Consider the following 144,179-nt stretch of genomic DNA (forward strand, 5'->3'; position numbering starts at 1 on the left):
GAATGTGCAAATCATCTAATTATATTATATTTTTTTCAACAGAACATTTATTTGTGCCTCTTCTCTAAGTATTTTTTTGTAATTTTTGGTCGTACTATTCTTACAGTACAGCCCGGGGTGGACCATACACTCCTCAAGCAGACTCTTCCATTCTGGTAGGGTTTCCACTCTCCTTCTACGGTTGATAGCTCCCAATGATCAAAAGTCTTTCCATCAAACCAGCACAGACCTCCCCCATTCCGTCTTCCGTATAGTATAATAAACATGATGCTCTTCGCTAGTGGTTACATTGTAGTAATATTATTAAAAGTAGTTACGCACGATACAAAAAGCCAAACTCACTCAGTATATGGCACAAGGAAAAAATTCAACTGATTTTTTCAATAGAATATGCTTGCTTTCTGAAATCGCTAAATGGATACCAATTATTGGTGCGTCCAAGAATTCCTGTCGCGCATTCTTATTTCTTTCTAGGGCAAGCCAGAACCCCATAACTCCGTCAAATACATCATGAATTTCAATAAACATCAATTCATGTTATATTAATAATTTTAGTGTATATATTTTTCTAAAATTTGACCATGCGGAATCTAGACATGATATAAATAAAAAACATTTCAAGTTATAGACATTTTTATTTTATAAAAAAACAGAATATTTTGAAAATACTTAAAAAAATATGTTCTTTATATTGGATAAAATGTAATAAAATCAATTGTAACGATTAACATAACCATAATATAATAATATGTAATAATAATATGCGATTCTTTAACAAATGCACGTTATATAACGTTTGGCTTTAAAAATATTTATTTTTCTTTTTAATGTTTCTAGATACGTATTGATTACCAATTAATAACCACAAAATATAAATTATCAATAAATTGGATCGATTTGTATATTTCCACTGGGTGCCTCTAGTTGACAGAGCATTCGCCTTAATGATTCAAGCAAAAGCGTTTTCTTAAAAAATCTATTAAAATAACCCTCACTTAGCGTAGACTCATACGCTCCACAAGAGCGAAATTTGTAACTTACTTTTTTATTTAGGTAACCTTCAGATGTATTAGCTAATTACATAATGCTTTTTTGTTATTAATCCGAATTTGATATCCATACCGAAATTAACAGAATGCTAGTAGACACTGTTCGCTGATGCAACATAGATTATTACGTAAGAGAAATCATTCACCAAGGCCATAGACCTGATTTTGACTGCCCTTGTGTGGACATTTTGAAGGTTTTAGTGATATTATCTAATCACCATGATTCTCATTCATAACATTATTATCTTTAATGGCAATGGCACTGATAAATGCAATAAAATTACATTTGTGACATCTTTTACGCGCAAATTTTGAATGTTATATAATATTAATATAATGTATATAATAAACACAGTAAGATTTACAGTGGCGAGCTAGTTTGGCTGTTTATCCAACGTTATAAAATTAAATTCTTACAATATAATATAATATTTGTATAATATCAGGATAGTGGTAGGTTTAGTGACGTATATGCCCGATGCGCTGACTGATTTTGAAGCCCCTACGATGAAAAATAACAATTTTTCGTTCACTTATATAGGTATATTTTATAATATTAACATTTTCTAATTGAATTTGCTCTCTAATATCAACATATGACCTGCCTACTCTCTCGGGACGTCACTGATTTTAACATTGTTGACTGTTAGTTGACAGTTTGTTCTGTAAATCTAATAAAAGAAAAACATAATTTTATGAGAAATACCTATCTTTAATAGATTTTTGTATAATTTAATATAATTTAAAGTTATAATTTGTTTGGAGGCCCCCTTATAAATTTTCAGACAAATCGGTTGCGTCATTTGGATCAAATAAAATCGTCACTATATCTGGGAATATGTCTGTGTACGAAAGTGCTTGGTTTAGAAGAGTTAATTCGCCTCGTTGTTTTTCTCTTTTTAATAGACTTATCTCCTGTTTCCTTTAGCGCAAAGATATGGTAGAAAAAGAAACTCTTTTTAAAACTATGATTACTTTCCTGTTGCCGTTTTCTATGGAAGTTTACCGACCAAATTGCAGTACAACTTGCTATCATGTACCATTGGCTCATTGACATCTTGAAAATGTAGCCGCTTGCGAAGGTTATCTATAACTCTGCTGCTTCAATATTTTCCAGCTTTATGCGTTTGAATAAATTATACTTAATATTGCGGGAAAATGCAAAAGTTTATATACATATTTTCTGAATTTGAAGGTAGCTATACGATGTCTTGGCTAATTACCTGATCTAAAAATGTCTTCGCTGGTAATAATATCATTGTTAGGATATCATCATCATACGCTGATTCAGCCGCATGTCGAAAGTTTCCAGTCTTATGATCATCAGCGGGTCTATTCTATACAAAAGGCGACTATCGATCGCTAACGTGCTAACGTGATAATGTGTTAGTATTTGTTACATATATTTTATATTGAAATATTATAATTGTAATTGTATTGTAATCAGTTAATCAGTCGAAACTGTCTCTCTCTCGCTCTCTCTCTATCGCGCATGCTCTAAATTTTAGTACAGGCAGGGGACATGCCGTTAAAATATATCATTTATTGCAACAATTAATACCGGATAATTATAATTGTTACAATACGTGTTAATAATTTGATACAAACATACCCTAGTTAGCGGTTTTAGCGGACGAAAGCAGCCTTTTGTAAAGAATAGACCCGCAGATATAACAATTAAAAATCAGGATTTATCTATATTTATATCCAAAAGACAGAACCTCAAAATAATGGTATAGCATCAAAGAGTAGATATGTATAGCATAGTGCTAATATTTCATATTTAAGCATACGTTTCAGAGCTGCTTATTTTTTATAAAATTGTTCGTTTCTGCTGATATCTACTGTGACTAGGACATCAAATGACCGATACGTGCGAGTATTGTTACTTTTCCACCCCTAACGATGACTATACAATTTATTACTAATTATTACATTTTGCGAATGGTGAGTGTGAGATGATCTTCACTGGCTTCACATTAAAACGATTTTACTTCTTGTTCAACTCAGCATTTATTTGCGAAAAAACCTTCTCAATCATGAGCAGAAAAAAATAAACTACATAAATATCATTATATAAATGTATTGATGTGTCTGTAACGCAGTGCAACATACACATACAGACTTATTCGCTACTCGCTCACTAATTCACTTGTATACGCATTGAATACATATAAATAATAATATTGACAGGTGCAGTGCCAGTTCTAGTTTTAAGTAGTTATGTTATAACCATAGTTATGTTATGTTCAAACAACATTATTAAAAGAATTAAGGATACATATTATGTATTTGTGTATCACGGCTAAAATCTGAGTTTTACATGTGTGAAGCAGTGTAGAAGATATTTTATTTGAATTTTAAAATGAGGACATGTCCTCCTTTTGGATACCATTTAATTTCGTAACTTTAATCACATGTATAAAAGAGTTATGGTAATTATATGCATTTTCAATAAATATATTATTATACCTACTATATTTTACAACCTACTCCTCAGCATTCCAAACGATTCAATGTTAATAGCCCATTTACACATGTATAGATTTATTGTTGGCAGTACTTATTGTCGCGACCATAAAAATAAAATGCAAATGTAGTACGAATACGAATTCAACTAAACTAGTAAGCTAAGTCAACCTCAGTAAACTAAGCTCAGGACGAGATACACTACTAGTATAATGTCTGACTATGAGGAGTGCGTGACTGCTCGCTGTCTAAGTTAACATAATTCTTCTAGCACAATCCTCTATCAGATATTAGTTACCATCAGGGCATTCGTTTTCCATTGGCCTTTCTTTTGGGTAATGATTTTGGAAATGCTATACTTTTATCTTCACACAATATTATGACCGAGGTACTGAAGTTTATTATGAGGACCGAATGTCGTTTGTTTAATTGGTGCGTGCTACCTGTGCTCCTGTATGACTATGAGACTTGACATCTTACCAAGCTTCAAGAGTCTCGGCTTTTGAGCTTTGAGAATCGTACGACCGCGTTACAAAGACCCGAGTTCGTGAGCAGACACAGTAGCTTTCGGTGATTGAGGTTATCACGAAGAGACGCTTTACGTGGCTGGGACACGTGTTCCGGATGCCGACAAAGAGTGCGACACTTCGTACCCTTGTGGTATAGCTCCAAGGGTTCCATCGCCGTGGCCGGCCCTCCCTCACATGCAGCGGTGCTACAAAAGCGACCTACGTGCTGCAGGTCTCACATGGCGGGGTCCGCGAGACTTGGCGATGGACCGAGGGAAGTGACGCGAACTTGTGTTTGCCCTATGCCCCAATGCTGGGTCGTGACAGGGTGGAAGAAAAGAAGAAAGACTTTAGTTTTATAGTTTTAATACTACGTCGACTTTTCCCATTCGTTTGCCGACGTAAACACTTTTCACCATACCAGTCAAGGAATTTTGACGTGTCAATTTTAAATTATATATAACCACATATCTAAGGCCTTAACTATTTGTAATATGTATTGGTTTAGGCTCTATTTCATTATGTCATAGAAATGGATTGGAAGAACATAATACGCGGTTAAAGTCTAGCTAAAGAGGCGTCTCATTTTTAGAATAAGAATCTTTGATATATCAGTTCTGTTACTGTTAATTTAGATTAATCTCACGTTCTGTTATGTGGACATTGTTGTATTGAAAGAAAAAAGCCCTGAAATATAAATTTTGAAAGATTCATTAGATTGCAGTAAATTGTTTTATGAATTGTGTCGCTAGATTTCAAAATCAGCCATGTCCATAGTGGATGAAAATGAGAAGAACAGCTTTTTTTCTTCGTATGTACAGTCACGAGAGTAAAAGTTTATATTATTATGATTATAAAATATCTAAAATTAATAAATACCTCATTATTAGTTTTTATGGAATTTGCATAGATTCGCAACGAAGTTGTACACCGCGCATCACGCAAACCATCAAAACGGTTCTCTCGGACACCTGAAAAATGAGATTGGCGTGAGAATCAGAAATTTTGTGGGTAAACGGTTATTTTCGCGATCTTTTAATTGACACGTTGTCGCTGGCAGTAAATAAATGCAGTGCACGGGCGCTATAATAATATATAGCAATAATTGTCATTAATTTTTAATGCATACCTATTATTTTGGTGATTTCAACGTTGCTTCTACTTCCACTTCAGGCTTCTTCCACCACAGCTATCAATAGATTCCCTTGTCTAATAACTTTCCTTCAGTTGCCAAGATTTCTCTATGTTGATCCAATCTTCGTCCAGACAATCATCTTATGTTTCTGTCTCCCCGTCTTCTCTATTACAGGCCGTCTATATATAGGCCGGGGCACTGAATTCCGAGTAACGATCGAGTGCTAGTTATATTATTTTCGAATTCAATGCGGTAACCTGTTTGCAGTAAATAAATATTTTCGATTGGATATTTCGTTCAAATCAATTTACGTATTACCATTAATTTCAATATGAAACAATCATCATTTTATGCAAACAATGTACCAATATGGCACTCGAAGTATGAGCAATAACTAGCAATACGAACGAAATGTATAGTTTTATGTCACGGCCTAACTAGGTAACAACAAAAAACCTTTATATTAAAATATTAGAAACCATATGACACTTCTAAGTAATGAAAATTATTTGTAAATTTAATTAATATGTTATGATTTCAAATGATTACGATTTCATAACATTTTAAGTAATGATTAACCCACATTTTAAATATGAAAAGATTTATAAACGCACCGTAAATACGAGTATACACCATCGAGAAATACACTAAGTTGAAGGTTATTTTTTTGCTGATTGTATGATAATATGTATTACTATTTATATGACATTTTTAGTCTATTCAGAATATATTAAAATCTAGTATATATTATAATGATAATGCATTTTGCATTTAATCATTTATTTCCATTTAACATTTACCTAACCTTGCTTTGGCCTATTCCGAGATTTTGCTTGTACCTATTGAATTATCGATCAAGTTTGGGACATAGACCCGCAAAATACGGATAATTCATAAGTTTTAAGAATATTAAAATAATAAAACAGTTCTAACTTTTACACATAATTTCAACTCTCTGGATCAATATAATTAAATATCGTCTTGGGTTTTCATCAGAACTTCAGAATAACACCCATATTCCTACATAACGTAGGGTTAATTCCCAGTGATAGTAAACATATTATATTTCTTCAAATTTGGAACGGTTACTTATTAAATATTATGTGCACACGCTTGTCCAATATTGAAGCATTTAATTGACTTCTGTGAATGAAAAATTGTCATAAGTGGCGTTCGTTTTCTTGTATTCCTGACGCGCATACAGAAAAAAAGTTAAAGACTTCAATTTTGAAAGAATTTCCAATTTGATTTTTTAAGGCGGCGGGTTCAAAAAATCTAGCACGTGCCACTGAATTCTGCATTTAACCCACCTACTCTCTTATACTCTTCGCTTTGACCCCAGACCGCGCACTTTTCCGAAGACATTCCCCTTACTCAGACACTCCGAACGCTGGTTATAGCGACGAAGACCTAGCCTGCAGCCATAAATTCGGGTGCTCACGCGCGAGTTATTGCAACATGTCGCATCCACAAATAGTTATCGAATACGCATGGCCATACGGTTATAATTATTGGATCTTGGTATCCCTTTGTGTCATCTGTGCTATCTTATCTTGAAGACATACCCATCAGAATATTAAAGAAAATATTGAATATCCAAGATTGTTGAACAAATTCATGAGTGCCACGACTGCCTTCCACTGGTACTTTTAACAGTGCACTAAAAAACCTTTTAGTTACTGTTTGGACTTGATAAAATCATTATGGTTTATAGGTATTATTGTGTTAAATTAACCAGACACGCGCTCGGAAGACGTGTGACTTTTACGTGATAAATGAGATAATCGCGCATTATATACATGAGATTTTTCCGCCAGATTTCACATTTAATGTTTAACTTTATGACCTGTGTCACAGGCTTTGCGTGTCGTATAATGCCGAGAGGATTAAGGACAACTTTTTGACAAGGCTGTTTGATAGCCAAATCATCCAGGTCAAAATCCTCGGTTATAAGGTCCTGATGTAATATTCCATTCACCCACAGAATTTCTATTTTTTTCGTTCCCTGGAGGGGGTCTGGTCCAGAAATACCCTTAGCATGCCTATCGTGTTGTATACATATTATTAATATTATCGTTAATTTATTTACTATTAAATCTTAGGTAATATTATTTTTTGCAGAAATGGAAGAGATAGTATCTATTTCCATGTATTCGAATCAGAAAATCGAGAGGGGTAGAAAGTCTTGGTCGCTCAGAAGATCACGGAAATTGGTAACGACAAAGAAGATATTATTTTTGCCATATATATATAACGAAAGGTACAGCAATAGTGTTTATAGATCGATGGCCATTCACACGCTGGGGATGACTTGGAAAAAATGCATTTATTTTTGCCTGATGCGCTAACTAAGTAAGCATTAGTAGATGTTTGTGATTTTTTTTCGGTTAGGTACATGTTCCAACACGCGCGTTAATGTGATTTTACTCCCTACTTCAGTTATAGTTTGTCAATTTATGGCTACGGTCGTATGTTGTAGCTTAACCACTGGGAAATGCCAAAATAAATGGCGTATTTCAAAAAAATACTATCTTATTATTAGGTCAATAATTATTATAAAGCAAACATTATTCGTAGGATGTTTATCACACTTAAATGGTCAAAGACATAGTTTATAATTAGTATTTTTAGAATTATCTTCAAATGTGTTAATCTTGCCCATTTTTTGAATAATAAAATACCTAATTCTTGTCAAATTTGGGATCACAGAGATTATCGCTATATTTTTTATCGTAAATATTTCACTATAATAATGTCAACATAAATTATACTAATGGTTTTGTAAATGCGTTTAAAAATTAATAAATCTAAAAAATTATAACACTACTTCACATGGACGTACTGAAATATGCCTATATTCTAAAACATTAGAGCGAGAGGTTTAAAAGAATACTATACTTTATGCAGTCATCAAATGTTTAAAATAAATATAAAGGATAATAAGGCTTCAAAATTATATAAATAGATTATCTACAACGTTTAAGGAATGTCCAGGATCATGCTTTAAAAATACCATAAAAGCTCCATTTTGACCTACGCGGAGCATGTCCCCCAGTGATAAAACAATGGCAGGTGCAAAATGTTGAGTGACATTTAGAGCGGTAATTTATTTGCCTAGGGATATCACTGGGCAAGACTTAACACAAACCATAACATCTTGAAAGAGAGATTTTAAAAAGAAAAATGAATGACAATTGAGTTGTATACATAATTCATGTAAAAAAAAAACAACTTATAATATGCAAATCACCCAGATGACGAATAATATGAAAGCGTTCAGATCAACTTTACGTGCAAAGTGAATAAATTCAATAAAAAGGTTAAGTAATACCTTGGTAAGTCTTATTTAAGAATCGGCGTGGTGTGTCGGTAGTATTACATCGCAAATGGATTTCACTTTCGACAAATGCAGGCTACTGGAAATATTATTCCTACGTGCAGTAAAGCACAAATAATTATCTTAAAATGAGCCTATCTACCTACTAGGCAGAGCAGTGATTCACCACCTGCATTCCACGATATCGTAATCAATATTCCAGCGCCTTTTTCTTAAGGCGATACATCAGTGAAACGGCAAATAATTTTCAACTATAGGCGCGACGAAATTTTGGACTCGCTGCCATTCGGAGAGAGAAAATCGAACTGGGGACACGTCAATTTGTTTCGTGATGGCGACGGGGGTATTAATTCTTAAATCGTGTAAAGATGACTAAAAACGTTACCCATTTACTTGAAAAAGAAAATATGTCAATGAATATATTATTATTGTTACTAATAGAACAATAAACAGATGGACGCATGTTGGATTTATATGACAAATTATATTTCGTTTGGCATGCGTCATTTGCACCCGCGACCCGCAATCCGCGCATCGCCTAGCCACGATTTTTTTAGACCGTGCCTCAACTGAGGTATAGCCTTAATCATTTTTTTTACAAAGAGCACTGGAGCAGGCATGTCCAATTCCAAGTAGGCTGTCTACGATTTAGTATTAAAACTGCCAGTGATTCACTACACTTTTTCATTATCATTCTCTTCTTCTTGGTCGTGTACTCATGGCCGAGGATCGAAACCACATTTAAATTTCGCCATCCTTTGAGCGACCAAGACTTTCCATCCTTATTAATCTTCCGCTTCTCTCAGATCCATCTCCATCGCGCAGACGCTCTTCCTCTGCTTCGCCTTCCCCGAAGGCTACCCAAAACTACCAGTCTCTCCAGGTTGTTCGGTCCGCGCCTGACAATATGTCCAAAAAACTGCAGAATTCTTCTCATTATTCAACTTGAGTTATCGTATTATACTTGACTGAGAACACTTAGAAAATTAAATAAAACCACTTGTCTTTTATCATCACTCATCACAAAGAATACCTACCTACCTACCTACCTAGTACCTACTCAATTTCCCATTCGTCGCAAAGATAGTGGTTTTGCCATTCTTCTTGGTAGAAGAATTGCACTAGTCGTCAATCTATTCTCTTACTATGCTAAGTCGAATCGCTACGAACGAAAAATAAATAAATGGATTAGGAAACAAGCAAAATGATTGGACATAATAATATGCGAGTGTCAATTTTGTGATCAAAATACAATTTATTCTGATATTTCAAATGAACCAATATGAGATGAGGTCGATTAGGGAGCGACTGAATAATCTATCGATCTGAATTTTTCTGCCATTAATTCTTAATGTTTGGTATCCAGACAACAATGTAAAAACAATAGCCGCCGATTTACTTTTCGAGATGGCGAAAACACTTCACTACTTCAATATTAATACGGGCAGTACGTAGCGTCTATTTTTTGTTGCTCAAAACAATGTCTCGCCCATTCCTCATGGATTCCACGTCGTCTCCTGTTGGCTTTCTCACTCCCACTATTATTCTTTGTAATGTGCCATGACTAGCTAGGAAACTAATGAATATTTTTGTAATAATATAATTATAAACAAATTATCTATTATGTGTTAGCTAATATTGTTTATTATAATTGATATTATCAATAATTAACCCCTTTTCTGTATACATACTATGTTTCCTTATTTACTCCGTATTTGTCATTTATTTAAAAAAAAAAATATATATATAATATATTTCATGCATTTAATCAACCAAAAAAGGTTTATATTTACTGATCTAGATGAATACTGATCGTGATGCCATTATAATCGGGTACTCAATATCATTAGTCTGTAATGATCTTCTTTTATAATGACGGTAGGTCGTATTGCATAAGTAGCATTTTTAAAATTCGAACAGTCACCGTAGTTTGAAACAAAGTAACTAAATAATTAATAGTCTACTATAGAGTAAATCAGTAAATGAATTATACTTATTATTTTATAATAGTGCAAATGCGGGGGTGATGACCCAAGGAGTATAAGTGATATTTATGTAAACTGTTCAACGTCTTTGTCGTGTTACGGTTGATCTACTAGCAACTATAGAATACGAAGCATGCAATTAACTATATTTATCTAATAATTTACATTGTAATTATTCAATACGAATTTTAAAATATTAATATATTTTTAATTCAAAGAAAAACCTATGTTCAAAAACAATAAAAGTCCGTGCGCGTTGAACAGTCGATTCCTATAAATACATCGTATTTTATAACTTATTAAAAATAAATTATTTTGAAGATCCTGTATTTTTCTTCAATAATACAAAGTTTTAATGTATGTACTACAAACTATTTCTTTTATCCAAAGAAGAGTTCAAAAGATTTGAGAATGTAACATTCTATAATATATTGAATATCACTAGAAAATAAACAATTACAAGATAAAAAGAACTTTTTATATACAACGTTTTTAAATTTTCTGTTGAACCATATAAACTTGACTTGACTAGCTTAAACGATCAAAATAATTTGTACTTGACATGTCATATTGATTTACTTAGTAACGCACGTATATATTATTAATTTAGTTGCTAGGACCCCAGACCCCTAGCAACCAATAATGGTGTCGAAATACAAAACAGAATTAACTGAAAATGAATTCAATTCTACTTAAAGATGGCTAAAAGTATTAAAAAATGCATTGGCATCGTGTTCTGATATATTCTAAAAGTTACAAATGACTATCTAGTCGGGAAGTTTGTTAAAAATCGATTGCAAGATTTGTACCGGACAAAGAACCACCGGACAAATAAGAATACGAGCTAAGAAAAACGTTGTAAAATGGTTCCGTCGAGTGTCGTATTTTTTCTAAAAAGGATTTTTCTACAGTGTATATGCATGAGATGTTTTCAAATTAATAATATATAATACATAAACACATGTACGTATTATATATTATTTTAATTTGGCACAGTGGTACCCAGGGGACAATAAATGACCACAAGGACACATTATAACCGTCGAACATGCGAACTCATAACACTCGGTGGACGTACGTGGCAGTGAAGAACTAGGGACCGAGAAGAGTGGAAGGAGCTAGGAGATGCCTTCAATCACCAGTGGATTGACCCCGGCTGCGCTGATGATGATGATATAATATAGATAATTTAAAAGAACATTGATTTTTCAACAATCTTTTTTGATTATATTATCTAATCGATCTTCGGTATTGTGACCATATGTAGACATGCTTCGTATTCTATCGCCAGATACCAATATTATTTTTTTGCATTTGTTTACCCTAAAACTCAATTTCCTTCATATGCATTTTCTACAGTGGCGAAAACTGTATAGGTATTGGATTACAGTAAACGATTGTTACAAATTAAATGAATAAGCTAAATAATGGTCAGTTAATTTTAAAATATATTGCATCCTTACACATCGACTATTTAGAAGCGCCACAACCACATAAAAAAGCCGGCATACGCTGAGCCCCGAAAAGTGGCGCCCCTTGTTCTATAAGTATATACATATAATATAATCCAGCGTGTGTGGCTGGCATTAATTGTGGCGCTTCTAAAAACGCTAATTAAATAATAATATGTACATTGTATTAAAAAAAATATTTAAAGGCCATATGACAGCAAACACAAAAACTAGAGTCATGAACTCATGTCTCCTACCATGCTTAACCTATGCCTGTCAGACCTGGAGATACTCTAGCATAGTAAAGAACAAAATCACCAGCTGCCAACGCGGTATGGAACGTAGTATGCTAAATATCAACAAAAGACAAAAAATAAGACACACAAAAATAAGAAATATTTCAAAAGCCACAGACGCTCTAATCCATGCTCAAAAACTTAACTGGAAATGGGCGGGTCATGTAGCGCAACTACAAGATGAGAGATGGACAAAAATAATTACTTCATGGAACGGCCCAAAAGGGAAACGCTATAGAGGAATACCCCATTCGAGATGGCAAGACGACATCATATAAACAGCGGGCCCAAATTAGCTACAAATAGCCAAAAAGTGAGACTCTTTGGAGGAGGCCTTCACCCGAAGAGGGGTTCTTACAAACCAAACAAACTAATTACATATAACTGTTTAATTTATGAACATTATCTAATAGTATTATATACAAAAAAAAATCTTAATATATATATATATATATATATATATATATATATATATATATATATATATATATATATATATATGTATTAAACAAAAATATAAAAACAATAATAATTAATATTATATAAACTAGAAAATAAGTAGAGAATACAATCATAGGTAGATATATATATACATAATAGATATATTCATAGGTTAAATATATATTCATTAGATATAGTCAATTAACTGTGTCGTCAGTAGAAAACTACAGGCCGGTAGCTGTTCTCTCTGCACAAGCAAAAGTTCTGGAGATGATCATGCACAGCATGATTTCTCCAAAAATTGAGTCATTTATAATGAATGAACAGCATGGATTTAGAGCAGGCCGATCAACGGAAACCAACCTGATGGTATTCACTGATTATGTGTCGTCAGTACTAGATAGAGGCAGCCAGGTTGACTGTTCTTACAATGATTTCTCGAAGGCATTTGACAGAGTCGATCACGATATTCTAATGGAAAAACTCCAACTTATTGGATTGTCGGATCGATTTTTGAAGCCATTCGGGAGTTATTTTAGGAACCGTCAACAATACGTATCGTACGGCCTTTATCAGTCACAGACCTTTTACACATTTTCTGGTGTCCCCCAGGGCTAAAACTTAGGGCCATTGCTGTTCACGATTTTTATAAATGACATAGCATTGGTAATTAAAAATTCTATGTTTTTGTTGTTTGCTGACGACTTGAAACTCTTCATGGAAGTTGTCACCTTTTACGATTGTCGTCAACTCCAACTTGATATAGATAATATATTAGATTGGGGCAGGCGTAACAAACTGGACTTCAATATTGATAAATGCAATGTTTTATCGTTTACTAAAGCCTCACGAGTATTGTTTTTCCAGTACTCGATGCATGGCAGAGTTCTCTCGCGAATATCATCTGTAAGAGATCTTGGAATTACGTTTGACGGTAAACTGACGTTTAGTGGTCATATAGATACCATTTGTAAAAAGGAGCTAAAGATGTTGGGCTTTGTCTTGCGTACTTCTCGGGTCTTTTCGGATGTTACGGTACTAAAAATTCTTTATAACTCCTTAGTTCGAAGCAGACTTGAGAGTGGGTCTATCGTTTGGGCCCCGCATCAGTTGAAGTACGGCCTTATGATGGAGAGAGTCCAAAAGAAATTTTTAAGACTCCTTTACTTTCGGCTGTATGGATATTATCCGTGGCTCTATCCGACTGATTTTCTCTTAGGGATGCTTACATACTGTAGCTTAAAATTTAGAAGGGATCTTTATTTAGCTACATATTTTTTCAGACTTATACGCGACGTAAATGTGAACTCTGCCATTCGGTGGTGTTGGCTTGTGTGTCTCTGATAATTACCTTAGGAATCGAGGGCATCCGTTGTTTGTTCTCCCACGGTGCAGAACTAACCTGCCATTAGTAATGCCAATTGGGAGGGCAGTAACCATGTTTAATGAAATCGCTTCGGATATTGATATATTCCACTTACGTGAAAGTGAATTCAGGAGGACGTTGTTTTATAAGTTTTTAAGATAGGGTCTATCAGAGTTCACTCTGTGTGCTTCCATCTACTTTTATTTTGTTACTTATTTTATTTCTTATTTTATTACTTATTCTCTGTATTTTTATTTTTAAATTTATTAACACTTATTTTATGTCATGTCGTGAACGCTTTGAATTTATAATTTGTTATGTTCATTATATGTAAAATAAATTTGAATTTGATTTGAACTGTCATTTACTTTTGTTTGTAAGAAATAAAAAGGTTTTTTTATTATTTATTTATGTAAATTGAATAAGGAACTTTCTGTTCAGTACCAATATTTTAAATAATATTATATGTACAGAAACTGACCTTTCTTATATCTACCATATTATGCGGTACCAATCAGATGTTCATACAATTAATATTATTACTAATTGTTACTATACGCCCAATAATGTCATTACTCATTAAATTTAAAGATGTCACTCGTTTCTCACTGTGCAATTTAATTATTAAATATGGATAGAATCAGAGATCAATTTGCGCTTTTCGAAACAATTTTATTGATTCCCTTGTAAGTATTATCTTTTAAATTCAAGTAATGGTTACGAGTAAGCCAAAAACATTTACAAAATGTTTAGTGTTGGGTCTTCATCACTTCTTAAATATATTGACAATATTATTAAAGTTATCATTGATTTGGTTGACGTATACAATATACATATTAATACTCTTTTGGTACTCTACTCTACATATTAATGAATTAGGCGCTAGTTTAAAATGAACACAATAGATACAAGACGTATCCAAATGGGTTTGACATATTCATACGTAAAGTTATAAGAAAACATACAACTTAGGTTTATATTTTTTGTATAATCTGCTTTGTGGAAATTAATAATATAGACTTAAAATACTGATTATCGTTATGTTAAAAGTCAGTAGTTGTTGTGATTGTCCATCTTCTTGTCAACGAATATTATAGTTTACGTAGTTAGATGTGGCTATACTATATTTATCACATATGGTATTCGATGAATTATTTAACTTTAGTTGAAAATTCAAAAATCTCGTAAAGATAAATAATTAAAATTATTACAAATTTAATATAGCAACCTCTGTCAGTTTTGATTTTGTACTAAAATCAACAAACACCCACATGCCGTTTATATTAACCCGTTAAAGATCTACTCGGCAGGTGTCTCTGTTTAAAAAGCAGGTGGTTTGAAAATATGATAATTATTTTTATAGTAGTGAATTAATTCTACGGTTACTCTCCATTAAAAAAAACATTAGTATTTTATCAACAGGTAACCATTTTATGATTCTGATTTTTAAAAAAAATACAGCTGATTTTCCACACTAGTTTCGTAAACTTGAACTAGAGAAGCGATTTGCAAACTGGGAGGCGCGGAGGGTTGCAAAGGGAGGCGCGATGAGTTTAACACAATTAATGTAGCCACATGTTTGCAGTTTGCAAATGCGTAGTTTATAAAACGGCCGCTAGTTATAAACTACATAAAAAAAATAGTCCTATAAAAGGTGTGTAAACATGTCTGAAAATATATAGAATAATTTTATAATACGAGGGTGGGTCAATAAGTCCTTAGAAAAGCCGACAGGTGGCGTGACTAGTACTGTAAGCGGTTTGTTTTCATGCAGCGGCACTACCGATTCAGTATGCTGCGAAGTTTCAATCAGATTGGTCGGGTTGTTGTGTGTTTCTCGTACATTTAAAAAAAAATTTGCTTGTGGAAAATGGAAAAATGGAAAATGGAGAAAATTGAGTTTAGGGCTGTAATTAAACATTTTAATATAAAAGGGTTAACAGCAAAGGAAATAAAAAATGAGTTGGATTTAGTTCACGGCATATCTGCTCCTTCACTTGCAACTATTTATAACTGGTTAAATGAATTTAAACGTGGTCGTACATCAACAAAGGATGAACCACGCTCAGAACGTCCTGTAGAGGTGACTACACCAGAAATGATCAATAAAATCCACGATATGGTGTTAAGTGACCGAAGATTAAAGTTGAGTGAGATAATTGAGGTTACAGGGATCTCAAAAGGTAGCGTCATTTCTATTTTACATGACAAATTGGGCATGAAAAAAATTTCTGCAAGATGAGTGCCGCGTTTGCTCACAGTCGACAATAAACGCAATAGGGTGGTGGCCTCTAAAGCCCTGTTGTCGCTCATGCAACGCAATCCGGATGAATTTTTTCGTCGCTTTGTGACTGTAGATGAAACATGGATACACCACTATACTCCCGAAATGAAAGAACAGTCAAAGCAGTGGATTGCGAAGGCAAACCATGTCCAAAGAAGGCGAAAACCGTAAAATCAGCTGGTAAGGTTATGGCTACTGTATTTTGGGATGCACGTGAAATTATTTTCGTTGACTATTTGGAAAAAGGAAAAACAATAACAGGGGATTATTATGCATCTTTATTGGACCAGCTAAAAAACAAAATTGAAGAAAAACGGCCTCATTTAAACAGGAAAAAAATCCTCTTTCATCAGGACAATGCCCGTGTTCACACATGTTTACGATCAATGGCTAAAATTGAAGAATTGAAGTTCGAATTGGTCGACCACCCACCGTATTCGCCAGATTTAGCCCCCAGTGACTTTTTCCTTTTCCCAAACTTAAAAAAATGGCTAAGTGGACAACGTTTTTTTTCAAATGAAGAAGTCATCGATCGGACAAATGCTTATTTTGAGGACTTTCCGAAAACTTATTTTTCTGACGGTTTAAAAAATATTGAGAAACGTCTAACCAAGTGTATTGAGCTCCAAGGAGATTATGTTGAGAAATAAAAAAAAAATACAAAAATAAAAACTGTTTTAATGCTTTTTTCTAAGGAATTATTGACCCACCCTCGTACCTCACTTCAATACTATTGTGGAGCGCGCTGGCTATCACGTGAAAAAATGAAATAAAAGGGTCAAATCATAGTGTTGAAATTTCAGGCAAATTTGTTTAGGAACGATAATTTTGTTGTTAAACTTGTCTATTTGGTTGAAATTTAAAAAAAAATGAGTGAATAAATCAATGCAAGGACCACTAATGCATTCAATTTAATATAAGTAGTAAAACCTTGTTTATTTTTATATATTTTTTCCATTTTTGTATTAGTACAGTGTTAACTATTTAAAAAGTGTCTGTATTATTTAATGAAATAAAAGGGAGGGGGAGGCGCCAATATTAGATTTTTTTTAAAGGGAGGCGTAGTAACATAAATTTTGGAAACCACTGAACTAGAGAATTGAAGTTTTAATTTGTGGGATTAATTTATTTTTCAATTTTATTTAATGAAGCCGTGCGTGTACTATTCATTCATAATATTACTTAGACATACTTATTACGTATATTCAGTGGTTATATATTAAGTGAAACTTTTCTTTGTAAAAAAATACCAGTAGTTCTTATGCATATCAGAGAGTGATGCACTCCTCGCTTTGTCCTGTCTCGGATATTGCTCAATCATTACGTTTGTCTTTATGCCAGGTACCTACTATACGTCGTTTATTAATTCTCAGCTTTGGTATGCCCTGTAGCAGATTTTTTTTTTGATTGCAAGACATACATAAGTGAAATAAACTTATCACATTACGTAACTATGGTAACTAATAGTTTAGAATTTAGACTAGTCACTAGGAGACTCTAATGCTGGGGTTATACCAAGAGTGAGGAACCTACGCAATACTTACATGATTTTCCTTACTGTTAATCCTTGGTGGAAGACAACCTACATCAGTGATGGCGGACCTATGGCACGCGAGATGATTTTGCATGACACGCGAATGTTTCATTTTAAAAAGAAGACAATACCTTTAATTATTTAAAAAATGTTTTTTTTATAAGTACAAAAGTTTATCAAATAAATATATAAATACCTTATATATTTAATATTAAAAAATAATGACGGCATAGCCATGCGTGTTTCTTCGGTTTTTTATATTATTTTCCAATCGATGCCCAAACGGAAATGATAAAATTCATGCATAATTAATAACATATCGCATTGTATAAAAAATAGCAGGCAAATCCTCTTCAAGAATTATCATTGCATTTAATGTAAATAATATAGATCGGTATTTAGGATCAAGCTATTAAAAATAAAAATATTCGATCATAAACCTTAATTATCGGCAGTCATTCAAATATAATAACTGCTTGTTATTTTGCCTCAAACATAATCGCTAAGGAAAACCGTTCAGTGATGGAGACAGTGAGATCCTTAGACAAAATGCCGCCTCTAGGCAGCGCCAACATGCGGCCCCATTTTTATACAGTATTTTTTATCATCCTTTCATGACTCCAATATCTAAGAAATGTGTTGTACATATTAGGTAGGTACTAAAAAAATATATATCACTAAATTGACTAAAACATACAAAATTAAATTTATAAATATTTTTTCCCCAAAAGTGGGATTTTTTTGATGTTGGCAGTACAGTGGCTTCTTACACATCATCGCGAACCCGACAAATAATTACAGTCCAGTTAAATCTTTGTGTTAATTAATGCATTTTGTTTCCAACCAGTGAGCTGATTTTTTTAATGGTAAAATATTTTCGTTAGGTATTACTAAGTTTAGGTAGTTATTCCTATATAATATATGAAATGAATCTCCTCAAATTGTCGCCCTTCGAGTAACTGCCGCCCCCAAGTAACGCTCGATCTGCCTACCCCCACGGGACATCACTGGATAGAGAATATATGAAAGAAGAGTGGAAGAGAGAAATTTTTAAAACAAGTAAAAAAGTATTCAAATTATAAAAGATATGCCTTCAGCTAGAAACACGGTGAAAGATAGAATATCAAGAACTCAATTGTAATTTTTAAACTTTTTTAATAGAATTTCTAAATACTACTTTTTCATTTTTTCGCCATGAAAAACTGCTTGGCACGTCGGAGAGTCGAAAAATATTATTTGGGAAATTTTGGCACCCGTTCGTAAAAAGGTTCGCCATCCCTGACCTACATGGTGTTTGTACATCTTGGTTCGATTTGAAAAATATCCATACAACCGTGTCCGAAAATTTGTACGTATGCAGTTTGGCGTGAAATGTTGTATCGGAAATATATGGTGAGGTTAAATTCATGTCTAAATAAAATACGGTTCTTGCCAGTTTACTGGCAACCACGGCAAACAATTTTTGAAAATAGCCGATATACTGGTTTATTTGTTAGATTAGGTTAGTGTTACACCGCCGTATGGTCCCCATTTGGGGATGTCTCTGTGTATCTGGAGAGGCCCAAGTCGGTATCAAATCCAACAAATAGTAAAGCGCTGATTACGAAAATAAATAATAAAAATAATAGAGCCGGCAATGCCGTAGCTTATGACGGTTGAAAAATATTTGCAACGTTGCCTTTTTGACAATGCTTCTGGTTGAAAGCGAAACACAAGATGGTGGGCAGAACGCTGCAAACAGCAAAATCGCAAACACGTACATTTCGTCCTCCGTAAAATAAATTATTAAAAATGTAACTATTATATAATATTAACTTAAATATACCTTGCCATTTCCAAAACAATTCCGGTGTGTTATTTATTCACCTCCAAGTCCTAAAATCCAGACGAAAAACCAGACAACAAAATAAAAGTGACAGCATGTTTTTCATTTTCGAAAATGGAGGGAAATGACATTAGGTTAGGGTAGGTGAGGGTTAGGTTAGGTTAGGTTTTCATTATTGAATTCATGAATTTTGCTAAAATCAGAGATGACCGTATAGTATACTTTCCGATAAGAAAGCTCACGGCGAACTGTCCTACGGTGAAATGTAATACGTACAATTTACATGTAACCCCATACAAAACGAGCGAACGACACATGATATTCTTTCCGTCTTCTCTCCTTGCGTCATTCATCAAAACCAAATCATTTAGTCAGCCTATTGAGATTTGAGTTGAAAATTATAACGTGTGGTACTTACATTATATCCCTGGAATATTAATTAACACCGGATTATATTCGGACCGGAGATCGTTTTTAAAATATTATTTTGTTTAGTAACTTTTCCGTTTTTTTTTTAATTTTAAATGGCCAAGGATTCTAACCGTCAGTGGTCTTTTTTAACTTGACATTCAACAATTATAATATATTGATTGAAATCATAATGATAAATTTGATTATTTATTTACATAATATAAAATACACGGCTTAAATAAAACCTGTATTTATACATGAAATGAATTTGTTATCGGTATTTAGGTGGGTGAATTGACTGGCATATATTTGATTGAAACAATACGTACCATTTTCAAGGATTATTATTTGCAATTGATGGATTTATAAACAGTTTTAAAGTTTATACTCGTCGTTGAAAGAATTAGCATCTCTACAATGTCATTTCCACATAAATATTTATGTATAGAATATATTATGAAGCACTGATCTCGATTCCTTTTTATAGTAGTCAAGTAATATGTGACCCTTCAATATATTTGATAAATAGTCATTTTAATAAAAACTGGTGACATTAAAAATAATTTAAATAAATGTATGGAGGTGAATTATCATTTTATTATATCAATCATCAATAATCACATAGAATTTCATCTTAGTGCAAATTTGTGATGTGTGTTTATGTCACTTTACTGGTCGAACTCCCACGCCCGGGACACCAAACTAGAGCCATGTCAGTCCTCCCTTGTGGGGGCCATGCTTTGTACTACGTATAATACGGATCGATTTTAACGTCCCGTGTTTAGAGACATTATTCAATATAATATAACAGTAGCCCTAATTATGTAAATATGATGTTATATTAGTGACAAGATTGTGAGATATGTACGAATATATTGTAAAATAATATTAAAATTACCAATAAACCACAAACTATACGGGCAGATGTGCAAGCACGATGTCTCATACTATTCATGCCAAATATCGGATCCGATCGAGAATGTAATTTTAAATCTTTTCACTCAGTCATAGATGCAATAAAAAAATGTATCGTAATAGATTTTTGGATTTTTACTGCGTGTTTTTCTTCGTTCTTTCCTCAACGTTTTGAAAACCCAAAAATCTATTACGATAATAAACAACCACGAAAGTCTCAAATATTATGTAAAAAATATATTTTCCAACTCAATCGAATTTAACGGTTGGGGTGGTAGATTGGCTTAAAGGCGTGAGCTTCTTAACGTCTTTCTGCTTTTATAATAATGGCCGAGCGGCTTACACGTAGGTTTACAATGTCGTGGGTAATGGTTCGAATCCTGCATCTGACAAATATGCATACCTTGATTTTAAATTTGTGTTTGGAGCCAGAGACTTGATAAGTTGAGCAAGTGGCTAACATAAAAAAAAAGTAAAAACAAAAATCTTTTGATACGAAACGTCCACCATATGAAGGCCCATATGCTCTTATTAGGATCGCATATGGTCAAATAATAATAATTTTATAATAAAAGTTACATGACTGTATGCATTATTAGAAGACATTTGTTATACGAAACAAAAATAATTTGCTAGTACAAACAATTAGCAACTCGTTACTTGTTACAAATGCAATTTCTAGTAGTTGCATTTGGATACACAATGCAAGAAATTGAATGTTAGTGTGTTTACATAATATATAATAGCTGCATTTTAATTATGTTTTATTGTCTGAAATAATAAAAAGCGACTAAGTACGTTTAGAATGTATAGTTTATAATATTTTTTTATATTTTTTATGAAGATCAACATGTCATTTAAAAGTATTGCAAACAATATATCGCGTGTCTCTAAAATGAAATCCACCAATCAATTTTATTGCATATTTTTTATTCGTAATTTTGTTCATAGTTAAGTATAAAAAACTTGAAATAATTATAGTGACTGACAGAAAATTACGTATGAATTATTCAATAAGTAATGCACGTCAAATTGGATCAGCTGCAGTTTGCATTCTATGTACTCGCATAGAACGACCTTTAAACAATAGTCGAATAAATTTAACGTTGCACACAATAAAAATATTTAACTGTGTAGAAATCTTATTTTATTAGTATCATAGATTGCATATCGATTACGAATGTTATTATTTTGGCCTTGCTCAGATACTCAAATTAGAGAACCTTCTTTATATCTTATTTGAATGACGGATGTATTATCTTTGAGCTGTTGAAACCTCTGATGTGACAAAGTCCTAAATATGTTATATACTTACCACCAAAATTGAAATATAATTTATGATCGAAATCATGCCTCATTTAAATATCACTGTAATGCATCAAATAAATTATCATCACGTTATGTGCTGTCACACGGAAAAAATGTGTAATGCCGTTTTTCTTGGTATTTAAGATGTTATCAGACTGATGTTCCCATCCCGTAGCACATTTTGAACCTTTAAATTAAACGAACATCTTCAGTTTCAGCAAAATTTGCCGAAACCATCAGGACAACAATGAGGTCACCTCACGCGTACCGTGCTACATCGGCAAACGTATGACTCAATGAACGTTTTTTATTATATTCTCCATGCCTACACATTTTCGAATCACGTCAAAACGCGCGCTCTTTGTTTTTATTTTTTCTCTCTATGGATTTTCTATTAAACTGTTATCTATGTCCGGTGCTTACATCTATTATTTATGATCTACTGGTTGGATTCTGTTCAAAATATTATCTATAGATGCAATATCGCAAGCAATTTTAACGTACGCACACGTAGAAACTGCTAAAATTAATTGAAATTACCATGAATAATAATTCAAAATACTAATAAATTAAAGTTGGCACTTTCCATAATAGAATTTATAGAAATAGTGATCAGTCAAAATATTATGCGGAATGACGAAACCATAGACTAATTTTGTCGCCATACTAGCATGTGACAGCACGTAACGTGATCATAATGTAATCGCAGCATAACACTCACCTCTAATTTTATTTATATAGTGATCAGTAAGAATTGTCCATGCTTTAGCTTAGAATCGAATAGTTATTATTCGAATTTTTGTAAGAGTTGGAATATGACAAAAATTTATGCTACATATTTCGCCTACTCTGTCGAAGAAGGCACGATTTTAGTAGTTACAAACCGTCAATATAATATTGGGTGATCACATTGGAGCTATTACAAATACTCAGTAACGACAAGCCTTTACTACATGTTATTTTGAGTTTAGACAAATTATGTTTTTCACAAATTTTCTAAAGCAATTTAAACTCTATCGTAATATTTGTGCTTAGACAGCAATTGTATTTCTCTCATATAAATTTAAATTTTGTCATATCGGAGGTTTAACAGCTCAACAACAATATTTTATGATGAAGCCATTTTGTGTTGTCTGATGCATTGAAAATAGTATAATATAATAATATGGATTATACTGCATCCAATTCCCATTGAACCTCATTCTGTAATTATTGATGAGTTAGCAGTCGAATGGCGTATCTTCCATCAAACTGTCTCTAAAATCTGTTTCTATAATCGTGAATATTTTTAATTTCATTTGGACAATATGGATTTAATATTTTTCAAACATTTACTGAATATTTGTGTTACGGAAATATACTCACTGCTTTATTATATTATTCGTATAGCAACAATAAATAAAGCAACTCTGATAATTTCGATTGTGAAAGATCCAAGGTAAATCAGTTTTTCATTATACAGGCCATTCTAAACATTACCAGATATCTCACTTGGAGCATACCTAATAGAAACTGTAATGTATTGTATAAATTGTAAGGTATTTGTCAATACGTTTCAATAGAAACGATCTTATAAATCGATATATTATTATTATTGTTGGTTTACAGCATAATCATCTAAGTCACCTGATCCACTACTGGCTGCCTATAATACTAAATATATATTATTTAACATCGCTATTTTCAAAAGGCCTAGAGATATTTTATATTCTTTAGTGTTCTTTACTTATACACATTGATTGACATAAAACAATGATTATAAAACTATTTTTTAAATTAGAAAACTAATAAACGTTTGTGGAAAATTATAGGATTGAATAATTTACAGCAAGAGCTTCGTTTAACGATTATCAATCGTTAATTTTCATTCAAAATATAATTTTTTAATGATATTTGTACTGAAAAAAAACAAAAGTGCAATAAACAAATTGTTTGTTTTAAATGTATCGCAAATTTGAGGTTATAGACATCCAGAGTTGCAATAAAATGATGAAATGATACATAAATCTAATTTATCTACAGATATCTACAGAAAAAATATATAAACTTCACCCTTTTTCTTAAATAAAGCCAACTTTTTAAAATTTTGCCACAGAAATAAATTTCACACATGAACCAATGTCAATGCAGATTTTTCAACCATCTCACATAAACAACCTTTGCATCGAGCAATCATCATATTGCTGGACGAAATTTCAACCATCATGTCATTCTTGAGTATGTCTTGTAATACTAAGATTAACAATAATATTATGAGTAGCATATGAATTATCGACCTTAATATCAGTGGTTGCTATTTTGACCGAATTCAGCTTTTGCAAACAAACGGTTAAGACCAAGGCCTGAACAAAAACGATGCATAAGCGCGAGTGAGAAAGTATTCGGCACCCTTATCTCTGCGACACGCGCTAGAGTAAGATAAAAGGTTTACAGATGTGTGAGATGATTTGCTATGGTGTCGCCGCTAAATCTTAGTTTGTTGCTTAACTAAGCGTCGTTCACCTGCGAGCGCGTGTTGCAAAAATTGATATTTTTATATGTATTGATTTAAAACATATTGTAGATATTTCAAATTGTTAGTTCTAAATGTTTACAATTCATACGTAGATTTAAAAAGTACCTACCTACCGGTAAATCAAGTTATAAAAAAATACATACCTACCAAATATTAATCATTGAAAAATAATAATAACGTAAAAAAAAATAAAAACCAAATACACAGCATACCACATCTCTCTTAGTAAAGGGGTAAGGGTGGAGGTAGGCTGTGGGGATCTGACATAAATAGTGCACATTAAACTTTGTCTGTCATACTTATTTGTTTTAATTGAATTCAGAATACAAACTGCAGATGGTACTGATTAGTTTTTTTATAATTCAATCCAATACTGCAAAAACCAACCCATGATAGATAATAGTAATAAAAAATCGTCTATCTATAAAAAAATCTAAATTTATGCTATTCAATCATACGTTATTTTGGATATTTTATAGATAAGATAATATTTTTATCTACTATGATTTGGTTTTACAGGGCTTAATGAATTAAAAAAAAAAACTAACCTACACTATCTGTAATGATATGTATTCTTAATTCAAGTATTATTGAAAAAGTGTGCACTATTTTTTTCAGGTCGCCCATCGTATACATAAACGATTATGGTTTGATTTAGGCAGAGTTTACTTGAATTATAGTGCACTATTTATGTCGAATTCATCAGCTTACCTCCACCCCACGCCACTGATATATATGGCTAAATGGTCACCACTCACCACAACTCAGACAATATTTTCAGCACACAGAATCATATTGTCAAAAAGAAAAATATTGAAAATGAAAGTCACATTTTTAAGAAAGCAAATTTATTAAAAATAGATAACACATAACGTACAAATTATTATAGTGCGTACCTATCTATACATGAAGTGATAAAATGTATTTCAATATTTATTTAGAATAATAGTACATATCTATGAAGTAGCTATGTGTGAAAGTAATACTCGTAATAATACACCATTCAAAGACATTTATTAAACACACTAAAATGTCATGAAAAATCAGTCAAAATGATTTATTGGAACCTAATTATTATTAGTAGGTAATTCTACATTACAATTACATTGTTTATTTTTAGATTTATATAAAAAATCTATTGGTTATAGATAGCAAGTAAACCAATACAAATGAAATTAATAATTACAGATAAGGTACTTAACAAACAATATTAATTAAGGGGGGACATGCTCGTCGAAGGTCAAAATTGAGTTTTTATTGTATTTTCAAACCATGATCCTGGACACTCCTTAAACGTTGTAGATAATCTATTTATATAATATTGAAGCCTTATTATCCTTTATAGTTATTTTAAACATTTGATGACTGCATGAAGTATTTTTGTTACATAAAATAGTATTCTTTTAAACCTCTCGCTCTAATGTTTTAGAATATAGTCATATTTAGGTACATAACTGTGCAGTGGTGTTAAGATTTTTTACATTTATTAATTTTTAAACGCATTTATTAAACCATTAGAATAATTTATTACGAGATAATTTTTGTAAAATATTCACGATAAAAAATTATATTGCTAATCTCTGTGATCCCAAATTTGACAAGAATTAGGCATTTTATTATTCAAAAAATCGGCAAAATTAACACATTTGAAGATGATTCTAAAGATATTTATTATAAGCTATGTCTTTGACCATTCAAGTGTGATAAACGTCTTATGAATAATGATTGCTTTATAATAATTATTGACCTAAGAATAAGGTAGTGTTTTTTTGAAATACGCCATTTCTTTTGTCATTCCCCAGTGGTTAAGTTACAACGTACGGCCGTAACCATAAATTGACAAACTATAATTAAAGTAAGGAGTAAAATGATATTAACGCGCGTGTTTGAACATGTACCGTTTAAAAAAAAATAAAAAAAAATTCTGTTAAGTACATGTTCAAACACGCGCGTTAACATAATTATACTCCCTACTTTAATTATAGTTTGTCATTTTATGGCTACGGCCGTATGTTGTAGCTTAACTACTGGGGAATGACAAAAGAAATGGCGTATTTCAAAAAAACACTACCTTATTCTTAGGTCAATAATTATTATAAAGCAATCATTATTCATAAGATGTTTATCACACTTGAATGGTCAAAGACGTAGCTTTTAATAAATATCTTTAGAATCATCTTCAAATGTGTTAATCTTGCCGATTTTTTAAATAATAAAATGCCTAATTCTTGTCAAATTTGGGATCACAGAGATTATCAAAATAATTTTTTATCGTGAATATTTTACAAAAATTATCTCGTAATAAATTATACTAATGGCTTAATAAATGCGTTTAAAAATTAATAAATGTAAAAAATCTTAACACCACTGCACAGTTATGTACCGAAATATGACTATATTCTAAAACATTAGAGCGAGAGGTTTAAAAGAATACTATTTTATGTAACAAAAATACTTCATGCAGTCATCAAATGTTTAAAATAACTATAAAGGATAATAAGGCTTCAAAATTATATAAATAGATTATCTACAACGTTTAAGGAGTGTCCAGGATCATGGTTTGAAAATACAATAAAAACTCAATTTTGACCTTCGACGAGCATGTCCCCCATTGCATTAAGCAATTAACTATATTCTTAATTCGATTATTTACAACGCATTGCACATGGTTCGGCCTGCAATGAAAACTATACAGTTATCCATATTAAAAATAAAGGAATACTATTATATAGTGCCTTAATTAATTATTATATATCTAAAGAATGAACGTAAATAGGATAGGTATATTAGTACGATACATAGGGAGTATAATAATATATTATTATGCGACGCTGTAGCGATGTAGCCCCATTGCAAACGACCGATTTTAAGTAGGTGATTTACAAAGTGGTTAAATCAAATAATTAAATATTTTGTTTTATTTTAATTAAAGAAATTGTTTAATTATTATATAAATAGACTGTTATACATTTTTATTGGTTTATGCATTGCCTAAACAGGAATAGATGACAAGACAACTTCGTTTTCGTAACTAATTAATAATTTATTTGCAAACAGATTAAGAGCGTTTATAAGTGAAATGGCAAATAATAATTTTCATCTGTATGTGGAACGAAATTTCGGCTGCATTGCCATTCGGAGAATGCTAGTCGACCTGTTTGCACGTAATTTTGTTTTGTGATGGCGTCGGGGGAATATATTCTTAAATCGTGTAAAAATTACTAAAAAACGTTCCGCATGTACTTGAAAAAGAAAACATGTCAATGATTATACTATTATTATTACGAATATAATAATAAACATAACATAAAAAGGACGCACGTTCAATTTTTATAACAAATTGTATTTCGTTCGGCTCGCGTCATTTGCACAATCCTCTCATCGTCTAGTCACGAACTTTTTAGACCATGCCTCAGCTGAGGTATATTCATAATTAATAAGTATCTAACTCATTTAAAGGGTTGTAAATTTGAATACATGATGCAAAAAGTATAAAAAGACACTTATTACAAGAAACGTTATTTAAGATTAATACAATTATTATTGTTTGGTAATATAATCCTAATTATTAATTTTACTCAAATCGCATTATTCAGTAGGTTGTTAATATATGTTTTGTTATAAATTAATTTCAACTGTTTGGGTACGGGCTGCAACCTATCTACTCGTAGTTTAAAATGGATAGCATCCATGTTTTCATTTCGATTTATTTGATGGTCAATAGTGGAGTAATTTTTAAATACCAATACCCATTTCCAAACTACGAATGTGTCGATCACCTAAAAAAAATCAGTCATCGGCTAGAAGGCTTCAAATGTGAAATATACTACAAAAAATCAGGATATAAGCTTCAAATATTATTGCGGCTTAGTTAGGTTAGTTAAAAAGAGAATGAAAAAAATAAGGAAATGTCATATTCAAGGTGTAACTAAACAATATGATTAATCAGTTCTGTGCCTCATAGTTAGTGTGTATCAAATCAGATACTAAGTTTCAGAGCTAATTAAAGTATCCCTTTGAATATATTCATCCAAGAAACTCGAAATTATCAAAAATATTGAGTCCATTGATATTAAGGACATAACAACTGTTAAATTACGTTTTGGCTTTCTGGTACAGAGTGATGATTAGATTGAAATATAATTATATAGATATATTGGTAAGTATTTATGTAAAATGAAATATAAGATTCTCAAAATGGTATGGAAATATATATGTGGTTAGTTTATAGGTACCTAATAATTATAATAAAACATACTTTTACAAAAGTGGCATTACCTTTTTAAATTTTAATTTAAAAAATTAAATATTGTTTATAGTCAACATTTTTCAAAAATATAAATTTCACTGGTTATTAAATTTTAATGCAATTTTTTTATTGACACCCATTACATAGGTACTAAAATAATAGCTGTGTTAGTTATTTGAAAAAATATAAGGCAGTTTATTGTATAATATAAGTATAATTAATACCTAGAACAATTTTTTGTTTTACTATTTGAAAGGATACATACATAGATGAAAAACATGTTTATGCTACATACTCATTAATACATAATACAAAGTGCGAGATTTTTATTATTTAAAATTATTATTCGTAAAACTTTAGATTAAAAATATTTTTCGAATATCACAGATTTTTTAATATAATACAACGAATACATTTTTTTAGAAAATATTTTTTCCACCTACAATAGAAGCCTCATATATTCTTTTTGTACAGAATATTTTATATATAAACACTTCTACTCGTTGATTGTTAAATTTCGATAAAAATAACAAAGAATATACATGCAAATCACTCTTGTGGGTCTATTCTATACTTATCGAACACTAAATTGATAAATAGTATCAAACTTAGGGTAGGTTTGTATCAAAATATTAGCACTTATTGTAACAATTACACGAAGCCGGTTTTTATTGTTGCAATAAGTGCGATATTTTAACAGCAGCAAGATAGGTGCTGTTAAAATATAGCACTTATTGCAACAATAAAAACCGGCTTCGTGTAATTGTTACAATAAGTGCTAATATTTTGATACAAACCTACCCTAAGTTTGATAATATTTTTCACTTTATCACTTTAGCGGTCGATAAGCATAGAATAGACCCATTGGTCGGCTTATGCAACAAATGTATTATTATGTTCCGCAACTGTACTTTAACGTAGCAGTGACGTGCCGATTTCTTTTTATAATACCCATCACTGGAAACAGGTAATTTAGTGTCATCCGTGAAACTTTGCGTGTAATAACCGATAGTGACTGTACACAATAAAATGCTGATAGGCAGCTAGTTTTTATAGTTCATGAATTATTTATACTACCAAGAGAAAAGATGAGAAAATATCTTGATTCAAAATAATAATATTATATCACTCTAGTAGGTAGGTACGTTAAGTAAATGTGGGTTATAAAGATGTCTTATGTAGTACTGTAATAATAATTATTCCAAACACATGAATAATTGTTAGTGGATAGGACTCCATTCGGTACAAGTACGTCATTAAAAAAATTATATCTACAGTGTTTAAATTGTGTAATTTTAGTTTCTCGTAGGTCCCGGATTTGAGAGTCAGAGCAAAAATTCACATGTTGTTTTTTAATGTATGTTGAGCAAATGGGCAACATCAGTTTCACGTAAAAACAAACACCTGTTATTACAACGTCCATTATGTAGATTGTAGAGGCTCATGATTTTCTTAGGTTCAAACATGATAAAAAATAGGTTTCAATCTGTTAATATTATATAATTATTATAAATATGGCTAACACTTATATGCCATTCAATCTACAGTTGTTTCGGGTATCATTAACGCATCGGTCTTACTTTGACTCACTGTCTCTATACGAACATAAAATATTCACTGAATTATGGCAATCTAGGAAGGCTATCAATATTACTTTATATTGATAATACTTATATATGACTCGCAGGGACTATTACAACCTGGAAAATGATGTGGTATTTACTATTTAGATAGGTCGAAGGTCGGAGAAAGGGCTCCTTCCATATGGACGGATTAGATCAAGAATTCCACGGCTTTTCCGCTTGCACAGACCCTGCGTGCCACCAAATGCAAAGAGAGGTGGAACTAAGCCATGGACAAGGCTAAAGTCGGTCAAATCATCCAGATCTCACTCATGAGAATTCCAATGAAGAATGATATATTATATTTATTATATATGTTAACAGACATATAACAATCAACTCTCTCTTAAATAATTCAAATCCCACTTTAAATGCATGAATACTGTGAAAATGAATTTCTTTCTCAGAAACGAAATTTTTGTAAACTGATGAATTCAATTCACGACTTCAAGAAAAGACTTAACCTCTATTTGACAATAATAGTATAAAATAGTTTTCCAATGTAGACATATAGCTCTTTCGCAAAAAAGTGGTACACAACATTACAATGAAGAAATTTCACATTATTATCTTTCAACATTGAACTTGCATGTTTTTCCACTGTCATGATGGCATTTGTAATTTTATATTAGCTGTATCAATTATCTCAGATTCCATTTGAAATATTTTCAGACAGACATGACGTTATCTCATAATTTTATTTTCACTTAAATTCATTTTGTTAACTCTTGATTCTTAGTCGAAAACCAATATATACATATAGATATTTATGGTATTCAATGATGATTAAAACTTGTATATAGGATCATTGTCAACTTTACTGATCTCTTATGTAACGTAAATAACATTCTTATAAGTAGACAAAATCAGTCTTAATTGTTATTCAATTATGTAGTATATACCTACCACATAATAATAATGTTTTATTGGATCTTGTCTATATTCACGATTTATTTTGGAAATACAATTTGATGTACGTATATGAAAGCTGCCCTCATTGAGATTTTAAATCCATGTTTTTATTGGTATTTATTTTATAAATTCGTCTAGTTAACTGATATATAGACGTCACCCCGTTTCTAACTTGACCAAACGGATAATTATATTGTTGAATTTACACCAAAGACGTACGTAGTTTTGGTATTTATTAAATAGAGTAGGAATTTGTAGAATTTTGATATATCGATTCAAGTAATTAGTAATTGTATACCAAATTTTCATATTTTAAAATCAATATTGAATCTAGATTACCTCAGAATTACTAAATCACACTTTATGTAAAGTTAAAACTGGGGTGATATTATTTTATCAATCAATATAAATGACAGTTACTTAAATTTGAAAACAACGTTTATGCATTTCAACTTTTCTTCTATTGTTACAAAGGTCAGTATCAGGAATACATAAATGTTGTTTGATACATAATTAATTATTATTTACAGAATACATACAATATTAATTATATGTATCATAAAATATTAATGACTTTCCTCTTGTATTTCCTCACACTATTCTAGAATTTTAACAGGACGTATCCGGAGTTCATAAAAGTTCCTAGATACACAGAAGAAAACGCGACGTCCGTCCTCTTGCGTCACTCTTTAGCATTTCGTTCTATCCGGAGCACATAAAAATGATGAGATATTCGTAATACATTTTGGTTTTCCCGCGTTTTTCACAAGTGCTTCAGCGCATGCGCACTTCCTTTAACATCTGTAGTACTTGCATGCCGGGTAGGGGGCACGACGAGTAGAAGTTGTGGCATCCCGTTCCGTCGATTCCGGATATGAGCTGACCCATGTGCGCGGCAAAGTGATATTTCGACGTCACTTCCGCCATAGTGCCAAGTGACGTATCGCTGGAACGGAAGAGATTTCAAATTAGTTTATGGTTCGCATTTCGCGCTCTTTTTATTGCCGAGAGAAGACGGAAATAGTGAAAACAGCGTTAGATCATTAAAGTGGATATGACAACGACATATCCAGTCGTTTAACTTACGTAAGCATTATAGATGTTATATGCGCACAAAAATAATAAATAATGTATATTATCGACATGTATATTCCAATCTGTAATAAATACTTTTCCTATTTAGCCCAAAAGGTTTTGTATACATACTTAATTATGAACAAATACGTGTAGTCTGATATTTAAATTTATGATTTACATATGGCATATTTAAAAAAAAATATCAATACCTATATGTAATATTTAAAATTGAAAGAATAAGATAAGCGACAAAATTGTAATACACTATTTAGATAGGTAATTAGTATTATTTTGAAAATACCCACAATACGTATCATTAAAGATTATATTATGGTGTATTTAAGTGTTTATGAAAAATACAATATATTTTTTTTAGTTTATAAGAAAACAAATATGAAAATATTATTGTGCAAGGAAAATGTTATTTTTTATATTAAGGTAGGTGGCAAAAAAAAATTTAATAATAATTTGATAATGCAAAACATAAAATATAAATGCATTATTGCATTCATGGAGATAATCAAGTAGGTATAAATCAAAATAAATGCATTCTTGTAGAGTGCAGTCAGATTTTGGGTTTCTAAATCAAAAGGATGTACCTAAGTGACATTTTGTAAGCTTGCAACAGAGCAATTTGATTTTTTTTTTATTAATTTCACCATCAATTTTTCACTAACTACTTATCCTTATTCATAAAATAACTTTTGCTGCCATACTTCTGAAACGCCGAAGGCGACATCCTAAAAAATATTTCATTTTACCAAAAAAATAACATACGCTCTTTTGACTTTACAATCTCGGTACTATGCAATATATTATATGTTCACTTAAATAAGCAGTATCTGTCCAAGTTTGTCGAAAATAGTTAGGTACTGATTTTGTACCTGCATTTTCATATTTGTCAGGCCTAATTCATAAGTACTTTGGATATATTCATAACAGAAATCCGAAATTCTTAAAACAATAACAGTGTAAAAATGATAGTATAAATTAAATTAAATTTTACATGTACCTATAGTAGGTATCATATGTATTAGCGCCTGTACACGTGCATGGATTTACTTGAAGCAATAGTGTCTATTTTAAACTATCACGATACCGCTTACACGCGAAAGTGCTGGCTGTCTCGCCAATCTCATTCTTCAAGAGTAAGCGAGACACGATATTACCATTTTATAGTACTATTTGACAGGTCGTAAAAATTGGTTAATCTCAAAATGAGTATGCGCGCTGTAGTTCGTTTTTTATCGACAGGTTCGCCACTGTCGTTATACTGCGCATGCACAGATAGAACTAATCCCAACTGTCGCGTGAAAATTCAGAAACTTCCGAACTTTTCTTGCAACTTGCATGATAATACATGTTTACACGTGAATTTTCTTGGTATGACCGCGATAAACGTATTGTCAGCAGTAAATCCATACACGTGTAAACGGGGTATTTTGCTGACTGAATTAATAACAGTGTAATTGCAATAAGAGCAAAAAAATTCTTTAATTGTGTTTCTCAAGTGTTTTTTAAATACAAATATATCTCAGTTACTAATATATCCGTTAACTATAAACTACATTATGGTTATATCAATTTATAGCAGGTAAGAAAATAAACATTATTTATATAATGTATTTATTAAATGGTTAATTATATTAATTAGTTGTTGTTTCATGGTAACGTGTACAGTGTTTTAAAGTAAATGTAATATTATAATAATACTAAAAAATGCAGTGAAAATCATTAATTAAAACACAGTGTTAAATAATCACAAATCTTCTATTTTACACACAATCATATTTAACATAAATGTCTATTTTTCATATTCCTTGAACGGCTACAAAACGAAGCGTTGAAAATGAAAGTATTGTAATGGTGACGTAAACTATTATTGCCGAAGAAAGAAGTCTTTGGCAGTTAGATAAGTATCTATTAACTGTTTCTAAAAAGCGTATCAAAACCATTCTTCTATGAATTACTTTGCACGTAGACAAATAAACAATTGCGATAATGGTTTGACAATAACAACTGAACAAAACGTCAAACAAGAGTTAATAAAGTATATATATTATTTTATAACTAAACAATTTTTTATTTACATGTAAGTAATGCTATTTTTTTAGAAATCGTTAAAAATAGTTAAAGTCTGTCGATGCCTTTTGAATGATAATTTATTGAATTTGTACGACAAATATGGAGCTATTAAATTATGAGATACAGTGAGATATTTATATCAAGTCTCTGGTTACATGTAAATTGTACGTATTACATTTCACCATAGCACAGTTTGCCGTGAGTTTTCTTATCGGAAAGAGATAACCGCATACTATACGGTCATCTCTATAGCTCCGAGATGGAAAAATACGCGTTGTTCGTAGAGCGTTGCAGACAATAGTGCTCCTTCAAGAATGAATATCTAACCTAACCTAACATAGCCTAACAAATAATCCAGTATATCAGCTATTTTCAAAATTTGTTTGTCGCTGGCTTCCTGTAAACGTCAACAGACAAGAACCGTGTTTTATTAAGACATGAATTTTATCTCAGTACTATATGACCCAAAGAGGTTGGACGGCCTTTAATATACGACCATAAATTTCCCATACAGCATTTCATGGTGAAGTGTGATACGGCGAACTGCATACGTACAAATTTCCGGACACGCAAGTCTTTACGTCATAGCGCTACATGCGCTGACACTGTTATGTCACGTACTCTTTGCGAGTTGACTTGTCATAGCAGATACTTTATCTCTGGCACAATTTAGAGGAATTAAATACTCCTCCTCACAATACTTCTACATTAAAAATATTACTCTTCGCCTGCTTCTGCAAAGGTGTAGGCATTTTCATAAAATAATAAAACTCTACGCGATATCGAAAAAAAGACTGAATTATAGGCGCGGAAAATCTAGTAACGTGGGATGTTAATACAGGGGGATAGTTTTAGTTCCAGAAACGACCGTGGTGACGTAGAAGACTTGATATAAAAGTTGCACTGTATGCATATTTGTACATTTAACTAAGTATGTATAGATACATAACATAGTACGTTCGATATTCAAAAAACTATTTTTCACATTCAAATAGATTATTACTTCAACATAGTGTTAATAACTTATATTATTTTGATAGATTCACATTGAAAAGGGTCATCAAACATACATAATTTAACATCCCATGCATATACCGACTAGAAAAAAAACCCATTTTAGAAAAAAATACTACACCCCACGTGATTTGAATCTGTAGCCGCGCCAAAGTGCCTTTTCAATTAACGCAATTTTATAAGAATTTTAAGAAAATTTAGTTGAGAATTCGGTACCTACTTACCTATTTATATTCTGCTATCCTAACCAGACAAATACATCAAAAATCTTTAAATTGACTTACACGCCGTTTACTGATAATTAGTGGATCTCCACAAAACCTATTTTAAATTAGTGGTGGTTTTATGTACGTGAATGTTTTTGGCGCTGAAAGGTATGGATATACCCCTCTGAACATTATTTTCTGTACAATACACTAATAGTAATTTTGTTAGGGTTTTTATGGTTCGATTATTTTTTGAACTAAGAGGTCGATTTCAAATATAACGACAGAATGGTGCATCGTCTGTATTATCGAAAACTTCTAATATTTCTGTATGTTCCTTCATTTGCCGCCCTTTATAATGTTCCGCCACTATAGGCAACGCACGACCTGCCCATCCACACATGACGTCACTGAGTCCAAGTATCAAAAAAAAATATATAATATTTTATTTCTACGTATAACAATAACCACCGATTATATAACAGTATTTAAATGAATTCATCGTAGATTTGTGTAGGTAGATGGGTAGCCATACTACCATGTATGCAGTTTTAATGAGATGAAAATAAATTGCTTCACTAGAACAAAGATGCAAATTTTGCAGTCGCATTATATAAATTACATTTCTTGTGGTAAACTTTCTAATTGCACAAACTTCGTTAGCAATCCTAATTGCATTTAATTAAATTTTACGGCTGGATCTATCTGAATGTTTTTTTAATGTAATGAATATAAAATAATTGGCTGTTTACAGAACGATTTTTCATTTTGCCACAAATAAAAAATGACACTTTTTAAACGATATTCAAATTACTGTAACATAAAAAGTCAGTGAGGTATTTTTTGCCAATACAGTTTTTTTGTTAACCGACCTGAATTATATAAATAAATATCATTTCAACAGAGTGGTAACTAACAGCATATATTTTTCGTTTGTATTAGGCTCATAGAAAATTGAGAATGTACTATTTATATCTTGTAAACAGGGAACACAAAATGAATGGGAACTGGCTTGCCCTACTGGGTGTGATATAACGGTTACATGTAAATTGTACGTATTACATTTCACCGTACCATAGTTCGCCTTGAGGTTTCTTATCGGAAAGAAATGACTGTATACTATATAGTCATCGATTTCGGTAGTTTTAATTACGTATTTTATTTTTTTATAATTATTTATATTTATTTTATTAAAGTTAGGTACAAGTTGGTTTATAGGAAGCTAGACGGCAACTACGCCAATTTTCATGGCCGATTTTGGCAAAATTCAAGAATTCAAGAATGAAAACCTAACCTAACAAATAATCCAGTATATCGCCTATTTTCAAAATTTTATTGCCACTGGCTTCCCGTAAACCGTCAAAACCCGTGTTTTATTTAGACATGAATTTTGTCTCAGTACTATACGAACCAAAGACCTTGGAGAATCTTTAATATACGACCATATATTTCCGATACAACATTTCACGGTGTTAATATCCGGATACGTGATATAACAGGCAACGGATCTCGAGTGTGCAAAAATATGGGATAATCTCAAACACGTGTTAGAATATGTTATTTTCAATGGTTACGTCTGTATGATAATAACATGCATTAAAGATTAAAGTTTGTTACGTAAATGTAACGTGCATCCAATATTGAATGCTGTCGGCATGCTTTGTTATATTTGGGTTTTATAGCTTGACCGCCATAAAATACCCTGCTTCAAAATATTGGTTCATGGCGACGGCTTTTACATTTATATTTATTAATCTGTTCTGTGTTTGTAAATTAATAAATTAATCACCACATCAATATTATATTTAATTTCAACATCAGAATCATACCTATTAAAAAAATCTTGGAAAATGTTGGACCGAGGGACTCGAGCTGACATATTTCACTTTCCGGGTGAGTGCTGTATTCAATAAACTATATATTATTATGTATATGATTCATTCGAGTTATTTATAATTGCGTTTATCTGGGATAGTTCAAACTTCGGTCCCACTTTTTTAACATGATTTTTTCTAATTTATCTAAATTTCTTAAAATCTTGTGTATAAAATAATTACAAGATAAAAAGAACTTTTTATATACCACGTTTTTAAATTTTCTGTTGAATCATATAAACTTGACGATTCTATGTATTATGTAAATATAAATACTTTTTTTTGTACTTGATATAAATACTGAATAAATATAGAATACTGAAATGTCATTTTGACATTTCATATTGATTTCCATAGTAACGCACGTATATATTAATAATTTAGTTGCTAGGATCCCCTTAGCAACCAATAATAGTGTTTTACGATTTTTTTCCAAAATAACTTTCCATAAAAAACAAAATTAACTGAAAATGAATTCAATTATGCTTAAAGATGGCTAAAAGTATTAAAAGAATTCATTGTCATCGTGTTCTGATATATTCTAAAAGTTTCAAATGTCTATCTAGTCGGGAAATTAGTTAAAAATCTATTGCAAGATTTGGATAAACAAGAAAAAGTTTGTACTGGACAAACAAGAATACGAGCTAATAAAAACGTGGTAAAAAATTATATTTGTTTGATTAACTTACTACGTAGTATCATTTTTTTTTAAATATACCCACACAAGTAAATTAGTAATTCATATAATCTTATGATTATTATACGATTATATAAATTATTAATTTAATTGATTATGTATACATATTTATTATTTTTAATGTTTAATTTTCTTCAAAACAGCTTAGTAATTTGTATCAGGTTAGCAGAAGTTCTATAAGATGCATGTAAATTTTGTTTACCTGATTAGTTTGAGTAGAGACTTTTCGCTTTCGGTAAATCGCCGACTGTCTCCTCCAGCACTCAATTCGCATATCAGCTTGGGAAGGCATGCGTTTTTTATCGTCTCTAGTACCTCTGACCTGCTCTGACCACCTGTAAACAAACATGTGATCCTGTTAGAAAAAATATTAAGTATAAACCGAATCAAAATTCAAATTGACTATTAAAAAAAAATATATTTATACGAAGCATACATTACAGAAGTTTACGATGTTTACAATATGATATGAAATATATAAAGAAAACAATAATTATACACAAGAAATATAATGAAGTATTATATATATATATATATACATATATATCGACACCTTACTATTAAGACCTCGTAAGTCCGATATTATGAAAAATGAAGTTTGTTCGACAAAATTTAAACTTTTTTTTTATATTAAAACCTCGGTTCTCTAGACTAGTATGCTATCCATCTATCGATAAATTAAAAAAAAAACTCATAGGTCTCGTGGTTTCAAACATGGAATTAAAACTTCGTATATCACTACCAGTGTTAGCAGACTCATCGATTACAGAGGTGTTTAAAATATTGTTTTTATTACGTTTATTTCTTCCCGTCAACATTCTTCTCAAACAACTTACGAGGTTTTAATAGTAAGGTAACGATATATATATATATATATATATATATACCTACAAAATTTATAACCGAGTGTACTTAATATACACTATACAACTTTATAAAACAGCGTCCACCAAAACTTGCTCTCACGTAAATGTAAAATACGCATAGTGTAATATATTTTGTTGAACACAGTTATAAGCCGGACAAATATAGCATCAAGTAAAAAAGTATTAAACATATCTTCTGAATCTGAACCATCTCTATCATATGACCATACTTCAACTGATTAAATCAATCGACCCATTCTCAAGCTTTCGTCAAGTTGAGTAAATATTTTTTCTTTTTTTTTTCGACCATGTCCGATCCTCATAGGATCATATGGGCCTCCAAAGAGTAGAGGCTTGTATTAACAGATTTTGTTTTTTTACTAGAAATGGATGCCAACCACATGCTCAACCTTTTAGCTCCATACCCTGACTCACACACAAATTGAAAAACAATATGTGTACTTGCCAGACCCAAGATTCGAACCTGGAACCCACGGCGTTATAGTCCAACGCTTAAGCCTCGCGGCCACCATGGATGAAATTGAGGAAATATATAGAAGTTTAATTCTATAACATCCAAAGAGACAGAGTATGGGATTAATACATTATCTTTTGTGAATAGCCTCAGAACACAGCCTGAAATGTCATGGGAAGAATACACAGCCACAACTCAAAAACCAAATGCGATAGCAACCAACCAAGACTCAAGCAATATAATTTGATATATTGATATACATTTGAATGTTTCGTAGAGTAACAAGCAGTGATAACTCAATAATTGTTTGATTATATTAGGTAAAAATAATCATCCATTAATTAAGTAGAGGTACCCGCCCAATAAACGTTATGTTTTTCTGAAAAATCATATTAAAAATATATCAATGTATCCATTATCCAGGTTACAATAAATAATACGAGGGTGGGTCAATAATTCCTTAGAAAAAAGCATTAAAACAGGTTTTATTTTTGTATTTTTTTTTTATTTCTCAACATAATTTCCTTGGAGCTCAATACACTTGGTTAGACGTTTCTCAATTTTTTTTAAACCGTCAGAAAAATAAGTTTTCGGAAGGTCCTCAAAATAAGCATTTGTCCGATCGATGACTTCTTCATTTGAAAAAAAACGTTGTCCACTTAGCCATTTTTTTAAGTTTGGGAAAAGGAAAAAGTCACTGGGGGCTAAATCTGGCGAATACGGTGGGTGGTCGACCAATTCGAACTTCAATTCTTCAATTTTAGCCATTGATCGTAAACATGTGTGAACACGGGCATTGTCCTGATGAAAGAGCATTTTTTTCCTGTTTAAATGAGGCCGTTTTTCTTCAATTTTGTTTTTTAGCTGGTCCAATAAAGATGCATAATAATTCCCTGTTATTGTTTTTCCTTTTTCCAAATAGTCAACGAAAATAATTTCACGTGCATCCCAAAATACAGTAGCCATAACCTTACCAGCTGATTTTACGGTTTTCGCCTTCTTTGGACATGGTTTGCCTTCGCAATCCACTGCTTTGACTGTTCTTTCGTCTCGGGAGTATAGTGGTGTATCCATGTTTCATCTACAGTCACAAAGCGACGAAAAAATTCATCCGGATTGCGTTGCATGAGCGACAACAGGGCTTTAGAGGCCACCACCCTACTGCGTTTATTGTCGACTGTGAGCAAACGCGGCACCCATCTTGCAGAAATATTTTTCATGCCCAATTTGTCATGTAAAATAGAAATGACGCTACCTTTTGAGATCCCTGTAACCTCAATTATCTCACTCAACTTTAATCTTCGGTCACTTAACACCATATCGTGGATTTTATTGATCATTTCTGGTGTAGTCACCTCTACAGGACGTCCTGAGCGTGGTTCATCCTTTGTTGATGTACGACCACGTTTAAATTCATTTAACCAGTTATAAATAGTTGCAAGTGAAGGAGCAGATATGCCGTGAACTAAATCCAACTCATTTTTTATTTCCTTTGCTGTTAACCCTTTTATATTAAAATGTTTAATAACAACTCTAAACTCAATTTTCTCCATTTTCCATTTTTCCATTTTCCACAAGCAAATTTTTTTTTTAAATGTACGAGAAACACACAACAACCCGACCAATCTGATTGAAACTTCGCAGCATACTGAATCGGTAGTGCCGCTGCATGAAAACAAACCGCTTGCAGTACTAGTCGCGCCACCTGTCGGCTTTTCTAAGGACTTATTGACCCACCCTCGTACTTATACAAGAACATACGATATAATTAATATATACAATTATAAAAAAAACCGTTTTTAATAATATATTTTTGCAAATTTAACTTATATTTTTATAGTGAAACATTTCCGTATGCGAACGAGGCACATGTTGGCCGTGAACTATACTTATGCGTTTTACGATGATACTTCTAACGTCTCATATGTGAAAATGAAATGACTTTTTATCTACAATATATTAAGTTTAGATTATTACTTAAGACACCCAATAAACTAGACTTCCCTCTTCAATATTTCAAAGCTTTTTCTTCGTTGAGATTTATATACTGAAGAGGTCAGATTATAATAGATGTAAATAGTCATATCATTCTTGGGGTTAAAATAAAGGAGAGCTTTTATGGCCATTGATCAATTAATATATAAATGCTTATGGCAGATAAGCAGTACCTACGAGGTCGTCTTTATATGACGTCACATCCTAAGGGAGGGAGAATGGTTTTTATATGATGTAATAATGATTTATCACGAAGGAGTTAGGAGAGATATGAAAAATGTGACGTAAATATATAAAATCATATTTACATTAAATATTCATTGAGAACATATACTGAAATCGATAATGTTTAATGAAAAAATTAGAGTTAAGATTTTGTGACGATAGGGGACTGGAGAAGTCAGAAATACAGAAAATCGTATGATGTCATTTATGGACGGTACCTAATGTAGGCATTTTCTGAAGGCGGTTAAGACTCGTGGATATTAGGTTGCAGTGTTAATGATGGTTACAATTAAAAGACATCATTATATTTGTGGCTATTGGTTTCGAAGTCGGTTGTTTCGATAATCCATACAATTTTGAGATAATTGCAAGCAACTGTCAATCACATTTACGACCGTGACATAATATTTTTTTTTTGCAAACGGTTAGTAAAAAATTGATACCGTGCGGTATTAAACCTTGTCCAATCGAGAACATTAATATACATGAATATTTTTTCCATCAGAGTTGGGATACAAAAAAATCTTGAATTTTTGTATTAAAACATATTACATGTTTGTAAGTTTTCTCATAAAAGTGTTAGGAAAATACCAAACCAATGTCTCTTCGCCTGGATTAGGCTTTAGCAGGATTATAATAAGCAGAACAAAACAATATTGAAGATAATAAATGGTGTCAGATTATCGTTACTTTCAAATGACACTAACACCGTTCCAAAATGATTTCGAAATGCCAGAAGAATTAGTCTTTCCTTTACCTACTTATTATTAATTAACTTTAATTATTAAATAGATGGTTATTTTTTTAAACTCTGATAAAAAATCTTCATCATGATTCTCGCTGTGATTGAATACTTATTGGCTAAAAAAATAATAAATATTCAAACTACTTAATAATATATAATAATAAATCAATGTTTTTATGAAGCATTCAATATTTTGCGGAATCCAAAAATAATAAAAACATGTACACTATTAATCAATAAGATGTATTTTATTATTTAATTATTTTTAATTCAAAGATAAAATTTAAAAATACCATATAATCTGGTATTTTTTTTGTTTTAGTTACATAATTACAGTATTGAACGTTCAAATTTTTTTTTAACCTAGTGTACTTTGAATGATTAATTATTTTATTATACACATTTTGTTGCTAACCTTGCTGGTATAGGATTTAACCGGTTTAAACATTTTCATCATCCTACCCACTAAGCCGACTAAGATAAATGCCAAAAAATATATATTATATACCTATGTTTGGTTTCACACATTCCTAGTTCAGATTGAAATGTAATATACCATAAATATTATGTTGATAAATATAGAAGCTTGATCGGGCCACCATAGATAGTTGGTTATTCAAACATGTTATAATTATCTATCATTATTTAGTATTTACCAGTACATTGCAATCTAATAAATTAGAGGCTCCACTAATATTAACTTCATAAAACGACGTTGATATTAAAATCAAAATTATCACTCTAATAAAATTAATGAGAGTTTTATAGTATTCCATAGGAATAGCTTTTAGCGATACGGGTTTCGTCTCAAAGTACCAAAGTATTAAAAATCTTAATGTACCTATACTAATTCACTTATTGTATGTATACAATCGATATATTCCACCTACGTGAGGAATAATAGGTATAGGTGGGAGTGTTTTATAAATTCCTAAAATAGGGTCTACCTGACTCATTCGGTATACTTCCATGTATCCACTTTATCTACTTCTACTCTATAATATTATATATATTTATATTTACTCTTTATACGTACTGTTTTTATGCACCTATTTTTCATAATATACTGTTTTAAGACTACCTTTGTTTTTAAATGTCATGTTGTGAACGTCTTAAATTTATAATTTCATGTTCGCATTATGTAAAATAAGGTTGAATAAAAATATTTTGAATTGACAATGATAACATTTAATCTACTGTTTACAACCAAATAACTGCCTATTTTTATTATGTATAATTTTTTGTGTCAAATGAATTAATTAAACAAAATACTATCAATCTACATTGCTCACTACTCATTAATTAATCTTATATAAATATTATAATTGGAATATAACGGCAGTCTATAAATGAGCTAAACACGCTTCAGCTGAGACTACGAAGCTTAATCAAATACTAGAAAAGTGTTTAGTTATACCTAATGACCATTAGTTGAAAACGTTTCCAATACGATTAATTTAATAAATTTTTAATAATGATAAACTATCTCTATTCACCTGGCATGCAGTGTTTTACTGCAGTGTTCATACATTTTCAAAACTACACCAACGGGTCTATTCTATACACAAGGCTGCTTTCGGTTTACTACGGCAGCTAAATAGGGTAGGAAAGAATCGGGTAGGAAAGGATCATATTAGGATCGGACATGGTCAAAAGAAGAAAGAATTAATTAATTTAAAGTACAGTATAAAACTATAAAAGCTAATAGAATAGTAAACGTGTGTTAAATTGAATGAAAGTTATGTAACAGAAATTTAATTATCAATATGTACAAAACAATTTACTATTTGACCGTATCGCATCCTGTGGGTCTATTCTATACTTATCGACCGCTAAAGTGATAAATATTATCAAACGTTTGGTAGGTTTATATCAAAATATTAGCACTTATTGTAACAATTAAAATACGTTGGTTTTTATTGTTGCAATAAGTGCTATATTTTAACAGCACCTATCTTGCTACTATTAAAATATAGCACTTATTTCAACAAATAAAAACCAACTTGTTGTAATCGTTACAATAAGTGCTAATACTTTGATACAAACCTACCTTAAGTTTGATACTATTTATCACTTTATCACTTTAGCGGTCGATAAGTATAGAATAGACCCAATGATGTCTGAAGAAATGCGAACCACAAAAGCAAGTAAATTAGTAAATCATAATAACAGTGAGTTAAAAATAATACATTTTATGCACAAACAAGTACATATGTAATAATTATGATTATACTGATATAGGTTACCATAAAATAAATTTTTGCCAAGATATTAATAAATAATTATTCAAACCAGATTGGTTTATTTCCACACCACTTAAAAATAAATGTACACTATAAGGAGACGTGGTTATTTTCATATCAATAATTCAAAAGGGAAATGATTAATCGTTGAGAACAAAGCAAAGGAAACAAATTAATGTTCAGAGATTGTGCGTTAAGTTTAAGAAGTAATATGAAATTGTTCGCAGCGTACTTTTACATGTTCCAAGGTAAACGAGTACTCCATAACAGATTAACGTTCAAGAAATTCATATCCATGTTTTTATTAAAATCGCAGTACTGACAGTTATCTTAAATCAACAATGAATCCAGACCTGGATCTACCATAGTACTAAAAGAATTCAGCGCATCTATTCTATACACAAGACTGCTTTCGGTCCGCTACGGCAGCTAAATAGGGTAGAAAAGTATCGAATCATTAACACTTATTGTAACAATTACAATAATTTAGATATATTTGTTACAATAAGTACTATGTTTTAACAGCACCTCTCTTGGCTGTAATAAATTTTAGACCGAGATAGACAATTTTGATAGTTCAGCGGGTCTATTCTATACAAAAAGCTGCTTTCGTCCGCTAAAACCGCTAACTAGGGTATGTTTGTATCAAATTATTAACACGTATTGTAACAATTATAATTAGCCGGTATTAATTGTTGCAATAAATGATATATTTTAACGGCATGCCCCCTGCCTGTGATAAAATTTAGAGCATGAGCGATAGAGAAAGAGAGCGAGAGAGAGACAGTTTCGACTGATTAACTGATTACAATACAATTACAATTATAATATTTCAATATGAAATGTATGTAACAAATACTAACACATTATCACGTTAGCACGTTAGCGGTCGATAGTCGCCTTTTGTATAGAATAGACCCGCAGACGGTTAACTTATTGTAATTGTTACAATAAGTGTTAATAATTCGATACCTACTTTCCTACCCTATTTAGCTACCGTACAGGCCGAAACCAGTCTTGTGTATAGAATAGATGCGCAGGCCCCCATAATTGATAGAGATTACGGGGTTAAACAGTAAATTAATTGACATAGGGAAATAAATATATTGTTCTTGAACGCTACGAATTAAATGTATTTTCTGATAACTACTAGACACCCGTAATCGATATTGTTTATTTCCACTTATATCAAAAGAGTGTATATTAAATATTAAATTCATTAGAGATTTATTAAATAATAATATGTCATTGGACAGATATTAAGATACTAATTAAAATAAAACACAGTATAATATAAAACTTATTTAACATAATTTAATAACGATCAGAACTGGTTTCGGTGGTAAAAGGATTGATTTCCGAGCCCCGGAAACATAGCGGAATGAATTTATATGATTAGATTAAGCATAATAAAATACGCAGCGATTACGAAAGTGTTATTTTAAAGGAAAATGTTCAAGAAAAACGACGCCATGTAAATTGACGCCCATTTTGGATTTAATTAAATTATTCTCTAAATAATAATTTAATAGAATAACAATAAAATGTAAAATAAAGTTATTAAATACTTAGTACGAAATACATTCGATTTTATAAACAAACTAGGGTCAAAGATCATGATAATGGTAATTGTATTAAACGTAATTGAGAATTGATAAAAAAGTCCCCAAATTTGGCAACAAAATGCAGATTGGAATAATTTTAAATGACATGAGAATTTTTCGGAGGTAAATGAAGATTTTTTTAACACGTACCTTACTTAGCTATATATTTTTTTTATTTATTTTATCATTCGCATTTTTTTAATTTTATGTCATTTGCTAAAAATTATTACAATACCTCTCAAATACTTTTATGTATATTATTGTATATTTTGAAAAGTCAATAAAATAATAAACAATTGTATTGTCATAATAGAAAACAATTATTTGTTAATTCATTTGAACATAATTAACGGTTCTTGTCGGTTCAAGGGAAGCCAGCGGCAAAAAAAAAATGAAAATAGCCGATATACTAGAATATCTGTTAGATTCGGTTAGCTTAAGTTAGGTTACGTTAGGTTTTCATTCTTGAATTCATGAGTTTTGCCAAAATCGGCTATTAAAATCGGCGCGGTTCCCGCCTGGCTTCCCTTATACCGACTTGTACCTACTTACTAATTAAATACTATTCTAGTATTTGTTTTGCCACCTTATAGATCAACAAATTGGTTTACCCGTCATAATAATATTTAAACAGAAACAGAAAGATAATATTGTATATTATTATATCGAAGAGTAGTTTTTTTTATATTTAATTCTCAATTAAATCCAAGTAAGTACAAAAAATGATTTACATTGTCGCCAAAGTGATAAATAGTCGAGGCCATTTTTCCATACAACACCAAGATGAAGGTGTTTTAACATTGCGACATTTAATAGTGGTACTTGCATAATATACAATTTATTATATCGAATATTCGCATACGATGTTCCTTATCTACAAGTAATTAATTTTATAATAAACAGTGTTTATACTTTTAAATTACCTTCATTTTATATATTAAATCTGTGGTAAGATGACAAAATATGATGTCCATTTTTTTGGCAAATTGAGTTATGTATACCTTCAGACTCGTATCAATGAGATCTACATGATTTCAAAATAAATGGTATTAATTAATAGGTCTTATGAGTTGGGAGAAATAAGTTTATTTAATATGTGATTTCTTCATTGTTTGAATATTTTTCGAAATTTAAAATTACTCTCCTGAACAATTTAGAAAAACGGACATATTATCATGTTTTGCCATCTTACCACAGCAATAATCTGGAAGCATCAATGGTTATGTCAAAGTTGACAAAAGTTGTCAAAGAAAACGTTATGTTATATAAACGGAACTTACCTAATTATATTGGCATTAAGTGAAGCAAAGACAACCCCATATCTACTAATTTTCATTTAAACTTTAAAAAACAGTGGGGCTAATTTATTGTTTGTTGCATAGTATAAAAATTCACTTTTGATAAACTAAAATATGCCCTTGTAGGCCAGTGCGTAAGACACTATCTTAGCAGTTCAATTCTCGGTGAGGTCACAATATATTTATGTGATTTTCTCAAAGGCTGGGTGTTTCTCTTCTATTACCAAATACAATACTGTTTTACAGCACTACTATCTTATTGGTATATAGTCTAGTACGATATAGTCTGTTGTTGGACTTCACGGCCTGTTGAATTGTAAAAAAATATATGTTTATAGGTATACTACAGAATACTCAATTTGAAAAAATAATGGTTCTTCAACATCTTTGAATGAAAGCTATTTAACTGAACAAGATGAAATTTTAAATTTCATATTTAATATGCTACAATGGTTAGGCTTTCCGCACAGATGCATACTAGATGTCGATATAAATAGCAGGAAGTCGCAGGTTTGACATTCAATACAGGCGGTTTACCTACCGTTTCATTTATATTGTTTTTAGCTCTTTGAGGTAAACTATGCATGTAGCTACTATGATAAATAAAGGTAACACCGGGAACACAAAAATAAGGATAGTGATGGGGAAATTGGTAACCTTTTACATGACTGTAAGAAGATACAATTGAGGACATTTAGAAAAAATTCTTGCGTTTAAAGACTGCACTTTGTCTTGGTCTATGTCAACTGATTTTCGCATTTCTATCATACTGTTATGGGAGTAAAACTGACACAGCATAATTATAGTTACTGCATGAAATGAGTATAAAAGATAATAAAAATACATAATTTTTGTAGGAAAATATTTTTTCAGACATTGGAAAACCTTAATACTGAATAATATATTCTAATAAATTTAAGTTTCGTACTACTCGATTTGAGTCGTTATTTGCGACCCGCCGGATTTCGCCTTTCGGCATCTTCAGGCACTGTGCACACTCACCAAAAAGCAAATACACACTGAAAATGAATACTATTAACTATACTTTATATCAGTGCTCCGCAACCTTTTCCCACCCACGGCACACCAAAGGTCTTCCCAGAATTCCGCGACACACCACACGTAAAACAATTTATACACCAAAAAATGGACCCACATCCTGAAGGGGGACCCTATACCAAGATCTTTGGCGGCCCCCTACCTATAGCTAAGGTTAAAGACTGCGTGATATTTTAAAATAGCATTTTAAAAATAGTGTTCGAGGTAAAATTAATGGTATTAATTTTATGTTTAGCAATTTTTCGTATGGTTATATTATATTTATATAATTATGGTTAGTTGTCGGGTTAGGAATAATTATTTGTCGGGTATTGACACAATAATAATAAATTGTATCCCACAATAAGATGTTTTAAAATATTAATACTAGAATAGTAAAATAGCGCCGCAGGCGACTTTTTTGACTCGAAAATGGGAGCTGAACTGCGATAGTTGTGTCGGAAATCCGAGGATATTTTTTATTAACCGAAATCCAGAAAATAACCAATGGAACATCGGCGAAGTTCAGTTTTAGCGTCCCGTCATTTATCAATTCAACAAATTCCTCTCGAATTTATAGGAATAGCGCTTCTATAGAATTTTCGGCATTGGTTGCAAAAGGGTTTCGTATCCAGTCGCATTGATTGTATGAAAGTACATACTGATGAAATTTCTTTTGCAGCAAAGTAAAATGTTTTTGAGACGGATCCAAAATTGATTGCTTGTTTTCAATGGTGGTCTGGTAGTTCCTATGGAACATTTGTAGAGATCCTTGTCTTAACTCCTGCCAAAGTTCGAGCTTATTTTTGAATTCTGCTAATTTATCAGAGCACGTCAATATCTTTTCATTCTGACCTTGCATTGTTTTATTAAGTTCATGCAGGTGCTTAAATATATTACCAGCCATATACGCAAATTTGGCTATTGCACTGCAGCACACCTAGCATCGTCTCACGGCGCACCAGTATGCCGCGGCACACCGGTTGCGGAGCACTGCTTTATATAACAAATCAATACAATAAAGTAGATAAAAACTATATCACCTACCTAGAATTTAAATTTAAATTCCATCAAGTACCTTCGGTCGATAGTATTAATATTATGAATTAGATATATTTCACCGACAAATAATTATAATAAAGCACATTATTATGTTTAATAATAAAAAAGAAGAAAAATGACGCATAGGACACGAGAGGTGGAATGGAAATTGTTAAATTCAAGGCAAACAACTACAATTATTATTAGTATCTAATCATAAAAAATAAACTAGAATAGGAAATAAAATTCCAGATTGAACAGGCAAGAAATGCGTGCATTATGTTGAAAAAATCCTGTGCACCCCTTAATTTAAATCTAAACTTAATAACATGGTTGGTTAATTGCTATCTTTTCTATTCCTTTATATGGTACCGTCATGATATCTTACTGAAACAGTGGATGTTAAATAAAGGCTTTCGAGATGTTACCGGAAAATTCATAGAATAACATGATGATATTATGTACTTCAAATATTGAGAATATTTTTCATTGTGATGAAACAAAAACTTGAATTCTTTGGAAACACCACCCAATGGCAGATTTATTTATTATACGCTGCGTTCATTTATCGTGTGGGTGAACGTAGAGGGCATACAAAGACACGACATGTCATTTTTAAAGAACCTGTGTCGGTGACTTGATGAAAGCACATAACGACTTTTTGGAGTCGTAATACATTTGAGTAAGTTGTAGCAATCCAAATAATGGGGATACTTTCCATTGTCAGGAAAAGAAGACTCAAATTCTTTGGAGACGCCATGTGAAATAACAAATATATGCTGAGTTTGTTAATCGTGCAGACGAGGATAGAGAGCACATTAAGACCGGGAAAAATACGCATGTCTTGTTTGAAAAATCTGTCTCAGTGACTCGACCGAAGCACATAACCACTTTTTAGTGATTACAGTCAAAGAAGATTTAAAAAAATCGGTGCGTGTACTTATGTACGCGCGTTAGAAGTTATACTTCTTTGGCGTAACAAAACAAAAGTAAGTAAAAAATACGATAAAATAATTGAAGAAAGATATGTAGGTAATACAATTAATAAAGTTTTGATTAAAAAGCATAATTAAATTAAAATGATGTTTATTTATACACAGTTAAATTATTTTTACACAATTAAACAAAATAAAAATAATTATCTTGTTAAATTAAACACTCAGAAAAGGGGCAGCTTATTGGACCGCCGCTGGTTTAAAATTATTGTATGGCTTCATCCCGTAATTATTAATATTATTTAATATTGCTATTTTTTTAAAATTATCTTGTTAAATTACACACTCAAGAAAAATGGCCACCTTTTGGAGCGCCGCTGGTTTATTTCTATACACCTTAACTTATATTACTAAATTATTTAATTATTTCTCGTTGTTTTTATTTTTAAAGTAACAACTGTCACTCTGACGTTTAATCCTTCGTTTACGTAAGAAATTAAAAATTGCCGATAATTCGTCACCTAGGCAACGGAACAATTCTTCTATCAAACGTTATCAAAAGAGAATGATCCATACCCTATCACGTGATCATGTCGCACTTTCGTAACGGTGTGCATGCGCAGCTTTCAATTTTACCGTCTACTAAACGCGCCAAAAGAAGTATGACTTCAAAAATCATTTTTAATATAATATATTATTATATTATGAAACGTTGTGTTGTTTTTACTATGTTTAAATACGTAAACCAAACAAACGATAAAATATTAAAACATTATACGACGTTATTTACTGAATTTTAACATAATTTTCGTATATTTTCAAAGATTTTGTCTATTAGAGATTTCGTTTATCAGTTTGTATTTACATAATATTTTTTTTAGAAGAGAGAAAAATTACATAAACATCTGAATTATGCATTTTTCATACGAGCGAATGACGCACCGTTGGCAGAACTGGTTGGATACATGCGTTAACAGCATACCTACTTCCGTATCGCTGGTCTCCTTACCAAAAAATACTGAGTGAAAGTTACCCGCCAGTTATCTCGAATCGGGTACAATTTTGTATGCATCAAGACGGACGTAGACGTAATCGAGTCTCGGTTGCATAAGTAAAAAAAAAAACACCGAACAAAAAATGCGCCCGTAGATGAGCGGGACCTACATTAGGAGAAATGACAATGCTGATAACATCACGTTCATAATTAAAATATATTATGTAACGTTGAAATAAAATTAATAATGTATCATTTATCAGCTATGTATTAAAATATTATTTTATCATATTCTGTTTTCCAAACTTTTTCTGCAATGGAACACTTCGCAAACCCGGAAATTTTAACAGAACACTTGGCTTATTTTTTGGTAATTCCTACTAGTAAAAATTATAAAAAAAATGTTAATATTTAGTAATTATTTTTAAATATAAAACTATAATATAATATAAACATAAAAATTTGAAAAAATAAAGCACTTAATGAATTTGATGATGTTGAGTCCTTGAATTGCATATCTTCTTGATATCACGCACAATATTGGTAAGTTGCATTCTAATATCTGGTGTGGCATCGTGCCTGTTCCTGCACTTTGACTTCGTTGCAGCATAAAAATAAAATCCCGCTTCGCATAAATATGTTGTAGAAAATGGAAGTAAAACAATAATAGCTTCTTTTGAAAAATTGGGGTACTCTTCTGACAAACTCGCCCAGAAATCATTTAAAGGCTGATCTTTGTATTTTTGTTTCAAATCAGAGTCACTCAATACTGAAAAGCAACGCTGATCTAGAATAAAAAAATGGAGTGGAAAAAGTACATAATTAGATGTACAAAGTAGTAGCGAAGGGTGTAGATATGTTGTGAAGATCCGACATAAAGTGCACATTGAACTTTGTCAGTTATACTTATTTATTTTCATTGAACTAAGAATTACACATTGCAGATGGTATTGGTTAGTTTTTTTTTAAAATTCAATTAACCCCTGCCGAAATAAAACATAAATGGCATAACACTGTGCATAATTTTAGATATTTTGAAGACAGAATGATATTGTTTTATCTATTATGGTTTGGTTTAGGTAGGATTTAATTAAATTGAAAAAAACTAACCAACAACATCTGCAATTTGTATACTTAGTTCAATGAAAGCAAATAATTATGACTGACAAAGTTAAGTGTGGACTATTTATGTCAGACCTCCACAGCCTACCTCCACCCTTCGCCACTAATATATACATCCCTTCTGCATCACTGTCATGGTCGATTACATCTGTATGAAGGTCGCGCACAATGCTTTTTTCGCTTACACCCCGAAAATGTCAAAACCGGGAGATATTAATAATCTTCGGTCCCATTTATTTTGTGTTCATTGATACTCACGAAACTGAATTTTATTTCGATATCTTATGTAATAAAATTTCTCAAAAATGCACTTGCAACAATTATTAATCATTAGTAGATAAAGCGGTTGAGTGGTGAGGTGAGGTGCGGCTAGAGTACGCGCGCATTCATTTAATGATTGTCAATCGAGCTCTCAGTCGCACGTGTATAAAGGCACTGGCTTGATATTCATATGAATCTAACGACCGGGTAGAGGGCCGCGCATCTAAATACAACCGTAGTCTGTATTCTATAAGCTGGCGTACACGTCACGTCGTTCGCAGACGGAGAGCATTGCGCCATCGCGTTCGACCTTTGCAAATTTTCAATGGGAGGGAAGGGAATGCAGTGCTGAATGCTGAAGCGGGGGAGAAACCGTACGCTAGTCCTATCACAATAAATTGAAAATTTTAAAGTCATATCACTATATTTCTACATTCTGTATATCCATTATTTACGTATTTACGCGGACCACAATCACCACTAACCTGACCTCCCTGGTAAATGCGCAATGATACGATTCATTAATTGATTTTGTTTTAGTGTAACTAAATTTGACTTAACAAGTAAATCAATGAAATAGTTGTATGTGTTGTATTTTATTGATTTGCTTTAATAATAAAGTCTGAATAAATTACCAATAGAACTGTCTAGCAAAATATGACGAAAAAATCAAGGAAATCAATAAATTTTGCTGAAATATAAAAACAACTATTTCATTATGTTAATTGTAAATATTCTATGAACTAATTTGATAGAATATTGATGGAATTTTGCGTGTTTATATTGTTATCTAGATAGTTTTTAAAGATTCTTAGAGCAATATTTGGAACCTAAAATGAAAATTGAGTGTGGCGCATACTTTACGACCACGAAATCAACAAGTAATCCTCAAAATCAACCAGAAAAACTCATCCATAGTATCAAAATTTTACGACAAAGATGGGATATAGTAATGACGAACGAATGTACTTGGATCAATCAGTCCGGTTTTTTCATGCGAAACCGTCTGACCGGAAAGAGTCTTGGAATATCTAATGGGATGTAGAATAGACTGAGATTTTACGCAACGAGTGATAATATATAAAGTATTGTTCAGACAGATGCACGTCATGTACCGATAAACAAAATATAAACATTGTAGAAATTAGAATTTTTATGCATGAAATATATTATGTACAAATGTACTGATATACAAGCAAGTTGAGCCTTGTTTGGATTTTTTACTTTTTCATCGAAAATAGTAGTATAAAATCGCGTAGATTTGAATAAAAAGACTATCTGAATTAAATTAAATTTTATGCTATATTTGCAGGTGTAAATATGCATTGAGTGTCAAAAAATAAATGATTGTGCACGTGCATTTATAAAGTGACAAAATAATTAGTATATTTATTGGGTGGCAATTAATCACGCATTACGTTTGTCAAAATTTACACCAAAACATTTAGAAAATAGTTTTAAAAAAATACAAGTAAACTCGGTTTTGACAGCTTAGTCACATAGAAAAATTACAAAATTCACCAAGCAAATTAATCCTTACTCACTTCAGTGGGTCTATTCTATACTTATCGACTACTAAAGTGATAAAGTGATAGATATTATCAAACTTAGGGTAGGCTTGTATAAAAGTATTAGTACTTATTGCAACAATTACAACCAACGTATTGTAATTGTTACAATAAGTGCTATATTTTAACAGCAGCAAGAGAAGTGCTGTTATAATGTAGCGCTTATTGCAACAATTACAATCAACGTATAGTAATCGTTTCAATAAGTGCTAATTCTATGATACACACCTACTCTATGTTTGATAAAATTTATCACTTTATCACTTCAGCGGTCGATAAATACAGAATAGACCCACAGATCTGTCAATTAAAGTATGACAGAAAAATGTATTTTTAATATCCCCATATACATAAAATCGAGGATAAGAGAATATGGGTTGATAATATATTTTTAATGGCACACAAAATATAAATGAGTTTGTTCATAGTTTTCTATACTATATAATAATACATACCTACTACCTAATGTTAACATTATTTTAATTATTTTACCGCAAATAAGAGCAAAATGTATTTTCTGACAGCACACCTACCTATTCATTTTAGAGTGTTACAATAATCAATTGACAAGTGAGAACTATTTTTTTCCATAGTGAAAATCTACCATATGACAGTTGTCGATCATTTCTGATGTGAATTTTATCTTTTTCAATTTGTCGGTACCTACTTTGTGAAAACAGTTTATATTACTGTGCGTATATATTCCACATATTTATATCGGTCTATAGTAAATTTTTCAGGTGTATATTATAACTTACATATTATATACATGATAAAAAAAAATGTAAATTCAAAATGCAATAAAATGTAATAGCTTTACTACATTCTCTCAGAGTATTATGTTATCTAATAGTAAGCATGATATAACTATGTATACCATACCACAATAACAAATTCTTCCGAATGATATTTTGATCAATAAATTTCAGAATAAGCCAATCGTGATCATAAATAAAAACAAATATGTGCCTAATCGGAGACGATAGTCCACTTTCCCTTCACATAATATTTACGAATCAAATACATAACAAAAATATTGGTAATATTGCCTATGGTCACGTAAAATGTGTTATACAACTTGCACCACACTACAATACATACTTTATTTTGATCGCACCCATAACCGGTTTTTTAACGGATAGCTAATAAGCTTAGCCGGAAATTATTTTTTAAGACAACTTTACTCATAATATTATGTAAGAAATAGTAACGTTGTTGACGGTTATTTGAAGTTAATTACATATTTATGACAAACTGTTAAATAGATATTAATTTCTTGAAGCCTATTAGGTGAGCATAGGTGTGGTCTGCTATCTGAATTAAATCGATACGACTTCAAAGCAACAATTAATAAGTACATATTGTCATCTTACTATTAAGACCTCGTAAGTCCGATATTATGAAAAAATAAAGTTTCTTCGACAAAATTTAAACAAAAAATATTTTAAATCATATCAAAACCTCGGCTCTCTAGACTAGTATGCTGTCCATCTATCGATAAATTTTAAAAATCGTAAGTCTAGTGGTTTCAAACATGGAATTAAAACCTTGTATTTCACAACCAGTGTTAGCAGATTCATCAATTAGAGAGGTGTTTAAAATATTGTTTTTATTACGTTTTTCCTTCCCCTCAACATTCTTCTCACACAGACTTACTAGGTCTTTTTCTTATCGTGCTATCCTCTAGCGGAGGTCGGCCACCATCAGCCTTATCATCTGCTATTCGGAACAGTTCAGTAGAGCTGCACCCGTACTAATAAAAACATAATATGACCTGCTATAGTTTTTTTGATCTCCAGTTAGGTCTGAGAAGCAGTATGCACCAATATTGCATAACATTAATTTGCATTCAATCTTGAATCTCGATCAATAAAAAACTAATAAACCACAAATTGAACATACATAATTTTTGAAAACACTTCTGATAAAATACATTAAAACCATTAGAAAAAATCTTTTTGAAAAAAGTAAAACACCCCGCAGGAATCGAACCTGCATCTCTCGGGTTCCGCGCCCACGCAGATATACCACTATGCTTAAGATAGAAAATGCTTCAGAGAGTATTATAAAGGCCATTAGCTAAATTTTTTTTAAATTTAATTAGTTAATTTAATTAAATAAAAAAAAAAAATAGTTAAAAAACCCGAGAGATGCAGGTTCGATTCCAGCGGTGTCATATATTTTTCAAGAAAAAATTCTATTGGTTAATGGATTTTATCAGAAGTGTTTTCAAAAATTATTTTTGTTCAATAATTAAAATGTTACAATCTTGTCTTGTGAATTATTCGTTGAATAAAAAAAGGAATTAATTAAAAAATCACAAATTGTTGTAAGCTAGAACTGAGCGCTGATTCTGCTGATGTTGAGTTTCTTTTAAAACTGATAATATAAATAAAAATAGCCATAAAAATAAACTGCAAAATATAAATTTGGAGTAGTTTGAGAAATGAAATCGAAATATTATATAAAAGTATTGTAGACGTGACGTATCCAATCATAATGATGGTAAAGTACAATTTAAAATCTTATGATTACATTAGAAGAGAATGAAAAATATACTATGAATGGTTCCATAGAAAGCTAACTTATTACATGATTGACAGAGCATGAATAATGGATATTATGGGTTTTATTTTAATGCGATTGTTTCAACAATTTTTTATTTATATTTTAGTTTTACGTTTTTCGTAAACGCAATATTTTACTATTTATACTATAACACTGATTAAAATAACACATACAACATAGGTAGGTATATCAAAATGCTTAATCCACACAATTTAACAAAGACTAGTAACTGGTTTTATCTACTCGGAGTCGCATTTTCATATTATATAAAAATACAATAAAATTGTCATAATATTGTAGTAAAGATATCATAAGCATGGTGAACCAAGTCCATTCTGGTTATTTTTGAGTACCTAAGCTAGGTTCAAACATAATATTTGAGTATTCCTTATTCTGTAAGGGTATGATTTCCTTTACATAATAACTTAAATGTATTCAAAATAACACTTTAGAATTTCAACCATACCTTTACATAATTAGAAATACTCAAATATTATGTTTGAAAGCTTACTCAAAAATAACCAGAATGGACTTGGTTCACTATATGCTTGTGAAACACTCTATTTATAAATAAGTCATAAACACAATTAAAATACAATATTATAATATTATAATTTATTTAAAAATATATTACCCAGCTTCACGACATAGAATACTATAGATAATAATGATGAATTTAATTAAATACATTTCATTCAGAAAACATTAATTTGATCAATTAGGTTGTTCTTAATAAAATCAATCAAAACTAATTTATTGACATGAAACCGCATATCTTTATATTTTATTTAATAAACCATTTCTTTTATTCAAAAGAGTGTAATATTATATTATAATATTCTTATATTGAAGTTAGTGCAAGTACTACAATACCTAAATTTGGAGTAATCCGGGCATCGGTTAGAAATTATTAGGGCACTTAATTGATACCTTGATTTAACACAAAAACCGATAGCCAAAATTAATGCAATTTGATAAGCATTACCACTAGCAAGGCACGAATAGATTAGTTACAGTTTCAATCAAATCGCGTCGAGTATCGTATTAAAAAAAATCTAGTAGAAATACATATATCTAAGATTTTTTCAAATTATATTCTATATTTATTTGTATAGAATAGGTAATTATATTCTATATCCCGCGTGTGAAAAATTTATTTTATTATTTGTTTGAATTCAGAATTTGTTTCTAGATTGAGAAAATGATTATTGTAAAAAACTGTTAAGAAACCTCGCCGTGAGATGACTAAGATCCTCAATAGAGATTGTAGAGCAAATAAAATAAATATGTATTAGGTTTTATAGTTCTGGGCCGATTAATACTACAAACAATATTAATATAACACGATTATGCATTTTAATGAATTATACCTATCAGAAATTAGGATTACTTCTGTATTAAAATAGTTAATAATTAATTGAATTTGAATATATTTTTAAGAATTATTTGATTTATAAAATCTATTTTTTTAAATTTGTCAAAATAATGATCAATTTGGTATGAGGTGTTTGAGTGAGTAAAAAACAAATAATGGCCCTCCATCTTCTAAATATCTTGAAAAGTATTATATTTAGCTACAGATATAGTATATCTTTATTTTATCATGTACTTCTTTATCATAGACTTTTAACCTTTGTCATTTTGTGTAAAAAAGGCTAAAAAAACACAAAAACATTTTATATATTTTCTTGATTCCACTGATATACAAAATTAACTTAAAATATAAAAAAATAATAGAAGACTTCAAAACCTATACCTATACAACTATACCTTTACAAATTTTAGTAATCAGTGTGCCTTTTCAAGTGATCCTCAAAAATTCACCCTGTCTCCAATGTATTTTTAAAAAAATTTCTTGTTTTCGTGGTGATCATGCTTACACTGCGCAAAGTGTTAGTCAACAATATTGTTTCGGTTGCATAACATTGTGGAATACATACACCTAGCAAGTATATATCATTATTCATTATACTTCCGAGAGAGAGTGACCTCAAACGGACCCGAGCCTCAATAGTATTGCCTTTCACTTGAATGCCTATCTTTTGTAGCACGAGTGATGTAACGCGATTCTCTCAAATTTAACTTGTAATACTAATAAGTTAAACTATACTAATTAGTTAAAAAAATATTCACGTGTCGAGCTTATCGATTCAATAAAACGACACAAATAATGCATTAATACTATCGAGTGATGGTAAATTGAATTTAAATTCTAATGATGAGAGTATTCATTATCAATTCTACATTTTAATAGGAATTTGTTCTATATATATTTTTTAAATAACTAAGTACTATCCTTGACAGTCGTATACATATCATAGGTAATAAAACCGCTGATAAAACTTACTCATACAGTATAGTACAAAACTAACACTAATTAGAATATAAAAGTGTTATTTGCTTCGATATTTTCCAATTGAGTAGATAGTAATTAGTACCGCAGGCGAAAAAAAATAAGAACATACAGTTTTGTCAAATTAAAAAATGAGAATATCTAAGCAATGCAAAAAATTGAATAAAATTGTATATTTTACAAAAAAAAAAATACAAGAGGGACCTCATGCCCCAGAAACGCAGTTTTATTAATTATAAATTACATTTTTTTTTAAATTTATATATTTTTTAATTGTTTCTTATTGAAGAGCTCGGAAGTCAAACAGTGTAAGCCAAGTTTTTTAATAAACGTACTTTCCACTAGCATGCATCAACAAAATAGTAAACTATCTTCTACCGACAAATGGTGCTAATCGATTTATCCATTGAGGGATGATAGCGAATTTCAGAAACCAACATGAAATTAAAAAAAAAAATGAAATTGAATAATTATTTTCATCATACTACGATGATACTTATTATATACTAAAAATCCAGATAGGTGTGTCACCTGTCAAAATTATTAGATATGGAGATATGCTATTAATGCACTGTAAGCATCTGTCAAAAAATTACCTTATCGTTTGTTTTATTTTATGAACCGGTTAAGATAATTGATTCCTTTATTTTGGGGTATTTCAAATTTGGAATTTGCGTTTAGGTGTATATTATTTTTCTCTCACATAATTTTATTACACGTTTTCTTTTTGTCTCGCTCTCTCCTACACATTTACACATGTTTTCTGTCATGCGTTACAGACAGATAGACAGATCAAGATAATTATATATATTGTAATAATATTGATTTTAATACATTCTTATTATTCATTTTATTTGGAAATGTTTTTAAAATTTAATATTATAAAATATTATTAACAATCTTTTTATATTTAAACTATATACATATGTGTATAAATAGAGAGTAAAGGAGGCAAGGATTCTCCCTATGTTGTGGAACAACTTATGATGATGATGTTAAAAATATACTTCGTTTATCAGTTAGCAATGTTAAGATAATATGCATGGTTTGTACAATGTGTGATAAACTTTTATTATGTATAATATCATTTATTAATTACTTATTATCACAATACAAATCTACAAGTTATTAAGAAGGTATACTTACCTACCTAATATTAAATCGTCAAACATGTTACAAAAAAAATTACAAGCAATATTATAATAATATGTTGACTAAAATGTAATTTAAAACCAAGTAACTAAATATCTATAATATCTCAAAGAATTGATTACATAACATGTAAAGGTTGTGTATAAAAAAATGTGTATTGAAATTTAAAAAATAAGCGGTTATGATTTTGGTATATTATTGACAATGATAATTTTGTCAGTAATACAATTTGATAGTGAGTCAGCGTAAATATAAAAAAAATATGTATTAAGCATAATGATATAAGTAGTTACTATGTATTACTAGAAGTAATTATTATAATAAAATTAATTAACCTTGTACTTGTCGATCACAACCTAAGACGCGGAATTAGCAGAAATATAGGTACAAGGTACATTAAACTAATTAAAAACTTACTTACTTACTTTATTATTTAACTAGTTTTAGTGGCCAATGAAAAGTTAATGGATAAATTTGATATAAAACAAGTGAATTTCTAGTAGTAATTTATTATTGTACCAGCTTTCTAAAAACTACTAAACCTAGATTTTATAACGTTTTTTAAAGCATTAAAATTTTTAAAAAAATCCAATGTCAATTATACTGTGCTATGTATTAATCGGTCAATCAAAAAAAAATAACAATGTATGCTATCTACTAGTAATTACTTATTTTAAATTTAAATAGACATGCATTTTAATTTATTTTGTGTAATATTTAGTTATGTATCGATTTTTATCTCAAGTAATTAGGTAAGTACCTAATACATATCATATATTTTCAGAGCTAATTCACTTTGCTGTATATTCATAATAGAAATCTGAAAATCTTAAAACCAAAAAGCTGAAAGTCAATCTATAGATCGGGTGAAAAATTTAAATTGTGTTTTCCTGGAAGCGTTCTAAGTACAGACATTTAAATGGACACATTTCGCAGAATAGCTTAAATTTGTTCGACGATAATCTAGAAAATAAGCCTTATTGCAATGTAAACAGATAACATCTCTATGTAGTCGCTGATATCCTGCCACTAAACGAGAGAATTTATGATTTGTAACTACATATTATCGTACCTATGTATTTTACAACAAAAAACATATGCAGTGTTAGCAGTAGACTGTATTAGAAGAACGGGACAATAATGAAATAACTGCGAACGCCCATTTATAATAATGACCCTTATTTTAATATTGATAGAAATCATTTTCCAACGACACTCATAAATTTTTATCCATTTACAAAATAATACAATATATATATAATATGTGTACTTTGGTACTAGCTCTAGACTAGTTCATGGGGTACCTTTTTGCTCCCATGTTGCTCTTCAGTTATTATAGCAATAGTTGAAGGAGTTCGCTACAACTATATATATATATTTATGAATATACTAATCTTTAAAATATTTCGTTTCAGTTTCGCTAAAATGTTTGGTTTAAAAATGTATCACACCATCTAGTAAATATTATAATTCGCTGCTTAAATTAAATGTGATTTATACATTTAAATCTACAACGACTTATGCCATTTAGAGTTCGGCAATACTGAGCGATGCATATGAAAATTTATTTCCCGTTTCCGCAGATTATTAACGGCCCACTTGCTCAGCATACCTACGTCAAAATGGAGCTTTTATGCTATTTTGAAAGCATGATACTGGATATTCCTTAAACGTTGTAGATAATCTATTTACATAATTTTGAAGCCTTATTATCCTATATATTTATTTTAAACATTTAATGACTGCATAAAGTGTACGTAACCGATTTTTTTTAAACGGTACATGTTCAAACACGCGCGTTACCATGATCTTACTCCCTACTTCATTTATCGTTTGTCAATTTATGGCTACGGCCGTATGTTGTAGCTTAGCCACTGGGAAATTCCAATAGAAATGGTGTATTTCAAAAAAATACTACCTTATTCTTAGGTCAATAATTATTATAAAGCAAACATTATTCGTAGACTGTTTATCACATTTCAATGGTCAAAAACATTGCTTAAAATCAGTATCTTTAAAAGTATCTTTAAATGTGTAAAGCTTGCCCATTTCTTGAATAATAAAATGCCTAATTCTTGTCAAATTTGGGATCAAAGAGATTATCAATATAATTTTTTATTGTAAATATTTCACTATAATAATTTCGACATAAATTTTACTAATGGTTTTATAAATGTTTTAAAAATTAATAAATATAAAAAATCTTAAAACCACTTCACATGGACGTACTGAAATATGACTATATCTAAAACATTAGAGCGAGAGGTTTAAAAAAATACTATTTTATGTAATAAAAATACTTTATGCAGTCATCAAATGTTTAAAATAAATATGAAGGATAATAAGGCTTCAAAACTATGTAAATAGATTATCTAGAACGTTTAAGGAATGTCCAGGATCATGCATTGAAAATAGCATAAAAGCTCCATTTTGACGTACGCTGAGCATGTCTCCCCTTTATGACACTAGTTGCGGATTTGCGGAATTACTAAACGTCAGAAACGCAATTTTTTTGCGCATAATCGAACATATCTACCAGCACTACGCAGCATGCAACGGAAATAAACCAAAACATTTACTTCATATTATGATGGTTCATTCCGGCGTAGTATTCCGTTGTCAATATCAGTATAATATGTAGTAATTAATGAGTTTGATTTTTTCTCAACAGAAATACTACTAGATGGTTTATTTGTGAATTTAAAGCATACTTCAATTATGTGTCAAATACGACAAAGATTTCAGTAGGTGACACAATAAAATTATAAAAAAACTTACAAATGGTGTATAACATAGGCAATGGTAGGCTTTTCATTTTCAGTTTCTGGGTATTGATACCAATCAACGCAATGCTTAAATCGTATAATTGACAGAATTAGAACGAACAATATTACATCTTACTCGGATGTTGTTAGTATAGTTGTAAATTTTATATTAATAAAACGATCGAGGAATGCTTAACCATTGCTTGACTCTGCGCGACTGGAAAGATGGAAGGTAGGTGGTCGGCAAGTAGACCTTGAAACCGCTTAACATAATTCGCGCATTTTTTCCAGCGCCAAAGTTTTGTTACTTCAATCAATATCTATTTCTTATATTATCTCACATGAAAAACTAAATATACTTACTTAATATTTGATTTTCCCGAATCCGTGGTTTTAATTAAAATGAAAATAAACCCTCCGACATAAACCTCTCCATATCAATACATACACATTAAAAGCCGGTCAAGTTTCCGGAGCTATTCTAGACTTCTGTCAGTTCTAACATAATGTTGGTACATAATAATTCTACTAATCGTGAGAGAAAGAGTGAGTTCACATGCTCTTGGCTTTGAAATGTGCAATAAAATTCTTAATAATTCCCCCATTTCGGTGAAATCTCACATAATATACATAATGAAGGCGTATTGTTTTCAAATATTTCTCAAGCTATAGAATTAAGTATGAGCTTCAAAACCATAATTACTTTGTATTATTAAAACAAGTATAATAAACTAAGATTATATTACAATTAAAAGCTGTTCCTTAGAGCAATGATATTCAAAGACAATGCCGTAAATACTCCTCGAGGGCGACGCAGGTGTTTGTAAAAAAAATCAAGACAATATTAATTCAATGCGCTAATCACAATCTTATATAATACTAGCTGACCCGGCAAACGTTGTTCTGCCATCTAAATTATTTCTAGTAAATATTTTGGTTGTTAAATAAAAAATAACGAATGTATTGTAAGTGTGTGGGGATGATATCTATGACAGAAAGAGGAATGGAGCACTGTAGACGATGACCGCCGATAACATATTCATTGTTTGATCTCTTAAAAGTTAAATGTAAAGTGAAAAAAAATTATAATTTTTTTATCCTAAAGTAAGAAAATGAAATAAAGAAAATCAATATTAATTTTGAAGAGCAATTGAGTGTACAATATTTTTTGTCAGTCCGTCTTTAGCTAACACGAATAAGCTCGATGGTTTGCCCACGCGAGAACATGCCACGTACAATTGTCCGTGTGAAAAACATGGTGTGCCCAGATCTAAGCCGCAAACAGACATAGTTTGGCCTTGCGACTTATTGATTGTCATTGTGAATGCCAATCTAATAGGAAATTGAACGCGTTTGAATTCAATTGGCACGTCTGTAAGAATCATTGGAATTCGTGGCAGCAAAACATTTTCGGCTTGGAATTTGCCATTCAAAATGGTGGCTTCGATAATGTTTTTCATCAATTTTTTAATGACCAATCGCGTGCCATTGCACAGCCGTGGTGGGTTCAAATTCCGAAGTAAAATAACCGGAGATCCAACTTTCAGTCGTAGAAGGTGTGTTGACATGCCTGGTAAATCCAGTGAGTTCAAAAACTCTGTTGGATAATTTACAGCTTCGTTGACATCGCAAACTGTATCGATCGATTTGTATGATACCAAATCGCCTGGCAATGACTGCTGTATCTTGAAGTTTAAATCGTCAACGTCCACATTTTTTGCTGCCAAAATGGCTCTTTCTGCTAGCCACGCATAATTTATGTATTGTGTGCGTACATCGGGAAATATGCGGTCAATGAGAGCATTTTGCGAATCAACGATTCTGCAGAAATTAGTGGGCAATTTTATGCATCCAGTATTTTCATAGACAGCAACTTTTCCATGGCCGATATCTAACAATTGGTTCGAGAATGTGTCAGCAGATGGATCTTGTAACATTTGCACGCGCATGTTTATTTTTAGCTGGACCTTTTAAACATTACGCCACAGTGGCGATGATTTCAAGCAAGCGTTGATCTCATCAGCGTACGTTGAACGTGGAATGATGGAAAGTGTTTGTCTGAAATCACCTGAAAGGAATAATAGAGTGCCGCCGAATAGTTTGTCGTTGTTTTTTATATCTTTAAGTGTTCTGTTCAACGCCTCAAGAGAATGTTTGTGTGCCATAGTGCAATTATTCCGGATGATAATTTTGCATTGTTTTAGCACTGTGGCCATGGACGATTGTTTTTTTATATTGCACATTGCGTCTGGGTTATTATGAATATTCAGTGGCAGCTTAAATGCTGAATGAGCTGTTCTGCCTCCATCCAATAAAGTTGCTGCAATGCCAGATGATGCAACAGCCAATGCAATGCCATTATTTGATCGTATTTTGGCGAGAATTAGCGAAATGAGAAATGTTTTGCCAGTTCCATCCACCTGGTGCATCCAAAAAAAAGAATCCACCTTGTCCCGCCAAAACTGCCAGCATAATGCGGTCGTAAATGATTTTTTGTTCATGAGTCAGTAGTGGGACATTGCGAGTAACAATCGCTGCCATTTCTGCAGTATCGTACTGCAGTTCACGATTCATTTCGGTGTCCATTAAATCAGAAGTACTTCGATTTGGCGAACTCATACCGAAATGACTGAGTGGTAAATTGGCAATGACAACGCAAAGATCCTCGATAGTAATCAATGCTTCATTGTACATAGCGTCACTGAATGTAATCGTTAGATCGTTGCACCGTGTACGAATTCGATGCAATATATCGTCAGTCATTGAATCTTTGTGCTTATCCCACAACGTGTCTGCTCGTCCCGGGAAACATGTAGTCAACACTATAGCGAATAGTAGACGAATTTGTGTTGCTGTACAGCCCAATGCTGCTTCAGCAAGCATATCGTCCCAGTGATTGTCGTCTTCGAGCAAGCCGAGTGCAAGGCATGCATCTTTATATGTTGGATACTGTTGCCCATTCACTTTGCGTATATCTTGAAATGATAATGAGCCGGTGACATTAACCAACAACAGTCGCAGATAGAAACACTCAATCTGCCTTGGATTGACTGTATATACTCGGCCCAAAGTCTTTGATTTGAATAGGCCGGGGAACGCAACAATTGGTGTGCCTTGCTTGCGGGGCATCCATTTTTTTGTTTGATTCCATGTGAAATAGCGAGGTACTTCGGAATAGAGTAATGTTCGTGCAAAGGCACCGAAAGTATCCGCACGATTACACAATTCGAAAAATTCGGTGAGTGTAGTTTTTGGTGGATTTATGGCACGCTCAATTGCTGTCTCGTTGGTGAAAAATACGCACTGGCCGTTTTCAAGATGTACGGTTAAATGTATAACTGCTGGGTCCCGTTCATGAATTGGGAAACCAAAGATACGCCAGACAGCTTCATTGGAGCTGATGTACCGGCCAATTTGGTAGCGCATTATTTCGTCGTTGTCATTCAATCGAGGAGCATTCACATCGGTATTTTGAATTTGAAATACAGCCATATCGCTGCCTTTATTCACATACTTGCAAATGTATTTGATGCTCTTCACCGAACTGCAGAACTCAACATTGATATGAGCATTGAATGTTTTGCTCAGCAGAGGCGAATATGGTACCCCCCAACGATTGTCAATGTCAATGTCTGCGTTGTTGATATTTAGTGTAAATGATTGTCCGCCATTATCAGTATTTCTTCGACGATACATTGGATATCCGTCGACATTTGTGATCGTGTCGTTGGTGAAATGTTTAAGAAAACGCTTTGTACATTTTCCATCTGCCATGCAAGGCGATAAACGATTCAGATCACCGCATGGGCCATGAATCATGTTTGTGGTAACAATATCGAACAGTAGTTGATCAGTAGACGGATCTATAATTTCCGCGGAAATTACACTATCGATTTCTTCAGGGCGTATTTTGTCGACTAACCAAATCAAAATGTGTGCATGAGGTAATCCTCGCTTTTGCCATTCTACCGAATACATCCAGCAACGTGTGGGACCGAATACGTGTAATTTTGTAATGAAGCTCATTAAAGACTTCAATTTTTGTTTGAACACACGTGCTGTAATATCATGACGATGTATTGCATTTTGGCCTGGCAATAGCAAAGATGTAATCTCCTGCCACTTTGGATTACATGTAAACGTTATAAATAAACACGGTCGTCCGTACTCGCGCACGAAAGTCATAGCATCCTGTATATATTCTTGGATATGACGTGGACTGCCTACGTAGGATGATGGTAGAATGATAGAGTTACCAATTTCGGCGGTGTCGGCGTCGCTCATGATAGCGTCTCGCAAGTGAATGTATTCTTCCGAACGCAGCTTCTGTTGATTGTGTCGTAGGAATCGCAGTCGTTCGCTCTCTACCTTCGCGTACATGTCAACCATGAATTGTTGGCACAGCTCACGACATCGCAGAATGACGTTGTCCTGACCGCGTCGAATCATCATACGATACGCATAAAAATCCATCGAGCTCACTTTCTTGTTTGTTTCGGCTCCTGTAACAACATATTCAAAAATATTAATTCATTCATAAATATTAATTCAAAATGAATAATGATGTTTATAATGAATGAATTACCTGTGGCGGGATCTCGTTGTTAAATGTTTATGCAATATCCGTCTTGTCCCTTCCAGAAAATTAGCGGATATTGGAGAGCGTCGTATGAACGGTGTGTGTCAGCGATGAACTCCAGATTATTGTTTCTTCTTCGAATCACGATTTCTCGCGGCGATGTGCGGTCGCCAACCATGATTCCAGCAACGTCGTCAACAACAGGCGCATTGAATCGACGCACGTGCTCTCCAGCTGGTGTTTTACCAGGATTGATGACAATAGCGTGGTTGTCACTGCAATTCGTGCATGTATGATTTGAAGAATTTCAATAATTCGTTGTGCTCATTCAATAGGGTGTCCAGTTCGCCGACGATGCGCCTAGCATTAGGCGAATTGAGGTTATTGTAGCCGCAACGTGCATCTACGCGATTGATGTCCTCACCGCCCATGAAGTAAATTTGTAAAAATTTATGTGGTTCGTTTGGCATTGGCAGCAATGAGCCTACTTTGTGGTACACTTGGCCTTTGATTTTGAACGTTGAATGGAATTGTTGACCATTTGCCGCAGTATTGTGAACTATTTCTGTAGCTCCGAACGAAGTCATTTGGAAGCATGAATTGAATGTGCGAATGGATTTCAGGAACAGGTTTGAATCTGGATCCGTGCCGATGAGCAAGCCGTTCAATGGTTCTGGTGGTGTCTCAATTTCTGGTAGTTGCACTTTTCCTGATGCGCAACACATACCGGCTGACTCATGTTTGAATTTTAGCGCATGACAATGGGGACATTCTTTGTCCATAGCACCAATCAGCACTTTCGGATGAGCGGAATATTCAATATCTGGCTCGTATTCGAATGCAAGACGAAGGAACGAAGCGGATAATGCTCGATGTACTTGTTGGCGTTGTCGGTCATTTGCTCTGCGCGTGTTAACTGCAAACCGGCGCGCTTGTCTCCGTTCCAATTGTTGTTGTTGATTTCGTTCAGATTGTGCCTCTTGTGATTGAGATTCACGCAATCGCGACATGCTCACACGCACATTTTCGTTATCTTGTTGGATTTGTTCGTCTGTGATTTCTGCTCTAATGTTTCGCATGTTTGTTGCTTTATTCGTTTGACGGCTCAAATAGGCCCCCTTACGTCTTGCTGGCATTGTACACTGTAACACAACACACACACATACACAAATAGATAAATTAAAATAAATCGTACAACATTTTGCACACACTGCCTTGTGATATGCCGAATGAATTGTCAAAATAACGTGACGCTTCTCGTGAATTCTTCTCGGACGTACCGCCATCTGTCATTCAACAACATAAATAATTTCGTTCTGTTTGAAATACGAACGACGGTTCATTTGTTCATACAAAAATACTAAAATCGCGATTAAAAAATGGAAGAGTGGAGGTAGCAAAGTGAAAATTTTGGGTTATAGGTATTTTTTAATGTCAAATAAAAAAAAAATACAAAAAAAAAATTGTCAAAAAAATAAAAGAAATTTTTTTCTGGATAGAGATAACTGAATCACCTAGCGGTATGAAATATACTTGTTGACCTATTCTCATACCTAAAAAATATACATAAAAAAAATCATAAAAATCGGTCGAGCCTTAAAGAAATTTTTTTCTGGATAGAGATACCCGAATCACCTAGCGGTATGAAATATATTTGTTGACCTATTCTCATACCTAACAATTATACATTAAAAAATTCATAAAAATCGGTCGAGCCGTTTCGGAGGAGTTCGACCACAAAGATCGTGACACGAGATTTTTATATATATAGAGATATTATATATTATGTTACGCTGAATGTGCAAAATTGACTATTACATGAAATGGGAAACATTTTGCCTAAATCATGAAAAATGCAAGCCCGTTGCCTTATTCATGAATTAGACAAAAGATCTGGCAAGTGCGTGAATTCGGCAGTAATTTTTCTGCCTAGTTCATGCATTGGACAAATTAGATAGCAGCGCTACGGTGGTATATTTTGCAACTAAACTAAATGTGTCAAAAGCTCATGCATTGGTCAAAAAGTACGTATATTATCTATGGTCAAAATAGATGATCGCGCTCCGGTGGTGTTTTTTGCAACTAATCAAACTAACCAAATGTGTCAAATGTCATTGATTATAATATAAAAATATACCAATCACTAACTACAATGACGTTCATATCCATTTACTATGCGCAAAAAAATCTAAAACTATAATATGATAACGGAAGAATTTTATTGAAACGTATTTTCGCGATTTGATTCGTGCTTGGGTATCAATCGTGCAAAGGTCGATTGTATGTTTGTGATAGTTTGTTGACACTTGTTAGCTAACCTCAAAATGGACATTCAGTTGAATAATTCAGAATTACAAAACCTAACCTAACCTAACCCAACCTAACCTAATAATAATAATATTATATTATGTCCAATTATAACTAATAAAACCATCCGTATTAAATTTACTTTTTCTACTATCATCTTGACAGTTTAAGAATCCATACCCTGGCGATTTCACTTACTTGGCAGAAAATTTACCTAATTCATGAATAAGGCAACAGGCTTGACTATTACATTAATTAGCCAAAATTTTGCCCATTTCATGTAATAGTCAATTTCGCACATTCGGCGTAACATAAACATATTATTATGCTTCGGTAAAATTTAAACTGCTCTTCCTTTACTGAAAAAAAAGTAAGTATGCCTTCAGTCTATATTAGGTATGAATTACGAATGGCCAATCTGTAAAATATGATTGTGCAAATAACATTCTATTGGAATTTCAGAAAAGCTTTAATCTTCCGTGAAAGATTCGTTACATACTAAGGGCGTCGTGAAATAAAAAATTAGAAACCACTGTATTATAGAATTCTATCACAATATCATATATACCTAGTTGTTTAAAGCCGGCCATAGAAGTAACTCCATACTTTATCGCGATACTTGCACAATTAATTAATATACGCGAGCGAATGTATGATAAAATTGCACAAGCTTATGACTAAACAAGTATAAGAACCACCGTATAAGTTGTTCGCTGAGTAAGGGCACCACATGCCAACATTTGACATGTCATTCAATATTTTTTTATACTTTGATAAGCTTAGTTCTAAATTCGAACACCTGATGATTTATTATGATAAATAATATATAACATGAAAAAATTAAAATTTATGTATTGTACCTATACTTGCGCATGCATACTTATGCAATTCTGAACGAGTCACGTATTTTTCGTTGATATTTTTATTCGATGACATAGTTCAACCATAAACTGACACCGTTCATGCATGCTTGTAGGTACCGTGTGGAGGCTATAGATAGGGTATAGGTCGTCATGTATATGAAAAGTATGCATTTACTCCTGTAGATAGCTGAATACTTAACCTATGTATGTCACAAGCAAGCCTTAAAAGCATTTTAATTGTAGTATTATTTTCCAATAGGTCTGTTAACTTTTTTTAAACAATAATAAAGTACATGTCATTTTCAATTAAACTTTATCAACGTTAGTAAAAAATAAACAAGTCAACTCAAATAGACAATTTCTCTTGAGTACTTATATAAAATGAACATCGTAGTAATTATAAGAGAAACTCTTATACAAATATTTACTGCAGTATAATGATATATTCCTCGGAATACTTAAACATTATTTTTATTATATCAATAACATGTTTACATATTATAAATTCTTCTAACATCTACATCGAAGTGTAGAGGCATTGAAAAAAAGCCTTTTATGTCAATGGTATGGAGAGGGTGTGATCGAAAAACTTGGAGAAATCATGTCTTGAGCAATGTTCTCTACCAAAATATGTCCGTACAGATCTCCCGCACAGTCCTCATACAAAAATATTGTAAAAGAAATTTTCCTTTGCCAGATATGCATGAAACTTCACATACACAATTCTTCGACTCATTTTTGTGTAAATCAAAATTTGATAGTGTCATTAGGTATTATATAAAATCACTGAAATTAATAAATACCTTAAAAATATAATTGTTGTTTTTATATTTTAATAGAACACATTTTTTTGTACTACTTATTCCACTTTTAATCAAGAGATTATGACCGGTTTCGTCCGCCTCAGAGGGACATTTTCAAGTTTCAAGGACAGTCTTGAGTTGAAAATGTCCCTCTGAGGCAGACGAAACCGGTTCTAATCTCTTGATTAAAAGTGGAATAAGTACTACAAAAAAATGCATTTTATTAAATAAAAACAATAATACAATGCAGTTCCACCATGAATTGACAGTTAACAAAATAAAAGAAATTAAAAATATAAGTTTTAATGAAAAATTTTATGTGTGTGTTTGTGGGGGTGTACATTTTACTGGGTGACATCAACTCTAGTTACGACACTGCTCAGATGCGTTGATGATCCGCACACACAATAGAAAATAGGGATAAAAAAGCGAAAACAATTTCGAACGGGATTTCTTAAATTAATTGCTTATGAGCTTAAAAAAGCTGTCGGCTTTTGACCGAAAAAGCTAAAAAATATATTATCATAAGAGGTAATTTTATATTCTCAAAAAAAAAAAACAAATATTCTTGAACATCGAGAAATGAAAAAAGTCAAAAAATCAAAAGATCTAATGGTATAGTTTAAATTTGTAAATACTATCATCTTTAGTAAGTAACTAATGTAGCACATTGGAGTGTAAATCATTAATTATGTATTTTTTTTCAATTCGAGTCCACGCCTCTCAATAAACGTACTGAGTATACTTACCTCCCATACAGCGTCAGGTAAGTAGCACTGCGGAAGTAAACCGCGGTCCACAAATAAAAAAAAATTAAGCAACTTTCTCTCGCCGTAAATCGTGTTACGCAACATCCAACGTGCGTTCTGCACTCTTCCGGTTGAGCAATTTATTCTCCCAACGAGATAGCCTAGTCGAAAATCGATTGTTATTAAATAATGCTTGTTATTCAATACATAACAGGTTTCGTTTCGGACCGCGCGATCGACACACTTACAATGTGACATAACAAAACGCAATCGTAATAAAAAATCTTCGCCACCTTTCATACAAGCACGAACTACATTATGTAGATTACTTTTTTTCCTTTCATTAAAAATAGGGTCGCATTGCTTTGGGCTATATTGATTGTCACCTCTAAATGGACATCCATTCTACTAATCAATGTGGCATGATATTTTTTCTACTTAAAAAAACTTTGCGTGTAGTAACAGCTTTGGCGTAATATTAAGAAGTAATACAAGTAACCCTCATCGATCGCGGTGAATACGTTATAGACACGATTGCAAAAGCTCTGATCAACGGAAGAGTTGAAAAACAAAACAATTTAAAGTATGAAGTAAAACCACAAATTTGCTCTTATAGTAAAAAAGTATATGGCTATCTGATTTAATTTTTGATAATGTGATGATTGGCATAATTAAATGATAATTCACGTGCCGAATTTTATTTTATAATTGTTTTAACTGTGTTTCCTAACTTAAAATAATTACAAGATAAAAAGAACTTTTTATATACAACGTTTTTAAATTTTCTATTGAATCATATGAAACTTGACTTGACTAGTCTAAACGATGAAAAGAATTTTTAATTGATAGAAATAATACTGAAATGTCATATTGACATGTCATATTGATTTCCATAGTAACACACGTATATATTAATAATTTAGTTGCTAGGACCCCAGACTACTAGCAACCAATAATGGTGTCGAAATAACTTTTCATACAAAACAGAATTAACTGAAAATGAATTCAGTTCTACTTAAAGATGGCTAAATGTATTAAAAAAATGTATTGGCATCGTGTTCTGATATATTCTAAAAGTTTAAAATGTCTAGCTAGTCGGGAAGTTAGTTAAAAATCGATTGCAAGATTTGTACCGGACAAAGAACCACCGGACAAATAAGAATACGAGCTAAGAAAAACGTTGTAATAAAATGGATTTTTATCAAATGTGACGAAGGGTTGCATGTTACTTGGCTACCACAAAAGGATGTAACGATCAGTGCTTCATAATATTCTAAGTGCCGACAACTCAATAAATCAACTGGATCTCTTTAAAATTCGCTAAAAATACACGAATACCCTTAATCCCGGGGTTCCGTGGTAAACACTTGGGGAACACTACTGTAGAAAATCACACCGTCATTAACCTTAGCGATAGGTAGGGGGCCCCGCCATAGATCCAGGCCCGAGGACCCGCTCCAGGATCATTCAGATGGCCATGATTAAAATACTATTTTAACCAACTAAACAAAATAAACGTCGTACATAAAATAAAAAGTAATACTTATAACTTTGTAATTAACAGAAAATATAACATGAATTGTTTTACACGTTGTAAAACAAAATCTACATAGTTTCCAAACATAAAAATCATTGTAAAGTTACCGATGCACATTTATTGTAATAAAGATACCAAACTTTGGTTCTTGTCGGTTTACTTACAGCCAGCGGCAAACAAATTTAAAAAATATCCGATATACGGGATTATTTGTTAGGTTAGGTTAGGTTTTCATTCTTGAATTCATAAATTTTGCCCAAATCGTCTTCGAAAATTAGCGCGGTTCCCGACTTGTACCCAAACTTTTAACTTGTACGTTCCATTGTTTGATTAAATATTATTTTTATGAACTTATAATAAACGATGTTTTTAAATTAAAATGAGTAATGTGAGAATGTACTCGCTCTCAATGCTGTGAGAGAAGTTCTCATCATTCTGCAAGTAAGTAGATATAAGATGTGTGTGAATTATTATTAGAAAGAAAATGAAGAACTATATTGTAACAATAGGCATTAGAAACTTACTTGATTTAAAAATAATATACGACTGCACTTGATTTTAGTAACCGTGTGAGCTACCACATTACATTTTATTAAAAACTGTAATGCAACAAACAGACCAGGGGTGAGAAACATGTTAAAAGTTTGTTAGTACATAGTACATGGTAGTTATTATGTTAAGATTTTTTTCTATCTTTCCCAATGCCAAATACATTTTTTGGGTAGATTAGTTGGGTTGTATTGTGAATTTCTTTACTTGATGACTATCCCGCATAAACCTTTGCTATATACCTTTTTTACACGACACATTTATCTTTTGGGGCTGTATGGATATCCCTCTTTAAAATCACGTAAATTTGAGAAAAAAAATTGAAAACTATATTTTATTATATAAATGCCATGCGAATTATGTTAAAGAGCAATGTGTTCTCTAAAATTAATATTGAAAATGGAGAATTTGTGGTATCTTTACTCTAGCTTAATTTTAAGACGATTGATAATAATACTCTTTTATCGTATTAATATATTATATTATGATCGTTATTACCTAAATGTTTATTTGTAAGTCAAGAAAAGACATAGTATCATAATAACATATACATATTTACTACAAAGTCTGCAGAATATTATCTAGGCTAAGCTAGCAAAAATACTCCTAAATATTCATTTTAGTCTTTCACATAAAAACCAGGCCCCTCAAGTATTTAAATATGGTACTAATTATGTCATGAAACTATAAGTATGCAAAAGTTTAATTTTTCGATACATTTCAATGCATTTAAAAACAATACTAAAGTGGTTTTGCTTATGAATGTTGTATAATTTAAACCAGATTATAAACTAGTCAACGATCCGGTTAGTAAAAATGTAAGGAGTAATTTGACATGTTTAGTGATGTAAATAGTTGTTAATAGATTATTTTGTTAAAACATAATAAAATTCAAAAATCAAAAAGAAAAAAACAGTATATCGAAGCATATTATCATGATCGTGGAGAAACTACAAATTAATTTAAAAAAAAATACTTCTTACGTGCCTTTGGAAATGTAATGTTTCTAGATATATCATAATATATGATTGCAAAGTGAATCGTTTCCTGCAATAAATTGATGAATGATGAAATTGTTTTTCAAATAAAAAAAGTTAGGAAATAGAAACTAACTATTTTTTGCATCTGCTATTAAATATTACAAATTATAATCAATACTTATTATCTATTCGTAATTGTTTCATGCATTGGAGACCTTCAGTAAAAAAAGAATGCTAATTTGACTGTAACTGTCTGCAATATCGTGGAAATGTTTTTTGCAAAATAAATTACACCTTAGTGTACCTCTTCGTCTGCTGGAATCGTGAATATCACACGCCAACCTAATTGACAAAAATAATTTGAATACAATTTTAGTGCATTTAAATTTACTCACAAAAAATGAATTGTTATTTAATTATGATAACACTTCAACAGGAATAATGTTAAAAAATATATAGGTATATTTGACTCATCTATCTGTAACGCAGCGGGCAAAGCCAACAATAACTCTCTCTCTCTGACGCATGTAAATTTGCATGCGAAAGAGCCTACGTCTTTGTTGTGCGATCACATAAATAGAATACCCACGTTGCACCCTTCTCATGCGTCCTGTACTTTATAGGTTAATCACGTATACGCATTTCGCTCATACGCTTCTTAACATATGCACTGTATTGTATTAAAGTTTCTTTTTTTATAAATAAATAACTACATATTTCAAGACAACACCAATAAAACTCTCGTAAAATACACCGACTTTATCGAAATAGATACCTTTCAATATATATTTGAAGTTTGGTACTATGATACTTATTCAAATCGACGAGTTCTTTATCTATGAATACTGTTACCCAATATTGCTCCATTTGTGATATACCTACAAATAGTATTATTGTAAGATAAATAGTAATATTGAACGCATCGACAAGAATGTTGACAAGTGGCACCGACACCTGGTATTTTGTCTAGTATATTATATAGTATTGTACTACGCGACTTTATATAGTTATAGATATTTTATTAAATGTGTATGCAATATCTCTCTGTCTCTGTTATTCTAATTTCAAGTTTTTTTGAACATCCAAATAGTGAGTCGTATTTAACTCCGGCCCCTAAAAACACAGTTGTTTTAAAAATCGTACTTTGTCGCGCAAAAAGCTGTCGACGAGATTCTTGACTGGACTTGAAATGTGATCGTATGTACAGGAGGAGCTAACAAAAAGCTTTCGACTTGTATTCTAAAGGATTTTTTTTAGAAGGAAAACTAAATAAAACAAAGTCTTTTTTTGTGCTCTCGAGAGAATTCTTCTTCACTCAATATGACCCTGTAAATATATTAGCCCATTTTATAAATATTATTATGAAGATCTAGAAAGAAAGGAAAATATGTTATGTCAATTTTCACAATATTTAATTTGAATTGTTCAAGTTTACAATAATGTATTCTTAGGTAGATGTAATCCCTTTAATACCGCATACATACTAAACAATGTACATTATAATATTATTATAGCTTGCGGTTTAACATTGAATCCAGTGTCACAATAATTGATATCAAATAAGTAATTGATACAAAACATTATTATGCATGTACAATGTTTTACATGGTGCGTGACATTGACACAGTGGTTGAGTAGACATTTATTTACCTGAGCAGATACCAACATTATATTATACTCAGGTATTTTTGAACAGACTAGACGAGATAAGACGACAATTTTGGATAATTTTATATATTCCAGACACACCAAAAGTTATATAATTTACAAAAGAGAGATTGTAGCATATTTAGTAATATATAACATGCTAAATATTAAGTGTTTTATAACGGCTTAAGCTTGTATAACAAATGAGATTGGACATCTGACGACACGGACATGTAGATTATATTAAATATAGGAGAATAAACGGAAACTTTTGTAGAATAATACTATTATTTGAATTATATCGTTTTATTTTATAAACCTTGTAAATGTGGATGTGATTTAGAAGGTTTATGTGAATTGATTTTTCTAATGATTACACGTATTATGATAGAATTTTCGATTAAACCAGTAAATTTTCAATAAAAATTATATTTTTCACCGAAATAGAATTTAAGAGTTTTTCAAAATAGACTGACGATTCCACAATCAAATGCAAGCATACATAATAAAGGTTTTTGCCAAAAAATATCAAATGGCGAATGGATATAACCGCTTTGACTCCGGACCAGCTCACCATTCAATTTTGACTTGACATGGTACCCGGTACCCGTATGTCCATGTGGCGGAGAAATACAGGATGCAAACCATATCGCCAGGAATTTGAAAAATGTACACAGAAAGGTAAGAACTGCTCAAGTCGATTGAACCAACCGTTGGACCAATCGTACCGTCCAGTCCGGTCGCCAAAAACGTAAACTGTGCTACATTTATAAAATTTACGGCGTCTAACTGTCAACGTGTAAAACCTTTTTACTTAAATTATTGTTCGGCAATTTTGTATAAGCTTTTGTTATTTACTACAATTTTTAATTTTGCCTAGTGATAATTTCAGTCAAAGTCTTGGATACCTGCCATTCTTGTCATAAAGAATACTGATGCTTCACATTCAAACGTACGATTTTGTGATACGCCCGATTAAGACCAAAAGTGATTCGGGGCGGCTGTGATTTGGTGGGGCCATTAACTTCAATGCTTCAATATTATGAAACAAATAAACATAATTGAATCCGCGTATTTAATAAGACGATGCTTTTATTAAAAATATAATTAATTATGTATGTTCCTAGATATGACATTATAATAATCTATATATATAAAACAAAGTCGGGTTAGTTACACCATTTATAGCTCAAGAACGGCTGGACCGATTTTTATGATCTTTGACTTGTTGGATTTTTCTCCTCCCCACAAAAAAAAAATCACAAAAAATATAAATCCGTGTACAACGCCATTTCTGATACATGACAGAAATAATAAACAAGAAACAAACAAACAAAAGAAAGTATGAATATGGCGTTTTTGACAGTTGATTCAGCTCAGCCTCGGATAATACCGAAAGACTTTATTGTAGACAAACAGCGATTTTGATCGTGATTTTCAAACGATAAGTTGCCTTCTAAAATGTTCACTTTGTGTGGTTATCAAATTTGTGAATGTGCGCGTATCGATAATTGCTTCATTATGTAATTTTGAATTGTGTGATTAATTTTCCAGTGTTATTTACAATGCCGCGAGCCAGAAGATCTAATCTATCTATCTATATAAAACAAAGTCGGGTTAATTACACCGTTTATTTTATAACTCAAAAACGGCTGGACCGATTTTTATGATCTTTAATTTGTTGGATTTGTCTCTGCCCTGAATAGCAGAATAACTATTAAAACATCGGAAAAATTCACAGAAAAAGAAATTATGAAGAACATTCATTTTCATAGTTCGTATGGAACGGCTTTTTTGATGATGTCTATTGATGATATAGAACTGATTGACTGATTTCGATGAATTTTTTTTTGTTCATCTCGGTCTTGAGAAGCTTCTTCGCGCATTGGAAAAGTAATAAAATCACAAAAAAAAATCGTATACACCGCCATCTCTGATACCTACATGAGTATTGCAATTCAGTAAAGTACATCAAATACATCTGCAAATATGTCACCAAAGGCAGCGATATTGTGGTTTTTGGCGTTCAAACTCCCAATACCAACGATGAAATCACGCACTATCAAGTTTGTCGATATGTGAGCTGCAATGAAGCAATTTGGCGTATTTTCTCATTCCCCATTCATTAACGTCATCCCACTGCTGTACATTTGGCGGTGCATCTGGAGAATGGTCAACGAGTTTATTTTAATGCATCGAATGTTGCTCAACGTGCTGTAACACCTCCAGCGACAACATTGACCAGTTTCTTTTCAATTTGTCAAAGCGATCCGTTTGCACGAACGTTGCTCTACTCTGAGATGCCACGTTATAACACTTGGAACGCTTCATCGAAGAAGTTTCAACGTCGGAAGTAAGGCGATACGGTTCCTGATCATCCGGATGTGCATTCTAATGATGCTCTTGGTCGCATTTACACAGTTCATCCGAAGAATGACGAATGCTTCTACTTGCGGTTGTTGATGGTAAATGTTCGTGGGCCGACATAATTTGAATCACTTTGAACTGTCAATGGTCCAACATTTTGTGCTGCATGTCAACAGCTCAATTTGCTTGAAAACGATATTCATTGGGACATGAAAATCGCTGTAGCAATTGTTTCTGCATCTTCAAGTCAGATACGCACATTATTTGCTATCATTATTTCGACATGCTTCCCATCAAATCCACCTGAACTGTGGAACAAGTACAAGGATGACATGTCAGAAGACATTTTTACATCGAATTCGTGTCAGTTCAGCAAATCCCTATCTCGAGTGAATGAGGAGATACATAACCAGGCTTTGCTTTTGATCAAATACATGTGTTATCTCATGTGCGGCAGTTTATTAGTCAAGTTAGAAACGTCAACGCCACATCGTGGAATGAATGACGCTTTTAATCGAGAATTGGAACGTGAACGTGAATATGATCGAGATGCATTGAACCTATCGGTTTGATCGAATGTACCAATGTTGAACCCCCAACAGAAAGAAGTGTACGATACGTTAATGAAGGCAATTGATGATGGAAATGGTGGTTTATTTTTCCTCGATGCACCTGGTGGAACTGGGAAGACATTTCTCATGTCATTGATTTTGGCCACTGTTTGTGCGAGATCCGAAATTTCTGTAGCAGTTGCTTCTTCTGGGATAGCGGCTACGTTGTTAGAATGATGCCAAATGGCAAAATTGAAATTGCAATTAAACCTTCAAACGACTGAAACACCGACAAGCAGTATTGCGAAACACTCAGCAATGGCCAAAGTTTTGGTAGCAAGTAAAATCATCACCTGGGATGAATGCACAATAGTGCACAAATGCGCATTGGCAGCACTCAATCGAACTATGAAAGATCTGCGCAATTACTCAAGATGTTTTGGTGGCGCAATGATTCTACTATCTGGCAATTTCCGCCAAACACTACCAGTCATTCCAAGATCGACCGCTGCCGATGAAATGAACGCTTGCCTCAAATCATAGACTCTGTGGCGCTATGTGAAGAAACTTCAGCTGACGACAAACATTCGAGTTGCATTGTTAAACGATCCATCTGCCGAAGATTTCTCTAAGCAATTGCTGACTATCGGTAACTGCCGTGTTCCTGTCGACGAATCGAACGGATTGATTTCGTTTCCGCTGAATTTTTGAAATTTCGTCTCAGCGAAGGACGACCTCATCAAAAAAGTGTTCCCGAACGTCATTGCTAACCACAAAAATCACAATTGGTTGAGTGAACGAGCAATTTTTGCGGCAAAGAACAAAGATGTGGATCACTTAAACTTCACAATTCAAAATCAAATCGTTGGTACAATGCATTCCTTCAAATCTATCGACTGTGTAATAAACGAAGACGAAGCAACCAACTATCCAACTGAATTTTTAAACTTATTGGATCTGCCTGGCTTGCCACCGCATAATTTACAACTGAAGATTGACTTGGTAGTTATCATGCTTCGAAATCTGAACCAACCAAAACTATGTAATCTATTTCATTTTGATTTGATTTTTGCACATTTATTGAACTTAATTCATTTTGAGTATTTTAATTCAGCTAATAAGTTAACACAAGATTAGTGATTCTGAGGCGGTACGAAGTTCGCCGGGTCAGCTAGTTACAAGATAAAAATAACTTTTTATATACCACGTTTTTAAATTTTCTATTGAATCATATAAATTTGACAATTCTATATATTAATAAAAACTTTTTATTGTACTTGATAGAGATACCGAATAAATATAGAATGCTGAAATGTCATTTTGACATTTCATATTGATTTCCACAGTAACGCACGTATATATTAATAATTTAGTTGCTAGGACCCCCTTAGCAACCAACAATAATAACTTTCCATACAAAACAGAATTAACTTAAAATGAGTTCAATTCCACTTAAAAAATGGCTGAAAGTATTAAAAGAATGCATTGTCGTCGTGTTCTGATATATTCTAAAAGTTTAAAATGTCTATCTAGTCGGGAAGTTAGTTAAAAATCTTCAATCGTCCAATACAAATCTTGGAAAAACAAGAAAAAAATTATACTGGACACACAAGAAAAAACCTGTACTGGATAAACAAGAATACGAGCTAATAAAAACGTGGTAAAAATAGATTATAGTAATCATCATGAAATAAGAGAACAATACAAAATGTGTGCAGTATTTTTTTTGCAACATTATTATTATGTACTTATTTGGTTATTATTTTTCTTGTAATTTAATGAGTCTTATATCAAAGATAATGCACATGATATACGCAATGTTTGATTTCTTTCGTTTACTTATAATTCTCTCTGTTTTCTTTAAGAATGGGAAAATGTAATCCAGTAAACATGTTATGCCGCGTGGGAACTTTAAATAATTAAATACGTTTAGTAGGTAATAAAGGAATCTTAAGTTGTGATTATATTGAGATGCACGTCGCGAACTGTCACGCTGTCACGGCGACAAATTTACTCTATGGTTTCGTCATTTTGCAGAATATTTTGAACAATCATCACCTCTGTAAATTCAATGACGGTGAGTGCCAACTCTAATGTATTTGTACTTTGAATTATTATTCATTATTCATGCGAATTTCAATTAATTTTAACAGTTTCTACGTGTGCGTATGTTAACATTACTAGCGATATTATATCCATAGATAATATTTTTAACTGAATCAAACCTGCAGACCATAGATAATAGACAACATTCTTATAGAAAATACATAGTCCCAACAGATAAAAACAAAAAACACGCGAATTTGAGAAGAGTCGAAAATGTTTAAGCATGTAGACATTAATAAAAAAACCTTCATTGAGTCATGCAGGTGTCGATGCAGTGCGGTACAATTTAAGGTGACCTCATTGTTGTTCTAGTGATTTTGACTGACAATGTTCGTTTAAAGGTTCAAAATGTGCTACGGGATGGAAGCATCTGTCTGATAAAATTTTAAACACCAAGAAAAACGACTTAACACACTTTTTCCCGTAGCTGTGACGTCACGTGATAGTACACGACGTGCAGCATAATATAATCACAACTTTATAGCCTCAAATATCACTAGATTAATTTTATATCAATAATAACAATCAATGTATTTATGTGTTATCAAAACAATAATGTTGTCTTCAATAGCAATTTACATTACATTAGTAAAATAATTTTAATATAAAATAAACTTGTGCTACCACAAAATCAGCACAACATTTTTCTAAATGGATTTTAATTAAGTATGATGACGTCATAATAATAAAAAAATCTCAAAAAAATTAATATTACCGCTCCGGTTGGTGAATTCGAGCCTGGAAATGGTGTCATTGACATTGCAGCCTTTCCAAAATGTGCATTTTGAATGCATATCTCTAAAAAAAATGTGCATTTTTTTGTTAACACCATGATAGCACAATAATGACATTCCAAAATGTGTTTTAATATTTTCATTATAAACATAGCGTATTTACCCAATCGTAATATTGGGTAAATACGCTAGTACATAATATTATGTACATGAATAGAAAACATAAATAATTTAAACGGTATTTCCCCACGTTATACAAAATATATTATATAATATTATGTAATACAGATAAGAATGTATTTACAATGGTTCACGGAAAATTGACGACCATAGACGGAGTGAGCGCAAACGAGAATACGATTTTTAACTTTTTTATTCCAGGTATTTTTATAATTTCATTAAAACTTAATACGACCAATTTTTCCTTTAATGTGCTCATGAACGCTTATAAAAAATCTTCTTCTGATTATAATATGTACATTGGATTAACGGTGCAAATTAAAAAAATCGCGGTCATTTATTTGACTGTGACATTAATATTGAGATTTTCTGTGTAAGGATGTGTCTTATATAAGCCAAAAGCTATCACACTATCTAGCAGTGGCGAAAGGTAGAGGTAGGCTGTTAAGATCTGCCATAAATAATAGTGCACAGTAAACTTTTCTAGTCTTTCTTTTTATTGAACCAAGACTACAATAATTTACAGATGGTGTTGGTTAGTTTTTAAAATTCAAATAAACCCTGTCTAAGCCAAATCATAATAGTTTTTGTATATTAAGGGCAATATGACAACATTTTTCATTCCTACTTATTATTAGTTTCGTTTATTACACAATATACTTAAATTGTTAGTTTTTTTTAATTCATTAAGCCCTGCCTAAACCAAACTATAATCGATAAAAATATTATTCTATCTATGAAATATCCAAAGTGATGTATAATTAAATTGCATAATTTTAGATATTTTATAGATAGACGAGAATTTTTGACTACCTATTATCTATTATGGCTTCGTTTTCACAGTTTTAATTGAATTTTAAAAACTAACCAACACCATCTGTGAATTGTAGTCTTATTTTAAGGAAAATACTGACTGACAAAGTTTAATGTGCAATATTTATGGGGGATCAAAACAGCCTACCTCCACCCTTCCCCACTGCTATCTAGTAATATTTTTTGACACTTGAACAATGTACAATGATAAACATATTATGTATTATTAATATTACGTTAGAGAAACATGTATGTAAGAACTCGTAACTTCATCACATTTGAAAACAATTATCACTGACATACTAGTTTCGACCTATCTATCACGTACGTAGTGATAAAAATATTATGATAAATATTATCAATCATATTATTTAAACCAAACATTAGTGAATGAATTAGTAAACTAGGTTTAACCAAACTTGCATCACAAGCTATATTTTATCAAAACACATTATATTATGATAACACAAGTATAGTTGATAAGCATAGATTATTATAATGTTTACCATTATTTCTTGCTTTGATCACGTAAACAAGTTGTTTTATTATCCCGTGCAATGAATTACTGTCGCTACAGTATGATATGCGTACATGTTTACCACAAAAACAATTGCTGCGTGGTGTACTTTTATAAATGTACCGAATAACCGTCGATAATTTGGATAGGAAACACTAGGATGATTCGGCGCCGAGACAACTGGGCGCTACGCATTAGAATTAAATTCGAAAATAAATAGACGTTTATGAATAATTAAAGGTAGGTACCTACTTTTAAAATATATATTTAATACTTGATGAAAATTTAAACATGCATATGTAATCACTGATTTAATTGTGCATTGCGTTTAATTTCCAACGAAAAAATAGTTAAATTTTTTTATTTTTATATAAAGCGTCAGGCATAATAATTCTTAATTAGCAATAAAAACATTAGGTACCTATGTTAAGAGCAAAATGAATTAAAACTACCAAGTAATAGATAGAAACTTATTAAACTTCCTCGTCTACTTTCTGTGTCAAATCATAACGAACGTCTATTTATTTCATTAATAAATGTTATTTCATTTGATAGTGCGGCGCCCACTTGTCCTGGCGTCCAGTTGTCCCAGTGCCAAAACACGAAATATTGAGAGTGTCTCTAAGGGAAAAGAATTACATATAACAGCGGGTCTATTCTATACACAAGGCGACTATCGACCGCTAAAGTGAGTGATAGCATTTATTACATATTTGTATTGAGGTATTATAATTGTTACAATAAGTTAGCCGCCTAAACAGTAAAAACTGTCTATCTCGCTTTAAATTTTATCACAGCCAAGAGAGGTGCTGTTAAAATATAGCACTTATTGCAACAATTACAACCAACTTATTGTAATTGTTACAATAAGTGCTAATACTTCGATACAAATCTATCCTAGTTAGCGGTCGTATTTATCACTTTAACGATAAATATATAATAGAACTACAGGTGTGATTTAAACAGGGTCAGTGATAACGACCATATACGATAAACACATTTCTCCGCCTATTTCCTGCATTCGGGAAGAAATGCATATTATGAATGGTTACGCTGTCCTGCTATAAACGAAATATTATTAACCCTTAAGGGGGGACATGCTCGTCGAAGGTCAAAATTGAGTTTTTATTGTATTTTCAAACCATGATCCTGGACACTGCTTAAACGTTGTAGATAATCTATTTATATAATTTTGAAGCCTTATTATCCTTTATAGTTATTTTAAACATTTGATGACTGCATGAAGTATTTTTGTTACATAAAATAGTATTCTTTTAAACCTCTCGCTCTAATGTTTTAGAATATAGTCATATTTCGGTACAGAACTGTGCAGTGGCGTTAAGATTTTTTACATTTATTAATTTTTAAACGCATTTATAAAACCATTAGTATAATTTATTACGAGATAATTTTTGTAAAATATTTACGATAAAAAATTATTTTGATAATCTCTGTGATCCCAAATTTGACAAGAATTAGGCATTTTATTATTCAAAAAATCGGCAAGATTAACACATTTGAAGATGATTCTAAAGATATTTATTATAAGCTATGTCTTTGACCATTCAAGTGTGATAAAAATCTTATGAATAATGATTGCTTTATAATAATTATTGACCTAAGAAGAAGGTAGTGTTTTTTTGAAATACGCCATTTCTTTTGTCATTCCCTAGTGGTTAAGTTACAACATACGGCCGTAGCCATGGTTTGAATATACAATAAAAACTCAATTTTGACCTTCGACGAGCATGTCCCCCCTTAATGTCTTCAGGCAAACATCATACGTTTATTCAAGTAGTTAATGAATGACTATTAGAGAGTTACTATTAAAGTAGTTTAAAACTTGAGTTCTCTAACTTCACTAAAACTAAAATACTGTATTTTTACTTAGCAGGACAGATTAGTCAGTCTACTTGAAGTGTCTTGCCTGATGTATTATAATAATATAGCATTCATGATTAGATAGATTTACATAACGTTAACATCGCTAGATAGAAGCCTTAGTCAATATTCGACCGTGTTTAGGAAAAAGGGCGTAACCCTCACAGAAAAAATTTTACAGGAGAGGCAAAAAACGTTTTTTGAGAGATTTTAGTTTAATATTTTTTAAAAAATAGACACAAACATTGGGTGCATGATGATTGATGATTTGGTGTAATATATTTTCGATCTAATAATAATTAAAGAAGTTATTACAGAAAAATCATTAAAATTGAGGATAAATGCTTTTTTCCATAAATTATTTTTAATTTAGATAATAATTCGGCATTTGCGGCTTACTTCCTTTTTATAGAACGTGTATTTAGTTGCATACATTGTTAATATCTAATAAAAGCACTTTTCGAAAAATTGAGGGTTACACCCTTTTTCCTAAACACAGTCGATAATATGTTTAGTGTCATTAATTCTTACCGAACAGATTGAGGTTGTTAAAGTCGACATCGGCATCCAGATCAATGTTCTGCTTATCTTCTCTAAATGTCGATGGATTCCTTAAAACGCTGACTGCCGACCGACTGCTTCTGCCATCATCCTCTTCGAAGAACGACCGCGAACCATTGATGCTGCCGTTCAACGATTGATACATCTGAACAATCAGGGACGAGTAGTCGCAGACCAATACCAGGAACAAGCCCATCAAGATGATGGTTCTAAAGATTCCTCCAGACTCCATCTTGCAAGTATTTGATGGCTAACTAGGAATTTATTATTTAATTTTCACTCACTTTTTTAAACTTTTAATTATTATTAATTTATTCAATTAATTACCTTGTTATACCTATGAAAATAAATCAAAAAAATATCACATATTACAGTTATTAATATTTACTATTTAAATGATTTATTATATTACATTAATTTATTTTTAATTATACTCAATGGCATTGACATCTTTTATCTATTAGATGCTGAGTATTTATTTGCTTAATATTTTAATTTCAGGTAAACTAATATTACTTAGGTACTCTGAAACTTCATCGCCCATAAATCACAGATCGCAATTGGCAGATAAATGACTTGGCATTTTTGTTTTAAATTATTATACCTCTCGTAAAATGCAATCCATATTGTTAAGCATACTAATTAATACTGACCAAGTAAATTGACACTATCATGAAATGATAACTACATATATGAAAATTAACATAATGGTCACTTTATCATTTTATATATGTCATAGGTATACCTAGAACGGTTAAATAACCGTTTATACCTTTCTTTCGATATGACTGCCCTACCTATATCTACAAACTATTCTGATAATAATAGATGTAGTACCTATGAAAATTTTATAAATAGTAATTTATTATTATTTTCGCCGTATTTTAATGGCTGTCGACTCTAGAGCGAATAATAATATACTGTATGTTATACCGAAACATATTATATCGACTGTAAAAAGGAAAGAGGACGTAATCCACATAAATAAAATTTTACAGGAGACACAAAAACGTTTTGGTTATGGTTTTCGGTCAAAGTTAAAATACAAAATAGACATAACCGCGAAGTGCATGATAATTAATAATTTAGTTTTTTATATTCATTATTGAGTTATTAAAAAAAAAAACAACAAAAATGATGGTTAACTCGTTTTTCCCAGTTCAATTCCTTCTTTTTTTTTTTAAATTTCCAGCTAAATTTAGATAATACATTGGCATTTGCAGCTTAAATCCTTTGGACACAACGTGTATTTTTAGTCGTGTACAACGTTATTATCAAATAAAACATATTTTGAAAAAACGAGGGTTACGTCCTTTTTTCCTTTCTAAAGTCGATATGTATGTACAAAACTTTACATAACCTTGAAATCTAAAAAATATACTTATTTGGTTTTAAAATGTTAACCAACTTTAAATGTTTAAAAGTAAAGATTTAAAAATGAACCTAGATAACTATCGATGTATTATTTATTAATTAAAATAAAAACATTACGTGTAGTAGGTATACATTCCGGACAATTTAATAATGATGACGACCGGTTTTGCCGGCTTTAATCTGACATTCTCAACTGATACAAAATATAAATTATTGCAGCGCAGTTATTTATACCATTAAATCGAAAGACTAACGTTTATTCATTGAAGAGATACACAATAATTAAATGTAAAATAGTTGTACGAAAAAATGTATATTTTTTTCAGTTAAGAATGTCTCATTGAGCCGGATGAAACCGGTTCGAATCATAATTAAATTATGTGGAATAAATACTTAACGGCCCACATGCTCAGCGTACGTCAAAATGGAGCTTTTATGCTATTTTCAAAGCATGATCCTGGACATTCCTTAAACGTTGTAGATAATCTATTTACTTCACATGGATGTACTGAAATATTACTATATTCTAAAACATTAGAGCGAGAGGTTTAAAAGAATACTATTTTATGTAATAAAAATACTTTATGCAGTCATCAAATGTTTAAAATAAATATAAAGGATAATAAGGCTTCAAAATTATGTAAATAGATTATCTACAACGCTTAAGGAATGTCCAGGATCATGCTTTGAAAATAGCATAAAAGCTCCATTTTGACGTACGCTGAGCATGTCCCCCCTTAAGTACTATATTGTGTTTTATTTAAATTGACAGTTAACACTATTAAAGAGGTCAATGTATTAATTAAAAAATATATTTACTTGTAAAATTTCATTAGGCGACAGTCTTATTTGTTATCTGTCAATCTTTGAAAAAATCCATACAGCATAAGAACGTTACATTTTTTTCACAAATGTGGCACTACTCACCAGGGAACCTGTTTTTGAGCAGGTTTTTACTTAGTTCAGACTAAGAAATTATAATTAAAAATATACGATTATTAAATCAAAATAAAAACTGATTCCTGATCCGAAATGTGTCGGATGTGTGTTAACTATATGTAAATACTATTCTATCATAGAATATTCAATATACATACATACAAACGTTCAAACTAATTATTTAAATGTTATTCCATGGTATGTGTAGTATTATAGTGAAGAACATTAATTTTATTAATTAACTTATATAAATCAAAGTCCGTGTAGCGGATACTAAATTGTTTTCTGTTTATTTTTTTGAATTCAATATTTTTTTTCGTCAGATGAGTCATCGCTACAAGAGGACAATCCAAAAAAATATTTAATAAAAAATGACAGTCGGTAATTGATCTTCCATAAATTTATTTTGAAGCCTTACGATTAAATAATAATTATTTATAAACACTGTGGTTACACGTGAACCATGGCCGTGAAATCTCTTATTAAAAAATGACATTGTTTATGGTTAATTTTAACCTAAATACTCGCTCTAATTTGACTGTTTGTTTCAAGGAGAAGTGAGTTTTTATCATTTCAACTCGCTGCAAGTGACTCAATGTATCAATAAAAACTTTATGATTGTCAGATAACTACGTGATGTTTAGAAGAAAAACTGCAATGGAATTAATATATTCATCTTAAACACGTTTCTTAGTAACATTGTAATGCTCTTGAAACTTTTGACAGGGACACTTGCATGAAATGAATATTCAATTTAAGATACATGACATTTAGGTTTGGTTTGAATTTTGACATTTTCAATACTTTCAGTTGTTGTTTTTTTGTTTTAATGATATATATTATAATATAAATAATATTTAAGTCATTATTAAATGACAGATTATATTCTAACATAGCGTAATGTTCGTTTAAAACACAAATTTAACACCTGAAAACCCTAAAGATGAATAAGTTAAAAAAAAAACTATTTAATTTTAATTAAAAAAAAAATTATGATTAGCAGTCACGTTTTTTTAATACACATTAATTTAAATCCTCTGATCTTTATTATGAAAATGATAAAATGAACCACTGTGTTATTGAAAAACCTTCAAGTTTTTTTTGCGAAACCTATTATGATCTATACCTATATTCTAATATCCACAATTAAATATAATATAACACAATGTTATCTGTTAAGAATGTATTATTACCGCTGTCAAATAGTGGTAGATAGGTATATAATATGATCATTTTTATGGTTAATGCAATTAATCACTTTAATCTGCCTTAAATTAAATACATTGCAAAAATTTGATTTTAATAATTTTCAAAAAAAAAAACGTTTCAATGAAATGATAAATAAATTAATAAATATTTTTATTAATGTGTTTTATTTAACGAAAAATCAGGTGATAGCTGTTATTTTTCATTTTAATTTGACCATGTTTTTTTCGATTAAATGTATTTCTGTCAATTTGTTGTCCCCCGTATGTTTTTTCTTAAATACCAGAACGAGGAAAATGTAAAAATACTGCAAATATTAATTGATATTCTAAGGTCGTTTAAAATCCATGTGCACTTTATTAATAAAGTATCGAAACCCCACACAGCATTTAATAAAATATAAACATGTTTATTTTTTGTTTATACCGTATATAAAAACAACATCGACACTAGCCTTTTAAAATTCGTTCGCGCGCCTGCGCCCGACGCGTTTTTCTTTCACTGTGTTTACAGCGCCACTGATTCCAAATTTGAATTTTCGCTCCAAAGCAAGTCGAGCCAAGACATGCCGCCCCCACCTTCTTCTCGGTGCCTAGGTGAGCATTAGTTGATTTTTAATGCATTTATTACGTATCATAGTTGAGAATATTGCAAATTGTGATATAATTCGGCAAAAAAGTGACGGTTTTAAATCATGAGCATTCGAAAAAATCGATTATACAACAGAGCGGTATGCGTAGGCTGTAGACATACAAAATGTATCACACAACACAGTGATACATTGATAATGATAAAATAATATTGTCGATTTACGATGTCTTTAGAATATATTATTTAAATAAATCTTCAAAATATACTGCTACGAAATCATACCTAACACTACTATTACCGATTCCTTTAAAGTGATATAAAATTTTTACAAATCAGAATTTAAACTCAATTACCATAATTATATTGCCCGCAGTCTGTTTATTTTTATTCAGGTACTTAAATTATAATTTTTGATCAATCTTTATATTATGAAGATATCTCTTAATTCATCCCACTCTTCAGGGCATTATTGATTTTATTGAAAAAATATATAGGTAGAAATATTATTAAAATATCTTCTTAGCATCGGGAAAGATTTTGTTCGCTTAGTGGGACTTTGTCAACCGATAATAATAGTATATTTAAACTTCACATGAAGATTTATTTTAATGCGGTATCTTGTATTAATATGTTAGAGGTTGTGTTTAAAGCTACATATTGGTTTTGGGGACTTTTCTTATATAATACAAAAAACAAAAACTTTTAATTTACTTACCCTGTTTTATTATTACAAATAAAGTCGTATTATGTCGTTTAAATAGACGATACATTGGAATTAGCGCGGGAAAAAGTCACATGATCACCTCTGTTGTAGTTCATATAGTATTGATCTGTAATTTATTTTAAGTTGACATATAATTCTATATTTATTTCAAAATCCATAAAAAAAATCCATTCAATGATTTATGTAACACTCATTATTATATGACAATAACGTATTTACTATACCATAATGGTTGATTTATCTAAACGGAATTAGCATAGTTTTAATATAACTAGAGGAAGTTTTCTGTTCTATTTTTGTTTTAAAACCATTGATGTGCTACAGCGTTTTTTGTGTAGTTGAATAAATTGGTAGGTACCCAAATAAAACAAATATCCTGCACATTGGCGTACTTGCGTTTGTTCTGATACAATCTACATACAATTTACATTTTTGTAAGTGTTCATCTAAACACTAGTGACTTACTTTTCTATTCATAACAACTTTAAGTTTCTGGTTTAATTTTTCCATAAAATTTTAAATTATACTTTACCATCATTGTGATTGGATACGTCACGTCTACAATACTTTTATAGAATATATAATATATCAATTTGGTTTCTCTCAGTTTTCCAAAGTTATATTTTGCAATTATTTTATTTTTATTTATATTATCAGTTTCAAAAGAAAGTCAACGTCAGCAGAATCATCGCTCAGTTCTAACTTACAAAAATTTATTATTAATATATTAGTTTTGAATTCCTTGAGATTCAAGAGTGAATGCAAATTAATGTAGGTACATAGGTTTTCAAATCTAACGGGAGATCATAAAACTTTATAAACATCTCTTGGTCGTTACCCCATGGATGATGATCGTGACCACCTTGGAATTCTGCCATCGTTTGAGAGACCAAGATGCCGACATCGTGTAATGTTTAAGTCGGTATACCGATGTCGGCAATTGCCGAGCACTCGATGGATACAGGACACAAATTTGACTTTGAAACCAAGATATTGGGTCGGAATAAAGGATATTTCGCACGATTGGTAAAAGGAGGTCATTGAAATCCATAGAAACCCTGAAAATATTAATAGGGATGATGGATTACGGTTAAAAACGTCATGGCTTCCGGCCCTATCAACAAAATCTAATATTCGAGCCGGTATCCCTGGTCGTAACGATTGACAGATTACTCTGAGCAACGTTTGCTCTTAGCTAATCGGACTCCTTTTGACATTATTAGAGCAACTTTTACATTCACATACCTACACTACATTTTCATCATAAAACATATCATCTCTTGATAATGGCCTCTGCAACGAGCCCGAAACGTCGAGTAAAGAAGGAAGAAGGAGACACGGTGGAAACCCAATAATATACTACGATAAAAAACAACCGTGAAAGCCTCAAACATTATATAAATACATGTGTTTCTAAAATGTCTTTAATAGTATGAACTGCTAATTATTGGTAGAAATCCATTGCATAAATACTACATAATATTGTGTTTCATTTTATTCAATAAAATGTTTCTAAATCTCCTTAAGGTATCACCATTTTTCTTCTTCGTTTTCATATATTTCAATTCCGCCTACAAAAAGAAGATTTTCTTCAGCGTCTTCGAATATTGGTACCTACATAAAAATATGTATATTTTATTAAAAAAATATTTAAGAACTGAAATAACATAATATAGGTAATCAAACCATCAATTTGTTTAATTGACAATGATTTTAAAGGGCGTATTACCAATTTTCTGCAATATATTATCACGACTTCTAAATGTATGTAGGTTCTCAGCATAGGACGTAGTTAATAACATATGTACCACATTGCAGATTGAATTAACCGGTTATTCGACTTAACAAGTGACCTTAACTAATAGTGAACGTTGATCAAGAATCGAGAGTTGCACGTATCTAGCGAAGGGAAACTAAGGGCTGTCTAGCAAAACTGATTACATTACAGAATACCAGCGTTTGCGAATCTTTTTACGCGCGCAGGCTAAAGTTTATAAAAATAAAAAAAAAGTATAAAATTTTTTTCAATGTAACATTTTACAACACACAAAAATTTGAATTCAATACTGGTGAATACTAAAGATAGATTAGATAAACTTAACCAAAGTGGAATTTATCTATTAAGTTGTGACTCTTGTGATGCCAAATATGTTTGACAAACGGGACGATCTTTTAACACTAGGATCAAAGAATATTTGGCCTGTGCCAAAAATGGTAATGAATCTTCTTTTTTTTTTAAAATCATTTATGTTTAAATAATCACTCGTTTAATATCAGTAAAAATTTTAAAATCATGATCAATTATATTTTGTGTCTTCTCCGTTATTATACCCTATTTAATATTTGGGATTGTTATAACATAACTTATATTGTATTCTAACTATATATTGTACATTATTTATTATTTTAATTTTTATTTAACTTTGACTCATATTTTGGTTGTATTTGTTTTTGTATTCGATCTTACTTCAATTGATAACATTGTTTATTTTATTATTTTTTTATGTATTTTTTATTGTAAATTTTGACTTATCATAAATATTTGTTGATATTAATGTAATTGTAAGTGTTGATTGTTTCATATTTTGTGTTTTGTTAATATTTTAAAATAATTTGTTTAATGCCCCTGATGTAGTATGAAATATTAATGTCCAACCTCATTCATTTTAAATTAATTTGTTTTGGGAAGGTATTATTGGACGGATAATTTATGTACCTATTGTTATGTATTCAGTTGAAAATGTCCCTCTGAGGCGGACGAAACCGGTCCTAATCTATTGATTAAAAGTGGAATAAGTACTAAATTGCGTTTTATTAAATTAAAACAACAATACAATGCAGTTACACCATGAATTGACAGTTAACAAAATAAAAGAAATTAAAGTTTATCAAATATTATTTTTTGACTGTGATGTGCCGAGCAGTTTTTCATGGGGAAAAAGTTTTTTTTTAAGAATTCTATTTTAAAAAGTTCAAAAATTATAATTGAATTCTTGAATGTTTCTAGCCGAAGGCATATCTTTTATTCTATGAATAATTTTTATTGTTTTATTCGATTGTGATAGCATTTTAACCATGCTTCTTGTGAAAAAAAAATGAATTTGTAAAACGTTCACGTGCCAGCTAAATTATCGTACGTGCCATAGATTTGCCAACTCTGCGCTATACCATGTACTTTAATTGCCTGAACCTTTAATTACCATATAAAAATATTGTAACAAAGTTTGCCTGGTCAACACTCGTCATTCTTTATGGTGTTGGACTTGACTATAGAAGAAAATAAATACGCAATATTGATGTTTTTGAGATAGAATATTTATTTTTATTTTATTTATTCAAATTAAAATTTGTTTAGTTTCATTATAGTGAGCTTTACAAATTTATTAAATTAAGATTATATTCAAAATTTTTAAAGTAGACAAATGGAAATAATAAGTAAAGGAAATATAAGTGGACCCTACTTTAAGAATTTATAAAATATCGTCCACGTATACTTAGAGGCCATCCATGGATTAAAACCGTATGCGGCTTAGAATCGTGTGCCAAACTATTCCATGATTTCTGTTCATGGAAATATATTTTCACAAAGTATAAGCATATGATTGTATCCGTTTATTTTATACCATACACTTACACATACAAACTTAGTGAAAATATAGTTTCATGAATACAATTCATAAGTTTAGTATGGCATACGGTTCTAAACCGCATGCCGTTTTAGTCCATAGATGGCCTCTTATTCTCACGTAGTTGGAATATAAGAATGCCCAAAGTGATTTGGTTGAACAGGCCTATTACCCTCACAATTTGGTATCACCAATGTCAGATTAGCTCTACACCTTGGGTGAACAAACAACCGATGCTCCCGGTTTCTGAGATAGTAGTAGATCCTTAGCTCACTTATATATTATAAAAATGATTCTAAATGTCAATGCGTATAATATAAAATCACCTTATGATGGTCAAAGACGAAGGCTCCTGGAAAATATAAGAAGTAAAAGTTATTACAACTTAATCTGTAGTTGTTTATAGCTCAGCCAAACATCATAGCCAAATGAATATAACCGGCCACTATAAAAAATATTATGTACCTACCCATTATGATTAATAAGTATTTTTTTTGTTTTTGTTTTTATAATCATTAATTTTATAGCAATGCAATAACTGTGTATACATGTACAGAATCTTCATCAATCATGAATGATCTTCAGCTGAAACTTCCTAGCACAATAAAGAAAAATATGCCATAAATTCTTAAAACGATAAAGTCGCATTACGGGTGTAAATTAAACTGCATTTTCCCGAAATAATTGTTGTAAGGTAGTCTGGCTCTCGGGTACGAATGTGTTTCATGTAATATCATAAATATAATAAATTGTAATACATGTAAAGAATAAATTAATAGAATTAATAATATTAATACTATCGACCGAAGGTACTTGACGGAATTTGAATTTAAATTCTAGTGGATTTAAGTTTTGTACTATTCCATTTGAGTAGTTTTTTTTCCGATCCGAGTTTCGCCTTTCGGCATCTTCAGGCACAATGTGAACTCACCAAAAGGTAAATACATACTGACAACGAATATAATTCAGTCAATCTTGCCGTTCTAGCGATATTTATGGTCGCAAAAAACAACTCAAATGGATTAGTACAAAACTCAAATCCATTAGAATTTGAATATAATTAAATTATTTAACTGAAGAACTGAATAATTACAAGATACAAAGAACTTTTTATATACCACATTTTTAAATTTTCTGTTGAATCATATAAACTTGACAATTCTATGTATTAATAAAAACTTTTTATTGTACTTGATAGAAATACTGAATAAATAGAGAATACTGAAATGTCATTTTGACATTTCATATTGACTTCTATAGTAACGCACGTATATATTAATAATTTAGTTGCTAGGATCCCCTTAGCAACCAACAATAATAACTTTCCATACAAAACAGAATTAACTGAAAATGAATTCAATTCTGCTTAAAGATGGCCAAAAGTATTAAAAGAATGCATTGTCGTCGTGTTCTGATATATTCCAACAGTTTCAAATGTCTAGTCGGAAAGTTAGTTAAAAATCTTCAATCGTCCATTACAAATCTTGGACAAACAAGAAAAAAATTATACTGGACACAAGAAAAAATCTGTACCGGACAAACTAGAATACGAGCTAATAAAAACGTGGTAAAAATAAAGGACGACGTGTAATCATCTATTCATTATATTCCAATAAACCTCTATGTACTCGTACAAGTATCTATGTGATGTTAATCATTATTACAAACACCAGACTAATCATTTTATTTGTTTGCCTTACACTATACCAGTTTTTTTTATAAAATGCCGTTATTTATTTTGCGATAGTAAAGTTTCATATTTTTTTCCTTCGATATTTGCTGATTATTCTTATCATGTTATGACGTCAAGACTTGGGAAGATTTATTTTTTCCAGCAACTATTTAAATGTAATCTCATATCATTAAAATATATTTGTTTATTTTGATAATTATTATGCCGTTGGTTATAATATGATAAAATAAGGAATATTCTAAACAAAGATGATGTTTATATTTTTATTTAATCTTTCATAAATCTTAGGTGTACTGCGAAAAGTCTCCAACTTAAAAAAGAGATATTTTTTCATATTTTTTTAGAAAATAAATTAAGTTACTTGGTGAGTATTATCATTAAATAACCTCAACAAAAAAGTGTGGATTTTGGGTGCCTTGCAGAATATCTTTTTACCTCTGCGTATCTTGAGCTCTTGTCCAGTTTTGAAGATACAGTATGATGGCGTTTCTATTAATACAGACAACCCATCTCAATTTGGGTCTTCCTCCGAGTTGATAAGAGAGACTAAAGTGACGATATTTTCTTATATGGTTCCAAATATTCTAGTTAGAATATTCTTCTTGAATATGTATATCAATCAAATAATGTTCTATCATTCTCTTAACATTTTGGATGTGTCAGATGAACTTTTTGTGTAACCGAAATTTGGTATTTTTTTCTGATGTACGCAACTATTGCACGTACCTATACTGATATTTGACTAATATTTTTTTTCGCGCGTTACAAGTGTGAATCGTCTGTAATTTTCTACAAACACTTATCTCAAAAAACACAACTTTTCAGGAGAGGCAAATAACAACTTTATTCTCTCAGTTTTTAATTTAGAAATAAATTTTCTTCTATGAAATATCAAATTAGTATAGTTACGCATATTTTCATGAAAAAAAATGTTATATATCTTCAATTTATCGCACTATACTTTCGACTGATCAGTCAAATTGTCGAAGATACGAGAATGCGTTGCAACTTTACTGTGAATATTATTGCAGCAAATACGTATCTTGACTTGCAGGAAAGAGCTACAGTACAATCATCTGTCGGAGTTCAGTATTCTGTATACTTACAAACACGTAACTCAAGATACGAGTTTATAATATTTATAAAAGTCTTTTATTGTGTTACGAGTTTTTGTTATTGCTTAAATCTATATGTTATAAAGTATGTTTTGAGATACGTGTTAGTGGAATATGTGCGTATTCTAATTCTGAATTCATTACATCAAACAACTCAAAACTGACAAAAATTGAGATACGTGTTTGTAGAAAATTGCCGACGGAATGTGACTCAAGATACACAAAACTTTCTACTGTTTCAAAAACTGTAGTTATCTATAATACCCATTGACAATATTATTAATTTGCTGATTATTCCAATAATAGCAGTATGTTTGAACTAGTAATAATTTTTTCTTCTTTTCTCCATGTTTGATGATACTTGGATCATAATAAAGTATGGGCTTACACGAAGTGGATGTTGTATTAACGGATTTTTGTTTTTACGAGAAATGGATAATAATAAAATAGTCGTAATGAAAGAATGTTTTTAAAAATATGATATTGGGTAGGTATTCTTATTGTATTATAGTATGAGCTAAAGGGCCAAAGCACACTGCAAGTAGTCGTGCGATGCGCGCATGGCGTGATAAACGCAAAAAAATTGCGCCGCTTAGGCCCCTTGCGCCGTACGCGCATCGCACCGCTTCTTACGGTGATATGATAACCAAAAGCGAATCCCAGGTCGCGTATATTCATACGGAATAGTACAGATAATATAGAACTCACACCAATTAAAAATTTTATTTAATTTCCTTCGACTACATAATAATATTATGTTTTGTCAATAGTATTATATTTTGTTAATCAGGTTGTACTTAATAATTATGTATGAATATACTTAATATGTAGTATTAATAATATATTGGTAGCAAATAACAAACTTTAATATTTATGAAGCTAATTTGTATAAATTTACTGGGGAAAATATCAAGGAATGCCTTCCGTTTCTAATGAATAATTATTTAATACATATTTTGACAATAATAAAAACCTTTTGGTAATTTTTAAATTGTACCGAAATTGAGGCGTTAGATACAAAAAAAAAATACATTTAAAAACACCGATTAAAGACAATGACATTGTTATATTCCTCATAGGCCACAGTAATATTAAAAAAATACTCAGTCCAAGGTAATAAGATATAATATTTCAATAACTACTTAATTATTCACCTAGAAAGACGGATTAGTTGGTACTATTATTCAAGGTTTTATGCATTTAGTATAATTAATTATGAATTAAAACCGACTATAATTGTTTATTTTTTTGAAGATAAAAACGAGTAGGTACTCAAATAAATAAATCTCTATTGGTACTATACTATATAGCTTATTGAATGCTGGATTCTATCACCAACATGGTCATCACACTGAATCAATCTGCTGCTGAAGAAATGAACCATCTTGTCGATTCAGCGACCACCAGAAATGATTATCTGACATTGTCGATTTCGTGGACATCACTGTCTGACCAGATTTATCCAGCAATGATCTTATACTATAACTAATATGTATTACGAAGCAGAAATTATGTTCATTTTTTCTCAAATATATTTACTAAATAAGATTTCTAAGGTCTTATTTTACTTCGAAATAAATATATAAGATGACAATCATTATCCTTATTCTCTTCTGGGTATCTAATAAAGAGGGTTAGCTATGGATTGGTTATGGCGTACATACTGGGTGGCAGTGGCGAAGAGTGAAGGTAGGCTGTTAAGATCCGACATAAATAGTGCATACTAAGCTTTGTCAGTCATACTTATTAGTTTGCATTGAACTAAGACTACAGTATGCAGATAGTGTTTGTTTGTTTTTAAAATTCAATTAATCCCTGCCCAATATAAGCCATATTAGATAATAGTCAAAAATATTCGTATATCTATAAAATATATACAATTATTAAACCATACATAGTTTTAAATATTTAATAGATAGAAGAATATTTTTTATCGATTACGGTTTGGTATAGGCATAACTTTTAAAAAAAAACTAACCAACACCACCTATAATAATTATGTATTCTTAATTCAATTAACACAAATAAGTATGACTACAAACTATTATGGTTTGGTTTAGGTAGGATTTAATTGAATTTAAAAAAACTAACCAGCACCATCTGCAAATTATAGTCTCATTTCAACGACAAATAAATACGACAAATGAAATTTTAGTATGCACTATTTATGTCGAATCTTAACAGCCCACCTCCACCCTTCGCCACTCCTAGGTAGGGCTAATGGGTATATGGACAATATGTATAGAAACGGGCGATAGGCGAAATGATCAACAATTTAAATATCTCGCCCACAAATAAGCCGCGTTCCATGCGATTTGTTGTGGAGATAGTTTTTCTCCTCTAGCTTAGTAGCTTCCCAGGCTATATATCAGTGGCGAAGGGTGGAGGTAGGTTGGATCCAACAGAAATAGTGCACACTAAACTTTCTCAGTAATACGTATTTGTTTTTATTGGACTAAGACTACAATATGCAGACAGTGTTAGTTTTTAAATATCCATTAAACCCTGCCTAAACCAAACCGTAATAGTTTTGACATATAACTGGCGATCCGCTAAAAATAATGCACACCTCTTCAGTTATACTTATTTGTTTTCGTTGAATTATGAATACATAATTTATTACATAAATGGTGTTGGTTAGTCTGTTTTTTAATTCATTAAGCCAGGGTTTCCCAAACTTTTTCTATAATGGAACACTTCGCAAACCCGGAAATTTTAACGGAACACTTAGTTTATTTTGTAGGTTATTTATTAGCGCAGCTAACCGTTCTGCCAACTTTGGCAACTGTGGTTAAACTGACAAAACTTGTCAGCCGGTCAGTTAAAAACAATATACCCCATCTTTTTCATGCGCACGGTATGAGAAAAGTTGGTCCCCCGTCTGTACCTAGATCATGGCCCCCACATCCCGAAGCGGGCCCCCAGGCTAGGATCTTTGGCGGGCCCCCTACTCATCGCTAAGGTTAAAGGCAATGTGACGATCTACAGTTGCATATTCCAAATGGTGTTCGAGGTAAAATTAAGGGTATTTTTTAGCGATTTTTCGTATTTTTAATACACCCACTTTTATGTTGATATGCACAATTATGGAAAACAAAACCACATATTATTAAATGTTAGTATGCTTGAAGTGAAACAGCGACATTTTTTTACTATTAGTGCATGTTTGTGATGTGTGTTTATCTCACTTGGTTGGTCGATCTCTCACGCCGGGCCCCCCCGTAAAAAGATCTTTAAATGTGTTACAATGTACAAAACCTTTCCAAATGGTCGCGGAACGCCTATTCAGGTTCAGCGGAACACTGGTGTTCCGCGGAACATAGTTTGGGAAACCTTGCATTAAGCAATGGATAGGTACCTATAAATACCAAACCATAATAAATAAAAAGTATTCTTCTGTCTATAAAATATCCAATAATGTATAATATGATTTAATGGCATAATAATATTTTATAAATATATGGATGCCATAGTTTTTGACTATTATCTATTATAGCTTGGCTTTCGCAGGCTATATTTGAATTTTAAAAACTAACCTACACAATCTATACATTGTAGACTTAGTTAAAAGAAAACAAATACGTATGACTGGTAAAGTTTGATGTGCACTATTTATGTCAAATCTTAACAGCCTACCTCCACCCTTCGTCACTGTTATATAATATAGAGCCTGTTTTCCGCTACATTTCCTACTAACTATTACATGTCTCTGTTACTAAAGATAAGCCTGATTTATCTAATAATCGAAAATAATTTGTTTTACAAAGTTTCCAAATTATTAGCCATCTCAACAGTCACTACAGTACGAGAGCACAATATGAAGATTTCGTACAGCATATAAAAATACCGCTCCTGCCCAACTACATAAGATAATAAATATTATTTAAACATAATTTGCTTTACGAAATTACTTTATACGCCAATAAAATTAAATTTGACAGTAACCAACGGAAAGCCAGTTAGCAGCTCAAGTAAAATGAATTTACTTCCTGTCTATTTTTGACTACGGTCTAGAGTACAGTGTTAACTTCCGCATTATCCAATATTAAAAAGTGAATTGCCCAGAGCGAGGTTATTTTCCAAAGATTTATTCCGGTATACTCGCTGTGCGATAATATTATCAAATTTGGTTGGGCGAAAAAAATAGTATTACTTGTACGCCATTCGTAACACTTGCCCACGCGAATTTGTCTTGCATCTTTTTAAAATGTAATTTAAAATAAATTATTGGTTTGCAACAAACAAAATAATGTATTGGTGATTAATTGTGATATAAGAACAAAATATATTACATATTACAATAAATTGAACGTGATGTAATAAAATTATAATTGAAAAGATTGCGTGTTTAGATTATTTTTTAATGTTACGTAATTAATAGCAAACATCCTAATCGATAATAATTACAAGATAAAAAGAACTTTTTATATACCACGTTTTTAAATTTTCTGTTGAATCATATAAACTTGACAATTCTATGTATTAATAAATACTTTTTTGTACTTAGAAATATAGAATACTAAAATGTCATTTTGACATTTCATATTGATTTCCATAGTAACGCACGTGTATATTAATAATTTAGTTGCTAGGACCCTCTTAGCAACCAATAATAGTGTTTTACTTTTACGGATTGTTTCCGAAATAACTTTCCATACAAAACAGAATTAACTGAAAATGAATTCAATTTTGCTTAAAGATGACTAAAAGTATTAAAAGAATGCATTGTCATCGTGTTCTGATATTCTAAATTCTAGCTAGTCGGGAAATTAGTGAAAAATCGATTGCAAGATTTGTACTGGATAAACAACCACCGGACAAACAAGAATACGAGATAAGAAAAACGTGGTAATAAATAATTTAAGTAGCCTGTTTCATAGAACACTCATGTAAATTATTTAAAATGTGAGTTAGAATAGTTCTGCATTCAGCTGATGTGTATGGCAGATACTGGGTGTACGGCGGATGACTTTAATTAACTGAGATTATAGAGGTGTCGTTGGAGCTAGGTGGTCGGCCACGTACTGCGGACACCTGAACAGAATTTAAACATGGCTTGCCTGTTCTTCAAACAAATCCTGAAAGGCAGCTAAATACTATCTACAGAGTGAACTCGATGCCAGCATGACTTGAAATGACACAATAAGAATGCCGAGCCACAGGGAATGTTGGAGGCACCGTGTGGTGTCCATATGCTCCAACTAAGGGGATGATATGATTAAAAGAATATTACTATGACACCTGCTAGCGATCGAAACTGACGTTTAAAATCATTTAATTGATAATTTAAACATTGTAAAATATAAATTAGGGATCAGTAAATTGTATTAGGGTTTACAAAATAATTCCCTTAGTAGCACTATATTCTCTTTTTATTATCCAATACATTTTATATATCTATATATTTGTTTGTCTTATTGTATATGTCAGTGATGGCAAACCTATGGCACACGGGATGATTTTGCATGACACGCGAAAGTTTTATTTTGAAAAGAAAAAAAATAGATACCTGCTTATAATAAATCAAAAATATTTTTCTTAGAATATATTTAATTTTAGAAATAAATGTAATATGTACCTACTAAAAAACAATGACGATATATCCATACGTATTTTCTTTTGTTTTTAATAATATTTACCAATCGATGCACAAACGGAAACGACGAAATGCATGCATAATTAATGACAGATCGCATTGTATAAAAAATTACAGGCTTCAAGAATAAGCATTACGTTTAATTTAATTTGCATAGGTCGTTCCTTAGATTTTATGCGACACATATCATATTATTATCGCACTGACTCATCAGGTGGCGGGGGAAGCCGTGCCGCGAACCTCTGATTTTGATCGATTTACAATCATTTTACAATGCTTGAAACCACTATAGTGAGAGAATGCCTGATCGGAGCATTTCTGGCGTCAATTTGTGTCTAAAGAACCAAACTAAGTAATACATTAATGGTTAAGAACTCAATTTGAACTTTTTTCCTATGATAAACTGGCACGCCAGACAGTCAACAAATAATATTTGGGAAATTTTGGCACGCATACGTAAAACGGTTCGCCAACCTTGGTTTAGGTAGTCTAATTTCTGTTATGAATATAATATGTCAAAAAAAGTCAGATAGGTTAAGCTCCTGGGATGGTAGATGCTGAACGTACTCACCAGTTTCACATAAAAAATGTTCTTAATATAAATCTATCAATCAATCAATCAGTCAAGTGGTTAGCTTTGTAACCAGCTTGAATTTGTATATATTATATTAATAGGTGTTACATAATATATTAAAAATAAAAATAAAACATGTCACCGCTCTTTGTGTACATTAAAATAATATCTTACTCTGCTAGCTTTTAATCTGTATTATTGGACTAATGATATTTAAAAAAAAATCATAAGAAGGCCAAAATACAAGTTCAACAGTCTACGATTAGCATTTCGGCCTCGATTTTTTTGCCGGTTATTTCGTTACTATGTTTTTGCCGGTTACAAAAATCACTGAGGCGATAATGGACAAAAAATAATAGGTATTCAAATGTCAAACCATTTTTGAGGCCTGCTATGATATTTATTCTTTCATATGTCAACTACTTTAATAACAATGGAGACACAATAATTGATAATATGTACTTAACACATTGTCGAGTTTGACTAAATAAATTGTGTAAAACGGGTACAGTATACATATTTTTTTAAGATGATCAGTGATGAGCATCCTTTCTTTTCACAGGGTCAAATTAAATGCCAAAAACGTTTTGAAGGCCTCGCCTCATATAAATGCTTAAGTATATATTTTTCGCATAATTATCTAAACCGATTATTTTACAATGCAATAAAATCTTATTAATTTTAATTCATTAGGTACTATAAAAAATGTTGCTTTGCTGCAAGCAAAATCATCCTGAAGGTGCATTCAGTCCGTGAGTCGCTGATTGCTTATCATTGCTGCAGTTTATTGCATGACTCAACAAACTGACTAATTTTAAACGATAAAAAAATAACAATCGTATATTAGTTTTCCAAATAAATCCATCCATTCGAACGATTTATTATTTTGTGTAAATAGTATAAACGTTGTTTAATCGATTTTCAAACAATTAATTCGTTCAAACAGTATCCTTTTTTACAAACCAAAATACATAGTAATACCTCAGTGGCGAAGGGTGGATGTCGATTGTATAGATCCGACATAAACAGTGGATACTAAACATTTTCAGTCATAGCTAAATACTAAATCTGTAGATATACCAATTGTGAAGGGTGGAGGTAGGCTTCAACCTAGGCTGGATCAAACATAATTAATAGTGCACATTAAACTTTGTCAGTTATGCTTACTTGTTTTCATTGGACTAAGAATACAAATTGCAGATAGTATTGGTTAGTTTTTAAAAATCAATTAAACCCTGCCTAAACCTAGTGATAATAAACAATAATCAAAAAATATTCGTCGGTGTACCTATAAAATATCTAAAAGTATGCCTTTAAATCACACATCATTTTGGATAGTATAGATAGAAGAATATTTTTTATCGATGATGGTTTGGGTAGGTAGAACTTCGTGGTTAAAAAAGCTAACCAACATCATCTCTGTAAAATGTATTCTTGATTCGACGAAAACAAATTTTTGACGGATCTTTTGTTGAGGCAAGGTTTAATTGAATTTTAAAAACTAACCAGCACCATCTCACATCTACAAAAAATTGTATTATTAGTTCAATGAAAACAAATACGTATGACTGACAAAGTTTAATGTGCACTATTTATGTTGAATCTTAATAGCCTACTCCACCCCTCGTCACTATAGTGTACATACAATGTTTGTGGTTAAAAATAAATTATATCCAGTTAAATTAAATTGTAATCAAGGTTATTATTACAAATTGAACATAACATTTCTAATATATTATAATTATGTCAACGGTATTCTCGTTGATATTGAAATTTTGCAAGTAAAGCCGTATCCACATTGATAACAAGTTGCTGCCAACCTAATAATTTTTGATTAAAGCGATTTTTGGTCAAACAAATTTTGATAACTATCGTGAAATTTAATGGGGTTGCGAGCAACTTGTTGCCAATGTATACACGGCATAAAAGCGTCTCAAGAAACATATTATATACGCCCGCGATGAGTAAAAAGTACCATACTATAGTTACTTACCCAAGTATTTGTAATTAGTAGATACCTACATAATAATTGCGTTCAATACATCAGAGCTTATGGTGTACACCTAGTTCATACGAAGGACATACATAGTAGTTATCTGACGAGAATATCCATTCACTTTTGCAAATAAATTATTGAAGATTAATATTATAATCTTATGAAATAGGGATTATTCTGATTTGTAATACAAAACGAGTTGTTAGTTTTACTGCCAAAGCACAGATTATAAATATGATCATTATAATTTAAATTGATATATTATAATATACAAGTATTAAAAGGTTTATTTGTACAAACAATGTACCTTGCAAACAACAGTGTCAAACAGGTTGTGTTACAAAAATATCATACATGATAATATAGACTAGACTAGAGCAAACTTTATGTTGCCTTTTTCTACAAAAACCAGACATGGCAGAATCGTTGAACTCATCCGTCCTTGATAATATGCAGGTGGGAAGACAGCGCTAACTATAATAAATAATATTATTATGTTAGTGGTCCGCAACATATGTGCTACAGTGAGATGATATACTGCGATACGCGCTTTAGTGTTCCACAAACTTAAATAAAATAAAAACATGTACGAAAATATTATGCAGGCATTAGTAATTATTAATCTTCCATTATTTCTGCATTCGTGTATTTTTCGAAATTACTGTTGTATTATAATATAACTCGTCCACTAATATATTGTAGTGATTATTTAAAAATAAACTTGAAAACGTTTTATATTATAACATTTTAGTATTTTCACTACTAGAAGAAATTTAAAAAAATTATAGTAAAGAAAAAGTTATAACATATTTTTAACGATGAATAAATAGTGGTTAGTGATTTTACCAACTAATTGGACCCTTCCACTAGGAGTAGAGAAATACAAATAACATAAAACAAAATATCCGCGGGCTCGGACTCGTCATCTATGACCTCGTATTTTTACAAGGTTTTTCTTAGCTCGTATTCTTCTTTGTCCGGTAAAAATCTTGCAATCGATTTTTAACTAACTTCCCGACTAGCTAGACATTTGAAACTTTTAGAATATATCAGAACACGATTCCAATGCATTTTTTTAATACGTTTAGCCATCTTTAAGTAGAATTGAATTCATTTTCAGTTAATTCTGTTTTGTATGTAAAGTTATTTCGACACCATTATTGGTGTGCTAAGCGGATTGTCCTAGCAACTAAATTATTAATATATACGTGCGTTACTATGGAAATCAAAATGAAATGTCAATATGACATTTCAGTATCCTATGATCGTTTAAGATAGTCAAGTCAAGTTTAAATGATTCAACAGAAAATTTAAAACCGTTGTATATAAAAAGTTATTTTTATCTTGTAATTATTATACAACGACTGTATTCTCTACGTGCCTAAATTTACGGATATTTCGCCTTCAGCGCTACTTTCAATGAGATTTGATATTAATGTGACCACAACGGCTCTTTCAAGTGGCAGTCCATTGCGGGCCTCGGCACCGTCAATGTGAATAATTGACGAAACTAAAACGAAAAATTGAGAAAACGTGAATTAGATCAATATTTTTGGTATTTTTGTTAAACAGTATTTTAAAACTATAAAGCACAACCAAATTTTCATTGTTCAACTTCAAGAGTATTCTATTTAATATGACAGTATTATTGAGATAAGGAAGTTTAATCACTTTATATAAATAATTCATCGGCTATGGGTTACATAAAATGTTACGGACCACTGACATACGCAAGATCCCTTACAACACCGTGTAAGTTTGTTATAAATGCCATTTAATATAAAATAACTACTTCATACTTATACTAATTTATTATGGTACCTTACCTGGTCATAAGAGCTACAGAACGATTAATTGGCGTAAGCTTAAATTCTTGCAAGAATAATGATATGATAAACTAATATCATTAAAATTGAGGTTGTCTCATTATGTATTGACTCTATAAGCAATGTGCGTGTAGTATAGGTATAATATATATATTTGATTGAGGCGAAAAGTGTAATAAATTCTCATTCATTTATTTGAACCAACAATACCTATATGAGTTTACATAATTTGAAAACACATCAGAAAGAAAGATATGGCGCTGGACAAGACTTGAACCTGCATCCATCGGATCCCGGCCAACACAATTTTTATCAATTGAGCCACCTGCGTGTTACCTAATTACGACGAAATTTACTGGTAGTCATAAAACTGAAGCACTTTACAAACTTCGCTAATATTAGTGACTGCTTTTTGTGGTTTGAGGTGACGTCGGACCTAATTCGGCCACATGCTACGGATGCCAGAAGAGAACCTCAACCTGGCTTGCCTGTTCTTTAATCCTACCGAATTTCGGCGTCCTGGAAGAGTATATCCGGCGTAGCTACGGGATGCTGGTTTGACCTGGAACGAAGCAAGAAGACTAGCGAACGACAGGAATTCTTGGAGGCGCCGCGTGGTGTCCATATGCTCCAACTAAGGGGCTGATATAGCCGAAGAAGAAGAAGAAGAAATGTGTACAGAAACGGAAGAGTTTCAGAAGTCGGTTAAAACAGCTGTTGGCCACATAGGCTTTTGTTGCATTTAGAAAGATATCTTTACTTAGATTGTTCGGCAAGTTTTGTATTAAATTTTGTTATTTCCAATAATTTTTAATTTTGCCTCTACGTGCTCCTCTCTCCCATGGGCACTTTCAACACTTAAATTCAGGCAAAACTCACTTGGGTGCATGGCGAGCTTGGTTTTGGGTAACTGATCTTGAGTCATTCCCAGTCACAAAATATACTGGTGCTTCAAATCAGGGTTCCGTGATACGCCCGATTAAAACCGGATATGGTACGGGGTGGGGTGGTCTGGTGGGCCCATTGACTGCAATGTGGTTTAAATCAAAGTACTAATAATATGTACGTTTATTAGCCAGCGTCAGGAGTCTCTCCAAATTGTCTTGCACTAATAATTTGATAAACTATTTTTTTATTCAACAAATAATTCACTAGGTGTACGAGTATAACATTCTTCATTGCACATGCATAGTATTTACAACACACGTGTGTTCAATAATGAATGTTACATTCTCAAATCTTGTAAATTAATCTTTGAATAAAAAAATTGTTAAATATACGAGTTGATTAAAATCATTTTGTATGTAATTTTGTGTCTGAAGCTCGAACCAAATTGAAGTGCATGTCGCGGACTATCACGTGACGTCACAGTAAGCTACCGCTATGGGGAAAAAGTGTGTAATATCGTTGTTCTTGGTGTTTAAAATGCTATCAGACTGATGCTCCCATCCCGTAGCAAATTTTGAACCTTTAAACAAACATTGTCAGTAAGTTGGCAAAATCTGCCGAAATCACTAAAACAACAATGAGGTCACCTCACGTTGAACTGCACTGCATCGACACCAGCATGACGTTTTGAACGTTTTTATCATATTACACATACCTACACTTTTCGAATGACATGTCAAAATTACGTTTTTTTGTTTTTAGCGGTTGGCACTATGTATTTTCGATAAGAGTGTTGTCTATTATCTATGGTCTTCAGGTTGGGTTTTGTTCAAAATATTACCTATGGATGTCATGCCGCAAGTATTTTAACGTAGGTACGCACACGTAGAAACTTTTAAAATTAATTGAAATTAGCATGAATAATTAATTATAATTCAAATCACTAATACATTATAGTAGGCACTCTTCATCAGTGTCACTCTTCAGTGAATTTACAGAGATGGTGATGGTTCAAAATATTCTGCAAAATGACGAAACCGTAGACTAAATTTGTCGGTGACATGCACCATGACATGCGCCTCAATTTGATCCGCGCTTTACAGTGATTTTAAATAAATGAGTGAATATTACTGTTGATTACAAGAATATTTATTATAACATTTACTATAATAAATTACAGAATATTACTATTTATATTTTACGGGTTTTTGGGTAGATTTTCTTAGCAATGTCATCTCAATGTGGTTAAATATTTTAAATAAGTACCTACGTATTTACATAATATATTGCGATACAATAAAAAAAAATGTTTAGTTAATACAGCCGTCAACTTATAAATGGTATCTGTCATCTTAAAACAAGGCACAAGAACTCAGTTGATATGACCTTGCATTTAGGCGAATAAAAATCTATCATTATTATTTATTACACAATCCGAAGAAGCAGAAGTTTGATATTTTTTACTTATTTATGATGTTAAGGTAATCGACTTATACGACCGACATAAATGAAAGCAGTGACGTCCCGTGGTGGTAGGCAGGTTGAGCGTCGCATGGGGGCGGCAGTTACTCAAATGGCGATAAATCGAGGAGAATTATTTGGTATATATATAAATATTATATTATAATATAGAAACAGCTAAAAATATTTTGTTTGCATGTATTTAGTACAATAATAGCATAGTAAAAATGGTGTGCATAATGTGTCAGAAATATTACGAAATAAAACATCAAACTCTGGTGATTTGGGTAAGTATCTAACTTAAATACCCATGTTATAGAACACATGAATACGTGTATTAAATAAGGCTTTAAGTACCAAGAAGTAGTATTGCCTGTAGTTACAAAATACCGAGTCATTGCAGTAAAATTTCATGAAGCAGACCTTTTGAAAAATGTAGTTTTACAGTGAAGCAATCACGGCAGCTTCTATAATTTTAGGTATTAAGAACTCGCAAGTTTAGTGTCAACACACCATCGTCAGCTATTTTACATTGAATGCCGTTGACCACTGCAGTGCTACTTACACCATTATAAATAAAACACGCCAACGGACTTACAACGTCGACAGGTTTAATTATGTTGCTGTATTTTTTTGACTTGCTTGAGGCACTTAGACTATAGTTGAAGTTATTGGCGTTGGTATGTAGAACATTTTTCTATACAAATGTCAGTTATTATTAATTTGGTACTTAGCGCCTTAATTAATACACATATTCACATAATGTTCAATAATCAGAATGATATATTCTTAAATCTTGCGAATTATTCGTTTGAATAAAAGAAATAGTTAATTATACCTATGTTATATTTATTTACTTTTTATATCTAAATTTAATTCTGTGTGTTTTAATGGTACCTATATATTAATTTGTTAGTAATGTAACATAAAGTCATGGAAATAAGAAATGGAGTGGTATTTTGGCGCTGCCTAAAATGGGGTGGTATGAGGGCAGCATTTTGTCTAGGAATTTTACTGAATGGAAGCAGTAGTATTAAGAATTTTGTATGCGTGTACTATTATTCACCTACTAGCGCGATGAATAAGTTATTATAGTATCTACCTAATCGGTGTGTGCATTTTTGTAATAGTTAGTTGCACGCGATGTCAAAATGAAGGAAAATCAATCATTTTTTATATTTATTTTTTAGTGATCGTAACTCAAGTTCATTGTTAGAATTATTCATTCATTAACAAACACTGCATGATCGTAGCAAACTATTCAAAACAAAAACAAGTATTTTTTATACAATCGGTTAAGGTTAGGAGTATAATTAAAAATATAAAATATTCATCGATACAACAAAAAATTGTATACCTATATAGATCAAATTAATTATTGTTTAACAACGTAAAAATGGTGGTTGCAAGACCAATCACACAATCACTGCTGACCTTTTAATTACCACATTTAAATAAAACGTTAATTATATCTAATGGTCAAGTACTCCAAATGCGCAAGTCGCGGTGTTAGCACTAAATGAGTTTTAAATGTAAAGCCAGCTTTGTTAGAAACAAAGAGATAATAACGTGTACCGTGTAGCGTCTCTTCATCTAATATGTGGTGAATATGCGACGTTTGTATATATTCCAATATGATTACGATCCTCAGTCATGGAGGTGATGAGGAAGAAGGAAAAACAGCTGGCAGTGTCACCCGTCAACATTCATGTCGATGCGCTCAATGTGTGTTAGTGTGTTCAATGTACAGACAAATAGGTATATATAATGTGTGTGTATCTGTTTGTGTCTTGCACTGCGTTACAGACAGATAAATCACGACAAATAGGTATATATATACATATTATAATTAATACACTAATGACGACTAGATTTCTTACCTGCATTAATTTAAAATTTTATGACATATTCTATTAGTTGTAAAATACTACACCTAATACTAAATTCTTTTTCGATATTTGTTCTTCTAAAAACGATATTTATTATTATTGTCACACATTTTTTTGAAATGATAGTTTGTAGACACTTTTTCAATTTTGAAAAAATCTAGCATTTTATTCGTATATATCAGGCATAATTTTGTGAAAAACAATTGGCAACACTGGCAAGTACTATACTTAATATTGAAAATTATAAAAAATATAAAATTGAGTATTATAATATAATTATAATGTAGGCACGAAGATAATATCATGATAATATATTATAACGAAAACTATACCCACAATGAAATTAGTGAACAATAACTGTATTTACATTTTCAATCGCACGCACAGTAAAACCGTGACATAATTTTTATTTTCTGATCAAACAATGATTTTGAAAACAATAGAATTATTAAAACACGTGCATTTATAATAATAGGAAGTATATATTTATTATTTCGTGGTAACCTTATATTTTCGAAACGCTACTGAATTTTTTGAGAAAGATAAGAAATTTACCATTTATTTAATTAAAGATTAAATTAATTTTAAGAATTTATAAATCGTAATAAAAGATTCTTCTTTCAGTATTTCCATGAATTATTGCCTTCGTGTAGTATAAAGATAATGTGAACATTTTTTATATATGTTACGCCAAATGTGCGAAATCGACTATTACATGAAATGGGCTAAATTTTGGCTAATTTATGTAATAGTCAAGCCTGTTGCCTTATTCATGAATAAGGTAAATTTTCTGCCGAGTACATGAAGTCGCCAGGGCATGGAATTCTTAAACTGTCAACATGACAGCAGAAAAAGTAAATTTAATACGGATGATTTTATTTGTTATAATTGGACATAATATAATATTATAAGGTTAGGTTGGGTTAGGTTAGGTTTTGAAATTCTGAATTATTCAACTGAATGTCCATTTTCAGGTTAGCTAACAAGTGTCAACAATACAATCGACCATTGCATGTACGATACCCAAGCACGAATCAAATCGCGAAAATACCTTTTAATAAAATTCATCCGTTATCATATTATAGTTCTAGTTTTTTTGCGCATAGTAAATGGACATGAACGTCATTTTAGTTATTGATTGGTATATTTTTATATTATAATCAATGACATTTGACACAAATTTGGTTAGTTTGATTAGTTGCAAAAAATACCACCGGAGCGCGACCACCTATTTCGACCATAGATAATATACGTATATTTTGACCAATCCACGAGCATTTCACACATTTAGTTTAGTTGCAAAAAATACCACCGTAGCGCTACTATCTAATTCGTCCAAGACATGAAGTAGGCAGAAAAATTACTGCCGATTTCACGCACTCTCCAGATATTTTATCTAATTCATGAATAAGACAACGCGCTTGCATTTTTCATGATTTAGGGAAAATTTTGCCCATTTCATGTAATATTCAATTTCGCACATTCGGCGTAACATATACACCGATAAGTCTATCCAGCTTCAAACTCTGACAAAGAAAATACAATAGCGGTAGTATACAACGTGATCATGCTAGCATTGTTCCACTTAAAGTGGTTTTCTCAAATCAGAATCGAAATCTTTAGAGGTAAAAATATTATATAAACGCCGAATGGGACTTGAACTTATAACTATATCAGAATTGGCGAACCTTTTTACGTACGCGTGCCTAAATTTCCCAAATAATATTTTTCGACTGTCTGACGTGCCAAGCAGTTGGCCATGGCAAAAAAAATGTTTTTTTTAACTTTACTAAAAAAATAGTTTTTAAGAATTCTATTAAAAAAGTTCTTGATATCTATCTTTCACCGTATTTATCTTTGAATTTTTTTTCAAGAAATCGTGAAAAGAATTTAAACCACTCTTCTTTCATATTATATTTTCAATCACTGAAGGTTTTCCATTTTTAGAGATTACGTTTGAGGTAAAATAACAAGCAGTTATTATATTTGAATGACTGCCGATAATAAATTGTGTAAGGTTTGTTAATTGAATATTTTTATTTTTAATTCCCCGATCCTAAGGACCGACCTATGCAATTGTATATTTCCATTAAACGTAATGATTATTCTTAAAAAGGATTTGCCTGAATTTTTTTATACTATGGGATTTGTAATTTTTTGTAAACATAATATGAAAAACCGAAGAAAATACGCATGGCTATGTCGTCATTATTTTAACGATGACCGCGTGGATTAAACGCCGGTCTATAGTGTCGAGGGTCCCAAGTTCGAATCCTGGGTCTGGCAAGTTCACATATTGTTTTTCAATTTGTGCATGAGTCAGAGTATGGTCCTAATAGATTGAGCAAGTGGCTGACATCCATTTCTCGTAAAAATAAAATCTGTTAATATAAACCTCCATTCTGTGGAGGCCCTTATGATCCAATAAGGATCGGACATGGTCAAAAGAAAAAAGATATAAATAAGCACATACTTTTATATTTATTTGTAAATCTTAAAAAAAACATTTTTAAATATATATAAAATAGAAATTTATTTTCTTTTCAAAATGAAACATTCGTGTGCCATGCAAAATCATCTCGCGTGCCACTAGCGGCATGCGTGCCATAGGTTCACCATCCCTGAACTATATTATAGCTCCAGCAACCGGCGTAAATATTTGTTTTTATATTTATATATATTTGTATAATAATAATGTACATAATATACGAGAAGAACCCTGCATTTTCAAAACATGTAAATACTTAATTTTAATATGGCAATGTTATTAGAGACCGGAAAAAACTTGATGTCAATTAATAGTTCTCGTATAGTTTTTAAAATAAATTAAAATAATAAACAAATATATTTTAATTAATTTAAAGTAATATAAGATATCACATATTTAAACAAATAAAGCTTGTTTTATTATATTTTCCATTGCAGATAATGCTAAACAATACTATTATATTCTTAGACACCGTTATAAAAGACAAAAAGATGGATTTTTTTATAAAATCATAAAATAAAACACTTTTTGGATATTAATACTTATTTAAATAACATGATTTTTTTACCGTGGACTTGTATTAGAGTACCTGTGAGGGCCTCCACAAGAGCGGGCTGACAGGGATCTAGCTTGGTGGCCAGGGCTCAGAAGGCCCCCGGACCAGATAAGTAAAATAAATATAAATCACAATAATTTTGCTCTAACAGTAAATTTAAATTTAAATTTTATTTCAAGGATATTAACATTTTGAAGTGCAAATTTTGTGAAAAAAGTGGATGTATTAAAAAATCGTTAAAAATACACTGACTATGCAATGTAATGTAACAACATTTAGATAGCGCTTCTGTATAGTGTCACACTGCCCTTAATCTTAGCCATAGGTAGCCCGCCAAATACCATGGTCTGGGAATCCGCTACGGCTACGGGATATGAGGCCCATCCCGTATCTGTTGCCGTGGGTATGCCTTTGAAATCCGTGTCTGTAGAACACCATACATTATTTTTTCAATCTGTGTTTGATCCTGTCAAGGGACCAATGGGCAACCATTCCTCAAAAAAAAGTATTCTGTTAATGAATGAACATGGTAATTTATTTACCCATAAAATTACATTCAACAAATTATTTTTTTTTAAATACAAGAGAATGTCCAGCCAATCAGGTACCTAGTGTTATTCTATGCATTTAGAAGTAGAAATATTATGTACATATTTCATTCAAGTATTAAAATTCATATGTGGTTTACCTATCGCTCATTAAGTCTCGTGGTATTTATATTATTGTGATTTATATAACCATTTTCGTGATGAAAGTAATGAAAATGATGCTTATATTATATATAATATGACATATTGTTACAACGTTATTTTATTACACGGCTAACACAATGACTAGACTAACATCATTAAAATGGATTATTTTTTATCATATTCAACGTTCTCTCTAATTTTACTATTGTGTATGCGGATCATAAACTCGTCTGAAGAGTAAATTTTAAATAACAACAAATAATATTTAGTCAAAATATTGTGCTGCGAAATAAAATACCTTTTTTAATTGGACCTACAATCCGATGGGGATATTGGCCGCCTCACTAAGAGAATAATATAACCAACGTCCCGTCTAATAAATGTTTACGGGTCCACTTACAAAAATGTGTTCACACAAATGTTTCAAACCTCCGCACACTGAAGTTTTGATAGAAAGTAGTATGGGAGTATACTAGACTTTTGGTTTTGCGAAACAAGATGAAACAATGACAAACATTTTTATTAGACCAAGCTAATTTTGAACATTTTTTAATAACTCATTTCTCACAGAACGAATGTCGTCAGGTAATTCTGTTTTAGTCTTCACATTTTATAATATGTCGTTTAGTCTTCACATTAAGATATGAAAAAATACAGAAATGCAAGAATATTGTCGAATTTACATAATCTCCTATATATTATTATCCTACAGCTTTGCCCGTTTTTGCGAGCGATTGTGTGCCTTATTCGTCATGTCCAATAGGTTTAAATAAAAAATCGGCTCTCGGATCGTGAAATATCGGTAAACCATAGTTGACAGCCGTTTGACGAAATTCGACCCGAAATCGGTGATTTTTATTCATTTCCCGATACATTTTCCAGCGACACGCCACTTTATTGACAACTGATTATGTCGGGAATTTATTTTTTCACAATGTTTGCAACACTCAAACCGACTAACCGAAGATGGCCGCTTTAATTTTAAAATGCATTTTAACCGATATATACAATCGATTTTCACAAACTAATCATAATAAGATTAACAGATAAACATATTAGAACTGATTTATTTAAATTTTTATGAATTAAGGGGGGACATGCTCGTCGAACGCCAAAATTGAGTTTTTATTGTATTTTCAAACCATGATCCTGGACACTCCTTAAACGTCGTAGATAATCTATTTATATAATTTTGAAGCCTTATTATCCTTTATAGTTATTTTACACATTTGATGACTGTATAAAGTATTTTTGTTACATAAAATAGTATTCTTTTAAACCTCTCGCTCTAATGTTTTAGAATATAGTCATATTTCGGTACATAACTGTGCAGTGGTGTTAAGATTTTTTACATTTATTAATTTTTAAACGCATTTATAAAACCATTAGCATAATTTATTACGAGATAATTTTTGTAAAATATTCACGATAAAAAATTATACTGATAATCTCTGTGATCCCAAATTTGACAAGAATTAGGCATTTTATTATTCAAAAAATCGGCAAGATTAACACATTTGAAGATGATTCTAAAGATATTTATTATAAGCTATGTCCTTGACCATTCAAGTGTGATAAACATTTTATGAATAATGATTGCTTTATAATAATTATTGACCTAAGAATAAGGTAGTGTTTTTTTGAAATACGCTATTTCTTTTGTCATTCCCCAGTAGTTAAGCTACAACATACGGCCGTAGCCATAAATTGACAAACTATAATTGAAGTAGGGAGTAAAATGATATTGACGCGCGTGTTTGAACATGTACCGTTTAAAAAAAAATAAAAAAAAATTCGGTTAGGTACATGTTCAAACACGCGCGTTAATATCATTTTACTCCCTACTTCAATTATAGTTTTTCAATTTATGGCTACGGCCGTATGTTGTAGCTTAACCACTGGGGAATGACAAAAGAAATGGCGTATTTCAAAAAAACACTACCTTATTCTTAGGTCAATAATTATTATAAAACAATCATTATTCATAAGATGTTTATCACACTTGAATGGTCAAGGACATAGCTTATAATAAATATCTTTAGAATCATCTTCAAATGTGTTAATCTTGCCGATTTTTTGAATAATAAAATGCCTAATTCTTGTCAAATTTGGGATCACAGAGATTATCAATATAATTTTTTATCGTGAATATTTTACAAAAATTATCTCGTAATAAATTATGCTAATGGTTTTATAAATGCGTTTAAAAATTAATACATGTAAAAAATCTTAACACCACTGCACAGTTATGTACCGAAATATGACTATATTCTAAAACATTAGAGTGAGAGGTTTAAAAGAATACTATTTTATGTAACAAAAATACTTTATGCAGTCATCAAATGTTTAAAATAAGTATAAATGATAATAAGGCTTTAAAATTATATAAATAGATTATCTACAACGTTTAAGGAGTGTCCAGGATCATGGTTTGAAAATACAATAAAAACTCAATTTTGACCTTCGACGAGCATGTCCCCCCTTAAGAACTCTGTTTAAGTTAAGTTTCTACACCTCTGACGGAAAGAAAGTCTTTTGACACTGCGCGTATTTATCACGCCATGTATACTAAATTACGGTATTTCAATTGACTCACCACATATTTACTTATCAGATGCATTCGAGTAACTATAATTTGAAGTGAGCACAATTTTGAAATACTTAACACAGTCACAAAAAATCACTTTTAAAAACTAGGTACCACCCGTCATTTGTTGTTTTACAGGTCACAGGTGATATTATTTACGTCTCATAATGATTTAAAAATGCACAGCACTATATAATAACTCACATTTATAACAAGTACCCGTAGATAACTATAATTATTCAAATAAACAATAACATTTATACGAATTCACATTAAAATGTTTATTTCATTTCACTGCGGGCACGTATTGTCATTTCAACGCAAAGAATAAAATTTTAAAATTTTATGTCACTATTGTTTTTTTTTGTAAGGCTGTTGAATGATTTTTTTTTGAACCAATGAAACATAATATATACATTTAATTAGCTCATTATAACCCAAACATATATTTAAAAGGTATCAACCAGCGTTGCCAACTAAAATTTTTAAAGTTCAGTAGATTTTTTGATTTTTTCTTCAAAATATCAGCTGATTGACAAAAATGTATGAAATTCAACGATTGTGTTTGGTGAAAGCGTGCATATTGACATAATCTCACAAGTGTCTTCTCATAATCATAATTTCTTCTTTTCCTGACAAAAATTTCAGTAGATCGAAATTTCAGTAGACATGGCAACACTGACTATGCGATCAACCCAGTGTTGCAAGTCAAAATTTAAAAATTCAGTAGATAGACATGGCAACCTGACTATGCGATCAACCCAGTGCTGCCAAGTCAAAATTTATTTTTTCAGTAGATTTTGACAAAAAATTCAGTAGATTTTGAAAAATGTGGTTTATTAGATATGATCTAAAACTAATAAGAATAACAATAACTAATAATATTAATTTATTGTAAACAATGATGATTTTAATGGGTGAAATGGAGCTCTTGGGTAGAGTTACAATGCTTTTTATGTCAATTTAGAAGTGTATAACATCAAAAAAGGTCATGCGTAAATCATTTCAAGTTTTTTATTAAAAGAATCATCAGTTAATTTACAATCATGGAGAAACACAAATATCAGTAGATTTCTTGAATTTCGAAAAAAAATAAAAAATTCAGTAGGTATAATGGCAAAAAATATCAGTTGATCTACTGAAATTTCAGTAGACATGGCAACACTGACTATGCGATCAACCCAGTGTTGCTAAGTCAAAATGTAAAAATTCAGTAGATAGACATGGCAACACTGACTATGCGATCAACCCAGTGTTGCTAAGTCAAAATGTAAAAATTCAGTAGATAGACATGGCAACACTGACTATGCGATCAATCCAGTGTTGCCAAGTTAAAAAAATTTTTTTTGTAGATTTTTACAAATAATTCAGTAGATTTCATAAAATGTCAGTAGATTTTGAAAAATGTGTTTTATTAGATATGATTCAAAATTAATAAGAATAACAATAACTAATAATATTAATTTATTCTGAACAATGATGATATAAATGGGTAAAATGGCGCTCTTGGGTAGAGTTACAATGCTTTTTATGTCAATTTAAAAGTGTATAACATCAAAAAAGGTCATGCGTAAATCATTTCAAGTTTATTATTAAAAGAACCATCAGTTAATTTAGAATTATGGAGAAACACAAATTTCAGTAAATTTCTTGAAATTCGAAAAAAAATCAAAAATTCAGTATATTGGCAAAAATATCAGTTGATCTACATAAAATTTCAGTAGACATGGCAACACTGGATCAACCATATTATTTCAAAATTTGATAACGTAAAATTTTTTTTATGGCTGTTAAATGATAATTTTTTAAACCAATGAAACTTATATACATTCAATTAGCTCATATAACCCAAAAATATTTAAAAGGTATTCAACAATAATTGGTGTTATACATATATTTAAATCATTATCAACCAGGATCAATCCACTGCTGGATAAAGGCCTCCTTAGCCTGATTCTATTCCTTTCTGTCATTTGAATTCCTGCATTTATCAAAATCGGTGATATTATATTTATCCTCATATTCATATCGTCATCATAATCATCGACCTGAACCAATTCACTGCTGGGTAAAGGCCTCCCTACCCTGATTCTACTCCTTTCTGTCATTTGAATTGCTGTATTTATCAAAATCGGAGATATTATATTTATCTACATATTCGTATCGTTATCATCATCATCATCAACTAGGATCAATCTATTGCTGGATGAAGGGTTCCGCAACCTGATTCTACTACTAGCAGTTAAACGAATTTGTGATACTATACCTATTTATATCATCCTAATCGACAACAACCTGAACCAATCCACTGCTGGATTAAGGCCTCCCTAGCTTGATTCTATTCCTTTCTGCATTTTAATTGCTGTATTTATCAAAATCGGTGATATTATATTTATCTACATATTCATATTGTCATTATCGTCATCGACCTGAACCAATCCACTGCTAGATAAAGGCCTCCCTAGCCTGATTCTACTCCTTTCTGTCTTTTGAATTGCTGTATTTATCAAAATCGGTGAAATTATATTTATCTACATATTCATATCGTTATCATCATCATCATCAACTAGGATCAATTCACTGCTGGATGAAGAGTTCCCTAGCCTGATTCTATTCCTTTCTGTCATTTGAATTGCTGTATTTATCAAAATCGGTGATAATATATTTGTCTACATACTCATATCTTTATCATCATCATCATCAACTAGGATCAATCCACTGCTGGATGAAGGATACCGCAACCTCATTCTACTACTATCAGCGAAATGTCAAACTGTCTGACGTGAATAAAAAACTCATCCCGAAGAGAAAACTATGGCGCCATCTATACATACTTCACAATTATATTAAAATCCATCACCGCCAAGCCGTCTGCAAGACCTAGCGAGACAGACTGGCGAGAGCCAGCTGGCTCAGCTAGTAATTAATTATTGCTGTTAGGTTAGGTTAGGTTAGGTTAGGTTAGGTTAGGTTAGGTTGAGTTAGTGGGTTACATCCATTTCTTGTAAAAAAAACTAAAAAATCTGTTAATACATAGTCCACTCTGTGATGGTCTATTATGATCTTCTTAAGGTCGAACATGGTAAAACGAAACTTTTGTATTTTACCTACCACAGCTTACCTTCTTTCAATATGGCACCCGTCGCCACTGGTATGACCATGTTTAGCGCTTTTTTTTAAATGTTACATAAAAATAGTGGCACGTGTCGTATAATGTTGTTTTGATTAAAGCCCGCAAATGTGTACGACGAATTATCCAAACAACAATCAATTTGATAGCAATGAGATGAGTTTTACATCTTTGAGTCTCTGCGCGGTGTAGTTCGTTTTTTTACCGGCAGGTTCGCTACTATCGTTCTACTGCGCAGGCGCAGATATTGCACGGTTCAATTGTCGCGTGAAAATTCAGAACCTTCTGAACTTTTTTGATTCATGCATGCAATCGTGCAATTTGCACGATTATAAGTGTTTGCACGTGCATTTTTTTGTTATGGCCGCGATAAAATGTACTGTCAGCAGTAAATCCATGTACGTATAAACGGGGTATAAAAAGCATAACTAAAATAAATAATCTAAGTATTAATCAAGAAAATATTTTTTATAGCTGATGAAATTTGAAAGTGTTTGTGCCCAATAGCCTGATATCTTAATGGAATTCGTAACTGTATAAAAATAAACATATTTTAAATATATGTGTATATGTAAAATAATGACTATAGACTTAAGAACTACCACGACTTAAATAGTATGCTCTAGCAATGCATCACATAAATGATTAATTAACGTACTTTTGCTGTAATATGTACATATATGAAAAATCATTTATGTAATATGTATGAGTAATGACCATGATGTGGATTGTAAATACTTCCGACTTCTATTTACATTCAATACAAAAACTACTATACTAATGATTACTATTATATGATTGACTTAAACACTTCCGATATATTATTTTTTTATTTTATTACAGGTAATATAAAAAAAAAATACTGGTGCACTTACTGCCAAATCATATAATGTGTATAGTTATTTCATCATATTCATACAACTACTGAATGCCCGACTTAATATTCTAGAGTCCAGTGTTTCCCAAAGAGTGATACGCGGTAGGATTTTCAAAATAGGAAACATACAAAATGTATATTAAGTAAAGATGTAATTGTGAGAACGACTCTAATATTAACATTATTGGTAGGTAACAGTGGCGATGGGTGAATTTTGAAACGAGGTAGGCTATGTAGATCAGAAAAAAAGAACACACTTGTCAGGTATATTCACGGGAAATAAGAAGATAATACGATATTACTACTGATGAACAGGTACCTACACACTAATTCGATAGAATCACTGGCGACATAAAATTGAGCGATGAGTTTAAATGATGCATTTTCCTAAACATACACATCAGAAATCAGTAGAATAATCAAAATTATTTTGAATGCCATAGATTATTTTAAAATTATATGTGTAATTATTAATTATTTAATAATATACGAAAAGATTTTAGGCTAATGCATTAGCGCCTATCGTTTTGTATAGACTGCTTCAGACATCCTAAGGTCACGTTACATAATGTTCATACAAAAAAATATCATAATTCACAGCAAATAATTAGACAAATTTATTAAAGACAGATGTCGCGCTGTTGAATATTTTTTAAACCATTCTTTATAAGTAATATATTTCTACATATTATACGATAGATTTCGTTGGCAAATTAATCATTTTAATAATGTATTTTTATAAAATAAAGTAATTATAACTACAGGTACCTATGACAATATTTAATTAAAATTATTTTTCCTATGAAGGTACATTTTAAATAATCGCCTATTATGGAGTCTCCGCCACTGGTAGGTAAGCAATTTTGAGTATGACTATAGAAAACAAACAACTTCTCAAATTTAACCCCATTTTGACGCCTACCTATTTTTTAGGGCAGACTCCATACTACAACGGTTATAATTTAAAGCCTCCCATCTTAAAAAACATATTTCTTAATTGGCTATTAACGTATTTAAATAATAACTTATAATAGATAGGTTATAATTTAAATACAGTCTTTATTTATACTGTCTGTAGGTATATTATATTACAAATTGATTATCCGCTTGCCTAACCAGACCCACAGATACATGACACTAATACGTAAGTAGCTATGGAACTAATCCAATCAAAAAAGGGTGCAAGTAATTTCAAACATTTCACGCATGCAACACATAGGTACATACTATTACACACGTATTGTAAAAAACACACACATAATGTAAACACATAATCAAAACCAGAGTCATACTATTGCGTGACCTGAGGCTGTAGATATTTTAGCCTAACGTGCCGACGTAACTGTTGTAAATATTTATTATACATTCATTTAAGCGTTCTGGATTTTATGAAAAATGGTCTGGCGACAAATGGAAAAACGAATACAAATATTTTAGTTTAATTTAAGCAGTGGCGGTTTTCCACGAATCATACACGCTTTATTAGAAAGTACTGATAACTAAGTTTAAACAAATACTTAGTATAAAAAATCTTGTCAACGTAACTACTGTTGTACCTATCGGATGTCGTAATACACTATCACAATGTTCACAAGGGGGCTCCCAAACTTAACAGCGCCTCAGACCTACAACTACTAAAACCATCGTCGTTTGTGAATATGTTTCATGGAAATCATCTAATCTAATACCTGTTTACACGTGTAATGATTTTCTGCAGACAGTACGAATTTTCGCAACTATAGTAAGAAAATACACGTGCTAACACGTAATATCGTAATAAGTTGCAAGATTACATGCATGGTTCAATGTCTTCTGAATTTTCACGCGACAGTTTATATTTGTTCGATATCTGCGCCTGCACAGTAGAACGATGGTGGCGAACCTGCCGGTAAAAATAACGAACTACACCGCGCAGTTCATTTTGAGGTTAAACGATTTTCACGACCTGTCAAATAGTACCATACAATATCAACATCGCGCCTCGCTTACTCTTGAATAATGAGATTGGCGATACAGTCAGAACTTTTACATGTAAACAGTTATTATGGCGATAGCTTAAAATACACTATATTGGTGCAAATAAATCCATACACAGATAATAAATGTCAAGTTTTTTGATGAATTTTTCTGTTTAAGGGCGGTTCTTAGCGTAGGGACGTCACTGCTAGTCCTATTTATTATACGTATATATTATATATACCATTTTATTACCATAATTAATATATAAAACACTAATTGCCAATGTTGCCATTCTAAAAAAAACAATGCCTAATATATTATGCATGTTTTCGACAATAGTAATTTGTGTTTTCACTAAAAAAATACAGATTTTTTACACAAATCGTGACAAAATATTTAAATACTATACCGAAAATAAAAGAGTGTATCCATTATTTAAGTTATACAATAGAGATTGACTGTGCTCAACGGAATAGGAAATGTTCTATGACAGTCTATGATATTCGCTTATGTAATTCATTTTCGTTACACTCAGCGTAACTTCAAAAATAACGACTACTTCCCCGTTTGTCTCAATCTATGTGATATCGACAATATCACTTACTATCTCTCTCGTATTCATTTATTTAATATAGTATTAGAGCTAGACTGGTACATTTAGACTCACAATCAGGTGATGGCTTCGAAATGGAAGTGAAAGTAATGCAAACATCATTCAGCGGTTAATAAATTAGTGAAAACGTATCGAAAAAAAACTGGTTAGATGAATTTATTGCAGTAAATTGGTTGTTATTTTTTTTTCACTGATCTTATTTTAATAGCGAATCTTTTTATATACCTAAGTAAATGTGAAATGCGAACTGTGAATATGTAAGAATTTGTGTTTTCAGCACGAAATGATTTTTTTCCTCATTGATCTTTTTATAATTATTATTAAAAACATATTTTTTGGGCTCCGTAATATTTGTAATCTAATGAAATGTGTTTTTAGCATGAGAATACTATTTATTATTTTAATAAAAATTGATCTATGATTTTTTTGTTAGTTTTAATGCAATTTAAATATGAGACAGTTATATTTTTAGAAAGTATTCTGGTTTTTAAAAAAATCGATCGATTACTATTAATGTCAAGATTTTTCTTCATCCAATCGCTTAGAAAATCCAAAATCATACAACCTAACCTAATCTTACCTAACTTCATAGAAACTATGTAATGATTATATTATTATCTTATAAATTTATTTGACTTATCTTATAATCAGTAGCGGCTCGTGGATATTATATCTGGGGGTGCTGCGGTTGATTAAAAATAAATGTTTATTTGGATTATATTTTTATTTTTTATTACTATGATGTCTTTTTTCCCCCTTGAAATAAGGTCTATCACCTTTTAGTTGCTATCGACAGCTATCGCGCTCATAGCCGCCATACCCGACAATGTTCGCAACACGAAAAAATACTGTCAGAGTGGCAGTACCAGACTAGCTCCTAGCTGCGAGCCCCACTCTCCGCGCCCCCTTTTCGCCCATCGAGCATATTCCATCGAAAATGGTACTGCATAAAATCACGCGATGCGTCACTTTTCTGATATTAGTATCGCGGTGTATGATAATTATTGGATGTATCGGTGCGCGGGCGAGCTTAACACCCTTAAATCATATTGATATTTTCATATAATATACATAAATTTATGTATATTATACTATTAAATTTTTATCAGTTTGCTTGGGGGTGATGCAGTCCCACAGTGCATATGGATGAGCCGACACTGCTTATAATGATCGGAGTCTAGATTCGTGAACACACCATCATTCACCGATCTAGATAAAGTGGACTACCCGCAAGATTTATAATATTATTCGTTTATATTTCGTGACCTTGATGGATGAAGTGATTCACTACAAAAAGTAAAAATATGTTTAACGCCCATAATTATTAGTTCTCAAAATTACAAATGTAGAATAGTATTCCCCTCCAATGCAACAATATTCTAATAATGTCAATATTCTGTTCAATATAAAATAGTTGAGAAATAACGCAAGCATAGACCTCTCCAAACTAACCAGTCCCGCACCGCATTTGGTCATAATCGAGCGTATCACGAGACGCAACGTTTACGTCAAAGAATGTCTCAGGAGCATCATGCCATCAGGGTATCTACCCACGACTGATGTCGCCATGCACTCAAATGTGCAATGACCGAGTTTATAGAAACTTAATTTATTAAAAAGTGTCCGCGGGAGAGATAACTATAGAGAACTAACAGAAAACAATTAAATATCATACAAAAAAACAAAGATCTTCACGTTTGCAATAGAATGGCGCAATTTTTTTTAAAGCATCACTATTTTATACCTTTGCAATGTCTGGTTGGACCGACATAAGAATCTCTTCCTTTTCGAAGCACATTCTGGGACATTACCAGAGGATATGGTTTGCATTCTGTAGTTCTCCACCACATGGACATGTTGATAGGGTGACAAGTCCAAACTCAAAGAGCTTGGCAGCGAATCCACCGTGACCAGTCTAAATTTTATGCAAATGAATTTATATGATTTATTAAAAGTTGAATGGCTTAATTTCTGTTGTAGGGACCTCAAAATCAGGCAGTATCTACAACATCCATGTACCTAAAATGACTACCACAATGTTAAGGAATTGCATAAATGCGTTCAATAATTGGTAATATTCGATCTTACTTTCACGGTAGCGCAAATAATATTTCTGTCGACAAGTGATAGTTTCAAGGGGCATTACCATTAATATATGTTATAATGGATTTAAGTTTTGTACTGTTCCATTTGAGTCGTTTTTTTGCGATCCGCATCTTCAGGACTCATCAATGGTATATACACAGGCAACAAATACAGTGAATTCTAATGTGGGTATATAATAAATTAATACAATAAAGTAGGTAAAAACTTTATCCAATGCCCACTTAGTCAAAGATTACAATAGAAAATATAATAAACAAATTATGAATAGTTGAAGTGTATTTACCATTACACATAAAACTTAAATCCATTAGAATTTGAATTCAACTTTCATCTAGTACCCTCGGTCGATAGTATTATTCTATGTGGTTATATCACCTTTAAACATTGCAATTTAAAAGCATATCATGTCGTATAGCCTCCGGGTCATCATTGTACGCAAACTTGTTAAGTAATCATTAATTCGATTATTATAATAAGACTAGTCTAGAGTCTAGACTAAGTCACTCTATAAACGAACATTGTACAAAAACTATGTAAGTACATTTAGCTTAGTAATCACGTATGCATGTGAAACATGGACTCTTAAGGGCCCACATGCCCAGCGTAGGTCAAAATGGAGCTTTTATGGTATTTTCAGAGCATAACCCTGGGCATTCTTTAAGCGTTGTAGATAATCTATTTATATAAGTTTAAAGCCTTATTATCCTTTATATTTATTTTAGACATTTGATGACTGCATGAAGTATTTTTATTACATAAAAAATAGTATTCTTTTAAACCTCTCGCTCTAATGTTTTAGAATATTGTCATATTTCAGTACGTCCATGTGCAGTGGTGTTAAGATTTTTTAGATTTATTATTTTTTAAACGCATTTACAAAACCATTCGTAAAATTAATGTTATCATTATATAGTGACATATTTACGACAAAAAATTATATTTTATAATCTTTGTGATCCCAAATTTGACAAGAATTAGGCATTTTATTATTTTTAAAAAATGGGCCCGATTAACACATTTGAAGATAATTCTAAAGATACTGATTATAAGCTTTGTCTTTGATCATTCAAATGTGATCATCCTACGTATAATGATTGCTTTATAATAATTATTGACCTAAGAATAAGTTGGTATTTTTTTTAAATACGCCATTTCTATTGGCATTTCCCAGTGGTTAAGCTACAATATACGGCCGTAGCCATAAATTGAAAAACTTATTTATGGCTACGGTCCTATGTTGTAGCTTAGCCACTGGGAAATGCCAATGGAAATGGCGTATTTCAAAAAAATACTATATAATGTTAACATTAATTTTACTAATGGTTTTGTAAATGCGTTTAAAAATTAATAAATCTTAACACCACTGCACATGGATGTACTGAAATATGACTATATTCTAAAACATTAGAGCGAGAGGTTTAAAAAAATACTATTTTATGTAATAAAAATACTTTATATAGTGATAAAATGTTAAAAATAAATATAAAGGATAATAAGGCTTCAAAAGTATATAAATAAATTATCTACAACGTTTAAGGAATATCCAGGGTTATGCTCTGAAAATACCATAAAAGCTCCATTTTGACCTAAGCTGAGCATGTGGGCGGGTAGAAATCAAAAAAATGCGAGTAGCGCAACGTGGTATTTAAAGGTGTATGTTGGGGGCGGAAAATCCCAAAAGAAATCAATGGATAAGGAGACAGACCAGAGTACGCCATGTGATTGCGGTCGTTGGACAAATGTCTCCATAAAGTGGTAATAAAGTGTGCACTAAACGGCCACAGAGACGACCTAAAACCCGCTGGATAGATGAACTAATAAATTTCGTACGATATACGTGGCAGCGAAGAACTAAGAACCAAGAAGAGTGGTGGAGGTTAGGGAATGCGTTCACCCAGTAGTGGATCGACCTCGAATGATGATGATGATGACGATGAAATGTTCATATTTTTTCATTTCGCCTTAAATGGTAAAAAAGAATGTTTCATCAGAAGTAGTGACGTGTAGTCTCGTGGAATGTTGTTTTTATTAAAGCTCGCAAATTTGTAAAATGTCCAAACTAAATTTATTTAACAGCAATATTTGCAGGTGACGACGTGCGTTAATTTAAAAAAATATATTGTGAACGGACATTGTATAATTTGATCACGACGGATGTATCTTGATTTGGTCTAGGCATAATCGATAATAATTATTTTTTGCTACAGGTTTGCCATATGTATTATAAATAAAATTTTCTATTCACTCGTAACAGTCGTAACTAGGGAATCCAATCCCGAGCCAAAATTCTGATCCCGGGATTTCGGGATTACAATTTGACAATCCCGGGATCCCGGGACTGGTCCCGGGATTGGGATTTTTTTCCATTGTTAATAGAAAATTTTTATATTTACAAATAACATTGATAAAATCGGTCAAAAATAAATCTAGTATAATTTATACTATTTAAGACATTTATTGTTAATATTGTATACGTTAAATCTTGGAAATACACAAGTTTAATGGAGTAAATAATATTGTAATATAAATAATAATGTGAATTTAATATGAGATTGCTATTTCTGATAGTAAAGACATAATGAATAGATCAGCGAGATTTAAAATAGTAAAGCAAATAATCATGGCGTACTTATGGCCTTTCCGCTTCATAAATCTAATTAGTCAGCCAAATATGAAACTGCCGTAAAACGTATGATAACATGGTGGAATTACTTTGTTAAAAGTGCGAAGCATTGTTTTTTTACCAATCTTTCTCATTTTTAATAATCTATGTGAAAAAATAAAATGAATCGGCAACCTACACATCAAACTTCATTCAAACTCAGTTTATTTCTAATGTAGTTATTTTGTATTAAGCCTCCCCCAAACCAAAGCGAATATTCGCAGCGAATTCGCAACGCCCTCGCTATCGCTGTCGCTACCGCTTGGATTTGATGCGAATTTCGCGTTTGGCCCCACACCAAAGCGTCAGCGACGCAGCCATAGACTAAATAATTTTATTTACGCGCCAGATTTAAAATTGTAAATATTATTAATATTTTACGCCAATTATTCTATAATTTTTATGAATTAAATATAAAAAATACACGTACACTATAGCGCTTTCAGAATTGCTACAACTTTTACCCACTTTGCGTAAAGTGTATTTTAATTATCTGAAACAAGGTGGCAGCATTGGATGCAGCCATAGACTAAATACATATACGAATGTCAAAGTGACAGTTGTGTGTTGACAAAATGTACACGTCTTCTGAATGCTTATTACACGCTGAAGATATAATGAGATGGCGTGCGACAAATTACATCGACATTTAATATAACCTTACTTTATGACAGGGCAAGATTGCCATGGCTCATAGGTAAGATAGATTTACTCAGTTTCATAACTGCACATATTATAAATAAGCATTTACCATGAAGGGTTAACAGGATTTGAAGGTAATATGCTATTGAAATAACATGTCTCCGTTATTTGAATTGTAGGTTTTGACTATTTTGCGTTTCTACGCAGAGGGAGCGTACCAAAAACGGGTAGGCCAAGTCTTCTGCGCAATGAGCCAGGCATCAGTAAGCAGATGCATAGGAAACGTGTCCGATGCTATAATAGCAGTGCTTAGTAATACTTACATACAGTCGCCATACAGCGCTGACAGTCTTTAGTGTTGTGTTGATACCCTCTGATCAATTTATACAATATTACAATGTACATGTCATGTAACTAGAGTAACTGCGCATAGACACAACAAGTAAATTACCTACTCAATAAGAATTTAACGGGAATATTATTTTGTGTCGGTAAAAATATTTTTTAATTTCAGACTTCAAGAAAGGGCAGGTTTCCCGAAAATCATTGGGTGCATTAACTGCACCCATGTGCGAATATACCCGTCATACTTGGAGACTTTCAAAAATGAGCGCAGAAAATTTTCTGTAAATGTGAAATTCGTAATAAATATCATAACATGACATTTATTTTTATGCAGGTATCTGACATGTCTGACATGGACATTCTGGCAGTGAGTGCCAGATTTCCTTTGAGTGTTTATGACCAATTCATATTTAGTGGATCGTTGGTAAAAACTGAAATGAAACATCTACAGAACGACAAGAATTGGGAATTTTGTTTTATTAGGGAAGTATGTTAAACTTTACTTTACTATGGCAGTACCAGTAACAAATATTTTTGTTTGGTTTATATTCATCCGTATTTTGTACAGGTACTTCAAAGGAATCAAAATTTTGCATAGGTATGAATATGATATTTAATGAAACAGTTTTTTAATTATTTAAATCCTGATTTCTAATATTTTTACAACTTTCAGTCGAAAACATATTCAAATTAACAGACTGTGTATATTGAAATCATTCTAGTGCCACCATAGGCCAGCCAGACTCACTACACGGCTGCCCGCTGTTTGACCAGGGATGTGATTGAGTGTTTTTGGATAATGGACCACACCAGATCGCATAGCTACAGCAACAAGTGCAAGACCAACCGTGGCTATACATACAGTATACATGTATATATTAAATATAATTTATGTATATTTATTTATGGCTTATACACTGAAACAAAATATGTCACTTAACTGTACTTGAATTTTTTGCAGGATCATTCAATAAAAAATACTTGGTTTAGGTTAAGAAAGTTTTAATAATCATTTTTGCACAGAATACAAGAAAAATATTTATATAATTATTAGAATTACAATGAGCTTTAAAAGTAACACGATATTGTAATAAAATGGACAAATATGAAAAAAAATAACAATAAATTGTATATAGATAGGTGACAGGGTTCAGATGATTCTGGCAGTGCAGGCGACTCATTTAGGTGTCAGTATTGTTACTTTCAAATGACAATAACACCGTTCCAATGTGATTCGGTCGTGCCAGAAGACTCTGTCCTTCCTCTATTTAGTAACCGGGCGTTTTACAACTTTAAATGAAAATTAAGTGGGTATATAGATAGTATATTTTTTCTAGTATAATATTATTTAATTAGGTGACTTTTTATTTCTTTATTACTTGAAATGGTGTTTATATGGTAGATGGATTATAATGGTTTTGAAATATAGTTATTTTTGTTAATGAGTCATTTACCTTGACAGCTGTTTCGGCACATAAACTCATTTTCGGAACATTCAACAATAATTTGTGATTATAAAAGAGCTACAGGTCACGTAGCAAATTAAATACGCTTAGTTAAATAATAAATACATACCAAATATTTTACAAAATACACCACATACATCCATCGAATATGGTATATAAAATACAGATTCAAGTATCAAATAATTCTTGGATAAATAGATGTTTATGTAAGTATATGTTTTTTTAAATACTTACATGATACTGTGTTGTATAACATTTAAATTTATATTTTTGATTTTGATTTACATACTTAAATGTACCTACATAAATTTGTAATGTACAGTAGGTACTTAATTACATTTTTAACATTAGGAAATTACCATTATTCGATTCTATCCACCCACCATGTCTATAATCACCCCAACGCTGGATAGAAAGAGACATCACACAAAATTGGCTGTTTGATAATAAATGGTAGTTGAAAAATATTTTAGAGTATGATTATGTCCATAGAAACAGGTTTTAAGTCATTCATATTTGTCCGAATAATGTGTAGCAGAAAAATAGAAATTTTAAAAAGGGTCTATTCAGTATTCACCCCATTCTACGGCAAACATTTTTCTTAATAAAAATAGGTACATCAATAGAGGAATCATAAAATGGACCTTGGCCCTCGCCCACGCCTTATTCATCCTTGTATATTATATTATCACACTTAATGTTTTGGAAAATTCATTAACATTGTGCACAAATGCCACTTTTGTTGATTGACACTTCACTTAGTTGATCTCTTTGTTCACGTGAAGTACAATAAAAGTATGTAGCAGCGAAGAACTAGAGACCGAAAATAGTAGAAGGAGCTAGAAGAGGCTTTCATCTAGCAGTGGAATGACCCCGACTGATGTTGATGATGAAATATTATTTTATTCCTGTTAATGCCGGGGATTTCATTTTTAATTTCTTCTGGTGCTTTGTACCTACGTTGAAAGGTTGAAGATCTTTGCTAAAATTAAATTCATCACAAAGCATTAGTATATCTCCAACATCATTCAGGTAGGTATCCATGATGATAATATAATATTATGTACTTAGAGGAGGTACCTGACCTTTATATTTACATGCACATAAAATTATTAATCTTATTGCCTAATGCAGACCAAGATATACCTACCTACATAATATTACATGAACAGAAGTTTAAGAACATCTCAATTAAGTTTAAAATGTTTGTAGGTAGGTATACAAATTAATGTGAAACAGAAAACATTGGTTATGTTAGGTAGGTACATGGAACATGTAGATATTATCTTGGTTCGCGGTCGGCACTGGGCAAAACCAGTTTATTAGCTCAATATACCTATACATAATGAAGGAAATATATACCTAGTAGGTATATAGGTACATAATATCGTTTTTGTGATTGAGGTCTCTTGAGATCAAAAAACAAACAACCTAGGTACCTATGTCCTACTGTAAATAACCCGATAGTAAGTAGTATGTAAGGTTTTTGGTCTAAAACCTTACAAAATACCACAATGACGACATGGAGTACCTACTTATCTACCTATATGTATATTATATCTTTAGCTACAATAGAAATGCTATGCTGCATAATGTTAGATGCAAAAAAATAATCTTAAAGACTACCTATCTAACCTAAAAAAATATTATCAACGAATATAAAATGGGTATTTACGTGACCGATACCGAACATGATTGAAGTAGGTATTGTAAATGATACCTAATTATAACATTATTGATATGACTGCTCGAAAGTCGAAACCAAAACGTCAAACGATCGCAATAAGTTAGAACTGTCAGTGCCCTAACAATCAAAGTTATAAAGTTTCTGTTATTAAAGGCTGTGCATGACGCAAATTAATAATATGTATTTTTTAAATATCGGGACCTTAGATTAAAGTTATTTATTTATAATAGCGTATTCATCCTGTCAAAAAACTTTACATACTTTGGTTAGACAAAGATAAAAGATATTATTATGACGACCTTCATACCATTTTCAACAATTTCCCTGCCAATTTCATCCCATATCTTATCTTTCTTTCTCATGTTTTGTAGTCACTGTCAGAGAAATTATAAAGGATTGGATATTTCCGGACCAACTCGATCAGCTGCTCAATGTCTTCGCCATTTTGATTTTACTAATTCCCTTGGCGAAATTGTCCGCCGCGAATAAATTCGCTGTCGACAGAGTTCCCGAAAATCGCAGCGAATATTCGCTGCAAATTCGCACTCAAGACGCAAGGCGGTCGCGCAAGCGTGCTCTGTCCCGTAAGCCAATACGAGCTTGATTGGCGAATAATTCGCTGCGAATATTCGCCGCGAATATTCGCTTTGGTTTGGGGGAGGCTTTAAAAGTATTTTTTCTGTTATATTTTCCATAAAAATTGATAAAAAAATCAATCCCGAAATCCCGGGATTATGTTTATCAATCCCGGGATTCATAGGTATCGAAAATAGCTCGGGATCCCGGGATTGGATTCCCTAGTCGTAACCCACTAGTATGAGTCGAAAGTAAATCGTTTAATGTAATATTTCCGCATTAGAGTACTTGTCTTAGTAGTATTTTTCAATTAGTTGCGAGAGTTGTGTAGGTAACAAAATTATTGCTAGCTGAAAGTAAGATAGATTTATAAATCCAGTACAATTATAATTATATATAATTATTAAGATAAATGTAACACATTAAAACTATTACATTTGTATTATATTACATAACCAACTTGTACTATTCATAATCAGAAGCAGCTATGTGAACAATCGGTAGGTAACACTTGATGATATTTCAGAAGTTTTTAGTCTAATTTTAATGTTCCCTGTTTCTTTCGTGTCAAAAAATATTTAAGACTTTGCAATAATTGGGAATTTTCTTTACCTACTTGTCTCAAGAATGTTATCAATAAGGTGATACATCAGTGAAACGGCAAATAATTTTCAACTATAGGCGCGACGAAATTATGGACTCGCTGCCATTCGGAAAGAGAACGTCGAGCTGGAAACACGTCAATTTGTTTCGTGATGGCGACGGGCGTATTAATTCTTTAATCGTGTAAAGATGACTAAAAACGTTACCTATTTACTTTAAAAAGAAAACCTGTCAATGAATATATTATTATTGTTACTGATAGAACAATAAACCGAACATTAAACGGACACATGTTGGATTTATATGACAAATTATATTTCGTTTGGCATGCGTCATTTGCACCCACGACCCGCAATCCGCGCACCGCCTAGCCACGATCTTTTTAGACCGTGCCTCAACTGAGGTATAGCCTTAATGTACTATTTAATTTGGCGATTTAGTATATTATTATAAACAGTCAGAGACTATAATATTTGTCAGTTATATATTTATCATCAGGCATGGCCACCACAACCGGAAGCGGGCCTCCTGATCAAGATTTTTGGTGGCCCTCCTACCTATCGCTAAGGTGAAGGGCAGTGTGATTTTTTTACATTAGTGTTCCCCAAATGGTATTCCGCGAAACCCCAGGGTTCTTTGAGGTCAACATAAGGGTGTTTCGTGTATCCATAGCGATTTTTGTATTTTTAAATAAATCCAGTTGATTTATTGAGTAGTCGGCATTGAGCATCAAGCAACATGCGATCCTTCGACATATTGGATAAATAGCTATTTTTATAGTCAGGAAACACACTAAAAATAATTATAAAATGAAATGCTACACATGAATTATTGTCATTTCAATCTTCATATCATATAGAATTGCATCTGTTTACTAGATATTAAAGCAAATTTGTGGTGTATGTACATCTCACCTGTCAGCCCCCCCCCCCCCCTTGTGGGGGCCATGTCATCAGGTATCAGGGGTCGAAATAGATCGAAGCACATCTCCGGTTCGTAAAATCTCTGTCACTAATCATTATCGTTCCGTCTCGTGATTTTTTTTAATTGCGCTCCTGTTCGTGAATTATTAAGGAAACAATTAAATTTAAATTAAACAATTTTTTTTAAATTAAACATTTAATTAAACAATTTACTTTATATGTGTTATTAAACTTGGCGCGGAACTTGTCAGACCCTTTTTTATAATTATTAATAACCTTGTCCTTGCTTTTTCGTACAAGGTGGTTGTTAGTAATTTTGAACAGTCACAAACACCCAGGCTTTGAGAAAAACACATAAATGTTTTTTGTCATGACCGGGAATCGAGCCCAGAACCCTCGGGCGGAAGGCCACCGCCTTACCCACTGCACCACGAGAGCCGCCTTGTCAGACGCATGTTAATATAATATTATTTATTACAAGTCGTAAACAACATCTTTTTCTACAAACAATAATGCACTTTTGTTATAAAGATTTTTTAGACGATTTAAATTTCTATTCAATTTTGGCATTGAGCCATTGTTTAGTATAAATCAATACTAAATCAACTAATTAAAATATCGTTAATAATAATATATTATTAAAAAAAAGTACAAAACAGTAAGATCCCGGGGGGTGTAGATTGTGTATACTGCGTATAAGTTTTAACTACCATAATCTTGGGTAAATATGAATGTCTAAAAACTGTTATTACATTTGTTTATCCATGGTTGATATACAACAACAAAAAAACACACTGCAATAGTTTCGGAAAATTATCGAGAAGTCGGATTCGTACAATTTTCCATTTTGAAAGCTCGTAGGTAGATACATAGAATATGAGATGCCAGACGGTTGCCAAAACAGATTTCTATGAAATAGTTAAAAAATATCGTCAATTAGAATAATTGTGTGCTGCATTTTAAAATCAGCCAAGTTCACCTTTAGATATTATTTACTTTTTTGTAAATTGCTGAAGAACTACTGCTTTCTAATATTTCTGCATTATCAAAAAGTGGAATTTATTAATTTTAAATATTCTATACTCGAAATAATATAAACGTTCACTCTTGTGACTGTGTATTTGAGAAAACAAAAAGCTGTTATGGAATTGGCTGATTTTGAAATCTAGCGAAACAATTATACTTTTGGTTTAGCTAGATAATACATAGTACAACCACTAAGTAATATTGCATCAAAACATAAATATACTATTCTGGCTTGGGTACTAAGAGTGAAGTGGACTTATCTCTATCAATGGGTTGTTAAAAGCTCTCCACGTCACAAGTAGCGGCGATTCAAGGGAAGCTTTTATGGTGGACATTGAAAATTACACAGCTTTCAACAAGGCTTTTATGATATTTGAAGGGAGTCAAATAGCGACTCTTTGTAATAAATCATATTGTAATATCATACTTACTTCGATAATATGAAATATATTAAAAGTTGAAAAAACTGAGTAAAAAAGAAGAAAATTAAAAATACCTACACTAAAGTTAAATCACATAAAAAGTCACAGATGAATCAGTCAGGCATCCACAAAAAAGAGTCTCCGGTTCGACCCGGCATATGGCTGTGGGTAGGGCCGTCAAAAAAGTATAGATATTTTTATTCCGTTACGATACTATTTTATAAATAACGAATCATTCGACACAGAGTTACAATATTTAAATGCTGATTGACGATGACAATGCATTAGAATATTTTTCAATATTATAGTAACCATTTTCAGTGAAATAGAAAGTATATTGTTTTAATATTTTTTTTTAGTTTTTCATTGACCAATAAATATAATAATATCATAAATAATATATCAATCAATAAATACCCACACTGTTGTGCAGTTAATAATTTGACAGCAGTAACATGAATTATTTTTAATGTAATGCATAATGAAGTAAATGTGTACTGTTAAATGGGGTGATATTATACCAATGCTATTTTCCAATTTGTTTGCACCTAGTAATTATTTGGTATTACATTACTACTATTTATCAAACACATCGAAATATCATAAAAACCGCATTACTCGTAAGTGACTGCCTTTTCTTATATAAGTGTAATATTTTTAAGACTGAGTCGGTAATTATTTTTGCTTGTATGACAATTTTAATGGCTTTGGTATACCTATCTCAAAAATTATGCAAAAACCGAAATAGCTATTGTTTTAACCTTAGACTATAGATACATCTAGACGCCACCCGTTGCATTGCTAAATGAAGCCGCGTGCCTTGCGTTTGGTTTGTGGGCGAGCGAACGCATTCATCTTCAAATGTTCGAGACCACAGACCATTTCGCTAGTGCTCGCCCAAAGTGCTCGCACTAGAATTAAAATATAATTTTATTCTCAGAATTGCAGAATTGCTCAGAATTAAAATATAATTTTCTATTTTTTTACGTTATATAGTATTTTTAAGCGGTCAAAATGCAACCATTAGGTAAAGATATTCATAATTTAAGTTATTTTAAAGAATTTGATGGCGATACTTTTGGAAACTAGCTCACAGATATGTAGACCTTTTATCTTACTCTAGCGTGTGTCGGAGAGATTGTAAGGGTGCCGAATACTTTCTCACTCGCACTCATGCATCGTTTTTGTTCGGGCCTTGGTTTTAACTATAACAAAGTAGCATATTATTGTAAATTTTCTTCTTGCTTCTACAATTCACAGCAGATCTAGATTTCTAGCAGTACTTTAGAACTTCTATGAAACGTCTCTATTTGTTTAATCTAATCGAATAAATTACTGTGGCTTTATCACTAGCATGATTATATGATTGTAAATATTTTAACGGCGATTTGCGAAACTACTGATCCCCTCGATCTTTCATAATATGCATTACTATCCCGTGCACTCTGCTTTCGTTCTTTACACCACATACATCGCAAACAAAATATTAGATTAGTTGTAGAATAATATCCGAATGAATCAATTAAATTGTAAATCACAGACCAATGTTATTAACATGACAAAACATTGCCATTCATCTTTTACAATACTACCACACGTAAAATAATAAATATTTTCAATTATAATACTTGTGATGTGATTAGTTGGACATAGGTAAAGTACAGTTGAATGTATTCATAAATCAAATTAGACAACACTTTGGCAGATGGACGCATGCTCTATTGAGTTACTTGAGTAATGGACACTCATTATGTATTATTAAATAGGCAGAAAAAGCTTCTTATACTAACATACAATAATAACGTAACTGTCCGCTAAAAAAATAATTTAATATACCCATTGGCTGATATTATGTAAACGAAATATTACGTGGAAGGCATGTAGCACACCTACAAAAAACGCAGCTGATTCATTTTAAAACTAAGCTATTAATTTAAATACACCTATGAGTATGTAATTTAATTGTTTATACAAAGTTTATAAATTAAATATTATATATTGTATTACATTACATCATCATGTTCAATCCAAAGAGCATAATAATAGGAGACTTCACAGAATGGAGGTTTTTTTGTTTTACGAGTAATGAATGTTAGTAACTTGCTCCAACCTAGTACATACTCTGTATTATATGTACAGGTAAAGTCCCGTGAGGCTAGGCAGGCTTTGTGTTGTTTAGGGGCGGCACGTTATAAACAACACGAATATGAATATTACAACATCGCCGAGCATCTTTTCATGAAGTATATCTTACAAAGCATAAAAGATCCTGGCTACATATACCAACTATTTTTATGTTGCTATACTCAATGGCAGTTTATTGCAAAGACAAAATTTCCAAAAGAGGGCCTCCAAATCAGCCAGAGAATTAGACCGTCACGTACTTAGTAGACGTAGACTTACGTAGAAAGACAGATGCTTGTGAGTATGTTTCGAGGAAATGGTAGATGATGTGTGTGCATTATTTTAGGATTTTTGTTGTATTTGTGTCGGTTAAAATAAAATATGTAGGTACCTACTTACGTAACAAATTTGCATACAACATGAGACTAAAAATGAAAGGCATCTATTCTATACACAAGACTGCTATCGGCCGCTATCGACGGTAGTTTATCATAGTTATGCAGTGCGCTATTATAATTGTTAGAATAAGTGCTATTAGAAATGAAAATATAATTAATATTAAATTCTACAGGTTTTTTTAAAAAGGTTTGTCGATAGCTATTTCGGTTGTAACACCATTATCAAGACTATTCAGATAGGCCGTTTGCCTTTGCTTAAATACTATACGTGTATAGATAGAGACAGAATACATTTTCTTATTCGTTCCAGCAATATTATGAATTTCTACATTATTATTAATTGTAATATTATTAATACTTTGAAAACCCTAAGTGGGTTTTTTAAAATGGATATCGAAATTTTCAAAATTTATCAAAATTACAGTATTCGATGGTTATTTATTGACATTATTGATCAATTAAAATATTATTAGTATAATTGTCTTAATCGTGTGTTTAGATTATATTTAATAGTGGCGACGAATACATTACCAAATTTTCATTAATTATGTCATTACTTTTGGATAATTCGCGATTAATTTCCAACTGTTCAAGTAAATTTAATTTTAAACCTTTATTACATATATGCAAACATTGTGGCGTTTCATTGTTACTGATGCTATGCGAGTTTGATATCAAATGTTTAGCAAACTGAGAATCTGTTTTACCATTCTTAAAAGACCGGAGGTGCTCTTCAAAACGAGTTTTTATTGACCTGCCAGATTGACCAATGTAGCATAGACTACATGTGCCACATGTTATTTTATAAACTCCGCTTTTCTCCAGTTTGTTGATTTTATCTTTACTATTTTTTAAGTTTAATCCTAGATTATTATTAGTTTTGAATGCTACGTTAACGCTATGTTTAATTTCTTGATAAATTTTGTCTGAAATAATGCCGTGATAACCAATGGACTTGTAATAACGATTTGAATCTTTAACGTTAGGGTATATTGTTGATCTAGCTAATTTAAGTTGTTTTTTATATAATATTTTATCTACCATTGATGTTTCATATCCATTACTTAAGGCTATTTGTTTAATGGTATGTAGTTCATCCTCAAAATCTAATTTGTTCATGGGTACGCTAACTAGCCTGTGGATCATGGCATGGTATGCCGCCAACTTATGAATCCATGGATGTTGCGATCCTTTATGTATAGTAGTTTCAGTAAAGGTGGGTTTTCTATATATTTTGAAGTTATGTTTATTATTAACCCTCTGAATAGTGAGGTCTAGAAAATTAATTCTGTTTTCTATCTCTACTTCGACCGTGAATTTAATATTACAGTGCAATGCGTTAGCCCTTTTGACGAACGAGTTAAGTTGACGGTCAGTTCGTTATATGTAATAAAGGTTTAAAATTAAATTTACTTGAACAGTTGGAAATTAATCGCGAATTATCCAAAAGTAATGACATAATTAATGAAAAATTGGTAATGTATTCGTCGCCACTATTAAATATAATCTAAACACACGATTAAGACAATTATACTAATAATATTTTAATTGATCAATAATGTCAATAAACAACCATCGAATACTGTAATTTTGATAAATTTTGAAAATTTCGATATCCATTTTAAAAAACCCACTTAGGGTTTTCAAAGTATTAATAATATTACAATTAATAATAATGTAAAAATTCATAATATTGCTGGAACGAATAAGAAAATGTATTCTGTCTCTATCTATACACGTATAGTATTTAAGCAAAGGCAAACGGCCTATCTGAATAGTCTTGATAATGGTGTTACAACCGAAATAGCTATCGACAAACCTTTTTAAAAAAACCTGTAGAATTTAATATTAATTATATTTTCATTTCTTGTAAAATGGAATTCTACCAAGTAAATGCTAACTCAATTAATAATAAGTGCTATATTTTAACAGCACCTCTCTTGGCTGTATTAATTTTTAGAGCGATATGGACAGTTTTGACGGTTTAGACGCCTAACTTATAATAAAAATTATAATACCTCAATACATACATATGATAAACTACTATGTAGACTTGTGTATAGAATAAATGCGCAGATAGTTAACTTTCATTTATCAAATGTAGTACCTAAGTACCTGATACATATTATCTTAAAATTATGTAGGTACCTATTTTAACTAACCGCGATTATTTAATTATTACAATAACTATCAAATACATCTTGATTATTATATCATGAACAATTTACATTTTGTACAAAACGGTTTTTAAAAAAAAACTGCTAAGTATCAAGTGTATTTATTATTCGGCATAGCATCTGATAAAAAAAATTAATAATGCTTCCACTTTTCAATAAATTTGATGGAATCGCTATGAGATTATTATCAAATACTCAACCTTAAGAAATGTATAATATTCGCGAATGCCAGATGGTTTGAAGATAAATCTCATAATTACAGATAGAAGATAAAAGTGGGTAGCCAAAATCAATGCTGGCCAGTTCGTTACATAAATACGTCTCACATATTTAGGCTCAAAGTAATTTTTGATGAGAAACATTAGGAATAAAAATTTAAATCCACATGACACTCACTAATTTTGACAATTAATGTATTTACCTACTTGGGAAATTCAAAAATTTAAATCATTATGATATTTTGAGGAACAGGCTTCGGATATATAAATGAAAATGAATCGTTTATTTTTTTCTGCAATGACTATCATCAATATTGTAGTATTGATTTACCATCCAAATAATAATATAATATAAATAAATCTCTTAATATCTAATATCTTTCTGATAAATATGTTTTTATTGAACATACACAATTTGAATGCATAACCACAGCAAAAATCCAGCAGGATTCGTGCCCATATGCTCTGACCACTAAGCTATACGTATCATATCTAATTGCTATGAAGTTAACTAGTATTTTTACAATACTCTAAGTTCAAGTACTTATGTTATTTTTGTTTTCAAGTTATGTATATTCAATATATGGAATGTTACATTCTCAAATCTTGTGAATTATTCGTTAAATAAAAGAAATGTTATATTAAAAATTTTGGTACTGTTCGGTTATACGTAATACAGCGGAAAACACATTTTGAAAATAGCCGATAATCTGGATTATTTGTTAGGTTAACCTAACCAAACCTAACCTAATGACACAAACAAAAACGCCGACCTTCAGTTAGTGTTTATGGCAGAGTATGGTTTAACGACATAACTATACAAATCTAGCCTTGTAGTCAATTCTACTTCTCAATAGCCTTGCGAC

General features: G+C 31.5%; 1 protein-coding gene across 2 annotated transcripts; it reads right to left on the minus strand.

Moving 5' to 3' along the window:
• Positions 1-31,379: 31,379 nt before the first annotated feature.
• Positions 31,380-91,577, minus strand: geko (olfaction protein geko). Of its 2 annotated transcripts, none has more exons than XM_085956500.1 (4): positions 91,512-91,577; positions 87,509-87,875; positions 38,769-38,901; positions 31,380-32,559 (listed from the first exon to the last, which is right to left on the minus strand). In XM_085956500.1, the coding sequence occupies exons 2-4, from the start codon at positions 87,768-87,770 to the stop codon at positions 32,388-32,390; spliced, it is 567 nt and encodes a 188-aa protein (XP_085812626.1). In that variant the 5' UTR covers positions 87,771-87,875; positions 91,512-91,577; the 3' UTR covers positions 31,380-32,387. The 2 variants fall into 2 exon arrangements, with proteins under 2 accessions (XP_085812626.1, XP_085812625.1); XM_085956499.1 differs by having other exon boundaries at positions 32,203-32,559; positions 91,484-91,577.
• Between the last annotated feature and the right edge of the window lie 52,602 nt (positions 91,578-144,179).

Source organism: Rhyacophila brunnea, unplaced genomic scaffold (genome assembly GCF_057557595.1).
Source record: "Rhyacophila brunnea isolate RB1 unplaced genomic scaffold, BYU_Rbru_1.0 scaffold_6, whole genome shotgun sequence".
NCBI classification, from domain to species: Eukaryota; Metazoa; Arthropoda; class Insecta; order Trichoptera; family Rhyacophilidae; genus Rhyacophila; species Rhyacophila brunnea.

What these genes read in the sequence shown, in the direction of transcription:
- geko (XM_085956500.1), bottom strand. Translation starts at nt 87,770, where the DNA reads ATGGAGTCTGGAGGAATCTTTAGAACCATCATCTTGATGGGCTTGTTC. An exon ending in TAACAACCTCAATCTGTTCG is followed by an intron (nt 38,902 to 87,508) that starts GTAAGAATTAAT and finishes GTTTGTTTACAG; the next exon opens with GTGGTCAGAGCAGGTCAGAG. An exon ending in TCTCTACTCAAACTAATCAG is followed by an intron (nt 32,560 to 38,768) that starts GTAAACAAAATT and finishes CTTCCGTTCCAG; the next exon opens with CGATACGTCACTTGGCACTA.